General features: G+C 39.2%; 5 protein-coding genes and 1 long non-coding RNA gene across 17 annotated transcripts; 2 read left to right on the forward strand and 4 right to left on the reverse strand.

The window, feature by feature from the left end:
- Nucleotides 1-10,400: 10,400 nt before the first annotated feature.
- Nucleotides 10,401-12,815, forward strand: LOC116262032 (uncharacterized). Its single transcript, XR_004174399.2, has 3 exons — nucleotides 10,401-10,949; nucleotides 12,325-12,411; nucleotides 12,632-12,815. It is a non-coding gene; the product is annotated as an uncharacterized LOC116262032 (long non-coding RNA).
- Nucleotides 12,816-18,845: 6,030 nt separating this feature from the next.
- Nucleotides 18,846-19,394, forward strand: LOC116262170 (formin-like protein 16). The gene has a single exon (XM_031641310.1). The coding sequence runs from the start codon at nucleotides 18,846-18,848 to the stop codon at nucleotides 19,392-19,394; it is 549 nt and encodes a 182-aa protein (XP_031497170.1).
- A 20,231-nt stretch (nucleotides 19,395-39,625) lies between these two features.
- LOC116262874 (growth-regulating factor 4-like) lies at nucleotides 39,626-42,296 on the reverse strand. 3 transcript variants are annotated; one of them, XM_031642403.2, is made up of 6 exons: nucleotides 42,150-42,296; nucleotides 41,881-42,058; nucleotides 41,596-41,796; nucleotides 41,058-41,361; nucleotides 40,404-40,864; nucleotides 39,626-39,891 (listed from the first exon to the last, which is right to left on the reverse strand). In XM_031642403.2, exons 1-5 carry the CDS (start codon nucleotides 42,168-42,170, stop codon nucleotides 40,414-40,416), a joined length of 1,155 nt encoding a protein of 384 aa, XP_031498263.1. In that variant the 5' UTR covers nucleotides 42,171-42,296; the 3' UTR covers nucleotides 39,626-39,891; nucleotides 40,404-40,413. The 3 variants fall into 3 exon arrangements, with proteins under 3 accessions (XP_031498263.1, XP_031498261.1, XP_049936141.1); XM_031642401.2 differs by having other exon boundaries at nucleotides 41,596-42,058; XM_050080184.1 differs by lacking the exon at nucleotides 42,150-42,296 and having other exon boundaries at nucleotides 41,596-41,809; nucleotides 41,881-41,984.
- Nucleotides 42,297-49,775: 7,479 nt separating this feature from the next.
- LOC116262143 (uncharacterized) lies at nucleotides 49,776-115,702 on the reverse strand. Of its 8 annotated transcripts, none has more exons than XM_031641248.2 (20): nucleotides 115,503-115,701; nucleotides 114,207-114,266; nucleotides 112,836-113,170; nucleotides 111,891-112,076; nucleotides 109,397-109,480; nucleotides 100,455-100,514; nucleotides 100,231-100,275; nucleotides 99,825-100,024; nucleotides 95,654-96,106; nucleotides 85,378-85,504; nucleotides 85,072-85,269; nucleotides 84,881-84,970; nucleotides 84,093-84,155; nucleotides 64,604-64,678; nucleotides 64,442-64,492; nucleotides 64,121-64,198; nucleotides 55,914-56,048; nucleotides 54,598-54,705; nucleotides 52,745-52,810; nucleotides 49,776-50,110 (listed from the first exon to the last, which is right to left on the reverse strand). In XM_031641248.2, the coding sequence occupies exons 3-20, from the start codon at nucleotides 113,133-113,135 to the stop codon at nucleotides 50,039-50,041; spliced, it is 2,391 nt and encodes a 796-aa protein (XP_031497108.1). In that variant the 5' UTR covers nucleotides 113,136-113,170; nucleotides 114,207-114,266; nucleotides 115,503-115,701; the 3' UTR covers nucleotides 49,776-50,038. The 8 variants fall into 8 exon arrangements, with proteins under 8 accessions (XP_031497108.1, XP_049935851.1, XP_031497111.1 ...); XM_050079894.1 differs by lacking the exon at nucleotides 115,503-115,701 and adding an exon at nucleotides 114,419-115,469; XM_031641251.2 differs by lacking the exon at nucleotides 115,503-115,701 and adding an exon at nucleotides 114,394-115,469.
- Nucleotides 68,031-70,850, reverse strand: LOC126410430 (uncharacterized). Of its 3 annotated transcripts, none has more exons than XR_007574396.1 (4): nucleotides 69,984-70,844; nucleotides 68,883-69,908; nucleotides 68,577-68,781; nucleotides 68,031-68,490 (listed from the first exon to the last, which is right to left on the reverse strand). XR_007574396.1 is itself a non-coding variant. In XM_050079896.1 (4 exons), exons 2-4 carry the CDS (start codon nucleotides 68,946-68,948, stop codon nucleotides 68,214-68,216), a joined length of 501 nt encoding a protein of 166 aa, XP_049935853.1. In that variant the 5' UTR covers nucleotides 68,949-69,908; nucleotides 69,984-70,850; the 3' UTR covers nucleotides 68,031-68,213. The 3 variants fall into 3 exon arrangements, 2 of the variants coding, with proteins under 2 accessions (XP_049935853.1, XP_049935852.1); XM_050079896.1 differs by having other exon boundaries at nucleotides 68,577-68,734; nucleotides 69,984-70,850; XM_050079895.1 differs by lacking the exons at nucleotides 68,031-68,490; nucleotides 68,577-68,781 and having other exon boundaries at nucleotides 68,791-69,908; nucleotides 69,984-70,831.
- Nucleotides 88,255-90,143, reverse strand: LOC116262144 (uncharacterized). Its single transcript, XM_031641258.2, has 2 exons — nucleotides 88,813-90,143; nucleotides 88,255-88,636 (listed from the first exon to the last, which is right to left on the reverse strand). Exons 1-2 carry the CDS (start codon nucleotides 89,129-89,131, stop codon nucleotides 88,320-88,322), a joined length of 636 nt encoding a protein of 211 aa, XP_031497118.1. The 5' UTR covers nucleotides 89,132-90,143; the 3' UTR covers nucleotides 88,255-88,319.
- Nucleotides 115,703-136,823: the final 21,121 nt, after the last annotated feature.

A 136,823-nucleotide genomic window follows, 5' to 3' on the forward strand; every position in this document is an offset into this window, starting at 1 on the left:
AGAAGAAGTACTCTCCAATTGAAAAAACTTGTCTAGCATTGATTTGGATGTGTCAGAAGTTGAGACATTATTTATTAGGTTATAAGGTCAAGATACTCTCCAAGCTAAATTCTCTTAAGTACATCTTGAAACAGCCATTTCTTAATGGACGCATCTTCAAATGGCGAGTTTTGTTGATGCAATATGATCTTGAATATGTGTCCCAGAAGTCAATCAAGGGACAAGCAATTACGGATCAGTTAACAGACTTTTCCCAATATGAGGAAATCAGGATGAACGATGAGTTTCCAAACAAACATGTACTATGATTGGAAACAATTCCAATATGGAAGATGTACTTTGATGGATCAAAAAACGTGATGGGAGCTAGTATAGGCATTTTACTCATTACTCCAGAAGATGAAATGATCTCGTATTCTTTGAAACTCGACTTTCCATATACCCATACATGGCTGAATATGAAGCTCTCCTACAAGGACTTCGTTCTTTATTGAGTTTTCAAGTGAAAATGGTGCATGCCTTCAGCGACTCTCAACTTATCATAAACCAAGTGAATGGAGAATGACAAGTTAAAGACGAAAAGTTAGTGTCATATCAAGAAATCACCACCTCCTTGATCTGTCAGTTTGAAGAAGTACAACTATCTCACATAAAAAGAGAAGGTAACCCTATTGTGGATGGTCTTGTGAGTCTAGGGTCCACCATCTCCTTTTAAACCAATGAAGCGATCTGTTCTTTTGAGATTGGAAGATTAGAACACCATGCTTTTGAAACAATGACGCCTGTTCATCATATCCAAGAGGGGAATATGCCTTGGTATCATCACATTGAAAGGTACATTGAAAACGGAGAATTCTCAACTAGAATGTCCAAAAATGAACAGAAAGCAATTCAGCGTATGTCAACAAGGTACTTTATTCTTGCAGGAGTCCTATACAAATGTGGATTTAGTACTGAATATTCTCGGTGCCTTGATGAGGATGAGGCAAAAGAAGTCATCGAAGAGTCACATCGAGGAGACTGTGGGGGCCATGTTGGTTACCAAACCCTCACTAAACAATTAATTCGAGCAGGATATTATTGGCCTACTATGCAAACTGATTGTTATCAATTTGTCAAAAGATGCAAAGAATGTCAACTGCATACTCCAATGATCCATGCCCCAACCTCTCAATTATGTTTTGTAACATCTCCTTGGTCTTTTTTAATGTGTGCATTTGATGTAGTTGGACCAATGTCCCCTGCAACTTCCAATGGCCATAAGTATTTTCTTGCTGCAACAGACTATTTTACCAAATGGGTATAAGTCATCACACTCAGAACAGTGGAAGGATGTCATGTAGTGTCCTTCATTTACAAAAATCTTCTTTGCAGAATTGGAGTCCCTCATGATATAGTTTCTGACAACGGGACTCATTTCAAAAATGAAAAATGAGGCAGTTGTGCAACAAGTACCATATCATGCATCATTTCTCAACTCCTTATCACCCCCAAGGCAATGGACAAGCAGAGGCCACCAACAAGATCCTGATCCGCATCTTGGAACGAACTGTAGAAACTAGAAGAGATTGGCATGAAAAGATGCATAACGCTCTATGGACATATCGCACCACTATGAGAACTCCGACAAATGCTACTCCAACAGAGCTAGTCTATAGAACAGAAGTAGTTTTACCATTACATGTGTTAAAACCTACTTTGAAGTTCACTTCTCTCATAGAGCTTCCTCTAAATCAATATCAGTAAAAAAGGCTAATGCAGCTCGATTTGCTAGATGAAAAGAGGCTAAAAGGGGTTGAGCACGCTCAAGCTTATCGCTAAAGGGTGGCCAAATAGTTTGCCAAGTCAGTTATCAAAAGACAGTTCAAAGTGAACAACTTGGTCCTACGTTCTGCAACGTACCTAAGAGGACAGTCGCGAGGTAAGTGGGCACCAAACTGGGAAGGCCTATATGTTATTAAGGAAGTCTTGCCCCGTAATTCATACCGACTGATTGATGCTGATGGGGTGGAACTTGTCGATCATGTTAATGCCTTCACCTCCTGAAATTCTATGCCTAGTCCTCTTATATTCACTTTCCAATCAATGTCAAATATTTATGTGTTCACATCCAATCTACCACTAAATCTAAATTCTTTCCAGTCATAAAACATGAGAATTATAGTAGGGTATCTTTTTATTATTATTATCGATCCAGATTTGAGAGGAAACCCATGCAGGTAAAGGGTAAAACCTGCAATATGAGGGCAACCTACGTAAGTAAGGGGTCAAACCTACAATGCAAGCCAAAGCAACCCATTTGAAGGAGGTTAAACTTCAATTCAATATTGGCAAACCCATGCTGGTAAGGGGTTAAACTTGTGATTAAAGCTCAAACAACTCATTCACATAAGGGGGCAAGCCTGAAACATCACTCTATACATGTTTTGTTTGAAAAATCTGAGGTGCTTATCTTTGTCACTAAGCACGGTTAGCATCAGCTTAGTAACAAAGAGGGACATTTGTAATCACCCTAAATTTTTCCAAAATATTACGCTCTTTTACCAAACCACAAAACCCATTTTTTGGATCTAAATTAGATCCAAATTCACAATTCAGATCCAAATCAAGCATTTCAAACCCAAAATTTGAAATTAAGTTCGAAACGATAAAATTTGAGGGTCGCAAGTGTGCGGACCTTCCTTTTGTTTTAGGATCTCATTCTCACGCCAAAATATGTTTTAAACTCAAGTCGCATGCTTGAACGAGTCGACAACCGACTGAACCAAAATCGGACTTGGAACAAGTCCGAAGTAACTTGAAACCGAGTCGACCACCCATTTGAAACAAAAAACCAGCTTCATACATATTTTTAAACAAAAAAATGGAGTTTTATGCCAATTTTATCTTATTCTATTTCACTTTAATTTCATTTTATTTAAAAAATAAAAAAGGAAAGTTTTATACTCATTTTTTTATTTCATATTACTTTAAACTTTTTTTTTAAAATGAGTTTTGCGCATCACGCAGTCGCGCACAGCGATCGCGTGCACGGCCACACAATCGCGTGCACGGCCACACAATCGCGTGCCGCGCGACAACGAGATCGAGCATGCAGCACACGTCGTCGCACGCCCTCAAAGCGCAAAAACGCACTGGCACGCATTGGCAGCACCCATTTTTCTTCAAAATCGATCGTTAGGGGGCGATTTTCAACATTTTTAGTGAGCATTAGCCCTACATACAACCCAAAAATGAATTTTTAGGCCAAATAGCCAAACACACTTAGACAAAACCTATTCAAAATTATTTAAAAATGTTATAAAATTTAAAAAATTTTGAATTTTGAAAATCTGCCAAGCTCCCTTTTTGTTATCTCTTAATGAATTCAGGCATTGAACCGCTCACATCACAGTAGTAGTAGCGTCAAGGCCAACAGTAGGGGGGCGGCCAACAAGAACATCAGGCAAATTCCCATCTCTTCTATAGACACGAGAAAGGAAAGATATCTGAACAAAACTCTCTATAAATACCCTTATTTTCCCCTTCTTGGGCAAAAGATCTAGCCCTTGGAGAAGCCTTAGTGCATTCTCACTTGAGGACTTAGAGTTTTTAGCTCTCTTCCTCCATTTCCCTCTTCTTCTTTCTTTTCATTTCTCTCTTCTTCTCCAACTTGGAGAAAGCTTCATCAAGCTACAACTCTTTAAGGGAGCACGAAGATTTCTTGGAGGCCTCATCTTCATTATCTTGGAGCTCTATTCATGGATCTAAGATCATTCCAAGCAAGGGTGATCATTTTCTTCCCAAAATCATTCTCATAAGAGGTATGTAACAAGCATCTCACTCCACGCTTTTCTTCCATTCTTCATCTCCCCATGGCTAAATAAGATAAATCTAAAACCTCTATTTCAGAGTCAAGAAGCTATTCTTGAGTGTACCGGGAGCATGAGAAGTTGAAGTGAAATTTCATTTTATGATTGAATCATGCTATTTCTTTTCTTGAATATATTATTGTTTTGCTTCTCCCATTTTCCTTTTCTCTTCATCTCTCCATGGCCATATGACATAGCTCTCAATCTCTATATTAAAGTCAAGAATCTATGCTCGAGTGCACCCAGAGCATGAGAGGAGATGATATTTCATTTTTTTATTGCATCATGTTCTATCATTTCTTGAATGTAGTCTTGTTGTGATGCTTTTCTTTCCTCTCTTCTTCATCTACCTATGACGATATGAGAGAGCTCTTAATCTCTATTTTAGAGTCAAGAGGCTATGCTCGAATGCACCGAGAGCATGAAAAGATGAGATGATATTACATTTTATGATTGAATCATGTTATCTCCCTCTTTTCTTTAGTATTGCTTTATTTCAAGATATTATCCATGCATAGCTGTTTGATTTTTCATTTATATGTGAATGCATGGCGAAAATGAGAGTATGGTTTGAGACTCTTCATTCTTTTGTTAATTTTTGTGGTCGGGACTTGTTCAACCTAGGGAAAACCCTCACGAATATGTACATGTTAATTTGCATTTCATGTCATTTCACGCTAGTTTTCCTTTTAATCATCCTATTAGGAACCCAAATGAGCATATTATCGTATGGTTTTTTTCTTCTATACCCAACGGTGGAAGAAACTTATTCCCTTGTAACAAACTAAGTAACTATGTTTTATATTCATATACCAAAAATATTTGAGATCATGTTTTCCAAAATATTTTCGAAAAACACTTTCTAATATGGCTTTGGAGACTTAGTTTGGACTCTTACATGAGTTCAAGATCCCCTCAAACTTGAAGACGGTTATTTTAAGTTATTTCTTGATTTCTAATCTCATGGAGACACATATGTATAAACATGTTTTATATATATATATATATATATATATGTGCGCAAGATGATTCCCTTCATCCTTCTCTCTCTATGTTTCCACATTCTATTTACAAATTTTCATATGTACATGAATACGTATATACATGTGTCCTATTCCTCTCTTTTGAATATTTTATTTCTCTTTTTAAGACATTGAATATTTTATTTCTCTTTTTAAGACAAATATATTTTCTTACAAAATTTCTTATACATACACGTATATACGTATGTATATTTCTCTTTTCCTCTAACATCTCTCTTTCTCTTCAAATCAATACCCTTTTTCTTTTAAATTTTCATATATGTGTATATATGATGATATGTACACGTATATGCATGTCTTTCTCTATCTCTCTCTCTCTCTTTCTTTTCATGAGAGTATTTCATCTCTTCTATTCTTTTTAACATTTTTTTATCATGATTTTTTAATTTACCGACTTCATCAAAACTAAAAATCAAGTAATAACCCAATATTGGATTCATGTTTGCTGGTCTACAATCCCAATCTATTTTTAAAAAAAAATCTTCTTATATATGATAATTATGAAAACAAAAATATCAGATGTATGTGATGGTAGAAATGTCTTTAAATAAATGTTGTAGTAGAAATGAATCATATAGGATTAATGCATTCATGCATCCAAATTCACTTAACACTACAAATGATCACAAACACATCTCTAAAAGAACTTAAGCAAGATGAGATGAAGCTCTAATTAGGTAGTAACCGAATTAGAGCAAAATCTCAAATATACTTAAAGTCTCAATGGAACACTAAAATGACTTCAAAATGATTTCCTATGCTTTGCAAATGATATTTACAAAGATTTCTCAATTCTAGTTTTTCCTGAAATATTTCACATTTTCAAGTAATGCTTCAAGAACCTTTTCAAAAGTTTGGAACATCAAACTTTCAAGATTTTTCTATACCACATATAGAATGAAAAAGATGTTTAAGCCAAAACGAAATCCATCAATAATAAACATAGCCCTTGGATTGATTACCCCCAGTAAAGGTGCCGGGAACGGTCAATCCTCGTACCGATCGGCGAGTCCCTTTCTTTCCCATTTTCAAAACAAAACTCGTTTTTCTGTAGCACTTCAAAACAAAAAATAAAAATTTTGGGGATGCGAACAGAGAACTATCTTATATGGCCATGGGGAGATGAATAAGGGAGGAAAATAAACAAAATAAATGGAGTGAGATATTCATTACATACCTCTAATAAGAATGATTTTTTAATCTCTTACTTCGGATGATCCTAAGGTTGTTTTTGGTGAAGCTCCAAGGTGATGAAGATATGCCTTCAAGAGATTTTCTTGTGCTCCCTTAAAGAGTTGGACCATAAAGAAGCTTACTCCCAAGGTTTGAGAAGAAAAAGAGAAGAAGAGAGAAATGGAGAAAAAAAGGTAAGGAAAAACTCTAAATTTTCAAGTGATTGAGCACTAGAGGTTCCTCAAGGGTTAGCTCATGCCCAAGGAAGAAGATTGTGAGGGTATTTATGGAGAGTTTTGGAGCCAAAACTTAAAATTTTAATTTTTTTTAATTTAACAAGATTTTCATGCGATTTTCAAATATTTTTTAATATTTTTTAATATTTTTTAATTTTATTTTTAAAGTAGGTTTTGACCAAGTGTGATTGGCCATTAGCCCTTGGGGTGTGGGCAAGGCTATTGCCCACCCAATAGGGTCAAAACCGCCCCCCAAGGGCTGGTTTTCTTCACCAAAATGGGGCCTGTGCGCTCAACTCGAGCACTGTCGCGCGCCACTCAGGCGATGTGTGAGTAAAATTTTTGTTTAAATAACAAAATCAAATAAAATCAAATAAATAGATAAATAAAAGGTTGTTTATATAAGATGCATAAAACAATTTTTTATTTAAAATGTGTAAAAAAAAGGTTTTTGTTATAAATGGGAGGTCTATTCCACTTTGAGTCACTCCGGGCTTGTTTTGAATCTGGATTGGGTTCAATTTGTCGCTGATGCATTTTGTTGAGTGATTTAAACTCATGAATACATTTTTGGTGCAAGGGCGAGACATAAAACAAACAGAAGGTTTGTGTGCGCGCTCTCGATAACATCAAATTTCATTGTTTTGATCTCGACTTTGGATTTGAAGCTTAAAATGCTTGATTTGGGTCTAGACTTTGGTTTTGGATCTAATCTAGATCCGAGAGTTGGATTTTGGATTTAAATCTTGTATCTGAAGTTTAGTTTTGAATTTGAATTTTGTGTTTGGGTTCAGCCAAGGGTTTAGAGATTTATTTTAGATCGAATAGTTGCGAATTTATTTAGGGTCTAGGAATTGTCTTAGGGTCTAAAAATAAAATACTGTCTTTTTTTCAAAAAATTTGGGGTGATATAAGCCTTTGAAGACTTCCAACGGTCTTCAATCCAAGTGTAAAATTTCATTAATCGGCCATCAATTTGTTTGCAATGCCCATACCTTTTTTTTACTTTTATCTCATGTTTTTTATGTTTTATTTTGGTTGTTAGTGTTTACTTGTTTGCAATGCCCATACCTTTTTTTCTAAGTGTTTAGCAGGCGGTTTTTCTAACAAATTTTAAATACAAGACTAATGTGGTCTAGAGTTTTCTACACTTGTAAAGTGCTTAGAAAAGAGTGATAAATAAAAAAAATGGGCTAAATTTTAGTGTTGTACCACTCTTTTTTTTAGGAGAAGCTGAGAGAGTCTGTTATAAGAAAGGACGTCTCTCAACCCTTTCCATGTGCCCTTTTAACTATTTAAACCTCACAAGCAAAGGTGTTGTTTTTTTAATGTTTAATAAAGCCTTTACGGGGCTGGCACCTGATAAGCATTGGGCCTGGCCTGGCCTGATTATTAATTGGCTGGGTAATGGGTCTGGCCATGACTCGGCCAGGCCCATCAGTCCTTTATGAGAATCGGGAGGGGTTAGCCCAATGTTCAGCCTTAGCTGGTCCACCAGTTCATGTATTGCATCATTGTATGTATCTTATTCTTCTTCAATAAATGCTCACGAGCCTAATTCCTATTAGAGATCAACTTGTCCATGTATATGACTTGTCTGCAGTTTTGAGGATTGTCCTCAAAAGTCAATTAAAAGAAGATAACCAAGCAATAGCTTTGAGCATGATCAACCAATGAGGCCACATGGCAGGCTGTTTTAGGAATTTGGGAACACTTTATGGACCAGCTAAGAATGTACAATGAGTCGAGCTCGTTCGTATAAGCTCATTTCGAGCTGACTCATTTATTAAACTAGTTGAGTTTGAGCTCAAGTTAAAACTCTAGTTATAAATGGTCGAGTTCGAGTTACACGAGCTCAACTCGTTTAAACTCGACTCTGCTCGTTTGTTTTTCATTTCTCCTGCTATGTCTTCTAACTCTCTCCCTTTTTTTATTTTTCTTTTCTCCTTCTCTCTATCTCTCTCTCCATTTCTCTCTCTGTTTTTCTACTTCCTTTTCTTCTTCTTCTTCTTCTTCTTCCACCTCCTCTTTCTACCGGGCTTCAACTGCAAGTCGTAAACCAGGAAATAGTTTTTTTGTTTGAACACTAGGTTGTATGAATCCATGTATAATTGATTTTCGATGTAAGCAATGAAGTTTAGGTCAGAACTCTTCACACATTATTTTTTGGTGAACAATTTATTTTTTAGAGAAGAATAGTAGAGTAATATTGCAGTTTTTTTTTTTCAATAGCCTGAAGAAGATGAGGATCACTATTGACTGATGAGCTTAAATGAGTGGAGCTCAAGCTCACACAGTTAACTGAGTCGAGCTCAAGCTTGCCTCATAAAGCTTGGCTTGAGCTCGAGTTGAACTCGAGCTGGCAATACGTCAGTCAAGCTAAGTTCGAGCTGGCTCAGCTTGGGCTCGGCTCGCTCGTTGAACATTCCTCGGACTAGCTTCTCAAACTAAGGTGTGATTTGAAAACAAGCTATGCCATTAATATATGGCTGCAAACTTTAACTTAATAGAGCCACTAGTACTAGGCCATAAGAATTAATTGTAACTGTCACTTCTTCACTTGGTCAAAAGACAAAGCTGGCTGTGCCTGCATTGTGAGGCACATCAATGGAAGCTACTTATATGGTGCAGTTTTTTGGGTCGATGGTTACTGCCCTTTCATGGAAAACTGGTTGCGGAACAAGAGGCCATTGACAACATTCCCCTATATGTGAGAACATCATTATCCAAACTAATAGTGACAGGAAAATAGCTGATCGGGCTGCCCTAGTTGGACTTACGTGTCGCCAGTTCAGTTCAACAAGAACTATGCCTTTGTGCCACTAGGATAGGAGCATTGCGCTAATTGACTTATATTGTACCCACACCCTGCACCTACACAATATTGGACCCCAGGGGCAAAGGGGAAATAAAGGTTTCGACTCATACAGGTAGTGGAATGGAATACTCTCTCACTCAAAATAAGTAGAGATCCAACACCAACAACATCATCCAAGGCAAAATTTCACCAAATCACTTAGTTTTTTGTGGGAAAGTTACTCAATTGCTAATAATCGCCCTTGACCCAATTTAATTGAAAAATCGGAACTAGAGATGCCTTTGTACATACTCAACAGCCATAAACCTTCACAAAGGTGAGGGCTTCAATTTTGTTGGGGTTCCATGCATTTCCTATTTTTATGGTTAATGTAGGAGGAACCTATTCCCCACACAAATGGTACATGGTAGGACTGCCGCCAACTTTTTTCCTTACCTTCATGCTGAAGAAGATGTTATGCACAGTGATGTGGATTAATGACAATGACAACATGAATCCAAAATCCCAATTTCTAGGGCGATTCTACAACAAATGACTTGTCCAGGGAGAAGCATTTTGGAGTTATAGATGATGGTATGTGATGGAAGGCTCCCTTTCCAGTATATCTTGAAGCAAGGACTTTCATTGGACCTATATGGCTCATTGGGTTGTGATGATTCCAGTTTTCCTTCCAAGTAAAAAGATCTACGGTGCAGTTCAACCTTCTTTAGCTGACTGGTTCCCATGCACCAATATCAATGTGGGCCTCGGACCTACTCCAAGACCAAGGTCTTGGCATCGATTATCATCCTTGACCAGGTCCAAATGGTGAACAACCTTAAGTAATAAGGCTTCAACTTGCCCAGTTGTTGTCCCGTATGCCAACAAGCTGATGAGGATACACTTCAATTTACCTATTTTGGACTTGCACAGTAATTCAGAACCTGGTCCTTATAAATTAGAAAACTCCATCCATCAGTCATAGTCCAACCTTACATTTCAGTATCTCATTTGGAGTCACGTCAATCCATCAGAACGTGAATTGGAGCTTGATTTGAAGAACATGAACCTTCAAAATTTAGTGTGCCATTTAGAGGGGAGAGATACCTTGAAGAGGGCAAAACCCTTTCCCTTTTCTGCAACCCTGAGGTCGTTTGATAGCTACAGGACACGCGTGTCCTGTTTAGTTGATTTTTTCATCAAACGTTGAACACAGGACAAGCTGGACAGAACGGACGCCTAAACAAAGGTATAAATAATTATTTTGTTCCATTCTGTTCCGACCTAACCCTCGGAACAGACAGGACAGGAACGTCACCTCGACCCCAACCCCTCGACGCCATTTCCTTCTCCTCCACCTCCGCCCCCATCTCCCCTGCCTTTCTCCTCTTCTCTACCCCTGAGCTGACTTTCTCCTCCTCCACCTTCGCCCCCGTCTCTTCTCCTCTTATCTGCCCCCCGAGTTGACTTTCTCCTCTATCTCCGCCCTCGTTTCTGCCCCCGAGCTGCCCTATTCCTGTTTCTCTCCTTCTCCTCCATCGCCCAAGCTGCCCTAGCCCTTTCTATTTCTCTCCTTCTCCTTTATCTCTGCTGGAGGGCGACTGCCGCAGCATCGCTTGCAGCTTCTCAGCAGGCGTCCTTGAGCAGATCCTCAGCAGGGCGTCTTCCAACTGCTCCTAGGCAGCGGCGTTCAAGTAACTAGGGTTTTTGTCCTCGCCCTGTAGCCCCTTCTTGTCTTCCTTGCCCCTCACGCTTCTTCACCCTCCCTCAACCTCTCGCCTCCTTCAAACGCGCAGTGGATTGAAGCTGCCCTTCGCCCTGCTGAGGATGCAATCTGCCTGTTCCACAGGTATGTCCCTGTCTTACGACTGTCGTTTTTCATTTTCAGGCCACCAGCAGACCAATTGGCTCACATTTCGGTCGTTTCCTGTGGCTGAGTTCATGGTAATAAATTCTGGCATTATTCGTAACCCAAAAGGAAGCTTGTAATTGGGGGAAGAGGGGAAAGGCTGCTGCTTGGCTATTCTACCTTTTCATTTCGGTCCGTATCTTTCCTAAAGAAGACCTGCTACATACAATAATTCTACTGTCTCATACCATATGAATATCTTAGAGTGGAGAAGCATTTTTAGCTTCAACGTTTCTTAACTGGTCATTATTGTCTAAAATTTCCTTGCCACTTTATTTTCCCATGTTCCTGCAACTGCAAAGTAGCACCTACCAGCCCTCCTCTGCTGCTGATGCAGCTATCTCTGCAGTTAGTAAATATTCTTGTAGTGCTTGTTCTTTTGCAGTAATAGCTTTCATAACTAACTGTGCATATCACACTGTCCATTGAAATTTGATAGAATTTTGTAATTAACTCCATTGAAATTTGAAGCTATTTCAAGTATGTCATGTATACAAGAGCATTGTTTCTTTTTTGACTTTGCCTCTGCTGAAAGAATTGCTCAATGGAAGACTAGGCTAAGTGAAATTGATAGAGAAAGAAATCAAAAGCACCGTTTCTTTATTGACTTTTCCTCCTTCAGCTCGATGCAACAGGAACTTCTTCCTTGGAGCGTCTTCAGCAGTTCCCCTTTAAGTCGGCATAGTAGACATCTTCTATAGCAGCACCCTTGGAGCCTCTGCTCCATGTCCTAGAGCTTGGTGCAGCAGGCTTCCTTAGCTCGCCCAATAGAACTCATCGTCATTTGAGTTCATCTTCAGTAGGCTACTAAGCTTGAATGACTCCAGCAGTACCAAGCTTGCTTTAGCAGTTTAGGTGCTCAGCCTGCTGCTCGTCTTCAGCAGTTTCTAGCTGAACTGCTACTCCTTTTCATGCAACCCACCAACCTTGGACATCCTCTGCTCCAAGGTCTTCTACAACAAGCTTGGACGTCTTCAGCTCCAGGTCCTTTTTCAGTAGCTCCTTCGCAGCATGAGCTTCTCTTTTGAATGTCTATAATAGATATTGAACTCAAACTCAGATAGGAAGGCGAGGCTGCCATAGTGACCGCAATCAAGAACAAAACGAAAGTTTTTGTATGTTTTGCACTTCTAGATCCTGTAACAAGCGCTCTAAGCTGTAAATAAAGTATAGGCTGCCAATAAGCTGTGGCCTTTTTATTGCTGTTGATTATTACAAGGTTGAAGCCCCTTGAATCTCACTAAAATCATTTAAGTTAAACGTCAGCTTATCATCTCTCTTAGTCTAAACTTTTGATTCCTGACACGGTCTGCAGATTAGTGATGGAGGTGGAGCTCCATATGCTATAGATGTAGCAAATGGGCATCTGGTTTGTGGTTGTGGAGATATCAACTACTGCAAGGTACATCTTTCTCAAAAAATTTAGCCTTCTTTAAATCATCAACTTAAGGGTTTGATTAATTTTACATGGAGTTTAATTAGCTATTGCTGTTACTGTCAACACATCTGTATTTGTCGATTTAGATCCTCTTATTGTAGATAATAATGGTGGGAGTGGTTAGATTGATGGAATCAGAACTCAGAGTGTTAATTTTTCTTTTCTCATAAATGTGTCTTGGCAGCCAAACATGACTTTTGGTGTCAGTCGTTCTTCGAGAGCTGCAGAAGGACCCTCTCAAGCCATCAGTGAAGCTTCACCCTCTTTAAGGGGCAGAATGCCCCTGCAATTGTTGTCTTTGTTTCTTAAACTGCAATGTTTGATGTCAGTGATGTACATTATGTAAGCAGTATCTTGTTTTTAATTTCTCTCTCTCTCTCTCTCTCTCTCTCTCTCTCTCTCTCATGACAATTCGTTTATAAGGAAAAGCACTTGTGACCTCAGGCTGGCTGTCTGAGTGACCAGAGCCAGAAAAGATTTGTGAAGGAAGCATTTTCACATATTTTCATGTCTGGAAGGACACTCATATATACATAATATAGCAAATTTTTATAAATATTCATATGAAAATAAAAAAACTTTGAAGAGCGCACACCACACCAACCCATATGAACTTGAAAAATAAGATATCATATAGCACACAAAATAAATATAATAGCCAAAATTCATTAGAGAAGATACAAATAATGGATAAAATAGACAGTTTGAACGAAACATAAACAAATACTAAACTAGACAGATAAAACTAACCATGAAAGACACAAACATCAGTCAAAATGGATAGATTAGAGAGAATGGATAGATCGGACAAGACAGAAACAAACGTCAGACAGGACAGACATAACAGACAGAACAGACACACACGAAACAAACGCTGGACAAAAAGCACATAGTGTTCTGTTCCTAAAATCATCAAACGGTGGACAAGGAACATCATTGTCCATAAGGACATGACAGTAGTGTAAGGGACAGGACGTCCTGTCTGTCCTGTCCCAATGGACAGCAATCAAACGACCTCTTAGGTTTTAGGGGCTGCTTTGGAACCTAGATGACAATATACCTGTCAATTAAAGTGTCACTAGTACAATATTAAGAGACACTGATTGATTTAATCTACAGACATGCCCACTTCAAATTCTAGTTCCTGCTAAGGTTATTTAGCGAGACATGGCAGCTCAGCAATTATCATTCGCAACAAAATGGAATTCAATTTCAAGGGACTGTACCCCCAATCTTCGCTTTCTCCAAAAAATGGAGCTGTGTCTATTTTCGGTTACTTTTCACGCATGAATAAAATATCTTTGTCCATCCTGTTCTTGATGTATTTGTTGAATTTGGAAATGTTATTACCAAATTCTCTCTTTCAATTCCGTTTTTAGCTTGTTTGTTTGCATGTCATTATTTGATTTATAATTCATCATATTGACATTATAACGGGTCCGTCATTCGTAAGTGGTTCATATAAGTGTCAATTGATGATGGACAACATCAGGAAATACAAGAAGCTTTTTAGAGAATGGGGAGATTCCCCGAAGAGGCCAAACCTCCCTCTTTCCTCCTCACCCATGGGTCCAAGGTTGCTATGAAACATATATAAAGAGCTGGACACCTATTGTGCATTTTTCTAAAAAATTGAATGTTTGTTCATTAGCTGTTAGAGGGTGGAGCACGTATTATTTTTATTTGTGAAAATCATGAACACCTTTTAGTAGTATTTTCTAATTTATACGTAACTTATAGAAAAAAACTAAAAAACGTTGCCTAAATTTTAGGTCAACAACGAACTGCAACTAACTTTTGGACATAAAGAAATAGCCATTCTAGTTTTCGAAGGTGATTTAGTTATGTTATCGCATTCCATCTGCAACAATGGAGGAATTGCCTTAACAAATAACAAACAACCTGATTGCCTACTTTTCACATAAATTCTCAAAGAGTTGCCTCCTTACGAAAAATATCAAAATAACGACAAAAGTAATAAAAGTGTTTTATTACTCAAAACAAATAAAATATTAAAATAAAGAAATGATCCCCACTAGACTCGCTAGTGAGGTCTGTCAGCAACCTGGATGCTGTCTTGCGAGGGTCAGACCGAATCTCGCTGTCAAACAAGGGTCATCACACTCAATTGGACAGCAGGTCCCCTCACTGCATGGTGACCCTACAAAAGGGGAGAATCTAGTCTCACCAACTACCAAGCTAGATTCGACCCTCCCTTGGTAGGGAGGGTACCGACAACAAGCTACCATAGGATCGATACCCTCACTCAAGAGAAAGGGTCCAAGTAGCAACGGTGATGCCCAATGTAGCATGGGCGACAACTCTCACAGGAAACGAGGTCGGCCCAAACCTTGCTGGCGAGGGTTGTCCATTTTTTTTAAGTAATGTATTTAAAGAATGTTGTTGTCCATTTTTTATTATTTTAATATTTTTTTGCAGCTTAGGGGTAGGAATCAATTAGGGTACCCAACCCAGTTTGAGCATGGAGCCGGAACCAGCCCTTAAAATTAAGTGCCAGGCTAGCCCGAGTTCGCCCAACTCAGCATAATAACTTATTTTTTAATATTATTCTATTTAAATACATATGTAGTTATGTATTTGTTATAATTAATTATTTTTATATATTAAAACATATAAATATATATTTTTTATTCTAATCGGGCCAAGGCTGATGCCTATTGCCTAGCCCTAGTGAAGACTGAAGAGCGGGTTTTTGAGAATCATATGAAAGCGTAAGTGGCTATTTATTCACCACCTAAAGTTCGGCCGTAGTTTGTTATGGACTGAAAACTTAGGCAGTGGTTTGTATTTTTTCAAACTTTCTTCTATACTTGTTACAGGAACATGGTTTCCCATCGTTGGAGTCCGTTTGTTGTGAATATGAACTGTTTTGCATGTGGATCAACAAGTTGCCTATAGCAACATATGTTCTTACGGGGGTGCAACTCGAAATATTTCTACAAAGTTACTCAAATTCGTTAAGTGGCTTGCCACAATAATTCCGAACACAAAGACTGGTTATTTGTTGAATAACTTGAGTATGAAAACAACGCAAAATAAAAAACAAGGTCGAGTTAGGCTCATGTGTGTGACATAAATTGTCTCTATTAGCCCTCTTTATTGTACTTCGGCTCACCAGAGAAAGGGAACACACTCGTCAGCATGTATTCCTATGATTTAAATACGAAAAGTGTCATCCTATTATATTTGTGTTATTCAAACATAACTGTCATTCTTTTATAGTGCAGAAATAAAACCTCTACCTTTAGGGTTATTCATAGGATGTACTCTTAACTACACCTGAATTTTTTTTTTTTTTTTGGTGTTCACATGTTCAGTTTTGAATGCGAATGAAGGAAAGTCATTGAAATCCAATTTCACAATCTGAATATAAGATGAATCTGATATTTGAATTCACATCCAAATCCGAATCCAAATATTAAACTGAATTCGGCTTGCTTTCATATTGAATAAAGAATATTTATTTAAAACTAAATCTGATCTGGATAAAAAATTCGAATCTGATTAAATACTTGTGTATATTCGTATTTGAAATGGAATCTAATCACATATGTTTTTCTAAATCTGAATCCAATCTGATTTTCTTAATCGAGTATTAAATTTTCTCCATTATCCAAATTTTTGAAACTATTTGATCTAATATCCTATAAAAAAATCAGGCATATTGACATTAGAAGTTATCATACAATGACAAACACTGACTTTTCAAATGTAATCCTTGGGGCATGTTTGAAAGTGTGGTTCTCCACTGTAGAGGTGGTACCATAATTCAAATTTCAGCAAAATTATCAACAACCAAACATAGAATTTTGATTCTCAGAGTACCATATAGTACCTGCATTAAAGTTTCATATGATTAGGAGACTGAGTTATGGGTGCCACCCTAGGGTACGCAAAGAACTTACGACGGGGTGGACCCTACTACCAACATGTACATTTACTTTCATGCTCAAAGTTTCATATACATGTGCGTGAGATTACGAATAAGTATGAAAAAATAAGTATGAGATAATGTTTATGAGATAACAAAAGATTTATGAGATAATAAAATAACGAATAGACAGATGTATGAGATAACGTTAAATATAAATATGAGATAATGTTTATGAGATAACAAAAAATTAATAAGATAATGAGATAACGGACAATACATATAACCAGCCTGAGGTAAAACTTTAATGTTGGGTAAAACTTTTTGTCCATTATGGCATCCGTTCTCCATTCTTGTTTTCTCTTCCCTCAGCTGCAGCAGCTTACCCAGTGTTGTCTCCCTATTGATTGCGAACTCCCACCAGGTAAGACACTCTCCCTCTCATATCATTGCAGGGGCTCTAGCCATCCACCGGCAAGAAAAGATGAAGCTGAATTTTCTCTTCCTCTTCCCTTTCTATTTATTTCCTTCTGCTTCTTTTCCTACCTCTCATCCCTTTTAGCTGCCTACGGTGTTTCTCTTCCAGTGTCATCTTTCCAGCGGCCGAATCCCGTAGCCATCTCGGGCTATGGAAGTTTCTTTATAAGGTCTGCACTCGCAATTCCAACCCCTGCCATGCCAGCTAGCTCTTGTTTCTCACGAAAGCAGTGCCGAGATGCCTCCAAGGAGAGATACCATCAACAGAGGAAGAAAACTATGGAGATGGCTATAAGTTAGTGTGTAACTATATGCATGCACACATACTGTTCAACTCATACTCCATTCGTTTTTCATAATTTGGTTAAATTAGTATGTTACATGGATTGCATGCTAGTGACATTATTTTTTCATCCATAGGAAGTCGAAGATGAAGCCCATCAAATATTATGTTGCATTTGAAGGCAGAGAACGGGGCATTTTTTTAGAGTTGCGAACATTGGCAACCACTAGTATACTGGTACAGGGTTGCAGTCTTCAGGTCATTTACCAACATAAAAGCAGCAGACTTTCATCTACACAAGTGCTTGACAATAGTTGCGGTCATGTAAAAGCTGAAGAGATACTGCAGGGATACAATTGTCGACTTGTGTTAGTCTTCTTCTTTGACTTGTGTTAGTCTTCTTCTTAATTGCGGTCTTAGTATGTTGGCTATTTGCTTGAAGAACTGTGGGTTGATACTTTTTGTTTGCTAACAGATGTATTAGCATACTTGATATGATGTGGACGTTCATCTCTTTTCTTATGTATGGATAGACGACGTACTCATTGCCATTTTATGTTAACAAACCCTTCTGCTATGGATGAATGTAAAAAAACTGTGGTTTGCTTGGATGTTGGTATGTGGAAATATTATTATATCTGACATGAATGTTGTTATATGGAGGCCCGATGATAACAAAATATGTTGGTTTACAACAGGTTTATGATATGGTTGAGCATATTTGTTGAATGGAATATTTTGCCTGCCACAACAGGTTTGTAATACGATTTAGCATATTTGAGGGATGTAATATATGAGCAGATTTATCATACTAATAATATGTTACTCATGAATAGGCGTTGTCTTGGTAATCGTCAGTAGTTGAAGTGCTGGAGTAACGTTCTCGTTTTGTTATTCGTTCTAATACGATTGCTAGATGGCAGTTTAAATGATCTTATGCGCGTATGAAGGTTTTTTTGATGCTTTGGTCATGCAATTTTATATAAGACGTAGCCTTTTGATTAAAAAAACAAATATTTCTATAGTTATTTTTGTATATGAGTAATTTATAGAAACGTCGTGACTATCCACCTCAATGGATATTATAAACAGTTACAACTTCAATGGTTGCCTTTAGACAGGTGGAATTTTTGTTTCGCATAAACAAACATGAAAAATGGAAAATAAAATAGTTGTAACAAGAGTTATATGAAGTCAAACAAATGAAGCAGAACAAAAAGTCCACCATACCCCGTACTAAATGCCGAACATTTAAGATGCTCGGTATTTAGTTCCAGGTACTCAAAACTCTTGAAAATTTTATTCTATATTTGATGGGATTGAAGTTTTAAATGTAACGTGGAAGTGGAGTTCAACTGCTACAGTGAAATTCCGCCTGTTGAAACGCCTTCCCAATTCCGCCTGTTGAAACGCCTTCCCACGGATACTAGACGTATTTGACCTAGTATAATTTTGGGAATCAACACCAAACCCCGTCCACCGATTGGCACTTGGAGGGATTCTGACCGGCGCGTCGTCGCGTTATCAATCTCTTTCGCCGCCAGAAAATCACATAAGACAATCAATGTGATGCTCTTTTGCTCTCTTTCTGAAATTGGAGGCCGTTGAAGACTTGAAGGTCGGAAGTCGAAACCACCTCTCTCCTTGTGGCTCTCCCGTTGACCAGCAAACTCAGGAGCAAAACTCTGTAAATTGGAAGCGGTACCCATTTCCCGAAGAGTCCGCTTTTCTGAATCTAAGGCGAACATGGATGCCCAATTGAGCAGAAGATCAGTTTCCATGAGGCCCCAATTGATGGATACCATCGTCGTCCTCATATGGCTCTCTCTGATCTCCATCTGTTCCTCCCAGACCGCCAATTTATCGTCTGGACAGGGGAACCCTAATGGTGCGTCCGCTTCTTCGAATAGCCCACCGTCGCCGAAGCCAGCTCAACCACCCCCTCATCGTCCTCGTAATTCGCCACCACCACCTACCGCAAACGGTTGGCGGGCACAGAAATCTGATCCTCCACCGCCTCCTCAGTCTCCTTCTCCTCCTCCGCCTGCACCTCATAAGTTCGAAGAGAGCGACGGGAATCCCTCAGCGAAGTCGCCCCTGGGGAAGACACCTCGATCTCATAATGGAGGATCTGGAAGCGCTGAAGGAAAGAAAAACCCGTTGGGCAAGAAACTAGGGATCTGGTTTTTGGGGATAGCCGGATGTCTGCAAGTCGCAGCTGTGGCTTTTTTGTCTTTCAAGAGGCGGCAAATACCCGCAATTCTGGAGAAAAGTGGAACTCAGTTAGGTGACTGAATCCGCTGTTTTTTAAATTTTGCTGTTCCCAATTCGAGAAGACTATCCATTATCCGAGGCTTCTTCTTCATTCAAGGAATTGTCGGTGAGCCTAAGTGCAGAGCAGATATCTAGCAGAGCCTTGGTGACTTGTAAATTGGTAACTGGGAAATGAACAACATTGTTTGCCTTACTGGCTTGCTCCCTTTCCTCCTTGCTCCTTGTGCCATCCTCCTCTTTTTCTGTTTTCTGTGATTGACAATTTTTATTTGTCTGTTTGGTGCTTGGATATGTTGGAATGAATTATAGGACTGCAAAAAGGGAATTATCGATCGAGTTCTAATGGAAAATTTCAATCGCGTTCAAAGTTTGTTTTATAATTTGAATTATGCTGTATACAGTTTTGCTTCCACTGTTTAGCTTTTGGATTTATCATTTGCGTTTGCCCACGAATTCACGTTTTCTTTCTGTTGTACTTGGTCATCATTAGGTTTGTCTCATTGTTAAGTAAAACGACTAACGACTGGCAAGTTTGTGTTGTAGTCATGGAAGAAATGAGATGAGGAAGTGTAAGATGATGAGCAGCTCTAGTAGATGTAGGATAACAGCACATACTAGATTCATGTTCCATTCCCCTCTTTAAAATGCTAATCTCAATGTTGTGACAGGGTTCTTCATGTATTTTAACCTTATTGTATATATAGATGTTCCTTTTCTCATAGAAAGTTTAAAATTTCTATTGAATGCATGATGCCTTTTCTTCAATTTGTGGATTTGGTGATTCATTCTGGAACTGTACAACAACAGGAAAAGATTACAAAGAGTATTGATCAATTGCGAATTGAAGATCAATCCACAATGCACAACAGAGAACTATTAATAAGGTGAAGTTGCCTTTTGGATTATTTTATGGTTAGCTAGCAAACCCCATTACCTCATCGTTAAGACTTTCATGTTGCCTTTTTCTTGGGCATGCCATGTACCACCCAATAAGAGAAAGTTAGTCTCGTATAGAAGTTTCCTAAAAATATTCAAGGGTTACTAAGGGAGTTAGTTGAATTATTAGTTGTGCAGAAACTATAGGTGCTAAGGGGTGGGTTAAGATTCACTAAACTATGAGTCGTGTTCAAGGTAGGAGTGCACTGGGTTGTTATAATTACCACCTTATTATGAGAGTGTTTAGTTCTATATTAAGCATTCTTTCAAATCTTGGAGGGTTTTTAAGAAGGTTTTGTCCTAGTTTCTAGCATTTTTTGGGGGTAAAAACAGAAACTTCTATATGGTAAGTTGGGATCTGCCAAACTTGTGAGAACAGACCAGGTTGTTACATATCATCACTGGAATATAATAATAACTGTAATGCTTAGATTTTCTAGTGCTAACCCTTGGTTACGACTCCCACTGCCATTAGGACTCTTAAATGTTTATGCACACCATGTTTACACGTGAAAGCCTAGCCAAGGCATATATAATCATAATTACTAGGATATGAAATGGTTGTGGGAAGCAATGAATGAAAAGGAAGTGGAAAGCAATTGCTATAATATAGTATGCAATGGGAAGCACAATGCATTTCTAGAGCAATTGCAGAAGCATCTTTGAACGAATCAAAATGTTTAGAGAAGTAAATGGGACCTATGTCACACGAGTACTCCTCTTAAGGAGGAGTACCCGTATGGTACGGGTACGGGTATGGGTATGGCCCTGGTGCGGTCAACGCAGTATCGGGTATGGACAACGTACCCGGGATCATTTTTGTTCATTTTTGCAGTTGCTCTTGTGTTGAGTTCCTCTGACATTGTTAGCCATCTGACGATGCAACCTTGACTATGGTTGCAGACCTCACATATATTTAGCTATGGGACCCAGATTGCAAAAATGGGTGCCTCACCAAAAGCAAATGCAACTCGTATGCAAGTGCAACTGCCGTCCTTAGTATAGTGAAAGCATTTCCAGTGCAGTCAGATGCGGACTATTTTTATCCAATTACTAGTGCATAATCTACCCAGGTCAACAGTGAGTTGAGTGTAGTCAGACACTATGGATTTTATTATCATCCCTGTTTCAATTTTTAGAAAAAAGAAATTGAACTCAAGGATCGATGCCCCCTCCCCAATTTTTCCTTCTCCTTATGCTCTGCTTCTTCATTCTCTACTCCCTCTTCCATCAGCCAGCCCCTTCTAGTGGCATTGGGAGTAAGTGGCGACCATTGGCCTCCCTCTCTTCCAGAAATGTCAAATGTCTGCTATCGTCGGGCATTAGCTTGGTTTCTCCAGCATTGACCTCTTTATCTCTCTCTCATCTGCAATGTCGACCAATCCCTCTCCAGAGTTTACTTCCCTCTCCGTCTATTTGCTGTCATATGCATCTGTGCAGTGTTTTATTTATCTTTTTGTTTATATATTAGTTCCTGGTTAATCACGTAAAAAGAGCTTATATGTAAAGAGAGAGAGAGAGAGAAACTGCACCTGCACCTGCATGACGTACCTGTGGGACAGATATTTAGTGTCCTAGTCGTGGATGTTCCTAAAATTGGCACCATTGTGTCTAGTGAATTTGATATGTTGGTATTTCATGCTTCCTTCTCCTTCCTATAGAACTTACTGAAAAGAGAATCCACTGCCTTGTTCATGCCGAGCAGGGTAAGCTGGCCTTTGTTGGCTTCTTTCTTTAGAACAAGACGATGGAATTATGATTGGTTGCTTCTTGAAAGTATACTATTTGCAGGTTCCACTCATTTCAGTGTGGAGAAGTAACAGGATTTGTTGGACATACATTGGTTCCTGAAGTTCATTGATCAGAATCTCTTTTATTGCTCAAAATTTTTTAAGGAGTTTCATACATGAATTTCATAGAGGAGGGCTTTCTTTGATGGTCCCAAACTATGAAGGTTTTCCTGTTATTTGAGACAATGTCTGCTCTGGTGGTTGTAAGATGATTTTGATCTTGGAACTATAATTGACCATGGGTCAGACAGGAAACTAAAGTTTATATAGGTGAAATATTATGATTTATGATCGTTGAACCCCACTAAATTTTACATATCCTTTTGTATTCCTGGGTACTGTCCTCTGTTTAGGCTCCATCTCATGTAATTTTTGATTCACTACTGGGTCGAGCAAGTAAAATCTTTCCTTAACGGTTAGTAGAAATCACCTGGGCAGAGTGATGCACCTATAGCAATGTTAAAAGACCATCTTTTGAAATGAATCACACAGCCTAATGATTCAATTAATCATGTATTGAATTGTAATCAGAGTCGCTTTTAAATCGATCAATTATAGAATGTACTTTTTAAAAATATAATTGAAAAAAAGAATCCGAAAAAGAAGAAACAAGGAAAAAGAATAAAAGAATAATGCAAAAGTGGAAACATTTAAAGAAAAAAGATGATAAAAAAACGACATACTAAGTGAGCAAATTAAATAAGATACTGTCAGTTTTCCCACTTTTTAATAATTGTAGATTTGATGTTCTAAATGCTGCTCTTCAGGAGGCACCTATGAATTGTGGTATGAGCAGAAGCATTTTCTCCACAGAAAGTTTAGCAGCAGCACTAGCTAAACAATGAACGGAAAGAAGACACTAAACAAACTAACAAAGTACTCCTAGACACATTAGATGAGTGCACTCTTAAGCTTGCCATTAGGGAACCATTCCCATAATAACCTTTTTCTCAATTTTTCCCTTCTCCGTTTCTACTAGAATCATCGAGGGACCCAACGGTCCTGAATGGAAATTCATTGAAGGCCTCTACTGGATTACTGCTCACTGAACGTCCACTCGGCACCACTGAATCATCTTCTATGAGCTGAAATGTACCCCACAAAAGCCATTCATCTACTAAATACATGATACAAGGATAACTTCATGAACATTAGCACCAAAACTTTTGCTACTGCCGAAGATGATTAGCATTTAGCTTTGACTAAGGATGAGCTAGCAACCAGTGACTCTCGTCTTTTATCTGTCTGCCGCTGAGAGCAACCGCCTGGTTAATGCTGTTTCATGTCTGTGCCTCGTACATGTGAAATAATGCTATCCACTCAATATTTAACATACCGATGGATGAGGAGAGAGGCAGGAAAGCGGTGGTCAGTGAGCAACTGTGGGTCCGGTGCCAGACAACAAGCAGCAGCGATGGGCTATTGACATTGACTGGAACTTGAGACCCAGAGCATTCTGTGCTGCTGCAGTGTTGCATTTGCTTGACAGCTTCAGCTTTTCGCCAAACAAAAGAGGCCAGAGCGATTCAGGTGAACCGCTCCAAAGCTGCAAAAGACATGAAAGCAAGTGGCTGTCGCATCATTTTCAATTTTGAAGGGAAAAATCTGGCGATTCACATTCAATCACGTTCTTTTACCCTGATTTAACCAATTCAGGCGATAATCATCTGATTTCGATCAGCCTTCAAATCTGCCCCTAAAGTGTGTAGGAAGTGCAGACGATTTGATTTTGAGTTCGGCCAATTTCAACAACAGTTCTTTATGGTTCACAAGTACCTATGATGTGATATTTAGTATCATATTAGTGTATTACAAGATATAGTGTAAATATGTTGAAATATATATATATATATATATATATATATATATATATATATATATATATATATATATGATATAGTGTAAATATGTTGAAATATATATATATATATATATATATATATATATATATATATATAGATATAGAGAGAGAGAGAGAGAGAGAGAGAGTTCACGTATTGTGCATGTGTAATACATTTACATGCATCAGATGCTATTTGAAAGCACTACGTGCAGCCTAAGACATAGTTTGAGCCTACAGCTTAAGTGATGCGAGTCCTCGCTTGTCGAGGATCTCTTAGACGTGATTAGTCTCTCGCTGCTCAAAAGAATACACTCCGGAGCAATGAAGTCTCAACTACAAGTACCGAACCTCAATATGAGACTCACCACAAAGGAGATCTCTCACAAGTGCAAGTGTGGAGGTGCGGTGTTCGAACAAACCAACCGAGATAGAGGGAGGTTGAGAAGGAGGATGGGAAAGAGCCTACTCGGCTAGGCCAAGTGGTTGTGCAGTCGGGCTCGAAAAGAGCCGTGCTTGGCAATCATGCGCCTAGAGTGGCAGGTGAATCTCGAGGCTTGCACGTCGAACTGGTCCACTTTAGGTGCTTCCGCCACTCAAGGGGCCTATGCAACCACTGGTCATGGGAGGCTCGGCTGGACAAGGTCAGAGACATGGCTAGCCGGCAGCTAGGCTGTGACCGAGGGCTGCCCTCGGCTTAGGCCGAGAAGGATGCAGCGGCCGAGGATCGGCTGGTGCGAGGGATGCTATATCGTGCACAAAAGCAATCAATTAACATGCTCAGCTATTAGTTACTCAATTTTAGAAACATATGAGATAAGACCATGCAAAGGCTCAATTAATGGGAAGAAATGTTTCACTTTCTACACAAAGTAAGAAAAGATTACGAAGAATGGAGTGATGAATTGAAAAACTAAGACTTAACCACAACAAAAAAAGAATAGGTAACCATAGTGACATTGTCATCACCATCAAAATCTCTTTATTGTCAAGGCAAACTAAAGAAATACTCTTAACCCTAGACTTTCAAAGTAGAATCAAGAATGTACCACAAATTAGAACAATATTTAACACTAACTATATATATATATATATATATATATATATATATATATATATATATATATATATATATATATATATACAAGAATTTATGTTCAGAGAATTGCATTTACAACTTATATGATCAGTATATATATAAACTAAGGTTTCTAAGCTTTGGGAATGGATGGCACAGCCGCACAGGTTCCTTTTTGCTCCCACTAAAGACATGAGTACCAACAAGGCAACTACTTCGCTCACAAACAAAAAAATGAACATGGTGATATGATAAAATAAAAAACAATATTACAAGCGAAATGAGATCATGCTATTCACGTTGTCCAAAAAGAAAAAAGGAAAAAAAAAAAAAAACCGTATGTTGCCAACTCTCCCCTCTCTGTACCAACTATTACGCTCACAAACTAACAAAAAAGAAAATGAACATGGTGAGATGATAAAATAAAAAACAAGATTACAAGCGGATTGAACATGGTGGATGGTCCAGTTGTCGCTGGTGGGTCGCTCGGCGCTGGCAGACGTTTTGACTTTTAGCGTAGGCCTACCGGGTCCGGCCCTGCTCATGTTGCTAACTTGTAGCTGATGACGCCAAAAGCAAGGTCACCGATCATATATGGTTTGTAGATTTTTTGTAACCCCCAAAAGGCTGGTTCGGGGTCACTGGCATCATCATTTCGTAGGCTCATTGAAAGACAGAGGGAAAGAGAGCGAGAGACCAAGGATCTGGAAGAAAGATTAGAGACCGAGAGAGGGATTCGAGAATCAGAGATTAAAGTTAGAGATATCGGCAGTTCGATGCGTGGCTGAGCTTGAGACTGGAGGGAGCCTAGGAGGAGAGCTGCAGCACACCAGCACCAGTGTGGTAGACGGCGGACACGTTCACTGGTGGACGGTCATTGCTGGACAGTGGACACCGAACATCTTCGCCCTCAAGCCTGACGCCTCTGCTCCTCACGCCATCAACCTTCACGAATTTGGGAACTATGATTTCTAGCAAAAAAAAGGCGTCGGGTCAGGCAGGAAGCTATGATGCATACCTTGTTAAGTGTAATCAGAAAACCGGTTAAATTGTAAAACCGAGTTAACGGGAGATAGGCAACGAAACTAGTATTTGAATTGTATCTTACCAAACTTGGATGATTTCGGATCAAGTTAACAATATGCCGATTCAACCAATTCTCAAACAATTCGACCGAGTCTTGGTCTCGTCTCCCTTGCGTCCTGAATCGTGACCCACTAAAAGAACAATCCTGTTCTGATGGGCATTCTCTAGTTGGATCATGGGTTTGCCAACTATAATATCAACATCACTAGCATTTGTCTCGATCAAAGGTCTTCAAGAAATCGGGCAATGTGAAAACAGACATGTTTAAGAAAGCAAGGCCTGAAATGTTACGGTGCCTTTCTCAGTCCAGAAATAATTTTTTTTCAAGAGCTGGGTGAGCGGTTAAGCAATTTGGTCATTGTGATGTATAAACTGATAGTAGTAGCCGGTCAGACTTAAGAAACCGTGCAAGGATTTGAGGTCTTTGGGGTCTTCTTGTATCCCATGCGAACTAACAATGTGGCCAAGATATACTACCTCCTGTGAACTAAAAGGTACACTTAGGAGTACTTTGCATATAGGCGGTGCTTCTAAAGTGCACCGGAAATGACACTAACATATTTAAGATAATCACCCCAAGTGAGAGAATATACCAAAAGATTATCGAAAAATACCAACACAAACTTTCTCAAGAAAGGCCTGAAGATGTCATTCATGAACTTCTTGAATAGTGGTGAAGCATTAGTTAGTCTGAATTGCATAACCAATAACTTATAGTGCCCATATGCATCCAAATGTTGTCTTTTCCGCATTTTAAGGGTCATCTGGATATGATGGTATCCAAATCCGAGGTCCATCTTGGGAAGCAGCTTGCATTGTGGAGTTCATTTAAGAGTTCATCTATGACAGGTATGGGATGTTGTCTTTAACTGTGATGTCATTCAAAGCTCAGTCATCAATGCAAAACCAGCAAATTATCTTTCTTTTTCCGTAAAAGGATCGGTGAGGAAAACGAAATATAGGAAGGTCTCATGATATCACTCTCAAACATCTTTTTTACCAGTCTCTCGATTTTGTTCTTTTGGATATAGGTGTAGAGGTTTGGTCTCAAGTTCATAGGTTTGGTGCATGCCTCAAGAATGATGTGGTGGTCATTAGTACATTTGGTGGTAGAACAGTGAGCTCGGGAAAGACTGGAAAGAACTCACTCAAAATTTGTGCTAGCTTTGCTGGAACCTCATTTTCAGATGACTTCGACTGATTCTCTACAGTATATACAAAACATGCTATTTCTGAGATTCGCTTGAAGGAGTTTGAGAGTCTCGTTGGATTCTACATACGCACAAGGGATTTTTGTCTTGATTTTCATTTGTTTTTCTCCCATTAGAAATGACACGCACATTTTGTTGAAATCCTATGTGACTTCCCCTAATGTCCTAAGCCAATGTGTACCCCATACGACATCGATACCCTTAATTAGAAGAACATCTAGGTCCATGTTGAAATTGTTCTTTTGCAGCTGGACCATGACATCTCGACACACATGTTGCCATGAGAACTTTGTGTCATTACCTACAATGACCTCAACCGAATTGTGATCTTTTCATGGGTAACATATTGTCTGTGCGACTTCTTTACTTATAAAATTATGTGTAGACTCGATGTCCACCAAGACGCCTTTTTTTTTGGCACCTATTCTACCCTTATGGAATTAGGTTTGTTGATCCCAATAAAAGTATGATGGGTGACGTTGATCTCACTAACTTTGTGTTGGGTTCTTTCCTTTTCTTTTCCGAAAGAGCTTTCTTCTTCTAAGGACATTTCTTCTTCGTCCTTGGAATCTTTGACTAGGAAGACCTTATGAGTTTTATATTTGTGGCCACTAATACCATTTCTCACTGCAGTTGTAGCACAAGTCTTTTTTTCATTCTTCCGGTTGTTGCCTAGATCTTAGGTGCACCAGATGAGCCAAAACTGGACAGTTTAGACACTACCGGCGCGGTACTGCCTCAACTTTTTCTTTTGCATGCCACACCAGCTCTTCCTTCCCCATCCTTCGAAGGGACCCGATCCCTTCAGATCTGACCACCTAACTGACCTTATGCACTTTCCCAAACCTTTGTCCGATTTGACAGAACGGTAGTTTTCAATCTCGTTTGAGTAGGTGAGAAGTCTTAACTTTTTCATCAAAAACTATTGCCAAGGGAAACATTTTTGGATTGTGGTTAGATGCATGGCCAAGACTTCATTCCGGATGTCTTCCGGGCGTCCACGAACGACAAGGGTCTGTGATGGAATGGTGCCTACCATCGTGCTCAAGTCTTGGAATTTAGCAATGTACATGATTGATTGTGAATTAAGACTTTCTGAAATAGACTATCATCTCCCGTGCTAAAGTGTCAACCGATATACGAGGTGGTGTTATCGTAACATTGATACCAATGCGTGGCTTCACCCCTCAAATGCAGGGTGGCTATGGGGTCATAACGCTCATGAAATATGGCCTGATAGGTAGCATATTGTTTTACTTTGAAAAACTCAGTTTTGTAATCCCTTTCCATCAAATTTAACAAATTCAATTTTGACTCAAGGTATAGCGGGGGTTATATCAAGCTGACGACTTCTACGGGTAAACGAAGAACCTTAGAGTTCTTCTCACGCTTTCTCATGGCCATAGTCATCTTCAAACGCATAAGCATACTCGAAGTGAGGTGAGGGAAGATGTGACGTCCGTGGGTCCTCATGGCCAAACACATTAATGTGCATGGGATCTGCCCGAGGCTAATAATGGGCCATCGGTAGTGGATAGTAATCATGGTGTATATACAGTAAATGCACGTGTTGTGCATGTGGAGGAGGTGGGTGTATGACTCGGAGTGGCCGAGGTGCAGCCGTGTGTGGCTGATGTGGTCCTGGAATGCTGGTTTGGTTGCTCATAGGCGGGAGGATCAAACTGCTGTCTGGCATAGAGAGACAGCTGCGAAGGAGGTGCTGCTGGCACGGTGTGAATGGCCGACGTCGGTCGGCCGATGACCGTCTGCTGCGACGGGCTAGGCATGGCCAGCTATGATGGCGTGGGATGTGTTAGGCTGTTAGCTGCTGCGGCAGGGAGATAGCTGGCGTGGTTAGCATCAAGGATTGATCATAGTTGCTGGGCTCGGTTGGGGGCGAACCTTCCATGTCTGGTTTGCTGCCCTCAGCTGTAAACTGGGCTACAGTGGCCAATGGATCTGCCCCAGGTTTGGGTGCTAGTTGCATCCGTATTAGCTCCAAAACCGGCACCATGTCCTACTGGACCTGTTCGACGACATCCAGCATGGGATGGGTAACAACAACCATGGCTGCTATCTTCATATATGACCATTGAGGCTCTGCTGCAAGTGGGCCAAAATGTTGTGCATCCACTCCAATGAGGCAGCCAACGTCTAGATTTTCTTCTCTACATGCTATATATGCAATGAGTGACTGGTCATAAGGCGGCTAGCTGTGCCAGATCGCTCTAATACGACTTGACGTGAGTCCTCCTCATTACCGTTGATCTCTTGCATGCAACTATTTTCTCGTTGGTCAAAAAAGGCATGCGTCTGGACAGTACCCAGAGCATTGAAATCCCAAATACAAATATTCAACTTCAATATACTCACCACAAAACAAATCTGTCACGAGTATAGGTGTAGAGGTGCTCGAACAAACCAATTGAGATACAGGGAGGTAGAGAAGGAGGACAGGGAAGAACCTACTCGGCTAGGCCAAGTGGTTACCGTGACGTGGTTCGGGAAGAACTGGGCTTATTAGCCATACGCCTAGAGTGATAGGCTGGTCTTGAGGCTCGTGCCTCCAACTCGTCTACTTTAAGTTCTTCTACTACTACTAATGGGGCTACATCACCACTGTTCACGGCTACTAAGGGGGCTATATCACCACTGTTCACGGGAGGCTCGGCCAGACAAGGCCCGGGACGAGTTGGATACGCAGGGCTAGCCGGTAGCTACGTTGCATCCAAGGGCTCCTCTCGGCTTGGGCCGATAAGGATTCAGCAGCTGAGGGTCGGCTGGTGCGAGGGACGTTGTCCTATGGCTAGCACCACGTGAGGCCGGTTGGCCAGGCCGAGGATTGGTAGCACACGGTCGGCTGGGACTAGCCAAGAGCTGTTGGCCCACACACGGGCATGCAGTTGGCCGAAGGGAGCCTGATGAACAGGCGGCTACAGCATGCCGCTTGGCAATACTACAAACGTGGTCAAGAATTATCCAAGGGAGTTGCGACAGTGCTGGCCGATCGTCGGCGAGGACATGTAAGCATTCTCGACGAAAGGTGGCCGGCAAATCTCAGGCTAGCGTGAGTGCACAGTTAAGATATGACCTTTAGCGGGTGAGACCTGGTGCCGAAAGAATGAAAGAGATGAAGGCACGGACAGGGCAGATCTAACTCAAGCATACAAAGGAAAGAAGGAGATAGATCCTACCTTGGAGCCGGGACTAGAACACGGGGCTTGTCTCCATGGTTAGCCTGGCGGCCTGTGGTGCCCGGGTCTTATCTTCCCAACCAGCACATTGGTCAAGGCATTAGATCAGCCGGATTTGTTGGTCGAGAAAAGATCGGCTTAGAGAGCATGATCCCGTAGTAGAGCTCCACGTCTATGGTGGAGTTGCATAGGGATGGCCGCTTGTTCTCTTCGTTCTCTTCGCATGTCGAAGCGCTTCGCGTCTAGGGGGAAGTTGCAATGGATGGACCACATGGAACACCGGCAGACTGTCGGCGACAGGTTGGGATTAAGGACGGGAAAGGAAAGCTACGGTACCCAAGAAGAAGGTCAATCCACAATCGGCGGCGGCTGGAAAGCTGGATGGCAGACCAAGATTGGCAAGTCTTCTACCGCACGGTCCGCAGAGCTGCTTAGGAGGACACGAACTCAAGCAAAACTGAGAGAGATAGAAAGAGAGAGATCTTCTACACAAAACCAATTTCGATATTCCATAACATGAATGAATGATAAAATGGACACCCGATAGTCTTTTTGGGCTGCACCCAATTATAGAAGTTGAAAGTAGCCAATCGGATTGTAGGGATTTTGAAATCTAATAAAATGCAATATTGATTGTTAAAATTAACAATCAAACTAAAGGATTTCACAATTGGAAACCAGTGACTAGCAACTCGTAACAACAAACAAAATGATTGACATGCATGATAACACTAACACATCAAAAGCATAGCATTACATGATAATAAATGTTACCAAAAATTTGAAAAATGAAATTTCAAAGGTAACAGAAATCGACAGTTTATATATATATATATATATATTGCAAATTTGTGATCCTCTTAGCAACCAAAAAATTGCAGATGTGGCTGTGATATGGCTTGGTGTACTTCTACTATACAGGCAGAATTAAGATGCCCTTGGAGATTTCTCTGTTTTGTAATCTTTATTTGTGTCATAGTTTTAGACAGGTGAACAAATCTGAATAAAGAATTCTGATGATCTAGCTGATGCAGTTTCATGCATAGCTGACAACTGGCTTCCAGCAATGCTGTCCATGCCTCTATAATCTTCAAAACACTGCATATATGGAATCTTCTAGGTGGGGCCTCTATTTTTCTTTGCTTCCTCAGTCCCTTGCAGATTGAACTAATTCAATATTTCCGTTCAAGTGGGCAATGTGCAACCCCAGATGGTGCTAATATGATTGTTGCTTTCACCCTATCAACATGGTAGGACTCCACTCATTGTGGGAGAACTCCTGACTGCCTCTTCATGTTTCAAAAAAAGGCAATCCATTTAATAATACTATTTGTAACAGTTTAATACATTGACGTTCAGCAGACAAACGAATGTTAGAGGTGATGGGTATAAACTTTGCTTACAGATGCCTAATCTGTGTTGTGTCTAGAAGTATCTAAACAAACTAAGAGCAGAATTACTTGGATTCAAATGTTTGCCTCAAAAACAAATTCTAAATTAGACAATTCTTAGTAGTTATAGCTTTTAAATCAAGCTATTCTCTGTTCTTTTTCATAACAAGAAACTGACACCGAAAGGCGGCCTGCCACATCCGTACTCACTTTTCATTGGGCAAGTAGCATTGAAGGTGAATATTAACGAGGTATTCAATTTAATATCATAAATACATATTAGTCACAGCACACAAGCTGCTTTTTTAGCTGATGCGACCACACGCACTTCTAAATTCTAATCAATCCGCATTCTGAACAAGACTTGTTGCTCCACATTCAGTAATTTATGAAACTCTACAGCCGAAGATTCTCAAGAGAACGGGTCAACGAACTTAAGGATGTTACTGCAAACTGCTTTCCACCAGTTCATGCAAACTCATTCCAAAGTTAGTACCAGATGGGCTGCTTCTGAATGTGAGGTTTCCGCTCGGTCACCATCCTGATGTTGATGCTTAGGTTCGTCAATGATCTGTATTTCTTGAGCTATACTTTTTTGTCAAATAGACATGACGGCCATTCCCAAACACCGGCTTTTTGATTGGTTGGAGATTAAAGTTGCTTCAGCCAATAGGGGGTGTGGAGATATCCCAAAGAGGCCGAAGCACCTCCTTGCCCATAGGGTCTGAGGCTGCTTTGGGACCTGGTTAGGCTATAGTTGTTTTGAGGCAACCCATTGTACCATCTTGAACAAAGTTTTGCAAATCCATCATAATGAGAAGAGACTCTGAACATAAGATTGATGAGTTATTGCGCTAACAATAAGGTCTCTGTATATCTGGCTGCATGTGTTGTACTCAGACTAAGGGCCCGTTTGATGGGCGGGTGAAAGTTGGTGGGGGAGGAAGAATTTGTACGGGCGGGTGAAATTTCACCCGCCCGATTGAAAACCCATCAAACGGGATGGAATTCCACCAGTTTAACCCTAAAGGGAGCGGGTGGAATTCCACCCGCTCGAAAGTCCGAGCTCGGACTTTCGAGCGGGTGAAATTTCACCCGCTCGAAATATATGTTTCGGGGAATCTACTTGCACTCCGCTCGACCCCCCTCCGCAGCTCCTCCTCCCTCGTGCCTTCTCACTGTCGCACTCGCACCAGAGTAGAACCAGGTCTCACCGTCGCAGCTGCGCCGTCGCGTCTCCACTCCATCGCCGGTAGGCTTTTTTCCTTTCTCTCTCTGATTCCCTCCCTTTCTCCCTTTCTCTGATGCCCTAAGTTGTCGCTCCTTCCCCTCTACCACAGAGACTGTCTGCCACAGTTGCCTCTCTGCGCCGTCGCTTCTCTGCCACAGTTGCCGCTCCTTCCCTCTGTTACTGCCCGGTGAGTGTCTCTATCTCTCTCGCTTCTGCCACAGTTGCCGGCATAGTCTTTGTTGTTTGGGCTTATGATTTGGGTGTTTACATTGAAATTTCACAGGGGATTTTGCCTTCCACTTCTTCTCCCATTGAGGATCTTCGACGACTGATTTGGGCGTTTACATTGTAATTTCACGAGGGATTTTGCCTTCCGCTTCTTCTTCCATTGAGGATCTTCGACGAGCTGCTGCCAATTCTCGAAGGAGGTGAGCATTGGTTAATATAGTCATTGTCCACCAACGTCAAAGGAGGTCTTTCTTGATTTCTTGATCAAGTGCAGTGACTTTAAATTGTTTGCCATTTCATTACTGATATTAATGTCATAATGCTTATATAAATTCTGTTTCATTATATGGTCTGTAACTCTGTTTGTAAGTTGTAAATTTTTTTATTACAATATGTTTATTTGTCTATTTACAGTCTGTTTGTAACTCATTACAGTCAGTTCGTAATTTTTCAGTTTTCCTATGAAATAGACATGCCATTTTATGATGACGATGAACATTTAATTTGGCAATGGAAAGCTTTCTAAAATCTTTGATGTGGGAAGTTTGATTTCTGTTTTTGAGAAGTCTGATTTATGTTTCAGGCTTTTAGCTAATATCATGACTCATAAGTTCCATAATCAACACAGTTTTGTTAACATGTATAAAAGATGTGAATCATGACTAGCTAGATCAGAATTTAACCCAATCCTGTCCAGACCAGTTCAAGTTCAAACCTTCTACTGTTTCGTTTTCTGAGTTGAAGCACTGTATGAAACACATGCAAACCAAAATTCTTAGACTAAAACCTCTAAATCTATACTCTACAGAGTTGGGGTTGGAGGACGAGTCTTAGGCATCAACAGATCTCCATTGATCATATTTTTTAGCCTCCTCCCTACTTTCCTATGTTCTGATTCTGCAGACAAACGTTCATGTCAAGAACTTTGTTGAATTTGATATTCCATTGCTCAGACTGTTCACATATTTGTAAAGCTTTGAAACCATTACAATAACAGTTTGGCATTTAAGCAAACAGTAAGCTATTAAACGGGACAAGCATTACTTAGAAGATGAATTGATGTTAAATTCATCGATTGTTAACATGTAGTTTGGCATCGATTGTTTGAGCAATGGAATATCAAATTGAAGTCAATATGCTCTCCAATTACAATAACAGTTTGGCATCAATTAGTTTTAGATGAGGTGTATAAGAAACTCTGATCATATTTTTAGGAGCAATCAAAAGCTATTTTCTGTTTTGTTTTTGAGAACTTGTTTTGTTTGCTTGCGTGACAATGCACATGCCTTGGTTGAAGAGGTGTGATGCATGTTTCCTTTTGACTGTGATGCATGTTTTTTTGGTGCCTATTATAAACTTAGAAGAATATATATGTATAAGCGGAGCTTGAAGAACCTCTGTGGTGCTTTCTTATATAGGTTTAATTTTGAGATGAATTTCCTTTCTTTTCTGTGTATCAATCTTCTAGTTATGCTTTTAGTTGGCTATGGTGGGAACTTTATGTCATGCTTTTTCTTTTGGTTTCTGATGCTCCTTTGTGGTTGTTTCTCGTACAACTGTTGTTCATGTTAGATTTATAAAACTATTACTGTGAAGAATTATTATACAAAACGTTACCATGGAAAACAGCGGTCCTTCAAGAGAAAATCTTACGTGGACTGAACCACAAATAGATTACTTAGTCCAGCTTCTTGTGGAGCAGTCACGCATCCCTGGCATGAAATCCGGTGGAGGTTTGAAGCCTAAAGCATACACAGCTATTGAAAAAGGAATGATGGATAGATTCGGTCCAGAATTCACGAAAGACAAAATAAAAAACAAATTGAAGTATTCCAAACCCAACTTGACAGTGATGAAGGAAATGTTGAACACAAGTGGGTTTGGCTACGACCCAATTAACAAATGCATTGAGGTCGACCCCCAAGTATGAAACGACTACATTGAGATAAATTATGAAATTAATATTGTTAGGTTTTGTCTCACATGTATTTGCTTGTACAATATTTGAACACATGAATTTTTTTAGAAATTCCATTGATATTCCATTGCTCAAACTCATTTGTTGTCCCAGAAGGTACGTAGTTCCACCAACCAATTCACTCTTTTAAGAAGCATACATCAATGTATAAATAAATTGTATTCAATTGTAGGCAAATTTTATCTAGCTGAGAAAGAACTTTCGGCATGTTGAAAGGTCGTTTTCTAATATTGAAAATGCAAGTTCAGTATCCTTTTCAAAAACAATCTCAAATCGTTCTTCCTACATGTGTACTGCACAACTTCATAATTGAACACAATCCAAATGCCGAGCAATTTGATGATGAAGATGCACCTTCGAGTGATAACTTCATCTTAAGCGAACCTGAAATTGCAAGCCAAACACATCAGCGAGGAAGCAACAATGCTTTGAGAGCAACTATATCATCCCAAATGTTTACAGATTATCAATTGAATAGTAAGTTTGTTTATAAATGTTGACAATTTCTTGAGTTTGATTGTTTCATTTGTTTTCTTTTGAACAGGACAACAAAGATGATGCCCCGCCAAAAGTACTATGTGGTTTTCGAAGGGCGTGAGCGAGGCATATATGACAGTTGGGAGCGGTGCCAACCATTAGTCTATCGGTACAAGGGTGTCATCTTCAGATCGTTTGATTCATTAGAAGTAGCAGAAAATCACATGCATGAGTATGTCCAGAACAAGTATGGTGTGCAAGTATGCAGGTCTCCACTCATTGAAGATGTCATCGCAAAGCAAGATATAGAAGACACGAAGTTTGAAAAACAGAAGTGCAACCACAAATGTTGGATTACTTGTTTTGTGATTACATTTTTTCTTTGTTGGATATGTACTCATTAAACTTTTTTTTTTTTGTTGATAGTAGAAAATACACCCTTTTGTGGATTCGTACTCATTTAACTTTTGTAGAGATGTACTTTTGTGGATATAACTTTGTTATCCTTTTAAAGTTCATTTCGTCAACAATTTTTGTTTAATGTTTTTGGGAACAGATATATAACTTTTGTAGTTGTAGATGCTCTCAAGAAGGTGCTTTCTGTTGTAATGTGTTGCTGGATATTTCTTTTTACTTTTTGTTACATATATCATATGAATGGCCGTCTCTCAATGAACTGGCTGTATGGTGATTTGTTTTGGGATGATTCATGAAGAAATATATAATTTTTATGGGTAGCAAACCCTTTATGGGAAGTGGCTATGTCGAATAATTCCAGTTGTGACATTTTCTCATGATTGTGGCAACTTTGTATCGTGGCTTTAGATGTTTCGGCTTCTTGACACAAGCTATTGTGGGATTTATTTGAGTCGTGATCTTTTGTTGTTTTGGAAGATCACATTCCTACTCCTTCCAACGTCAAATTGGGGAGGAGAAAAAAAAAAACAACATTTTCCAAGTTAAATTTTTTCTGTGCATCACAAAGGGTTAAATTTATCACGTTAAATTCTTCCTGTGCATCAAACAGGGTTAAATTTACCACGTTAAATTTCACCCGACAATCAAACAGGGCCTCATATTGGAAGAGGGTGAAATTTCATCCAGTAAATTTTTCTAGAAAAATTTACCATAGTAAATTTACCGCGTTAAATTTCACCCACCCATCAAACGGACCCCTAAAGGAGTTTGAAGTGAAGGACCGGAGTTTGCATCCTTTTTGTAAGCCAACCAATGACGAGAAACCTTTTCGAACGAGAGGTAACAAGTGCTTTGTACTAGAGAGATAAGCAGAACGGAGCATGTTAATCATGCATCTTTTGGGACAGCATGCTCAATAGCACTAAAGAGGAAAAGAAATAGTGGTTTTCCTCGCGTGCAAAACGACAGGATCAGTTACCCTGGGAAAGAGAAAGATAAGGAAAGGGAGAGAAAAGAAAAAAATGGTTTTTGGCGAAGTGTTGTAGCTTATCCTTTTAAGCTTGTACTTTGAACAAAATAAAAGATCTTTGACGTGGCAAAATTCTTCTCTAAGCCCATGTAATAAAAGAACCCCAAAATTGAAAAGGTGAAAAAGAGACACGGCAACCACACACTGTGTTTCAGGCCACTCGCTGCTTTCACCCTTTTCCCAAAGCTCGCCTTCTCCTTTCTTAATAAAGAAGTACTTGAAAAGTCCACCATGGCTGCCTTTGGCTTTTCCTTTTCAGTTGTTCTAAAACCATGGTCCCCGCGCATCCCTCTTGCTGTTCAAAGTTCTCTCTTCCAGGGTCATTTGCCTTTGCTCTCAACCATAATTTCCTAACTTCTTTCCCTTCTCCTTTGCCTTTTGTGAAACGTGTTTTTTTCCCTGTTCACCAGTTACACATGCATACATGAGAGTGCAGGCTAAATTTATGCAACCATTATAACTAACTGACTTAACGCAACTTGCTCCTCTTTTCTTCTAAACACATGCTGACGTCGGTACTGCATTTTACGGATCTCATTACACAGAAAGCGAGGAGTGTTTTTCTGCCAGATTCATAAAAAAGTGACGACTATCTCCCAAGGCGAAAACTATACTTGGAAAGAAATGTTTTAGTTGATGGATAAGAATGCCAAGATAGAAATTGACTCCTCCTGTTAACGTACTATAAGGGGTCGTTTGACAACAACACGTTGTCCCATGAATTTACCTAAGAAAATGGGACAAATTCATGAAATACTATGACATATCTTTTATGAATCTGTGCTGTTTTTTGAGACAGAATCATAGGACGGTAATAATATATTACTGTTTATAAATAGTCACTTAGGAGTCATATGGTAAATGGAATACTTCGTAAGTGTTAATGAATCTGCCTAAAGTTTTGGGTAGATTCATGAGCACTTAATTCTAGTGTCCTATGAATCTCCTTCAATGTTTGGGGTAGTTTTATGAAATACTCATATAATATTTCAACTGTTAAACAACCTCTTAAGGGTCATTTGGCGGTAAAAACATTTGTTTCATTATTTCATGAATTTGTCTCAATCAATGGTAGATTCATAAAACACTTAGAATGTTCTAACTGCCAAATTTATGGTAGATTGAAAGAACACTTAGAGTGTTCTAACTGCCAAATGGCCACTTAACTTCACAGTTTGGAATAATGAAAGAGCCTCACAATTTGGAAAAAGAAAGGTTCTCTATAACAGATCAAGCCAACGTATTAAGATGACTTATTGGTTCTGTGCTCGCCACCAAGTGAAGCAACATGGTTTACTGGCTGCACCGGGAGTAAGAGTATAATCACTCTGATGGGGTTTCCTCCACAGATAGTCCTGCACTGGCCGGCGACCAGCTTGCCCAGAGAGAGAGAGAGAGCTTTTTGGTTATTTATCTAAGAAGATCGAGTTTGCTAGTTCAGAACTGCCTGCTCGGCATATGCTCTAATTGAAACATTCTCTGTTTGCACCGTTGAGCCATTACATAATTCCCTCTCAAAAAAATCCAAATTGTTAATTCTCGTCCCTAGAAGAAGGGAACTGCACCAAAACTGTCACTTTCAAAAAGCAAGCGAGCGAAAAAGAGAGAGAGAGAGAGAGAGAGAGAGAGAGAGAGTATCAATTGGAATGCAGATGAACCAAAGTGGCTGGCGTAGTGAGGAGGGGCCAAAGTTGTCAGATGGCAGTCACTTTTGATTCATCCTGGCATCATATTCCTGGATGAACAAAAGTAGAGCTCCCCCTGATGAAGGTGTTCCCCACGAGGACCCTCATCTTCTTTCCCCTTTCACTTACCGTAAAATGGCACGTAGCCCGTGAAAATCGATCTGCTGAGGGAGAGAGAGAGAGAGAGAGAGCCGAGAAAGAAGCATTAGCACTACAACATTGCCAAGATCCTAAAGCGCTTCTGTCACCAACTTTCTTGTGTCGCTTTCTATGCTTATATTTCGTCTCTGTTCTTTTGTCAACAGAAAATTTTGTCACTCTCGATATCACCTCACACTTTTTAATCAAACAAATGTCGATTGTCTTACGTTTTCTCCATGTAAAAACCGGCAGCAAATGTCCAACGACAAAATTTACGCGCTCGGTTGTAGCACAATCTCTCTACCATGGCATTCGGACCCTTTATGAGGCAGGGAGACACCAACCTCCTAAAATTAACGAAGAGTCATCCGGACCCTCTCTGAGGTAGAAAGAGATATCAACCTCCCGAAATTAAAGAAAAGATGTCAGAGGTCTGTCCCCTTCACCTCGGGAGTGAAATACTGTTGATAGCAGGAGAATGCCGCTCAGTGGTTCAGACCAAAGGCGGGAAGAAAACTAAAGCAAAAATAAAAGCAAAGTGGAGAAGGAATGGCGTCCCACTTATTGCACATGTAGAACAACTAACATTCATTATGGTGGGTCTCAGAGATGGTAAACAAGGGTAGAGGGGGGAAAAGGGTGCGGTAAAAGAAGGGGCCAGAAACAGAGGTAGTAAATCGTTGCAGACAGCAAAAGACTAAATGTGCTTGCAGGTCAGTTGACTGACTGGACCCTGTAGAGCCACAGCAGCTGCGGACTCATGTTTTTGGTACTGAACTCTGACACTTGAGTAGAATCCCATCATCTGCATTAAAAAGAGGAGAGTGGAATTCACAATTTTCAGAATTTCTCAGAGAAAAATATCTGTAAGATGTTCAGAAGTAGGGTCGGAGACCCCAGTATACTGATCAACAAGACCACAGAATTATGCGAGTTCCGCCTATTAACCGAAAACAGTGAACAATAATAGAGCATACAATGTAAGAAAGGCCAAAATAAAAAAATGAGAAGATTTGGACCAAATGAACCAAGAAGGAAGCTTCAACAAGGATGATGAAGTCCACAAACTTCCATGTATGCCAACGAAAATGAAATCCAACTACTAGTCTGAGAACCTTAATCAAAGTTTGTGCTAGAGGAACGGAAATAGAAAAAAAGAAACAAAGGAGACCCATAGCATCAAGAAGACGGGGAATCACGACAAGAGCTAAATGACGCTAAGCATCGAAAGACATGAAAACAGAGATGGTCATTGGCATGGTCAATGCATATGTCAGAATTTCGTTAACTTATCAAAGATGGTACTGGGAAGATTACCTGTTAGAAATCATGCATTGGTAAATGAGATGTCTGAAGAAGCCATGGGAATGGAGATTGAGAGCTGGGTGGTCGTGAAAGAGTTATCATTGGACTGATCCCCAGGAAGACAAGACCATGAATCCTTGGTCTTAGGCCAATCGTCAAAGAAACACCGAAGTGGCTGCACTTCTTGCACCTTCTCTTCTTTTACGTCTTTAGAATGCTCTGACATAAAATCTCTGCTCAGAAAACCATACTGGTGCTGCTGTTTTGAGATCCCTTCACTCTTCAGAAACTGTGGGAATCCATTCTGGAGGGTATAACCATCACTCTCTTTCTTCAGATCAAGAGTGCCAAGTTTGAGCGGTGCCAAGCTCCATTGGTTCTCTTGAGAGGAAGCATCACTGGCTCCTGAGTCACCTGACCCCTTTGACAGGAAGGCATGTTCATTTATATCTTGTCTCAGTGGATTAAAGTACCTGAAAGAGATGTACGCTTCCAATATTCAAGAAATTATATACATCGACCCTCTCATGACATCTATGTGGATCTTCTTTTCCGGTTAGGTTCAGCAAAACCAAAAAAAATCTGATCAGCCAAGATATTTTGTGACTAAACGACTGGTTTCTGAGAGAATGAATTTGAGTCTGGAACTGGTACAGATGCATATACCTGTATTCTCTGTACGCTGAAGAGTATGACCCTGTGCCCAGCGTTAGAGGGGAAGAGGAAGAACGTGAGGCATGCAATGCTTGAAACGAGGATGAAAAAGAAGAGGATGACTGGGCGGTTGAAGAAGAGTTCACTTCCACATGCTTTCTTGAACGGTTCCGGCCTCTGTGCATGTGCCGCTCACAGTACTTGGAGTCCGGAAATGCATCCTTGGAGCACCTCCATTTCTTTCCGTCTGTTCTCCTGCATCTGCCAGGCTCAGGGTCTTCGTTCCTGCCAAAACCCATTCTCAAGCAACCCCACCCTGTCGGGGAAGAAAAGCAATGTTTTCAGAAGAAAAGGCAAAGCAAACTATCAAGCTAACACCCATTTCTTATTTTCATCTCCACATGGAAAGGAAAGGAAATCCACAGCACCCAGAGGATCACAAAATGGAGTAAATGCAAAACTTCCCAGACCATCAAACCGACAAAAGGAAAAAAGGAAAAGAGCAAGAAAATGATCCAACAGTTGAGAGGATTCAAAGAGGAGACGTTACAGTTGTTCTGGTGAAGCAGGGAAGGGGAGAATGAATCAGAACTTCTTCGTATGGGCAGCAATAGTTCAGGAGGAACAGGGACTCCAGCCACCATGTATTTAAAGATGAGAGCCTGGTGCTCAAGTTCTTGCCATTGCGAAGCAGTAAAAGGGGCTCTGCTTCTCGTGTTGATCATGTCCTTCAATAGAATCGATGCCCAACCTAGAGAGAAAGACTGGAAGACAGTAAAAAAAGGAAGGAAAACGAAGGGGAAGAAAAGAATGGTCAGTGGTAGAAAGAACCAACCACTGGTAGTCTGCCTTCTTTTAATCTCTGTGATAATACAGAGAGATTTCAAGCAGAGGGGCGTGCTGTGTTTTTTCTTCGTAGCAGAATCTTTGGTGCAATAAAAACTAAGACTCTGCTCTGCTGTTTGCTGCTGCCATAATGACTGCAACGCTCTGGCCTTGTCTCTCTGCCATGCCTACGGAAACCCATAAACATGGGGATCAAAAGAAGAGAGAAAATAATAATAAAAATACAAGATAACTTTCTGTGCAACACCCAAGCTTCACCTCATATTTCATGCCAGCCATTACGTTTTCAGAGTTTCTGATAGAGACCCGAGTTCCCTTCTGTAGCAATTGTCAGCCAGAACTCTGGTTCGTCGCATTTCAGACGATGGAAAATGTATTGCTTCGATGGCCTTGCTAAAGGCACAATAGTACCTCTTTTGTTCTTCTGAAAAGACAAATTAAGAGTGCGTTAACGTTTAAAATATCCAAATGGAGGGTGTGTGAACATTTAAAATATCCATTTACTCCTGAATTTTAAGTTTCCACTGATTCAAAAGTATAGTTGGAAACGAATCAGAAGACCAGTTGATTGGCCAGTCATTAATTTAATTCAATAGACTATTTAATGGTGTTGGAAACAGTGGATATGCTATGCTCCAATTAAAAAGTGTCATTCATGTCCTCAAGCAGAGAGTGGTTTTGACATCTCATAGGATCACAACTTTTAATCAGTTATTTTGGAGGGGAAAAAAGTTGTATTCTCTTTCGTATGACTAGGTCTAGCCTATGCGCATGCTCACCACACCACAATAAAGCAAGTAAAATAAAGAATTATTCATATAAATTTGTTGAGCATATAAAAGATTAAAATCACACGAAATAAACTTAAGATAAGATACATGCACAAACAATATATGATGATGATGTTTATGCCACCATTTACCTTGTGTTAAAAATTTCCATTGGATCTCCAAGTGCTATGGTTAGGCAATACTACTTATGCAAAAAAAAAGTGCTTAAATTTACGATTATAATGTTAAACATTACCATGTAAACTTCCAATTTTATCCCGACCAAAAGCAACAGCTGGTAAATTATCGCTTTTCTCTAGGAGAATTCAAAGTGAACACACATTTCTGAGTCATTCAGGAAAATAGTAACATTGGAAAACGGTAAGCCAGAAAAGAAAAAACAAGACAGATTATATCTGAGTTCCCTGAGACTGTGAGTTGGGGGCCAGAAATAACAAAAATGCCCTTAACAGTAAGCCCAAGAACCCTTTATATCAGGGCAAAATAGGATTTCAAAAGTATGGTTTTTTTTGTGAAGAAAGGCAAAATTACCCCTTCATTGAGAAACAATGGTTTCGGAATATGGCTGAAACTTTTACTTATGGAAGCTGTTTTTAAAAATTAAGCAAATAATAACAAGAGAACCATCTTTCTCTTCTGGTCCTACCACTTTCTTGCATTTTACTTCCTCGATCTTCTCTCTCGTTTCTTCCCAGCTTCCCCTTTTCGTTTTCCACCTGAACGCCTCCTGTAACTTTGACGATTTGAGTTTTTTAATCATGAAAATGGATCTTGGTTCTGTAAGAAAAAAAGCTTCTGCCTGCAGACCATAAAGGGTCATGTCAGACATGAAGTTGAACTTTAATAACGTCAAGTCTGAACGCTAGCCATTGTTACATAAACATCCGCTCCATAAATTAAATAGCATGCACCAAAACATAAAGATTCATTCAAAAGAAACTGTTCCTCAGCAGCATCTTCCTTTCCGGTTACTTTGGCTTTTACCAAGAACACCCCAAGCTTTGGTTGAAAGTAAAGCATAAAAAAATATTCCATAAAAGTTGTACGAGAACAATGACATAGTTCTGGCGATGTGTCTGAGCATCATTATATACTGACGCTGTATTAATAGTACATTCAGGGTGTTAACATACATGACTTCCAAAAAATTAAACAAAGAAAATCCTTTAATTTGCCTCCAAAAATTTTGTACTCCTTTTCGTAAAAATGAAACTTATGTTTATAAAGATGGCAATATGTAATACAGTAAAGTACACTGACCTGGATGCCAGTAAGCAATATATTATTGCCGTAAACGCCAAATCATAATATTATGCACTGGCTGAATTAAGAACCTCTGTTTGCACAGTCGAGAAAGGACAAGGTTACGTACAGTTCACGTTTTCACTTTTCTAATTAGATCAGCAGCAATTTTCTATTACTTCATACAAGTGGAAGGTGTTAGGTTACTTGGGGTTTAAGGCTTGAATGCAACTCTACTTTCCTTTCTAATACGTCGCCTGAGCTTCTAAATACCAGCTTGATAAGAGGAAGCTAGTAGAAGCAATAGAAATCACTGCTTGAGAGATTTAGGAGGCATTGTTTACTTGTGTTAAGGTAGAGTAACTGATAAATGAGGAATTAGAGTCATGATTAAACCATGAGTCAAGTAACTCGAGCTAGACTCGTATATGTTCTGCCCATTTGTTCAAGTGAAAAGGTAAATTCATCTAGTTAAGCAAGCCGAGCCCAAGCTAAGTGTGCTTAACCTGGATTAGCTCAAGGAGGCTTGTAAAAGGAACATATATAACTTGTTTGACATTTACACTAAAGAGTCGATCTTTGGTGTAGTAGGTGCTTTTCATGGTAGGTGGTTACTGGACTTTTAGTTCAAAAACAATTGTTTTATAGAGGAACTTGAACATGGAAACTCCCACATACCAGTTACTTATATAACCATTTGAACAATCTACTTTTTTGATAATTTTATAAGATGTATTTTATATATACATATTCTTTCTCGAGCTTAACCGAGTTTAACCGAGCCGAGCCACTTAACTCAAGTTCTACTCGTTTAGGTTGTCGAATTCATTACTTAACTTGAATTCGACTTGTTTAATAAATGAGTCGAGTTTGAGTCAAGTTTATCGAGCGAATTTGAGTCGTTAGAGTTAGCTCAACTCATTAAACAGCCCTAACTAAGACAGATAACCGATGTTACTAAAGTAACCACATTTAGCTGAAAGGCCCCACAATAGATATTCATATCAGTTTGATCAAATCTTTTTGCTTTTTTTAATTCTCGTTCCAGATAATCCTTGTAATTGTTGGGGTTATATATGGAGTTGAGGTTCCGTTCTCTTCCTTCTTACTCCTCAATGAAGACCTCAACCCATTGCATAAAAAGCTAAAATCCCTCAAGCCAACACAACCCTTACTTCTACATGCATTGCACATTTCTAACAAAAATTGGTCGATCAGATGCAATTAGCCATGTGTATATTACTCAAAGCTCTCTCAAGACATTTCATCACACATGTTTAGGTCTGGCCATATAAATACCTGAATTGAGCTGAAGATAATTTGTTCTACATGTTCCTCCTCATGATCGAGCCAGGGAGAAAAGAGAATGAGTGAGAGAGAGAGGGCGCACCTATATGATAGCACTCGGTACCACTTAAGAACCCGACCATTGGAAACGAGGGAGATTGGCTTCAGATCAGGGACAGAGCGAAGGAGGGGCCTGCCTAGGCCATGGGCCCACCTCAGCCAATGAAATGTTTTTTTTTTACATTGAAAAAAATAATATTTTTTAATTGCGTAATGTATTTTTTGTATTACAATTCAGTTTGGCCCTACCCGGATCCAGAGGTCGGACTGCCGGTCCGCCCCTGAAGAAAATCCTGGCTCTGCCCTGCTTCAGATGAACAGTTTCATGGTTTAGGGCTGCAGATCGAGATAGAGAGTTAGAGAAAGAGTGAAATACTGAAATAGAAAGAGGAAGAGATGGACTAACATGGCAAGAGTTGCATCGTCCATGGCCGACGTAGAACCTCAGCCAAAGACATAGGTAGAGTGAGCGAGAGATGTAGCGTACTTGTAGACTTGGTAGGAAACAAAGAAACTTCACCGCAAAAACTAAGTGACAGAGAGGACAGGGGGAGCACAGGAAAAGAGACCGAAAGGGAGAGAAGGAGAGACTGTGGGAGAGAGGCTGAGGATTTCGCTTTCGTGGTCGATCCATGAATCCTTGTTCTGTAGTAAACCACGGAAGGCTGCGGATCTGCCAGGCCTTTTGCACCCCGCGTTCCACGTCCAGCCCGTTCTACTTGTTACGCATCCAATGTTTTCATTGGCTTTGCATAGACGGAACGTAGCTGTTCCGTTCCATGGCGTTCCAGTGCAATCAAACGACCTCTCAAACCCACTACAAGAATACATGCTATTTGCAATGGCCATTTCTGTTGCCAATAAACCAATTGCCTTTGCCAATAACTTCATTGGCATGGCCCATGTCCTTGGAGCTAGCCAATGGCTGTCATTACCCTTTGCCGCTTGTGGAAGGCTTTTTGCAAGGGTGCATGCCATTGCCAAAGAGAACTACGCTAGTGATGATCTGGTATATGCTACAGGAGTACATGCTATTTGCAATGGCCATTACTGTTGTCTTTGTGCCAGCAAAGCTCCATCCTTGCTACTTCAATTTTGATAAAGGAAATGAATTACTTTTTTGCCTACAAATAACTAAATCTATCTCCCTACTACTTCTACTTTTTGGCTTGAGCTTCTTTGATTCAAGTTCAAGGGTGGGAAAAGAACATATGAAACTGAAATAACTCACTCGAAACACGTTCAACATGGACCTTACCAAGTTCAAGAGGGTTTGGTTACACCTCTTAGCTATACTATTTTGTTGCAAGGGTGAAACCAGGGGGGTTGGCAGGGATCATCCTCCCACCCCTCCCCCCACCACACCGCCGCTGCCTCCCCCACTCCGACCTTCGAAAAATTTAAATAAAGTTTTTGAAATTTGATTTAGTCTATATAAAAATATAAAAAAGTTATATTTTACCTCACTTAAAATTTCAAACTATAGTTCGGCCCTCCCAATAAAAAAATTTTGGCTCTTCCTCTACTTTGTTGTGCTGTTTTAGGCACTGTTTTTTTTTTTTCTATTTATTCCAAGTCCTTTGTAATGAAAGCTTATTTCAAGCTCTAGTTTGATAGTTTTTGTGAGACGCATATGGCCTTTTTAAGAAAATGGCAAAAGGTGATCAATCAAAGTTAGAAGGTGGCCCATAAAAAGGGAAGGCTCTCAGGGCTTGGATGGATCCCTCAAATCAAACATGGGCTAAGGGACCTTTGTGTAGAACAAAAGTGCTTGTCTGGTTAATCCTACTAGATAGTGTCCAAACTCAACACAATATTAAAAAGTCGGGTTTTCATTTGCAAAAAATGTGTGTAGTATGTTCAGAAGATAAGTGACCGGTGAACTTGCCTCATGGGTCATAACATAGCTGGTTGAGCTAGGGGCATGTGAAATGTCTTGTCTCTAGTTGCACCGCTACATGCACTGACACTGTTGTTGCCCATAACCTCAGAGGTTGGGGAATTGGGGCGGGCAGGGAGGCTGGCAGGGGCTATCCCCTCTTTCTCCTCATCCTCCATCCCCCACCCTCCACCTCGGATTTTAAGAAAATCCAAACTTTACATATACATTTTAAAAATTTTAGTTTCACCTACAAAAAAAAATCATAGTTTCACTCCTTTGCTGAGGGGAGGGGGTCTTCACCATGGGTTGTTAACCTCTCGCTCAAATTCAAGAGAACAATGAACTCTTTTTTAGATTTTCTCAGTGGTAAAAGATTTATTTGGGCCACATGAGCAGGTGCATACCGGATTGGCCCTTGATGTTTAGAGATCAGCTTATGGATCTGGGACAATAAGGAGCAAAATATAGTGATTTCTTTGGAGGACCTGGTTGTTCTCAACACTGGCTGCGTTGTGCTTGAAATAAAATTCTCTACAGAGTAGTGCCTCTGCACATGCATTTTGACTAGACAAATCAATGGGGATATTCTTAGAATCAAGGGCAGAGGTAGGAGGGAGGGTATGCCCCCTCCCTCTTCGGATTTTTAAAAGTAAAAAATTTACATGTAAATTGTTAAAAAATTAGTTTAACCTCTATAAAAATTTTAAAAAAATATATTTCGACTGAAACTATACTTTGACCCCTACAACAAAAGATTCTTAGCTCCACCCCTGCTTACAATGACTTAGCTAAGAAGGAGCACTGAGGTTTGAGCTATGTTGCTGGATTTCTAATAAGACCATGACGTTTCGGTTCTTATTGTTTTATTCTGACTTGTATAGTGGTTATGTTTCTACTTAAGTGTTTTATTGATACGCTTCCTGTTTTGTTTTGTCTCTGAACGGTTGGTAGTTCGGATCTCAACCATCGTTGGTCCTGTGACATTAATGCTATAAAATCCTCTCTCTCTTTCTCTCTCTCTCTCTCTCTCGTTGTTTCTCTCTCTCTCTCTCTCTCGTTGTGAAGGTAGTAGCTGCTAGAAGCAGGGGTGCTTTGCTGAAAAGTAAGCACTGGGGAGTGGTTTATCAGTGCCTTGAGGTGACCATGGTGAGGCATGGTGAGTCTTGCAAGCCTCTTCTTACTTTCAAGTACAAAAGAGAAGGAGAAACTTTGTGGAAGCTAAGCGCCAATTGTGCAAGAAGCATATGCTGAGTGTATTTATGCATAATTGTACATTAATGAATCTATAACGGATTACTTAACTACCTAATTCTCAGACTGAAATGCGTGTTTTACTTATTCAATTATTTAATTATATATATTTTTATATATTAGCAGTTGTATTTATTATATGATTGCTACAAGTTTATAGGTTACAATTTTTTTCCAGCTATCTTAGCATGTAAACTTGTTTAACAGGTTGACTCTACGTACTTGTTATATTTCATGTTTATTAAATTCTGTTCACTTTTCTACAGTATGCACTGTAAGCATTTAATCATGAAACATACGCTTCAATGCATCAATTTCTGTGTCTCACTACAATAAAAGCTCAACTCCACACCCCACCTCAAAGTCATCCCCAGTATTGATAACTGAACATGGGTCTAAGTGACTGGCTGAAACAAGAGCCTTCCCTTGTAGTTTAACACCATATCTAACTCAGGTACGACTAGCATGGGTCAAGTAACTTGCTTAAACAGAACCCCTTTAAATATCTATTAATCATCAATAAGGGCATAGCATAGCTGGTGACAAGTTGGAAAAAGTCCAGTCATCAGTTCAACTTCTATGCATGCTACTCTTCTAAACTGCAAACAGTAGATGTACTACAATTCAACTGACAGACGTCTTGCTTCCCATCCAAGTCCTCGAAGCAAGCCTAAACCCCAAAAGCAAGAGGCAAGTTCGACCTCTCATCTATCACCATCAATAACTATAGATGATCAATAGCATTTTTGCAACAGTGGAACATCTCCCTCAATCCTCAATAGCAACAGCGGATCATGATGCCATGGTCAAAACCTGATCATGATGCGACGGCCAAACCCCACCATTTGGGACCCGAATTTGTTGGGATCATGTCCTCTTGCTCACCTTAATTCGACGTTCTTATTAAACAAGTTGTTAACCATTGTTTTGACTAAGACAGATGTCGATGAGTTTCGACTTAACAAAATACGGCCCAATCCATTTAACGAAGATTATCTATATTTGCAAAACTCGTCACGTGTGTTGCACTTTGGCCAATTGAGGGTGTAAAATTGATGATTTGGCCTTAAAAATGCACAAAACGGAGAATATTTATGGAATGATGGTAAGAGAAGAGAAATGCTGTTTGGGAAAAAATCACCAGTTACGTGCTCAAGATAGAAACTTCAAGAGAAAAATGCTCAGGCTGTGACTTGGAGGCAGGTCAGCTGGGACACCACCAAGGACGAACCAGGAAACTTGTGATCCTACTGATGTTTCACATCCACAAGGTGATCCCCACCCAGCAGTCGGCATCATTTTCACAAAGAGATATGACCATGTGAAAGGAGAATAGCAATCATGGTACACAAAATAAGAGGAGCAGATGCCTAGTGATTAATAAAAATTTATTTGAAAACGTCTAGAAAGGTAGAATGCCACCATTCCAAACTGCTGGGGGCAAGTCATGAAACACAATACGCACCGGGAAATATGAAGAATCTTACAGTCTGTTATATTCCACTAATTTACATAGATAATTAATTGAATAAGATACAAGCAACGAGTGTAAAACTAGTAAAAGAAAACTTATTGTGGTTGAGGAGGACAGTCTCTTCCATGCTCCATCACAAACTTTTACAGCTATCTAGCTGTCAGTAGTCTTTTTGGTAAAAAGAAAGCACAAGATCTGTATGTACAGAGAAAAGCTGGGTATCCACAAACAGCTGCCACCAATTTGAGACCTAGATTAGCATCCACTTGATGAATTGTCGACAAAACCAGAAGCAACCAACATAAATCATAGTGACAGAAACATGCAAAACGAGTGTCAACAAAATGACCACTAATATCGATGCCGATGGATTGCATCGCCTAGGAAACAAGTTTGCAATTTCAACCTGAGAGCACGTTTATGATTTTTGCCCCCTTGTAACTCACAAAATTGCGAGCATCATAATCTTTCTTGTGTAATTATTTTTCATAAATTAAACCAAAGACAGTAGGCTCTCCGTTTCTTTAACCAACTCCCAGCTGTTGTCTCATCTTCATAACCATTACCGTCCATAAAGAAAGCATATTTCCCTTTCTTTTCCCAACTCCACATACCTCCTTCATGTTTCACCTTCATTATCCTCCACTTGTACGTATTTCTATCCATGATTAGTAACGAACTCTAATATTTCCTTCAACCACGTGTGAACAAAGTAATTTCAAATGGCATCCAGTAAGCTTTCTTTTTAGACCAATTACATCATAGTTTTGCTGCCTAGTTTTTTATAAAAATAATTCGTGAACAAAACAACAGAAATAATCCAGAAAGCAAATTGCAAGTGAAACCAACACACTTAGAGATTTTTAAGTATATCAATCTTAGGCTAAAGACAGTAGATTAGATATATGTGGTAATTAACTTCCTTGACCAAGAACATGCCTTGTGAAGGAGACCTCCTTCACTTGATTTCTTTAGAAAAGTCAAGCATTTGCTTTACGCACATGATGCCCATTAGATGGCTGTTGCCCTAAATGCCCTTCTCTTCCATGAGTTTAATTAAGCTCGGTACTGTCAAGTTAGGATCCATATTGTTCAGTTGAGTTGCATTTGCATCTACAATATTTGTCACAGATTTGAGTTTGAACTTTGTTAAAAGTCATGTACAGATACTTGAAACCATTGTTTCTTGGCTTTATATCAAGCTTGTCGAGCACGGACTGGCTAAGGGTGTCTAGCCAAGTGTGGACCTAGGCAGGTCTGCATCACCAAGAGGCCCTTTGTTTTGGTAAAGGGGAGAAGACTTCTTGCATAGAGACCAGGGATTGGTTGCTGCTGAAGTGATGGGGAGACTAAGCTTGATTGATGGAAGAACCCTCATGTGTGGGATGAGAAGTGGGAGCCTCCAACAAAATGACTAGAGGGAAAGGAGAAAACCAAGAGCGCAAACATGTAATAGTGAATTCAGAATTATATCCAAGCATCCCCTGTTGGTTCTATACCCGATTCATAAATAGAGAGCTTATCTACTAGTCCTTCACTAAGTGGAGCTAAACCCCAGAAATTATAAATGCCAAAATAGTAACACTTGAATATCATTAAAAATGCATATAAAATATCATATTCACCGAAGAAGCAATGTCACTCAATCATTATCAAACTGACTGCATTTTGTCCGTCAGTATCCCATTAAAGTGCTTTCTAATAGGCAATGAACTAGATCAGGATCATTACTGGCATAGTCAGGTTATCCTGAACTTGAACCAAAGACCTCGCCCATGAGGTAAATCATCAGACCTATGAACCAAACAATTGGGAGAGAAATTCTTTTGGGGGTCCCAAACACAGCATACAACCCTTTGTTGTATTGTGCTCTCCAAGTATGCATATAGTTGTTCCCCCCTTCTTCCATACCAATGAAAGGCAAGTCTTTGTAAAATAACTCCAATGAGAAAAAAGAAGAATGCATTAAGAGACATTCGGGAAAATGAAACTTCCATTGAAAGGAAGAAAATGAAACACTTTCATAAAAATTCTCATAGAATCAAAAACAAAGTTTTCATCCTGGACATTAGAAACTGCATCCAATCTTCGAAAAAGTCTCAATTTGTTTCAAAATTTCTATTTTTGGAATGGGATATTTATAGTATCCCCATGAAGACCTGCCAGTTTGTTTTACGAGGCATAAGTAGGAGAATTTTGTCCTGAAAGTGGAAAAACTATTGAAACTTTGTGGAACATTAACAAGTGTTTATGTACAAAAAGCCGGGTTTTTTTTTCACCAAACCTTTCTCGAGTTGGAAACAGAAACGATGTATCGGAAAAAAGACTAACACGTAAGCAACGCTTTCGATAATGAATTCCCAATTGAAGATGTTGGTTCCTCGAGGCTCGGTAGAAGCCTTTCTTGAGAAAGGGGTTCGTTCCTGGTGAGCCACCCAAACTGACTCCTTTTTCCAACAGCTCTCTTCAAGCCATTGACTCCACTAGAAAGAGTGCTATCTCCCCTATAGACTATACAGTGAAGAAGTGCTATCTCCACTAGTCATAAACTTCTTTCTTTCCAACAGCTCTCTTCAAAACATTGACAACACTAGAAAGAGTGCTATCTCATATCAAGCCATGTAAACTTGGGCAGAGCGATTGTTTGGGCAACTCCATGTGACTTAGATGGAACAGAAGAGAAAACAGATAAACACATACAAACATGAATTTATGTGCACAAAAGTGTGGCGATACCTCGAACAAAGAGTGGGACAGTTCAGAAACTAGGATAGAAAAATGACAAGTTATGATTGAGAAAATAAACAAGGTCCTAAATACATTTTCGTTACATATCTAGAAACATTGAGTGTAAAAGGCTTATTACCTTCATAAATGGCCGATCGCAGACTGGAAACGAATCAATGAAGCTTTCTTTGAGGAGCAATGACACCTAAAAGTGGGTAACCCAGAAATGCAAAACAACATCATAGTATAAGAAGGTTACAAATGATATTCTTGTGCTAATGCACACAAAACACACCAAGTCAACAAGAATATGAAGTGGATCATAATTGTTAACGATAAGGTTGAAAGGCAACCGTTCTAGAGAAATTCAAGGAAAGAATCCCAGCAAGATCAATCAAAATTAATGATAAAGGAAAATAAAATCTTTCCACAAAATCAGATTTAGTTTCTCATGCTTATCTTTGCCAAGATTATGGGAACTTTACCTATTTAAGTTCTTTCTATGCTTTGTATAATCAAGGCTCATGTTGGCCTTCCATGGTGAAAAACCATGCACGTTTAATGAAAACAAGTTTTTTGATTGCTTGTTCTTATTTATTCTGCGTCTCTTTTATTTTTTCAACATGGTATCAGAGCAGGATGCTTGACGAAGAAGAATGAAGTCCATAGATGGCCTGCAGACGACCAAACACGTTGTTGTCTTCTTCACCAAAGCGACTCGATCCTGTGAACAAAATCTTGAGGAATCAAACTTGGGATTTCTGAATCGCTGCTAGAGCACGATCTACCTTCACAAAAACTTGATAAAGCAAATTTGGGCTCGCCGAATCACTGCCAAAGAGATGGCATGATCACCTTTTACAATGTTCTACATCAAACTTGGACTTTTAGATCCATCGTCCAGTTTGAGGGAGGATGTTAATGATAAGGTTGAAAGGCAACCGTTCTAGAGAAATTCAAGGAAAGAATCCCAGCAAGATCAATCAAAATTAATGATAAAGAAAAATAAAATCTTTCCAAAAAATCAGATTTAGTTTCCCATGCTTATCGTTGCCAAGATTATGGAAACTTCGCCTATTTAAGTTTTTTCTATGCTTTGTATAATCAAGGCTCATGTTGGCCTTCCATGGTGAAAAACCATGCACGTTTAATGAAAACAAGTTTTTTGATTGTCTGTTCTTATTTATTCTGTGTGTCTTTTATTTTTTCAACAATAATGAAACACCAAAACAATGGCAGATAAATAAAGTTAAACTAACAATAAGTCGAAAAAGTTATGTAAAATAAAACTAAAAGGAATTTCAGTTTCATGAAATTATTTTGTAGGACTACTTTTGTGAGGTTTCAAAAACCAATCAATTTGATTCAGAAATTTACGGTACCACAACAATTTTTGGCAGGAACTGATATTTTGTCAGAATATCCCAGGATATGTTCAAGATTGCTTGGACTTTTCAAGTTATTTTAACAAATACAGTGAACTATGTGCAATTGACACTATTACATATATTCCAAGACTTTATTAATTTCCAAATGAGCTCTTCAGAAGGTCGATGCAAATACTTATTAAAAGAAAAGCTTAACGCCTTTGTGGCATATAAACATGTCTAGCTCTTATCATAGTTTAAAAAAGTAGTGTATTTGATGATTTTCATTTATTTTCTTTTAGCAATTCACTATCCTTCTCCTGGTCTAGGCAAACAAGATTCTTTAATGTATAAATAAAGACAATTATGGTCTTTCTTTGCAACTATAACCATCACAACGATGATTCCTTATTTCCAGGAGTTTATTTCCCTATGTCAACATGGAGCAATATGTTAAATGATGCATGTGTTTCAGATAGCTGCCCATTCACATGCCACTTTCACTAACCTAACTCAGAGAATGGATAGGCAAATGGAAAGATGCATGCAGAAACACAAAGTCCAAATACACGTAAGAAGTCAATTTTGCGAGTGGAAATGCAATAACTACGAGCCAGGAACACACCTTGTCATCATGTGATTGCACATTTGTAATGGTGTGAGCACGCAAACTTGAACATAGGGTCTCCAAGTAAGATCTTAAGATTGCTAGGAAACCTCTGGCAGCTTCAGCCTGACAAAAATGAATAACATGATAAGATGCAGCCCCAAATCTTGGAGTGAACAAAGAAAAATAACACAGAAAACATCAATACAACCAAATTATTCCATCAACAAAATAAACAATAATTGCTGTATCTATGATCGCTAATGACATTTTTCATCAGCACTTCCTTCCCTTTTTGAATGAATAAATGTATTCCACTATTAATTTTTAATTGGTATACTTAATAGCTTAAGCTTTTTTGCCCTATTATTTATTTGCTCATTGATAGAATATGTGCCTATTCATTTTCTTTTTTTAACTTTTTTTCTAAAAAAGTGTATTCCTTCTGCATTGACGCTTACCCTCGCTTTAAGGTTGAATGTTGTGCTTCGAAATACCTCAATGCTTTTGACTAAATTGCTTCATGTCATTAATGACAGTTCATGGGCAAACTACTTCCGGTCAGAGGCCTATGGTTTCATCCTTTTCCTTTGAATAAGAGACAGACAGAAGGGAGAAGGCCACAGTGGAGAAAACGGATACATCAGGATTGCAGAATGGACAGTCATGGGTAGAGAGGTAAATGGATTCATGTGGAAACGTGGCTCAAATTTTCCATTCCGGGGTTTGGGATTGTCTGTGAGCAAATAACAAGGTGAATGCATGATCTAATCCAGGGAATAACAATTACATCCATGTCACAAGCCATAGTGCTGGGCGTTGGTGGATGCTTAGCATGCTTTTTTGAAGTCTGTGGCACTTCGGATTGTAAAAATAGTGAGTTGTTTTCCATGAAACAAGCCCAAGATAGCTCAAATGACATGAAAGAAGAGTTATTGATTTATCCAAGACGCCCAATCGATCAAGATGCAGGTGTGGATTCAAACTGACAAATATAGAACCAGACCCACATCATTTTGAACTTTAATTTAGAACAAACATGCTAAAACCCATTTACATGCAAATGCTAGACAAAGCCCGATTCATCAAAGAACTAAAATTCACTCTTTGCGGGTCAAGCATGGGTGGCAATTTTTAGAGCACCGGTAACTAGCAGAAATATCAAAAATCAAGGTCCTGATTCAACGTGTACAAATGAGACTGGCACCAGAAATAGCACCAGAGGCTCTTCATCCTCTCTGCCATTCAATATGAATCATACTCGACTTTTACTAATAAACAATTCATTCAGTATTTAAATATTTTTGTAAAATGCTATTTGAACTATGTCCCACCTGAATATCAGTGCATTCATAAACTGGACGCCTTTTAGCTAAGAAGCTTTCACCAACAAGTGTTGCATGATATGAACTCAAGGATGACAATAAGTCCTTTTGTTGAGGAAGCTGTGGCATTGTTGGGCATTTTACCTACTTGCTCAATGAAAATATCAACAACAGATTAGCTAAAACCATTCATTAACACCAAGCAACTCAATCATTCAGAGAATAGATCAAATTAGTTTGCAACAGTACACATTAAATCTAATAAACGACATAACCAAATGAAGAAATTCAGGGTAAATATGCACAAGCAATTGAACTAAACATACTTGGAACCTTAGCCAACATATTCTCATTATCTCTAGAACATTCCTAAGAACAGGCACTTGCCACGTAAAATTTTTTATTATTTCATTCAGACAGAAACTTGAGACAGCAAATGAAGAGACAAGGCTACAAATATATATATATATATATATATATATATATATATATATATATATATATATATATATATATTTATTTATTTATTTATTTATTTATTTATCTGTTTATTTATTTATTTATCTGTTTATTTATTTATTTATTTGTGTAGGACCAGTCGTAGGTACCATGGTTTGTTTTTACCTTTTTAGGTTCCAAAATACACGAATACACGTGATTCTACTTGCCAGATCATCCTTTTTGTGTTAGTTTATTTTTAAGGTCAATATGAGAATTAGCACGCTAACCAACACCCCTTGTCCAGTGACAACCTAGGATTATTCTCATACCAAAAATTGGAAAGAGGATGGTACTTAAATATACCTAGATTCAGTTGTTACCTTATAATTTGGTTATGTAAACCTTTTGGGCGTTCAACTGAAGCAAGTTATGAGGCTTCTTTAGATCTACCAGACACGTGACTGGGTCAATTTTGAGCATGGCACTTCAAATTAGCTTAGAAGACGCCACAACTAGCTGTCAGAGATGCACTGCTATGCTACTACTTATTGGACTTCCTCTTAAGATGCATGTGCAATGTGCAACTTCCTTCTTATCAAGCATTACATTTCTCCATTCAAGTTTTCCCATTTCATATACAGAGCAGCCTGTTGACCATAAAATTGAACTTGTGATCATAGTTACTTCCAAACTTATCGTCCTGGTATAGAAATCTCCATGGTCCATGTAAGTTCATTTGCTGATTCTTGCTGTTGTGCTTTCACATCCCCTGTACTGTGAGCAAAAGAGAAGCCCAGATGAGAACTCTCTCTCTAACAATCATGTAATGTACCCACTAATTGACTTAATCAAGTATTAAATGTAGACATAGATTTTCCAGAGATACACTGCTGCAGAATTATTTAAGGCCCTGGGTCGATAGTACTAGCCAGGTCCAAGACTAAGTACACCAACGCGAGGTTCCAATGGCAAATACAAAGCTCCAAGCTGATTGTTACAGCCAGCAATCTGAGAGAGAGAAAATCATCTTATTAACTAACCCTAATCTTACTAATAAAGAGATTAGGGCAGCCGTAGAGACTTACAAATAACATCAACGAAAAATAGAGAAATGGTCAAAGAGAACTCCCAACTATTAAATATTGCAAAGGACCACTTAGAGACATAAAGTCTTCTAATATAACACTCTCCCTCAAGCTGGAGCATACATATTAATCATGCTCAGTTTGTCACATCTCGAGGAATCACCAATAGGAAGAGCTCTGGAGAAGATATCTGCAGTTTGATCTTCAGATGATACATGAATGGTGGCTATGCTTTCTCCTTAAATAAGGTCCCGAATGTAATGGCAGTCCACTTCAATATGCTTAGTTCTCTTATGAAAAACTGGATTGCAGATGGATTATCTGCAATGTCTGTGGTTACCCGATTATCACAATACATCCTCATGGGAAGAGGAATTGACACACTTAAGCTAGATAGCATGGATTTAGCCCAAGTCACTTCAGCGGCAGTTCGAGCCATAGTCTTGTACTCAAATTTTGCACAAGATCTTGACACCACACCTTGCTTTTTGTTTCTCCGGGATATAAGACTGTATCCCACAAATACACAGAATCTTACGGTAGAATTCCTATCTTCGACTGAGTCGGCATCACTATAAGCTTCCATTTTCAAGGTTTTGCCTTTTGTGAACGAAAGTCCTTTACTTGGAGATGATTTTAAATATTTAACCACCATTAACGTTTTATCCCAATGAATGGTCCTGGGTCTTTCCATGAATTGGCTTAGTTTTCCCACTATAAAGCTAATGTCTAGTTTGGTCATAGTAACATAGATGAGCTTTCCAATAAGGGATCTGTATGATTAAGAATCCACTAATTCTGATTGGTCATCATGAACATCTATGTGTGGATTCATAGAGTGGTTGGTTTAACTCTCACCTTCCCAGTGTCATGCAATAAATCAAGAACATACTTCTGTTGGGATAGAACTACATCTTCTCTGTTGCGAGCAACTTTTATTACCAAAAAATATCATAGTTGACCAAGATCTTTCGTCACAGAGTGTTTTTGGAGAAACAACTTTGTATTATAAATTTCTTGATCGGAGTCACATGTCAGGATAATATCATCAGCATGAACTACTAGAATGGTCACACCCCTAAAATTCTTCTTGATAAATAGAGAATGATCAAGAGGGGATTTCGCAAAGCCACACTTTGAGACCACCTCAGAGAACTTGAAGAACCATGCACGAGGACTCTGCTTGAGTCCATCTATAGTCTTCTTCAGTTTGCACATTTTTTCACACTTCCCCTGTCATTCAAACCCTGGTGGTTGTTACATATAGACAGTCTCATCGAAATCATCATACAAAAGGGCATTTTTGACATCAAGCTGATACATGTGTAGTCATGGTGTATAGCCACAGAGATGATAAGGCGGATGGTTCCCAACTGAGCAACAAAAAAAAAAGCCTTAAAGAAATCAACACCATAGGTCTCTGTGTAGCCCTTAGCAACCAACCTATCTTTGTATCTTTCCACAGAACCATCAGAATGATATTTCACGGTGAATACCCACTTGGAGCCAACAATGTCACAATCAAAAGATGATCAACAAGTTCCCAAGTGTCTCGCTGAACCACGGCATCCATCTCATCTTGCATAGCTTGTCTCCAATGAGTATCTAATAAAGCATGTTGGTGACAAGTAGGAACCGCATGGACAGTTAGAGCTTGAATAAACTATTGCATACTTTTACCCATAGCCACAAATAATGTCTCGGCGTTTTAAACGGTGAGGTATAATACGACAAGCTTGAAAAAAACGGGAAAAGTACGGTAAATTTTTTAAATTTAAAACAACTAAAAATGGAGAAAAAATAAAATACGTGGGAAACTAATAACAAAACATCAAAAGATAGGTAGATTTGCAACAAATAAAAAATAAAAAATGAAAAAAAAAGTTGTTCGGCAATAAAAAAACTGGAAAAAATGAAAAAAGTGAAAAAAAATGAAAAAAACGCGTTAAAAACGTGTTTCTTTTTGTTTTTAACGTTTTTTTAAAAAAAACATGTTTTTTTAAGCTTTAAACGGCCATTTAATTTATCGTGTTTTTTTTGCATTTTTTTTGAAAAAAAGTGTTTTCTATGACCATGCTTTTACCAACACTGTTAGTAGAAACAAAATGGGAAATAGAATGCAAAGTACATTATCGTTTGCCTTTGCAAAGAGCAATAGGTAAGTCTTGACAAGGATAAAATATATCTATAGTGGGCTCAGATAGACTAGGTATACTCACCTCAGATGTACTTACCTCATAAGAGAAGTTGGGGAATGATCATGAGAGGAGTCCTATTGACATGTGTAGACCAACGAAAGATCACAAAACTTGGAGACACCAGAATGAGACTCACTAGAAGGAGACTCACATGGGAATGACTCCAATGGGATGGAAGGGGCAGGTAGTGAGTCAGATGATTGTGGCATCTTAGTAGAGGTATGAGAGGAACTATAATAAAACTGAGACTCAAAGAATGTGACATTCGCACTGATATTCTCCTTTTGAGTCAATGGGTCAAAACATTTGTAACCTTTATGATTTTTGGAGTAGCCAATAAAGATACACTTAATTGGTTAAGCGGTCAATTTATCACATGTAGGCCCAAGGTTGTGAAAAAAGCATGTGCAAGCAAATATTTTGGGAGTGAATGGAAACAAGGGCCATTGTACGTACACAAGTCTAATGAAATCCTAGTTGTTGATGAAGGATGAGGGTAAACGGTTGGTCAAGTAACAAGCAGTAAAGATAGCATCTCCTCAAAAAGTATGTAGGTAAATGAATATGAAGCATTAGGGATACGCTACATTTAAAACTTGGTAATGTTTTGGCTCAGCTACTCCATTTTGCTGGGAGGTATGGAGACAAGTAAAGTGAAGGGAATGTCATTATCAAAGTAAAATTTCATTAAAGTAGATGCCTTGAACTTAAGAGCGTTATCAGTGCAAATGCTTTTAACAAGAATACCAAACTGGATCTTTATTTCAATAATAAGGTTCTTGAAAATACATATGACTTCAAAACCTTTCTTTCAAAAAGAAAACTCAAGTAACTCGAGAATAATCATCAACAGTGACAAGGAAATAACGAAATCTAGACCTACTAACTAACAACTCTGGTAAGACCCTACACACCAACATGAAAGATCAAATAATTCGGACTAAGACTTGATGAATAACTGCTATGGGTGTGCTTGCCAAGTTGTTATGCGTCCACTGGAACAACTCTAGTACTGATAGATGAGGCAGGTGATGGAGCTTGGAGACAAATGGATGACCTAATCTGAGATGCCACTGGAAAGAGGAGCACAATGAAGAAGTCGATGAGGTTGCAAAACCCACAGAATCAGACAGGACATGGATGCCCCCTTGCTCATAACCTCCACCAATCATCTTCCCAGTTTGCAAGTCCTGAAATGAATATAAACTAGAGTCAAATGTAACACGACAATGTAAGTCATTAGTCAATTGTCCGACTGATAAAAGATTAGTGGAAACTCAGGAGCATATAACACATTAAGAATTGTCATAGTCTCGGATATCTTAACATCTTCATAACTCATAATAGGAGACCATCTGCCATCTGCAAGTTTCACATGACGAGTCTGAGGTAATGTATGGTGCAAGGTAAACAATAAAGGTCTACTACAAAAGTGTCATGATGCCTTTGAATCAATAATCCAAGTAATACTTGTATCATGTGGAGCAGTATTGACAGATATAGCACTGTCAATTATAACTGTGGAGGCCGATGGCTAAATAGATCTATGTGCTAAGAACTACTCATACTCTGACTTGTTGAACTGTCACATTCTCAGGATGAGAAGAAGACAAAGACTACTCTACTACTAATGAAGCTGCCTAGATAGATTCAATAGGAGACTGTAATGAATTCTTGCACTGCTTAGATGCAACACCTTTGCCTAGCGATGTAGCGAAAGGACGACCATGCTTATCCCAACTTTTGTCTTCCAAATGCCCTATTTTCCCACAGTAGGTGCACCGGAATCTCCCACGACCTCCTCCCTGACCCTCGGCTTGTGCCCCTCCCCCTAGAGAATCTACCCCCACGGCCTCCTGAAGCCACCAGGGCAGAGGTAGGAACATCAGTGGAAGGCTGAGAAAGGGTCGCAGCAAGACGACTGAGTCTGTTGTAAGCCTTAGCTAGGTCAGGGATTTCTGCTCCAGTCAACATTTGCGCCTTTGCTACTGCGTACTCGGAAGAGAGCCTCAGTAGAAACTTTGCCACCATAGACTATTCAACATGAGTCTTGTGGCATGTGGGACATGGAGGACGCAGAGATTTTAGTCCTTCATAGATTGGCTTGATGGAAGCGAAGTACCAGGCAGGACTTTGATCACCCTGTCCCAAATTAAGTAATTCCTCCTCCACCTGTAAGATCTTGCTAACATTCTTGTCATTAGAGTACGTTTGTTTCAAAAAATCCTAAATCTGTTTGGCAGAGGTATAATATGCAATAGTAGAGGTAATCTATGGTTGAACACTATTTATAATTCATGACATAACAATATTATTATCTTCCATCCATGTACTATATTTTTCACTCTTCACACAAGCTTGTTTTCTTCTTTAACGTGCTCCTTTCAAAGTCCAATCACAGACATCATAAACACATGGGACCAAATCTCATAATTAAATCCATCTAACTTTATAATAGAGCCATCAGAAAAGGGATTGTCCGTGTTCCTATGCTCATACGGCATCTCTGTCTTGCTTTCATCAGCCATAATGCGAGACTGGACGATATGACCTTAATATAGTCGCACTTTGATAAATCAAGAGTATAGTGCACAACAATCAACTTGAGAGAATTTAGGCAGCAGAATTTTTTCAGCATCAACAAAAGTACTTTAAAAAATATCTATTAACTCGGTGTTCAGTAAATCAGTCCACCAAACTCCCACAGAGTAGGCTTCATACCATTGCTTACTAACCCAAAATCATCATAAAATGAATACCAAACAGGAAAAAACCACTTAAACTCTTTTCTTTTCTTTTTTTATGATTATTAACTTTTTCATTTTGAAGCTATTTCGAAATCTTTGAGAAAATGGAAATAGTCCACAAATAAAACTTGGTACTGCAAACCAAAAGGGTGATTGCTTTAATATGATGATAATAAAAATATTCAGCCAAGTAACCTTATATATCCTCAGCACATAAGATAGTCATTTGTATTGTTTTGATGAGAGATTGTGCCTCATCAAGTTATCTCCAATAGGCAGACTAGCAATTTTAGCAGTAGGTACTTCATATACTCCCTTGACTCAAGCACTCAGTTCTTTAGGATCGACACAAGGTTCTTTAAATGAATCAATAAAGATCTGATAATACTGGAAATCTGCAGCCATCACTAGTGTAATCAATGAAAACAGATTTTCCAAAGAAACATCAATAGCCCTCAGCACCAGAAAATGCCTCAGTTTGGTGGAATATAACCCGTCCTTACCTCAACCATACAATTCATATCCACTTCAGAAAAAAAACATAAGCTATTGTACCAGTATGTGATGTCATGCAATTTTAAGTGAGATAAAACAACCAATTACTCATGAGAAGGAAACATAGATGGGATTATCAGCTTATATTTAAAATATGCAACTTAGTGAACAAAAATGTCACTTTCCTCATTTTTTTTTCTTTTTTTTAAAGGAAAGTGTTTAATATATACTGTATATATTTCGAGTAAAAGTATTGGTACGAAAGAAGGCTTATATAACAACTGATTTCACAAACTGGAAAGCTGTTAGTATTAAATGTCAAATAAAATAACATAAAATTCTTTTCTAGTCAAAGGACAACCATACAAAATTATTACAAAGAAAAATATTAAAAAATTTTAAGTGACGTAACAACACTTGACAGGAAACCAATAACATAAAAATTTTTTCTAGTCAAAGTCACGTCAGCCGCCGGCGGAGAAGGGTGGATATCGCTAGCTCTGATAAAATGTTACGGCTGGCAGTTGTAAAGAGAGAAAATCTTTTTATTAACTAACCCTAATCTCACTAATAAAGAGATTAGAGCAGCCGTAGAGACTTACAAATAACATCAACAAAAAATAGAGAAATGTTTAAAGAGAACTTCTAAGTTCTAACTATTAAATATTGCAAAGGACCACCTAGAAACTTAAAGTCTTCAAATTTAACACTGATAATGGTTCCAGATTCAGCTAACTGATGGGCCCAAATCCTTAGAACCTCTGAGGAGTAGATACAGTTTCACTTCTAGATTCACATTCAGCTCATTACTGGTGCTCCTGCTCTACAATATTCTCCTTCAGGTATGTGTAGATGTGACTTCTGGCATTGCTGTTTAGTAGGATTCTAAATGAGCTCAAACATTATTTGTCTACATATCTGAAGGCTTTTGCAATTAAATTAGCTACTATTTTAGTGATTGCTATACATTAGGATCAACTACGCCAGCTAATTTTAATCTGTATAGCAGATTTTAATGAAAACTAGCTACAGTCCAAGAAACCTCCAGACTTAATTGCATCATCTAAGAAGTAAGAGGATAACCGTCTGAAAACAAATAATAGTCCATCTCACAAAATGAGCATTATTCCCCTGCACCGGAAGCTCAATGGCTTCCAATCAACAATTACATCCATGAGGAAAAGAATGGCTTCCATGCTACAGAAGCTGTAACAACAAAGATACCTTCAGCTGCAAAATTTTATGCCTACCTGGTTTTTATCCACGTCAATTACTATTGAGTTTCCCAACTTTGTTTGCACTTCCGGGGTCTTGTTCTTCACACCAACCTACATATCTCACAAAAGTGAAAACTAGCACTAGACAAGTACAAAACATCACATTGAAAAAAGCATTACTCACTTGGGCCACGTTCGTAAAAAGTAAAGATGAAACTGACAAAACCAATTGAAACAATGACAATTTTACCCACTGTAACAAGAAGTGGGAATCTAGATACTACAACAAAATTAAATGCATTTATATGGTTAAGAGTGCAGGAATAACAAGGCAAGCAACTTTCATTAACTCACTATATAGGGCACAGGAGCATCAAGAAAGTCCAACATGTCATCCGGTAAAACCTAGTAAGCATTTCCACATGAAACAAATATTAATCAGAATATATGTGCATAACTTCATTATTTCAGCTTAAACATAACTGAACAATGGATGTAACAAAGAAATTTCCATACAGGCATCAACAGACTCTGCCACTGGTAAGGTCGTATAAGAGGTATAATAGACAGAACACAAGCTGACAATAACCCCTGCAAGGAGAAACTTCCGTCAATCTAATCAGAAATTTTAACAGATAAAGCAACTAAAAAATTAGAAACACCTACATCACACAAGTGTAGGGTGTGCATGCGGGATGCATGTGTAGGTGTGGCATTATTCAAAAAAAAAAAATTATGAGGAGGCAACCTTTCGAAAGAGTCCGTGCTACTTAGGAAAATACAAACATCAATACTATGGCTGTCTTAGTGCAGATTATTCTCATACATGTAAAACCCGAATAAGAGTTCAGAAAGCATTCTGCCTTTCAAACACTTAACACTCAATTTTGAAGCCAATGGGAACAAATGAACATCAAGCAAGTGCCAACAAGATAGAAACCTTTTTCTTATTGAAAAACACTGAATAGCATCTATAATCTATTCTGCCTATGGTGTGCCTGCTGGCAGATAAATTCCATATTTCACAAAGGGCATGCATGTATCTCGCCAACTAAAGGCCCATATGCAACCATCGAGGTGTACACTCTAGCCATGAACTCAAGCTACAGTTGTAAGAGACCTGGCCAGAAAGTGACCCAAGTTTCAGATGTGGCAGATCCAAAAACGTCTCATAACTCAGCTTTGGTTCACATCTTAAAAAGGCTAAACATGGATACTTGGTAATACATGACACAAACATGTAAATCCCTTGAACCTCACCTTGATATCTGTTGACGAGTTTGTATCTGGACGGGTCGGGGTCCTAACCCGACCCATCCATCCCTTAAGTGTTGGTGATACAACCTGACCCATCCATCCCTTAAGTGTTGGTGATACTTGCACACTTAAGGGTTTGTTTTGACCTTAATTGAAAAATTAATAAAATTTCAGATAGAGAGAATGGCTGACAGAGCGCTGTTCTTCATCAGCCGTGGTTTTTTCCCTCTGTTTTTGAGGGGTTTAGCATGTTAACTCTGTGTGTTTCTCTTCTCTTCTTACGTATCCATATTTCTACATGGAATCAGAGCCTTTTTTTATCGAAGAAGATTTTTTTGTCTTGCTGAGTCATCACTAGAGCCACCTTTGGAGCCGTCGTTTGAGTGGGCCATCACTGGAACCGTCACCTGAGTGAGCCGCTGCTGGAGCCATCACCTCAGTGCACCGTCGGAGCAGCCTGAATCAACGCCTCTTGTCGTCAGAAAAATGTTGAGGACTGCCGCCTCTTGTGGAAGATAGCCCATAGCTCGCCAGAAAACAGTGAAGATTGCCGAGATGAAAAATTTGACGATTGCACGTTGCACGGCATGGGCAGTAGTAGGAGTGAGGGCTTCGATGAAACTGATCATTGTCTGCGTGTAGTTTGGTGCCGCAGATTGGAGGAGGCCTCCTGTGTCACCTGAAGTGGTGTCATCTTTTGTGCACAATCCTGGTGCTGCAGACTGAAGCCTAAGTCACATGGGTGCGCCACCTATGGTGGCACACCCGCACCGATGTGGGTGCAGGTGCGGCCCGACACAGCACCCGACTCAATCAAATCAAATCGGGTGCTGCTGACCACACCCGTGCTTCTTTTCTCTTGTTTTTTTTTTCATTTTTTTTCCTTCTCCTATCTTTCCCTCTTCTCTCTCTCCCCCCTTATTTTATTTAATAAAACTTTGAATTTTTTATGAGATTAAGGTAACCTTGAAAAGTTTAAAAATATAAACAAATAAAATTACTTATGTAACAAATAACACCCAATTTTTTTTAGAACTTGCCGCATCCCGCACCAGCACCCCGCACCCATGTGACATAGCTCGACTGAAAGGATGGACTGTATGTCGAAGAAATCAGATCATCTTCCAGTCCAAGTCACCACGATTCCCTTGACCAAGGACAATTACCTTCGCTGATCTGCAGCCATTATGATGGGAATTGCTGATTGTGGCCGGATTTCCTACATAAATGGGAAGAAGAAACAGCCTACTGAAACTAATCCCCATTGGGAAACGTGGTATCTTGAAGACAACCAGGTCAAAACCTGGATTGTTAACTTTGTTTCTACTGGAATTCAGTCATTGATTTTTCAGAAAAGGACTGCCTATGATATGTGGGTTGTCCTTGAACAGATGTATGGGCAGAACAAGAATAATGTTTGTGTCTACCAATTCATGAAAGATATATATGCTCTTTGCTAGAGGGATAAGACTGTAGCTGAATTTTATGTTTCCCTCAAATCTAAATGGGAAGAGTTGGATTATTACTCCAAAGATAAGTGGAAGTGTGCATATAACCAGAAACTGTTTGGGAAAAAGAGTGGAAAAGTCACATTTTTGTGATCCTGGAGGCTTCAAGGATGAATTTGAGGGCATTCACAGTCAAATTCTTAACTCTGGGAAAGTTCTAACATTGAGAAAATCTGTTCTAGAGTGGAGGCTGATGAACAAAAGCGACTTGTTATGGTAGGCCAAGATTCCACTGACACCATGCCTAGCACGCAATTTGCCCTAGTTAGTCGTGGTCTGAGATCGAGCCACAAAGGCATTTGGAAGTGCTCACATTGCAAAAAGAATGGTCATACTACTGATTTCTATTTGGATCTCCATCCAGAAAGGAAGACTAATCATGGCAGCAAGAACCCAGAAGGAAAAAAGATCGCTGCTAGTCCTAAAGTTGCTGATTACACCGGTGAAAAAAGGAAGATAACAGCCGATCAGCTCTGTCAGTACCCGTACGAGTACCGGAACGATAATGGTATGGTGACCGGTAACGCACTTGGGTGCATTCGAATACTTGTTTGACCATATCGGGTATGGTCAACATACCCGAGTATGTATCTGGCATTCTTTGGAGTCGACAAAGTTGACCAAGTCCAAAACCGTCTTCAAATTAGGGATTTTGTTTTCTTTTTTACTTTTAAACTATGTCACATAGGTACAGGTACTGGTGCGGGTACGGACCATTTTCAAAAAATTTGGGTGCGGGGATACGGCCGTACACACACACAGCTGCTTGTTTCCGACAGTTTCAGGTAAGAGGCAATGTCTTGGCGAAGGGCAGCTGCTGTTGTTCAGCAACTTCTCCGTCTACTGATTTGGCCATTGTTTGTTGAAGCTTCATATTTAAGCTTCTTTTTTTTTCAGCAATTTCCTGTCGCCAATGTTATCACTGCCGTATCGTATCGTGTATCGGTCAGGCCGACCTATACGCCGTATCGTAAATGTATCGTAACGTATCGTAAAATTAATTTTTTAATTTGTAAAAAATATTAAAAATTTATAAAAAATAGAAAAAAAATCAGAAAAATTCTAAAAAAATCCGAAAAAACTAGTAAAAATCAGAAAAATTCAAGAAAAATGTATTTAAAGGAACATTCATCATTCATGTATATGAAGTATGACCTGTGAGCTATGCATATTGCATATGAACAAGACATTCCAAAATAAGAAATCAAACATTCAAAAAACAAAATAACATACTAAACAACCTAAGAGTATTCAATTACATCACAATTCATAAGTTCAGAAGTGAAAACTCAGAACATATTGACATAGTTTTCAAAACTCAAAACAAAAAGCATCGTCAATCGTCATTTGCATCATCATCTTCATTCTTCATCATCATCTTCATTTTCTTCATTAACTTCTTCTTCTATCCCCTCTGTTGCAAATGGAATGTCACCAACATTCCATTGCACCCCCCCCCCAGCCTCTCCTTCTTCAACAATCTCTGCTGCTCCTTCAACATTCAAAAAATCAAGATCGTCCTCATAAAGTATTGCAGCTGGTTCTTCTTCAACCCAAGAATCTAATATATCAAAATGGTCAATGAAGATAGGATCATATTGATTGTGATGCTTCCTCGTAGATGTTGTTTCTAGTTGCCTAACAAGAGAAAAAATTAACAAATTGTTAGAGATTAAAATATATATTAGAATTTGATATTCTCGTATAACAAAACAAATGTTTACCTTTGTCTCAACTTCATATTATAACGAACATAAACAAGGTCATTCAACCTTTTATGTTCCAGCCTATTCCTCTTCTTACTATGGATGTGCTGAAATACACTCCAATTTCTTTCACATCCAGTTGCACTACATGTTTGACTGAGGATTCTAATTGCAAGCTTCCTTAATTCTGGGCAATCAAGCCCAAACCTTTCCCACTACAAATCTAATAACAGATGGAAAGTAAAAATGTTGTCAGAAATAAATATATGAGAAGGTAGAATAAAAGCTAAACAACAAAAAGTATAAAGTTTCTTTTTCTAATACCTGGACGCATAGTTGTCCTGCATCGAACTGCTGTGTCTCTCGCCATGGTACCAGAAGCCGTATCATATTTGTTGATCGACATATGGATAGCGTCTTGTTCTTTACTATCACTTACTAATACATCAATGCAATCCAACATGCCATACTCGACCTCTCTGTCCTTCTTAAAAGTGGGAAGATATCTAATAGCAGGATTTAGGTAGTAGGCTGCTGCATGAAGTGGGCGATGAAGTTGTCCAGACCACCTTTCATCTATAATCTTCCATATAGGCATGTACAACTTCTTTTTTCCCTTCATATTATCTCTAATGGCCTCCTTGGCTCTATCCATAGACTCGTATAAATATCCAATAGAAGGTCTATCTTCACTATCAACTGATCTGAGGACTTTCACTAGAGGTACACAAATCTTCAATAAGTGCACACATGATTCCCAAAAGTCAACATCGAAGATGGTATCCACAACTGTCGTAGCCTTTCTTTTATAGGCATGTGGATATGCAGCCCAATCATCACTTGAAAACATCTGCCTGAGAGAAGATCTTTGCTTGACTATACACCCTGCACAGTCAAAACATTTGTAGCAAACCGTGTTTGTGCAGGTCGAATCAATTCAGCCCCATTTGTGAATTTCCTCATCAAATTCAAGACATAAACATGATTATAAATAAACTTCGTGATTTCTTGGCATCTGTGAACTGTCAACTTCATATCATCCCTTTCACCAAGATCCTGAAGCATAAGATTTACACAGTGAGCAGCACATGGACTCCAATAAAATGTCCCATATCGTGCTGCTAACATTTCACCTGCAGCTTTATAATTTGCTGCATTATCAGTGATAAATTGTACAACATTTTCAGGCCCAACTTCTTTTATAACTTTATCAAAAATCCCAAACAACACATGGAGTATCAAACAAATCAACAGATTTTAAGAACATAGTACCAAGAGGGCAATATACAAGGAAGTTTACCAATGTTCTGTTCTTGATGTCTGTCCACCCATCTGCCATTACACTGCATCCTGTAGCTTTCCAACTCAATTTTAGTTCATCACAATATGTCTTCACATCTCTAACTATATTGTTGAGAATTTTACCTCGCAATTTATGAAAAGAGGGCATTTTATACCCTCGCCCTACACTAGCAATCGCATCTGCTATAGGCTGATAATGATAAGAGTTTGCTGCATTGAAGGGAATGGATGCATCATAGAACCACCTTCCTATGGTTTCATCTGCTGCTTCAATAATATCCTTTGATTGCATGGCTATACGAATCTCAGGCTGAGCACCAGCAGCAGTATAATTGGGAAAAAAATTCTTGATCGAACCAGACATATTGCTCGACTTCATAGTAGGTACTCTACCACCACCAGTACGACCCTGACTTCTGCCACGTCCTCGTGAAACTGAACTTATTGTTGCACCTCTTCTTTTTCTGGTTGCAGTTGCAGAAGAACTACCTCCATGCATGATGCCTTTCCCTTTAGTTGTTCCCAAACTGACACCAACATCTTCTTGTTCAAGTTGAACATCTTCACCTTCACTTTCTTCTCTTTCATGTGGGTCCCCATATCCTTCCTCCGCATCTTCCATGTCCTTTTCAATCCTACTTGCTTTCACTGCATCAAGAAGCTACTTCCCTCTTGATATGATTTGCTTACAATAATTGCACTTAACTCTTAATCTATCTTTGGGATTCACCCTTGTACACCACTGTCATGCAGGATCCGACATTATATCTTCACAAAACAAGTAAAAACATACAAATACATGTAGGAAATAAGAGAAATGAACGATTCAACGGCAAAAATGAGTTATTTCTTACCTTCTTGGTGTTAAAAACCAAAAAACTCTCTTTCTCCAAGCTTCCCACCGTCCCAAGACTCCCCACAACGAGAAATGAAGCTTCTTCACCGGCAAATCTTGATGCAATGGAGAAAATCTCTCCCTCCCACGTCTCTCGCAGCATTGAGAAACAAGAAGAGAGAGAGAGAGAAGCGTCGGTTTGAGAATAAGAAGCAAAAAGGGGCCCGACTGCCCCTTTTTTAATTTTACTCTCGTATCGTGCGATACGTGCGATACGCGTACGATACGTACGCGTATCGTATTTATTAAGTGTATCGTATCGAAAACTATGATACAGACGATACGTATCGTACAATACGCGTCCGTATCGTACGATACGGATAACATTGCCTGTCGCCCAGCAATCTATCGGTTTACTTCCGATGGCAGGTTTAGAATCGTCTACCCTTCTTCTATGACCTGCATCAACTATTTTTCTTTTTCTTCATCGAAAATCATATTGTTGACGGGTTTGGTTGTTTTGGATCTGGGTCTGGACCCGATCCGCTTTGTAATGTTGTTGGGTTCTATATATACCCTTGTAATCCCTCTTTTCAGTGTGAATGAAATTCGAAGAGAGAGAGTGTCTGGGTGCTAGTGGACACCAGTCCTCCTCACCCGTGGTTTTTTCCCTCTTGTTGAGGGGTTTTCCACGTTACATCATGTTCTTCTCTTCGTTTCAACATGGTATCAGAGTCGAATTTCTGGAAAATGTTTAGTCTGTCGTGAAGTTCCGGCCCCCTTGCTCGCCCGACGCTGCCTGTTCTCCATCGCCAGATGTTTCCAGTGTTGTCGGTGCCACCCTTTCCTGTGCTGCTGGACGTTTCCAATGCTCTCCTCAACATCTCTCTGCCTCCCTGCAGCTTCTTCTGGCCGTCGCCTCTCTTCTGCCGTCGTGGTGTCGCCCAGCTTCTGCTGTCGCCTGAGCTTCCTCTGACTCTGGCCTGATCCAAGGTGTCCACTGTCGTCGACTCCACAATCGTCATTCACTGCAGGGGTCTGACGAGTGGAGCTTCATCATTCCTCATCGTTGTGGTTGTGCCCGACGGAGTCTGCTGCAGTCGATGCCCTTCTCCTTGCCGCTACCCTATTTTTGTTGTTGCTCCTATCGTCTGGTCCAGAAAGTGCCCTGCTCTGATCGACGACAACATCTTCCACGACTTCCACCTGCAGCCAGCACGTGTCTAACTGTGTCGCCTCCCTGCCCTTGTTTCAACAGTGACTGGCCACCGTCCGTCTGATCAGCATTGCCTCTCACTTTCTGGTCGTGATTGGCTGTGGAGCTCTGTTGTGCATCGCTCGTCTCTGCCGCTGCTTCTCTCTGTTGTCGACTGAGTGGCTGCCGCAGTTGTTGTCGCAGGAGCTGCATCGCCTGTGCCAATCTGTTGCATCGCCAATGCTGCTGCTTGCCTAACGTGTGTGGAGTTCCGCTGCTAACTGCACCTGTGATGCTGCAGTTTGGAAGCCGTTTGCTCCATTGCGCAGTGTTGTTTGCGCCTGTTTAGCTGCTCTTATTGCTACTTTGGTGAACCTCTGTGATGAGAGATTCTCATATGGGAGAGTAGATTATCGACAGTGGTGCTACACACCACATGACTGACGATTCTAAGGTCTTTCATGGGTATAAGCTTTCGTTAGGAAAGGAACGTGTGTCTCTTGCCGATGGTTCCTCTATTTCTGTGGCTGGAAAAGGGAGTCTCTCACTTTTGAACAAGTTCTTAGTTCACAATGTTCTACACGTTCCCCATCTTCCCTTGAACCTCTTGTCCGTTAGCAAGATTACGAAAGAGTTGAATTGCAAAATTATTTTTTCTGTTGATCGTTGTGTTCTGCAAGACTTGGTGACAGGGAAGAGGATTGAAATTGGTTTGGTTTCTGAGGGGCTATATCGTTTACCCATGTGTGCTGCTACAGCTCTCATGACGGCTGCCAGGAAAACAAAGAAGAGTAGAGAGGACTCCCTTCAGTTGGTTCTGCGTTGGCATGAGCGCCTTGGACACCTTCCTTTTGGAATTTTGAGACTGTTGTTTCCTGATTTATGTTCCAGTTTAGATATGACTATGGTGTCTTGTGATGTCTGTCACCTGACTAAACATGTTAGGGCTTCATACCCTATTTATATCCTTCGTTCTAATGAGGTGTTTGCCTTGATTCATTCTGATGTGTGGGGGCCTTCGAGAATTCCTTCTTGTCATGGCTTTCAGTATTTTATCACCTTTAGGTAGATGATTGTTCTCGTAACACGTTTATTTACTTGTTGAAAGACCGTAGTGAAATATCTAATGTCATAGAGACTTTCATTGCTCTTGTGGAAACTCAATTTGAGACCTCTGTTAAGACCTTTTGGTCTGACAATGCTCGTGAATATACGTGTCAGTCTGTTGATAGCTTCTTTCGAAAAAAGAGAATTGTTCATGAGACTTCCTGTAGTTATACTCCTCCTCAAAATGGAGTTGTTGAACGAAAGAATCGCCAGTTATTGAATATGACTCGAGCTCTTCTTTTTCAACGTCATGTTCCAAAAAAGTATTGGGGAGATGCTGTGTTGACCAGTGCGTATCTAATTAACCGTATGCCTAGTCGTGTGTTGAATAGGCAGACGCCTCATTCTATGTTACCAAGAAGTCGTGAACCTTTCTCTCTTCCACTTAGAGTTTTTGGCTATATCTGTTTTATTCACAATCACAATCCTAATATTAAAAAGCTTGATCCAAGGTCGATTAAGGGCGTACTTCTAGGTTATTCCCCCACTGAAAAAGGATATAAGTGTCGAGACTCTTCCACTGGTCGTGCCTATATTACCAAAGATGTCACCTTCTTGGAACACGCTTCCTATTTTGGTGAGAATTCTCTTCAGGGGGAGAGGTCTACAATGAGAGAAGAGTATTCTCCCAATCAAGTGATTCGGTTTACAGATTTTTTGAAATACAAGAAGGAAGAGATTCAGGTTACTAACCCTCTAGAGCACAATAAGGATGATGATGGATGTTCAACTGTGAATAAGGAGAGACATGACCGTTTGTTTGGGCAGGTTTACTCTAGGCGAAGGTTGCCTGCGGCAGGACCCACTGGTGAAACTGGCGAAGTAATGCCCTCTGGTGACAAAAATCCTACTCCCAATCCTAATGCTACTCCTTCCCTGGATGACCCAAGTCGTGCTCAAGAGATGTCAATTGAAGGTACTGAGGCAGAGGTTGAAAATGAAGAATTACTCATTGTTCTAAGAAAGGGTGTCAGGTCATGTACTCAACACCCTATTGGTCACTTCGTGTCATATTCTAGACTGAGCTAGGAATACAAGTGTTTTGTATCATCTTTTTCTTTGGTTGTGGTTCCCAGGACTATTGCTAAAGCTCAGAGTGATCCCAAGTGGACTTATGCAATGCAAGAAGAGATGGAAGCCTTAAACAGAACAGGATATGAGAGCTCTGTATGGGCTTAAGCAATCCCCTCGAGCATGGTTTGAACGACTTAGACTTGTAATGAGACAATATGGATATCTTCAAGGGAATGGAGATCATACACTCTTTGTGAAGAGGAATGAGCAAAAAGTTACTCTTCTGTTGGTATATGTTGATGATATGATTGTCACAGGTGATGATGAAGATGAAATAACTAAGTTAAAGAAACTGTTGGCGATCGAGTTTGATTTCAAGGACCTTGGTAAGTTAAAATATTTCATTGGCATTGAAATTGTTAGGTCTGGTACTAGCCTTGTGCTAAATCAACGGAAGTAGACTCTAGATTTGTTAAAGGAGATCGAAAAACTGGGGTGTAGACCTGCTTCTACTCCTCTAAATGCTGGGCACAAGCTGAGTCTTAGAGATGGGGAGCCTCTCTATGAAGAGGCCAAGAGAAGATATCAACGTCTTGTTGGGAAGTTGATTTATTTTACTCTCACTACACCTGATATTACCTTTGTTGTGAATGTGATGAGTCAATTCATGCATGCTCTCACGGATGCACACTTGAAGGTTGTCGACAGGATCTTGTGCTACTTGAAGAGGAATCCTGGCAAGGGTCTCCTGTATGTTAAGCAAGACACTCTTGGGATTGAAGGTTATCCAGATGCAGACTGGGCAGGTTGTATTGAGACCAGGAGGTCCACCTCAGGCTACTGTATCTATTTGGGAGGGAATCTCGTAGTGTGGAGTAAGAGACAAGACGTTTGCTCTTGTTCCAGTGTTGAAGCATAATACAGAGTTGTTGCTATGGGAATTTTCGAGCTACTGTGGCTGAAATATTAGTATAAAGATTGAAGGACCAATGAAGATGTATTGCGATAACAAGTCAACAATCAACTTGACCCACAACCCAGTGTTACATGACAGAACAAAGCATGTTGAGATTGACCGTCATTTCATTTGAGAGAGAATTGATGCTAAAGAACTTGTTCTTCCTTACATGAAATCTGAAGATTAGACAGCTGATGTTCTGACCAAAGCCTTGTCTTCAACTTCATTTGAAAGAAATGTATCCAAGTTGGGCATGTTTGATCTGTATGACCAACTTGAGGGGGAGTGTTGACGGGTTTGGTTGTTTCGAGTCTGGGTCTGGACCCGATCCGCTTTGTAATGTTGTTGGGTTCTATTTATACACTTGTAATCCCTCTTTTCAGTGTGAATGAAATTCTAAGAGAGAGAGTGTCTGGGTGCTAGTGGGCACCAGTCCTCCTCACTCGTGGTTTTTCCCCTCTTGTTGATGGGTTTTCCATGTTACATCATGTTCTTCTCTTTGTTTCTACACATATCATCACAACCATTTTTTTTTTTTTCAAATAACTATGCGTTTGTGCATGCTCCTATGTTATTTTCTGTAACTCACTCGTTCCATTTCTGCATTTAGCACTTAGATTCTAGTTCCACAATGCTGAGTTGTGGTTCGTATTTCACTGTTTAAGGGGCTGCTCAATTGTTTGATAGATGATTTTCCTCATTCCATTGCAACTTTGCAATATATGCAGCAGATGACTTTGAGATTGATATGTATTTTGTCTATACGCTTAAAAGTTTTTTATAGGTTTCTTAAACACACTGCTACAAGAGCCATTTGTATATGTCTTCTCTGTTGTTTACTTGTTTATGTTGATATATGTTTTCTATGCTGATATATATATGTTCTATGTTGTTTACTTGTCATAGATATTTTTATGTTGTTTACTTGTTTATCATTTCTTAGTAAGTTTTCTTTGTTATATATATATATATATATATATATATACATGCCCGTACCTCGCACCCAAGTTTTTTGAAAATGGTCCATACCTATACCCACAACTACCAGCACCCATACCTGTACCTATGTGACATAACCGATCAGATTCGTAAACTTCAAGCATACTTAAGCCGCATTGATCTTCGAATGGGCCTTCTGATGATGTGAAGATCAATCATGTCATTGTCGTGAGTGGTGATTGTAAAAACACGAACCACAAGGAGAGAGCAGAGAAAGCACACACAATATACGTGAAAAACCTCAGAAAGAGGTGAAAAACCACGGGAAAGCTCTGACCTAGGGGCAAACCGCAACCCTAGGAGAGAGAAAATTATATTCACTTAACTCAACAATTACATGTAAGTGAAGAATATATAGGAGGGAGAGAAAGAGTGCCGCCTAGGGTACCGAGCCCACCTCGGTATCCGTGCCCCATAGGACCGGGTCCAGATATGGACCCGGTTCCCCATTACAATATATTCTAACACTCCCCCTCAAGCTTGGCATACATATCAAACATGCCAAGCTTGCTAACATTTTTCTCAAATTGAGATGTACATAAAGACTTAGTTAAGACATCCGCAACTTGATCTTCAGACTTCATATAGGGCATAATCAACTCCTTTGAATCTATGCGTTCCCGTATGAAGTGGCGATCGATCTCCACATGTTTGGTCCTGTCATGCATGACCGGATTATTTGCCAAGTTAATAGCAGACTTGTTGTCACAATACATCCTCATCTTCTCTTCCATTTTAACCCCAATATCTGCTAAAAGAATTTTGAGCCATAACATCTCTGTAACCCCCATAGCAACCGCCCTGTATTCAGCCTCAGCACTGGAACAAACTTCTTGTCGTTTACTTCTCCAGACCACAAGGTTACCTCCAAGAAAGATGCAGTATCCTGTGGTAGACCTCCTAGTATCTGTGCATCCTGCCCAGTCGACGTCAGAGTATCCTTCAATGCTTAGTCGATCTTGTCGAGTGTAGAGCAGTCCTTTCCCTGGGTCATTCTTTAAGTATCCCAATACTCTTTCAGCACTTTTCCAATGACAATCAGTAGGGGCATGCATAAACTGACTTAACACATCCACAGCATACGTAATATCTGGGCGAGTAAGAGTGAGATAAATAAGTTTACCAACCAGCCGCTGATACCTCCCTTTTCCTTCCTCATCCAAGATAGTCCCAGATTTAATACTTATCTTTGTGCCAGACTCCATTGGGGTAAGAAAGGGCCTGCATCCCAGTTTACCTGTCTCTTTCAGAAGATCCAAGGTGTATTTTCTTTGGCTCATAACAAGCCCAGTCTTAGATCGCGCGATCTCACTTCCCAAGAAATACCTTAGTTTACCCAGATCTTTGAGATCGAATTCTGCAGCTAACGTTTCTTTCATCTTCCTTTTTTCTCTTTCGTCGTCACCTGTGACAATTATATCATCAACATATACAAGTAGAAGGCTCACCAGACCATTTCTCTGCTTGATGAAGAGGGTGTGATCACCATTTCCCTGTTTATACCCATTAGTCTTCATAACAACCCTTAGTCTTTCAAACCAAGCTCTAGGAGACTGCTTGAGACCATACAAAGCTTTCTTGAGATAGCAACACTTCCTGTTCCGAGCATATCCAGGCGGCATGCTCATATAGACTTCTTCCTCAAGGTGACCATTCAAGAAGGCGTTCTTGACATCCAGTTGGTCCATGCTCCACTTATTTTGCACTGCAAGAGCTAAGATGACCCTTACGGTCTTCAGTTTCGCCACGGGAGCAAACGTCTCAAGATAGTCAATCCCATATTTCTAGCTAAACCCTTTAGCAACAAGACGAGCTTTATAGCGTTCTACAGTGCCATCAGGTTTGTACTTCACATTAAACACCCACTTGGAACCAACTAAGTGAGTTCCCTTGGGGATATCAACAACCTCCCACGTATTGTTCTTTTTCAGGGCGTCCATCTCCTCTGTCATAGCCTGTAGCCATTTAGGATCCTTCCTGGCATCTTCCACTGACCTGGGAATAACAGCCATAGATAAAGAGGTAACAAAGCACTTGTAGTTTTTACTGAGTTTTGCATATGAAACAAATCTCTGAATAGGATGAGAAGTACATGACCTGGTGCCCTTGCGCAGGGCTATGGGAAGTTCTTCATTCATTGGACTTGAATCATCCGGGGAGGTCACAAGATTGGGAAGATTGGGATTGGTAACATCAACGTCTTCCATCACATCCTTCTTCTTTCTGCTGTAAACCTGACCAAATAGGTGACCTCGAGACTGTTCTTCCACAGGGCCCCCCTCCATCTGACTGTCTCTGTCCTTACTGACAACGTCTTCCACACTTGGAGAACTAACCGTATAATCCAAGAAATCCATGAACTGAATCGACTGATGCGAAGAATACTCTTCCCTTCTGTCACCTAGACACTCCCTTTGAAGAGGATTCGCAGGAAAGTATGTCTCATGTCCATGAAAGGTAACATCCCTGGAGACATATACTCTGGAAGTGCTAGGGTCAACACACTTGTATCCCTTCTGAGTGGAGGAATACCCCAAAAAGACCGCTTTGATGGACCAAGGATCAAGTTTCTTGAGAGTGGGACTATGGTCATGGACAAAGCAAACACACCCAAACACCCGAGGGGTCAAAGGCCATGGATTCTGAGTAGGCTACAAAACAGAATAAGGGGAATGACCATTCAACACACGAGTAAGCATACGGTTAATGAGATGAGCACTAGTGAGAAGTGTATCACCCCAGTACCGCTTAGGGACATGACGTTGAAACATAATGGCCCGGGTGACATTTAACAAATGACGGTTCTTCCTTTCAGCCATGCCATTTTGAGGAGGTGTGTAGCTACTAGCTACAGGATGTTTCATGTATAATACCCTTGCTTCGCAGGAAGTCATCAAGGGATTGGGAGACATACTCTCGAGCATTGTCAGTACGAAGGGTCTGAACAGGGGTCTGGAATTGAGTTTCAACAAATGCCACAAAGTTTTTGACAATGTCGGGAACTTCACTACGTTCTTTCAACAGATACACGAACGTACACCGGGAGTAGTCATCAATAAGAGTCATGAAATAGTGAAAGCCACGACAAGTGAGTACTCCCGAAGGACCCCAAACATCAGAGTGAACCAAAGCAAAAGGACGGTTGGCTTTATTGAATGAAATAGGGTACGAGGCCCTAACATGCTTAGACAACTGACACACTTCACAGGCGAAGGTGTCCAAAGAAACAGAATGAAACATCCTAGGAAACAACTTTTTAAGCAACTGGAATGGAAGATGACCAAGTCTCTCGTGCCAACGCATAATGACGGATCTGTCCTCTACGCCAGGCAACTGTCCACTGGTGGCTGAAATCAAAGCAGAAGCAACTTGTACGGGCAGTCTGTAGAGACCATCAATAACCGAACCAATCCCAATCTTCTGCCCCGTTCCCAAGTCCTGCAGGAAACAACAATCAGCAGAGAAAATTAGATTACAGTTTAGCTCTTTGGTAATACTGCTGACAGATAACAAATTTACGAGAATATTGGGAACATGCAGGGCATTATGAAGACAATATTTGTTCAGTAATGATAAACTCCCTTTTCCAGCCGCAGAGATAGAAGAACCATCAGCCATAGACACACGCTGCTGCCCAGAGGTCAACTTGTACTCTTGAAACATCATAGGGTCCCCTGTCATATGATGAGTAGCCCCACTGTCAACAATCCAATCACCGAGAGAGGAATTACCTTGATCACTAGTAGCAACCAGTGCCTGGGCTAACTTAGCCCCCTCAGAAGTAGAAGCATCATCCTGGGTAGACAAACGACTAATGTATGCTTGCAACTCTCTGAGTTGATCTGAGGAGAGCTTGGATTTGGCAACATTGGACGACCCCGGACTAGGCTCGGGCACAGAAGGAGCACGGCGATGAGGAGGAGGACGACCTCGGACGAGACGCTTCTCAGGATGAAGATCCCAACAAAAATCAACAGAATGACCCGCTTTGTTGCAATGGCTGTATCGTCGAGTAGGACGCTGCCCTGTCCCTGAAGTATGGCTCACAAAGGCTGCTGGAGAACTCCCCTGATGGGAGTCAATATGCATAATCTGGCGCCGTTGCTCCTCAGACTCAATACGAGCATACACCTCTTCGATTCCAGGAATCTCATCATAGTTAAGAATCTGGCTCCGAATGGTTTCAAACTCATCACGCAGGCCTCCAAGGAAGATAAAGGTGCGGTCCATCCATTCCTTTTCCCAATACAGGGCATGATCAACACCACATTTCCAGTCATCATTCACATGATAATCCAGTTCCACCCATTTGGTCTTCAGGGCGGCATAGAAGGAGGCAACAGATAAACCACCCTGTTTAAGAGCATATATGCTACGTTTGATTTGATATGCACGTAAAACACGCTTCTTACGACCATACATACGTGCAAGAACAGTCCACATATCATACGCAGTCGATTTACGCAAGATCAAAGGCTGAATATCTGCGGAAACTGAACTAATAATCCATACTTTAACCTGACTATCTTCCAACGCCCAGGTCGGCCATTGCGAATCAGTTTTAGAAGGTGCAGGCTTCTCCCCAGTGATATAGTGCAGGCGACCACGACTAGTAATCCCGATTTCTAGGGCAGCAGACCACGAGAGATAGTTATCCTTGTTCAGCCGAATGGAGGTGACATGAACAGGCAAGTTCTCACCCTTGGTATTGCTGCCCGTGTCCAGGGCATCATCAATCTTGGAAATCACTGCGTCAGCCATTGCAATCCCCAAAGAAGGTCACAACCGGCCGGTGGCAGAACAGAAAAAGAGGGCAGCAGAGATAACCCAGTCGACGGCGGCAGGGCGGCGCTGATAACGACAGCGGCACTGGGAGCGGCGACGGCGGCAGGGCAGGACGACGCTGGGAACGACGGCAGCAAAGAAAGAAACCACACCGGCGACGGCGCTGGGAACGACGGCGACGGCGGTGCCGTACGGCAGCGGCGTTCCTGGACGGCGTCAGCACTGGAAACAACAACAACAGCGGCGCTGAGAACAGTGTCAACGGCGGTGCTGGAAACGGCAACGGAGGAGGCACGTGAACGGCGAAAAAGCACTACTTGCACACCAACGATCTCACACGCGGTGGCTCTGATACCATGTAGAAACACGAACCACAAGGAGAGAGCAGAGAAAGCACACACAATATACGTGGAAAACCTCAGAAAGAGGTGAAAAACCACGGGAAAGCTCTGACCTAGGGGCAAACCGCAACCCTAGGAGAGAGAAAATTATATTCACTTAACTCAACAATTACATGTAAGTGAAGAATATATAGGAGGGAGAGAAAGAGTGCCGCCTAGGGTACCGAGCCCACCTCGGTATCCGTGCCCCAAAGGACCGGGTCCAGATATGGACCCGGTTCCCCATTACAATATATTCTAACAGTGATAAAGATAATTCGTACTTTGGTGAATGGATTGTTGAGTGGTGCTAGACACCACATGACCGGAGATCCCAAGGTATTTCAAGAATACCACCTCTCTTTTGGGAAGGTAAAGGGTTGCTTTAGCCGATGGTTCTTCTATATCTGTAGCTGGAAAAGGGAGTATTGTGCTGTTAAATAAATATTTAGTTCATAATGCCCTTCATGTCCCTCATCTTCCATTGAATCTTTTGTCTGTTAACAAGATCACCAAGGAAAGTTGAACAATACGTTAATATTTTCTGTTAATCAATGTGTTTTGCAGGACTTGGTGACAGGGAGGAAGATTGCGATTGGTTTGGCTTCAGATGGACTATATCGGATGCCATTTTGCGACAGCTCTTATGACAGCAAACATTGAGAAAGTTAAGATAGTTTTTTGGTATAGAAATGGCAAGGTCAAGCACTGGCCTTATCCTAAATCAAAGAAAACACACACTTGACCTGCTAAAAGAGACCGGGAAACTTGGTTGTCGACAATCTCCTACTCCAATGGATGTCAATAGTAAGATCAGGATTAAAGATGGAAAGTTGTTTGATGATGAAGCTAAAGGGAGATATCAGTGGTTAGTTGGGAGGTTGATTTATCTCACACTCAATAAACCCGACATAAGATCTTGTCTATTTGAAGAAGAATCCTGGTAAGGGGCCCTCTATACATGAGACAAGATCAGTTTAACATTGAGGGAAACTCTAATGCTAATTGGGTTAGCTGCATTTGATACGAGGAGGTAAACCACAGGTTATTGTATCTATTTGAGAGGCAACCTGGTGGTGTGGAGAAGTAAAAAGCAAGATGTTTGTTCCAGCTCTAGTGTGGAGGCTGAGCACCGTGTTGTAGCTATGGGAGTTTTTGAATTATTGAGGCTAAAAGTGTTGATGGCTCATATCGGGATTAAATTTGATGGACCTATGAAAATGTATTGTGGTAATAAGTCCACGATAAACCTTGCAAACAATCTTGTGTTACATGATAAGACCAAGCATGTGGAATTGATCGACATTTCATTCGTAAGAAAATTGATTCCAAGGAGCTTGTCTTACTATATATAAATTATGATGATCAAGTGGCACATGTGTTAACAAAAGCTTTGTCTTCTACTCAGTTTGAGAAGAATGTAAGCAAGTTGGGCATGTTTGACCTATATGCCTAACTTGAGGGGGAGTGTTGACAAGTTTGTATCTGGGTGGGTCGTGGGTCCAGACCCGACCCATCCATCCCTTAAGTGCTGGTGATTGTCGCACGCTTAAGGGTTTGGTTTGACCCTAATTGAAAACTTAATGAAATTTCAGAGAGGGAGAAGAGCTGCTAGTGAGCGTTGTTCTTCTTCCTCAACTGTTTCCATGTCAAATCTATGTGTATCTCTTCTCTTCTTTGGTATCCATATTTCTACAATATCAATTGTAACTACCGGCACAAAATTGACAGCAATAATGTCCCATATTGTAGGTCCCAACCTGTTGCTTGATACTATAGATGGTTTCATTTTGCATCCTGAAAAGGCTATAAACCAAGGCACTTGGTAGTAAGGAGAACAGGAACACTTCTCAAATTATAAAACACGGCTATTTTTGAGTCCTTCCACCCACATGGAGCACTACAGTGCTCCATCTAATATGTTGAATTAGAAGAGTTTATGCTTTTAGGTGGCTCTTCGTAATATTAAAGAGTTATAAGACCTCTTTAATATTTTCTTTATTTTTCATTGATGTAATCTGCAAATCCCTTTTCTACCCTAATCTCTTTTATAAGGGACATTAGGGTTAATGAATAGGAGACTTTTCTCTCTCCAAGACTCACGGCTGCAACATAATACAAATAATCATAAGTTGCATACAAAATACACATTACTTTGAGAACAAGAGTCTCAAATTGCTCAACCAAAAGAAATAGGAAACAAGAAAATTATGCATGCAAGACAAAAACAACAACCCTTGTACACACAAGATGGGCACGTGTAGGATAACTGGCTTATTTTTCATCTGATAGCAATTTCAGGTAATTAGAATGCCTGTCTTCTCCCTATGAATGCAATGCTGATCAGAGCTGTATTTGATGTGCACAAATTCTCGATGGCTCTTAGGATCCTTTTGTTTGGCTTAAGTAAATTCCAATAGTGTTTAGGTTGGAAAAATTGACATAAATATCAATCTTGGATTTCCATCGGCAAGGTTTTTCCTTGCTATTACTGCATTAATTAGGAAATTTGTTTTCCTCAAGCAAATCCCTCAAAATAAAAAACACAGAAAAATATAAAAATGATTCAAAATATTATGAAATTTTGAGTTTTTTATGAATTTTCATACAGAAACATTGACAAAAACTGAAAATAATTATTAAAATATCAAAAGAAATCTAAAAAATTAAAATGCATTGAATTTTTTTTCCAAAACATGAAAAAAGTCAATATTTTCCTTTTATTTTTTTTTCAAAATATTGCAATTCTTTCACAGTTTTTCATTTGCCTTACTTTTCATTTTTAATGTGACATTTGGCAAAAATGCAATATATGTGACAATGGTTGGGAATAATGGGCTGATGCCTCATAGCTCATGTCCCCTATTGAATTCCTTTTACTTACTAACAAAATATTGCCTTTGCATCACAGAGGGAAAAAAAAAACACTACATGAATAATAAGGAAAATGATGTTTTACCAAGTTAGAGCAAACAAAAACAATCTGTTTCTCCAAGAGTGCAGCTGCGAACATCACCAATACCTGCAAGGCTAAAAAGAGTAGCTGAAAGACTATTCCACTGCAGGAAATACAAATGACATTCGCATGCACAATTTTTTTAGTACTATGAGCATAAATTGGTCAAAGATGCAAAACCACACTAAGTGAAATACAATACCACCAAAACTAAATAGGGAAGTAGATTAAGTTGCAAGAGAGGACACAAACAAAAGAATCAAACTACAAATAAAAAATAAATGACAGAACTATGTGCTTTGAATCATGGGATGCTGTACACTCGTGAACAGAAAGCATCACCTCCCAATTTCTCCCGATTTTGATATTATAAGTTGCTTAGTTTGATTATAGATATAGCTGATTCAGCAAGTACAAACTTCAGGATGGATACATGAATGTGGTTCACCTCTACTCTAACCTAGCAAGTTTGTTGTCCATGCAAGGGACATCTTGATTTCTTTGAGCAAAATAAGGTAAACAGAGATTCAAGCTTGCAGTTGGGTTTGTGTCATATCCTAATCTGAGACCATAGAAGAATAATTATTGATATTTTTTTCAATTTCGGAGAGAATTTTGTTAAATTTGAAGCTTAGCCTGAGTAAGTATTTGTCTGTCGAGAATCCAGATTAGGACACAAGCAACTGCAAGCTCCAGCTACGGCTGATGCTTTATTTTTCCATATATAAACAATATCCTAGTCCTCACAATTGCATTAACAAGTTATATCCATCTGCAAATCAGAAACTTACATGGTCAAGACGCAGGTTACCACATATGCATGCAACAGTCCATACAGATAAACATATTGCCTCTTCCTCTGCCAAAAGCTCATTATATGCCTGATTAGAGAGAAAAAAGGAATTAACCAGTAACATGTTAAACAAGGATTTGTGCCACAATGGGTTCTAAAGCATCAAACTGAATGCACAAGCAAAATCACCTCATTGACCTCCAAACTTGTTCTACAGGATTTCAAATTGATACTTGAACCAGGAACATGGATGACTGGTTCTCCTGGCCTGTCAAAACTTAACGAATGCAAATGCTCAAGAGGATGGAAAGTAATAGATGATCCACGTTGAGGGCTGCATAACTGATGATATTCACAAACTATCTGTAAACATCCATGGCCGTTTGCCTGAAATAGCATATAAAATGTTGGAAACTAAGAATATTTGGCCACCATCAACATTTACTTATTTCCACATTCAACACCTTAAGCAAAAGATACTGTAATGCAACCAACCTTAGCCCACTCAAGTATGTGCTCATGATTGCTGGAGTCGTCTTGCCCAGAAGAAGAAGCTTCTTCTGACTCCATACCATCCATGTTACTTCTAAAGTTTCTCACCACACTTGGAGGACCTTGGTAACTGCATGAGACCAAAAATTGGCAATTTTTACAAATTTGATTGCATAATATTGAGATTAAGACATAAGAGCCATCATTAGTTAACCAGACAAACGACTATAAAATGAAATCATTGAATAGGCAAAGAGGCATAAGAAGACGCGAGGGAGAGAGAGAAACTCGTTAAGCTCAACTAAGGCCTAATCCTCTTCAAATAAGAGGAATTAGGATTGTTACGATTAGAGAGAGAGGCCAAAAAGTTGTCATTGTTGTGGCCCTAATCTCAAAGTTAAATAGATTAGGGCTGGCAGTACAAGACTTGCACTATTAGTCCAAGCAACATAAGAAAATATTAAAAGACCTACACTCCAACTTTTTCATATTGCAAAAACACTCTAACTAAGACTGATGAGAATGATGTGTTTGATAAGATGTGAGTGCTTATGAATGTGAATGTTGTGGTTTGTTGCATATGCATTGCTATGAGCAATGATGCAATTGAATGAATTGAAGGGTAGTTGTACCCGTATTGTTGTGACGGCTAACTAAGACTGTTAATGTTATGTGTAGCTCTCGTGTGGAGGCAATTGGAGATGTGGGTGCACTCGTGAAGTGTACCAACCTCATGAGCTAGCCAGTCATTTTGTGAATGTGCTATTATAATGATAATAATGAAAGAATAAGAGATGAAAGGCCAGTGGGATGTGGCTATGTGTTTGGGAGTTGTCCCGCCTTCGCCACTGGTCTCGCCTGTTCGAAGCGCAGGCAGTGCAAGGCCCCAGGGTACTGTTGTGTGATGTGCTTGGAGCGTTGAGCTCCCACCTTCCCAACCTGCGTGTCCTAGGGAAGGCTGAGTATCCTTCTTGGAATTCACACCCCCATGGATAAGTGCTCTACCGCTACAGCAGGTGAATGGATCCATACTGTTATGGGCCACCACAGGGATTGTCTATCGGCTGTAGGCCGCCCATGGTGTGCACGTGCCTGTGTTTGCACCCACAGGAACTGTCAATTCACTAAAGCTAATGAAAATGAAAGTATGTGAATGAAGTGTATGTGATTGATGTGCATGTGAATCGAAATTGTGTTATCTTGGCCATTGAGTGGCCTTTACATGTCATGGTCTATGTGAAGGGCCTTCTTGGCAAATGATGTGACTATGCCCTGACACGACATGATGATGATTCGCTTTTATGTTTGTATTATCTCATATTTGAGCCCTACCTAAGAGGGTTTGGGATTTTCCTAGCATGTTGTCATACTGTGAAGGTTAAACCTTCAGTTGTTTCTTTTTTTTTCAGGTTTTGGCAGACCCGGGGCAGTAGGTTGATCAGATGGCTTCACTCACATTCTACTGAGGAGCTTTTGGGTCTTTGGTAGTGTCGGCGCGTCATGGTTTGGTCTCTTTGATGTCTTATTTTTGTTAGGCATCAAAGTTGTGGTTTGGGGTATTTTTGTCATACACATAAATGTGATTTTGTATGAATTGCAATTGTTATATAAATGAAAGTTTGCCCCATTGTTTCAAATGACATAGCTCCTTCCTTTTTGAATTGTTGTGTAGTCGCACCTCAATGCTTTATGTTTAGAAAAAAAAAAAAAATTGTTTGAGGGTCAAAAGGTTGGCGTGTGACAAGAGTAGTTAATAAATACACATTTGATGGCTTGGGCAGCAACTATGTTTTTGTCTGGGCCTAGGATATGTGCAAAGTAGGTGCATCCAAATACTTTGAGAGATATAAGAAATGATGATCGATCTGGATATAAAATTTGAATGGGAATACGTTCTTGGATGGCCGATGAGGTTAATCTGTTAATGAGATAGTATGCAGTAAGAATATCATCACCCCAAAAGTAGGCAGGCATGTGAGAATGCAGCATGAAGGTGCGGGCGACATTTAGGAGTTGTCGATGTTTGCGTTCGGCTACACCATTTTGTTGGGACGTGTGAGGACAAGTATATCGAGGTCGAATTCCATGATTGGCATAAAATTGAAGTAGAACAGAAGACTTGAATTCAAGATCATTATCAGTGCGAATATTTTTAACAATGAAACCAAACTGAGTTTTTATTTCCTTGACAAATTTCTAAAGAATACATATGACTTTAGATTTTTCCCTTAACAAGACTATCCAACTGACTCTAGTAAAATCATTAACTAAAACAAGAAAAAACCAGAAACGTGAGCGAAAAGGAACCCGACTAGGACCCCACACATCCACATGAAGGAGGTCAAACGGACTTTGACTAAATGGACTCTAACTCGAAGGAAAACAAGGACTATGATGCAGAAATATCTGAAAACATGCGACGAAGTTTGGACACTGATGGATGGCTCAAACTGAGATGCCACTGGAAAGGAAAAGTCCTCGAGGGGAATAAAGATGCAGCAACATCTACTGGGACAGACAGAAAATAAAGACCCTTATGCTCATGGCCGCCACCAATCGTCTTATCAATTAGTAAGTCCAGAAAAGAACATGAACCAGGATAAAAAAAATGACTCTACATTGTAAGTCAAATAGTCAATAGCTAGCTGCTTAACAGATAATAAATTAACAGGAAACTGATGAGCATATAGCACATGTGTAATAGTGCCTAAATGTGGGAGGTAGACATCACCACTGCCCAAAACAAGGAACAACTTGCCATCAGCCAGACTGACATGTTGTGGTGTAGAGAATCTGATTAATGATGAACAATTCTGTGGTTGATCACAACAATGCTTGAAAGCGCCAGAATCTATCATCTACATCATACCTGGGTCCATCAGTAGGAGCACCAATAGAGAAGACTGAGGCTATTACAGTAGTGTTGGTAGATGTAGAGGCAGACCTCAGAGCAAGAACAAGATCATATTCATCCTTAAGTTAAGAGAATATGGCATGGATATAGGAGGATCATTAGAAGACTCAGCCATAGATATTGTTGCCTTTGAGGAGGCTGTTTGGGATGAAGGACTTTTGCTTGCAGCGACTCTACCTCCACCACGTCCAGGTGGACCAACAGAATGAAGGTGAGGATGCTTGTCCCAACAACGATCCTCTAAATGATCCAGTTTGCCACAGAAGGTGCATTGAAACCTGTCGCGTCCTACACCACGGCCTGCACCACGTCCTCTAGGTCCAACATAAGGACCGTGGCCACGTCCTCCTGATATCACAAGTGCAGATACCGGTGTGTCATGCATAAGTTGAGAAAGAGTGACTACAAGACGACTCAACCTATTACATGTGTTTGCTAAGTCTAGAAGATCACTGCCTGTGAGGATTTGAGACTTTGCCACAGAGTACTCTGAAGATAACCATATAGAAACTTTGCTACCATACCAGTTTCAAAGTGTGATGCATAGCAGTGCCGGCAAAGTGGACGAAGAGCTTTTAACCATTCATATGCAGCAGTCAATGTAGCAAAATATTGAGATAGGTCTTGATCCCCTTGCCGTATGTTGCATAACTCCTCTTCCAATTGAAGAATCTCAATTACATTAGTAGCATGAGAATATGTCTTCCTCAATAAAGACCACATATCTTTGGCCTTGGTATAATATGCAATTGTTGGAGCTATATGACATAACAATGTAATTATCTTCATTCCCCGCAGCATTTTTTCATCTTTTCTCAGTAGGTTCATCCTCCTCAAGAACATATTTCTTCCTATGACTAGCCACAAACATTATGAACACCCTAGACCATATTTCATAATTTGAACCATTAAGCTTGATCGTGGTTCCGTAAGAAAATGAGTTTCCAGCCATCTTGTATTTAGTAGAACCCTTGGATTTACTGTTTTCAGCCATAGTACATAAAGAAGACACAACTAGTGCACAAGTTAAGAGTCTAGGATCTAGTTGTTAACCACAAATTTGAAACGTAATACCACTGACCACGAATATCAAAGGCACAACAACACAATAGAATCTGTAAATCACTTATGACTCCAACTTCAAATCTGTAACTCTATAAATCAGGCAACAATTCAGAATAGTACTGTTTCAGCCGATGACTGAAACTCCTTCCACCATCAACTGATGGCTGCTACTACTCCTAAATATAGTTGTTCCACATAAAACTAGCTGCCCACAACGCACGACATAGAGACAAACAATATCAACTGACAGATCTCATACTTACGATCAGCAGCAGTCCACAACTCACGAAGCTTCAACGTACAGATTTCACATCCACGATCTGTAGATCATTCTACTCCACATGATCCACTTGAGGTTCTGATCACGCTCTTAATACCACCCACGTATGACATATCAAATCTGTTGCTCATGTCAAAACTGCATCCACGAACAGTAGATTAACTCTGCTCCACACGATCCATGAAGAACTCTAATCACAATTGAAGTAGCATCCACAAGATCCACTTAAGGATCTGATCACGCCTTCCACATAGGCGTGATCAGGCCATTCTCCACGCAGCACACCCGAACTCTATTCTCTTACCACCTCCTTATTGGTGGATAAGAGGGAATAGAGATGGGTGACGAGAAGAGGGAGGAGGGAAGAGATCGCCGGAGGAAGAGGTCGCCGAAGAAGGGAGTCGCCGGAGACCTTACTTGGCTATCGACGTCGGAGGTGATACCATGTTACAATCAGAGAGAGAGAGGCCAAAAAGTTGTCATTATCGTGGCCCTAATCTCAAAATTAAAGAGAATAGGTCTGTGGTACAAGACTTACAATGTTAGTCCAAGCAACATAAGAAAATATTAAAAGACCTACACTCCAACTTTCTAATATTGCAGAAACACTCTAATCGACTATGACTCTAGAGTATTTAACAAGGGTCAGCAAGAAACTAACAAAAAATAATCTAGAAAATAAATAAAATAATGATACTGCCAACAATTCTGTTATATTCCAAAAGCCCCTTTTCTAATTATTATCACTTCTCAACATTTCCCCTCAAGCTGAAGATATATGTCAATTATACTCAGCTTGTTACAACATTTAGAAAAATCTGAAATTTGTGAAGACATCTGCAACTTGATCGAAGCATGAATAGTTGAAATATTCCCAATTTGAATCACATCAATGATATAGTGGCAATTGATCCTTATATGTTTTGTCCTTTCATGAAGCACAAGATTATTTGCAATATAAGTGGCAGACTTGTTATCAAAACATTATCTTCATTGGCGAAGGCACTTGAATGCCTAAACATGACAAAATAGATTTTACCCAGATCATCTCTATGGTAGTTTCGGCCATGGCCCTATGTCCTGACTCAGGCACTCAGCACTTGATCTTGCCACTACTCCTTATTTCTTTCTTCTCAAAGAGAAGATTTCCTCCAACAAAGATACAAAAACTTGGAGTCGACCTTGCATAATTAGCATCAATATAAGTGTTAGAATATTAGTTGATGGGTTAGGTAGCTTTACGGAATTTTAAGAAATTGCATGTCTTATTTGTTATCCTTTTTATTTCTTGAGGACCTGTATGTTATTTTTTTTATTCCCCCCCCCCCCAAAAAAAAAAAAATCTCTTTTAATCAGAGATTGGGGTTAATGGAATGGTACGATTTCTCTCACCGTCTCTCTCTCTCTCGACCTCTTCTCTTCTCCCTTGGCCTCATGTAACATGGTATCAAAGCATGTTCCTTCTTGGGACTGACGTTTGTTCCTCTCCATTGCCACCTTCACTCCTTTTTTGTACCCATATTCTTCCCCTTCTATTCTACTTACGGTTTTGGGCAAAACAGTTGGGTTGTGCCTGTTGGGCTCAATCTAGGGTTTTCTCAACAAAAAAACAAAACCCTAGATCAATGCCTTGTTGAAGTTGATGTGGATGCAACGTAGTTAATTGGTCTTCAAGTTGGATGAACATCTAAATATATCACTCAAGCAGTATGGTTCAGAATTCACACCAAGCAGGTCAGCAGCTGGATTACATTTGTGTTGAGGTCATGGTTTACAGGTTTGCACAGAGAAGCAAAGATAAATATTGGTCTGGCATGTTAATGATGCTGTCGATCAGATCTGGTATGAATTTTTTTTTTTTAAAGTACCTTGCTGTTGGACCAAAATTCCTTATACCTGCATGCTAGTTGGTGTTGATTACTCAAGTCTGTTGCACCGTTGCAAAATTGTATATCAGTTTTCAGTTTGTTGGCATCCTAGTATTTTGACGTCCATCAGTTTTAGCGCCAATCTGTGGTGGCTGCTTGGTAGAAGAGTACTTTGTTTGTGACTCAGCAGAAGTTGACTCTGCCGTAAAGAGTTTTCCCATCCTTTATTCTACAATCTGCTGTGTGTTGACTGGCTACAGATTTTTTTTTTTTTCTGCCATGCGGTAATAGTCGACAGTTCATTTCTGATCAGATTTATTATACTATATATATATATATATATTCTCTTTTAGCTGAATTCTTGTGAACAGATTTACGATGGCTGAAAATCACAAACCTACTACTTTTAATGAGTTTAAAATTGGGGCAATCCACTTTCTTATGGTTCTACAGTTAAGTTGCATGGCCTTAACCATGAAATCTGGCTGAGGTCGTTCATGATGTCGGTCACTGGACATCAAAAAAAAATATTTACTTGAGGAAGATGAACATGTCATCAAGACTGGAAAGTGTGCTTCTTGAGAAGAGGATAACAACATGGTTATGTCTTGGATAATGAATAGTGTGGATTCTTCTATTGCTCCTACCATTGCATATTACACCACTGCTAAGGAGATATGAGACTTTTTATATCAAACCTATTCACATGATAAGAATATGAGTAAAGTATTCCAGGTGAAAGAAGAATTATACAAACTTCAACAAGGTGATATGAGTTTGCCACAATATTTTGTGGCTGTCAAGACCACTTTTGAGCGACTCAAATCCCTTAGGCCTTCATGTAAGTCGTGCTATAAGACTCATTATGAGCAACGTATGGTTTCAAAGTTTTTAGCAGGTCTCTCTCCAGAATATTCGTGGCTAAGGCTCAAATGCACACTGGGAGTGATATCTCTGGTTTGGCAAAGGCGTACAACAAGCTGAGTCGTTTGGCTATCACTATCTCAGTCTGTCAGTGACACACCCATGTCAGCATTGGCAGCTTCCAATGGACGTGGGTCACGTTCTTCCTCCGTCTCTAGAGGAAGAGGTAGAGGTCAGGGGCTTGGAAGACGTGGCCGATTTCAATATATCCATTGTGGGAAAATGGGTCATCTTGTGGACAGGTGTAGGGATATCTATGGTAGACCATCCGAAGGCTCAGAGGGGAGAGGGTCTAAGACTCCCACCAGAAGAGGTACTTTATGATCAACCCCTATAGGAATGGCTCAGGCAGCAACTATTGGAGAGAATCCAACTCACTGAGTCTTTCTCTCTCAGCCTAAGCAAGGCAGAGAATGAGCATATATTATCCCAAAGAGCTGCTTTATCTTCCTCATCAGTCTCTACCTCGTTTGGAGTAGTTGGTTTTGCTCTCTCCATAGTTTCACATGACCCAGGTACAGTTTGGATGATTAATTCGGGTGCCTGGAGGCATTTTTGTAGCCAGCGACACTTGCTCTCTTCCTTGACCAAGTTTGATCAGCCACATCTTGTTAAATTAACCAATGACAGATTCTCTCCCATTCTAGACAGTGGTGATGTTAAAATATCTCATTCCTTGAGTTTATCACATGTTTTATATACTCCAGAGTTTCCTACAAACCAATTGTCAATGCAGCAGCTAACCACTTGTTCGAAATGTAAAGTCATGTTTTGTTAGAATTTATAATGTAAGTATACATACATGTTTTTGTATCTACTATCATATATCTTAAACTCCTAGCAGTTTGATGTATGATTTGTATATATAAATGTATGTGTGTATGCATAGGACTTTTTGTAACTTTTTGTATTTATTTTGTCTTTATTTTTCATGCCTTTTTCTAAACCTTTTTCTTTTCCTTTTTTTATTAAGAAAGGAAGTAGCTGTTGGGAGTTCCCAACGGCTAGAAATCTAGCCGTTGGGAGCCCCAACAGCCACTTCCTCTTCCTCTTTTCTTCCTCCTTTCTTATACTTCCTCTATAAATAGGGCACTTGGGACCTTTGTTCTTTTAAGGCTTTTTGGCCTCTCTTGTGTATTCTTCTCTTGAGATTAATATATTTGGTATCTTCTCCTCAAGTTTGAGGTTTGGCTTTGTATTATCTATTGAAGTTGTTGGGATCTTCAAGAGTGTATCTCTTGAAGCATTTGTATTCTCGAATTTGGGCCTGATTTACATGTTTAACCTTAATTCTTGTGTATTTCAAGACTTACAAACTGAGAAGATGATTGGTGAAGACCATAAGCAAGAGGAAGTCAACTTGATGTCAACACCTGTGGGTTCTGCAGCTATTTCTATGTCCCAAAAACCCACTCCATATCAGTGGCACCTGCGGTTGGGTCATCCTTCCCCATTGAAGTTACATCATATTCTTCCTAATATTTATGTGTCAGAGTACTTCGAGTGTGAAGTTTGCCAGCTTGGCAAACACACTCGAAGTAGTTTTCCTTCCAGTTTAAGTCCATCTAGTTAGTCTTTTTTATTTTCTTCACGTTGATGTGTGCGGTCCCAATCAGGTTGCTAGTAAGTTCCCAATCAGGTTGCTAGTAAGTCTAAGTTTTGTTATTATTTGGTTATTTTTGATAATTATTCTAGCATCAGTTAGGTGTTTTTTGTTGAAAGACATGTCAGATGTCATATGTATTCTCAACAATTTCATTCTGGAAACAAAGACTCATTTTCTTCTACTATCAAATGCATTCACACCATTTAGCTTTAGAATTCAAAGCCTCCAATTTAATACAATTTTACAACAATCATGGTATTCGACCTCAGTTTACATGTCCCTACACGTCTCAACAAAATGGGGTTGCTGAGAGAAAACATCGTCAACTTCTAGATATGGCTCATACCTTTATGTTGCATACTCGTCTCCCTACAGGCTTTTGGGGAGATGTCATACTTACTGCTTGTTACCTAATCAATCATTTACCATCTTCATCTATTAAAAATGAAATCCCCCAGCGAATGTTTCCAAATCGACCTCTATTTCAGATTCCTGCAAAGGTATTTGGTTGTACCTATTTTGTTCATGTTCTTGGCCCAAACAAGGATAAACTATTAGAATTTAAAAATTAGCTCTAATACAAGTATGCATATATGTTTTTATATATATCATCATATATCTTAAACTCCTAGTAGTTTGATGTATGATTTGTATATATAAATATATGTATGTATGCATAGGCCTTTTTGTATTTATTTTCCTTTTATTTTTTTTGTATTTTTTTGTACATTTTTATTTCTTTTTTTTAGCAAAGGGAACTAGCTGTTGGCTGCTCCCAACGGCTAGAAATCTAGCCGTTGGAGCTGCCCAACAGCTAGCCCCTTTTTCTCCTTCTTTCTTTCTTTCTTCTATAAATAAGGGACTTGGGTCCCTTGCTTAGCATGGGCTTTAAGGCCTGATTTTGTGTATTATTTGAGATTGATTACAAATTTTTCACCTCTAATTTGAGCCTTTGAGGTTTCTCCTTGTGTAATTTGTTGGAGTGGCTGGCATCTTCAAGAGTGAAACTCTTGAAGTGTTTCTATCATTAAGTTCAGGCCTGATTTACATGGTATCAGAGCAGTCGTTTGGCTCTTCGTTTGCTGATTTTCAAAGTCTTGAAAAATCAATCCTTGCTGCGTATTCATAGCTGTGAATTGATATGCAGACTAATGGATTGATACATGTGGGAAGAAGAGGAAAGTCGAAGTGTTGTTAACTAATACCAGATATACAAAAGCTGCAAATTTGCTACTAAAGGAAGATTCCAGGGTGTACAACCAAAGCTTATTGTCGAGATTTAAAAGCAGTCAGGTGAATGTTTATATATTTTCTGACTTTAAGAAGGAGAAAAAAACTATGAATCAGCTCAGACTGGAAAATTCAAAGTTACACTATTGCAGAATTTTCATTCAGTAAACTATAATAAAAAATCTGATGAAAGATTAACTCCAAAAAAATAATACAAATGGAAGATGCTGACCAAGCTTTAAGGAAATGGAAAAGAATATTAAGATGTCAACTAAAAGGCTACTTCCAAATAAATATCTTAATATCTCATAACAAGCTTAAGACAACACTCTGTTGTAGAAAATTTACTAGAAGAAAAAACAAACATAGAATATTAGAATGTCAACAAGTACCTTGCACAGGTTTCAAAGCTCTCCAGTGTGTGGCATCGTATAGGTGAAACAGAACCATGCAGGTCGTTCTCTTTATTTTTCATATATCTGTCTAAAGATGGGTTATACCAACATGGGCTTTGCACCGTAAATCCATTTCTTATTCCACAATCTTCTTGGCATGCTCCCATATCATAATCTGCCTTAACCAGTTGACAATTGATGCCAGATCTTATGACATGGTTGTCCTTTCCTGACACATGATTCTCCTGGAAACATCCATTTACAGGTTCTTCAGAGGTAGAAACTAGAATATTTACTTCAGAACGTTCAGCAGGTTCATTGAGCTCTCCAGTAGTTTGATGCATAAAAGTTTCTACGTCATTGCCTTTGTCACATTGTGTATCAGCTGAAACCAAATTGAGCCCATCAATGCCTTCCGTGAGCCGCTCCAACCTTTCCTCAGTGAAAATGCTATTTACAACCAGAAAGTGCCAGTGAGAATGCAGTGGAAAAAGTAACGAGCGAATTAATTGATCTCAGACACATTAAATGCACTTCTAGAAAATAATAACACACATCAAGATTGTGCAGCTATTTTTGCGATTAAGGTTGTGCATATAAAATATTCAACTCGAAATAGCTAGATATTTTAACTCAGCCACCATTAATGCTTGGCTATGCTGCAAGGTGAATTTCTGTTTTATTTGCTTTGGGTGGACAAGTGGGTGAGTCTCTCTCTCCCTCTCTGTGTTTGTGTGCATGTGTGTGTGTGTGTGTGTGTGTGTGTGTGTGTGTGAGACACCATAGATGCTTGGCCATGCTGCAAGGCAAATTTCTGGTTTCATCATTGAAAGAAACAGGTGAGTGAATCTCTCTCTCTCTCTCTCTTAGACCCACATTAATGATTGGCCAGGTCACAACAGAAATTTCTGATTATTTGCGTACCTAATATTTGGAGAAAAACAGAAGTACCGACACTGCTGATTTTATAGTTGATATATACTCATTACAGTCAAGCAAGTTTCTCTCTTTTCCTTTCTTTGAATGCAGCTTGATTTTAGTCCTCACATTGGACATTTCTATTTGGCGAAATTTCTTACCTTCTATTGGTATGTATAGGTTTTGAATGAAATGAAAGAGAAAGTTGAAACAGTGAAATTGCTTAGGGGGAAGATGATGTCTCTTTCTCACTTGTTTTGGTTGGACGTGATTTGTTTAATTTGCTCACTGATGAAATTTCCCCCTCCTTTGCTTATATATTTAAATTTGTGTGCACATGTTCATTAGCTTATTGTTGCAATTATTTCTCTCATGAAAGATGCTTAAGCGATCAAACGTTGCAACACAAACTTGGTTTGGGGTTTTTTGAAGCCATCAGTCTTCACATCAACTTCACACATAGCATATTTTTAAGGATTTTCTCTAAGGTCCTTTTCAAAGCATCGATAAATGAAGACAGCTGCTCAAGTTTCTGAGAGAGTTTTTTCCAGACGTTGAAAAGTGTATGCATGAGATTAAGATAATGAAGGCCATCTGGTGGAATTTCAAATGTAAGGATAAGGAAGAAAATATTCAGTGGTAATAGATACATTGAGTTTGTCTCATAATAAAGAATCACTTTACATCTGATGATTCTTTGTTCATTTATTTGATATTTTACTTCAAGGAAAAAAGTAGCTTCTTTTCAGATATCTCACATCTCACACTAGCATTTGATCCTTATCTATGGAATGGTTGCGAGTGTTGTGACATAAGGATGACATTTGTCAGAATATTTTTCATGGACAAATCTGGGATTTTTTGGTCTGTTGTCGAGGATATGAATCTCCTGACAAATTGTCAACACTCTGGTTTGATCAGGTGTTATGTTCTTTGGCATTTCTTGGTCTTTATTGGTGTCACAAATATTGTTCTCAGGCCTTTAAAAGTGAGATTTTTCTCGGGTATTTTTCAGCAAAGTTTTTCACCAGAAAATCTTGGGAAAAACTCAGAAAACTTAAAAACTGAAAATTTTCAAAAAATTAGGTAAAATTTAAATAAATCAGAAACTAATAAGAAAACATAAATAAAACTAGATAAAAAAGAATGTTGTAATGATGACCAAAATGAAAAATAATTTGGTTTAAATTCAAATTTGAATACATGATGATATTAACCTTAAAAAAGAGAAAAAAGAAAAAAACTGGGAAAACATGAAAATAACACGAAAAAACGTGATAAATATATTTTCCTTTTTTTAAAATATCAGGATTTTTCGTGTCTTTTCATTTATCTTGTTTTTCTTGTTAATATCGCAATATTTCAAAAATACTGCCATATCTGTGGCACTGGTCTTTATTACTACTAGCTTTGGCTGATGGTGAATTCTAGGCACAAAATTGATTTTCCAGGGTTAAGAAATACTAGAAATTTATAAGCACAGTTGCATTTAACACCATACTAATTTTTAGGTGAGTGGATATGTATTTTTCATTACGATAACATTGTTTATTTTGTTAAAATCCTAAAGTTTATCTTGATTTTGTTTCCTTTCACTTCTTTTTCTTTTAGAACATGTGCATTCCATGACAATAATGTTACTTGTCATATATAGTACAATTAACGTTTCAAATAAGCTAAGTTAGGTATATAATTTTTATCAAGGTGATGCTTATGTGTAATTCATTTGCCATAAACGTATATATTTTGTCAGCGAGTCACAGATCAACCAAGTGCGAGTTGATTTTTGAGATACCAGACTTTAAAACCATTATTTTAGTTTTTTTTGTATAATAGCAATATCCTGTCAAATTATAGAGCAATGATTGCATCAAAAAAGGCAATATAGTAAGTTACAAGGTTCATTGACGCTGTGGAGTGTGGACCTTGAGTTGGATCTGATTGACTCAAAAAAAAAAAAAACGATAAGAGACTAATGGAACCACAAGCAAAAAAAAAAATCAGACTGAAACTGAACACAAGCCTGACCAGTTTAATAGGCTTTGGCTACTTTCTGCACACGGGCAGAGAGACAGGGGGCTGGCAGGGGTCATCCTTTTGTAGCTTATTTGTATCCTAAGATTATCTTTAATCTAATTCAAAATTTAAAAATAATTTTTTTTATTTTTACTGATCATCCTTTTTAAAGGACAACGGGGGGGGGGGGATGGGTGGTGGGGGTCAACGCATATTGGTGTCAGTGTTCGACACAGCCCAACACTGACACTTCAGGTTTTTTGAAGTGTCCATGCATAAGTTAAAATTTTGAAAAATTGAATTCGACCCATCAACATTTTGAAACATGGAGTGACCTACTGGAGAAAATTTCCAAAGCGTACTTTGTGGACATTTGACCCTCGCAAAAGAAAAATCATGGGTCCTTTGTTTATGCCCACATTGACCACAAGGATGTACATGGAATTGTCTAGTTAAAGGGATTTTGACTTTTTCAGCTCTCAAACCCAACTGCCTATCTATGTAGCTGATCCAAAATTGACCAATTTAAACCCCTGGTGAAACAGGTCTTGAAATTTGAGAGCAGGTGAGCCCAGTTAACCTTTTTCATATTCTTACTGCCAAATAAATTATTCACAATGAGCAAGAGAAAAAGAGCTTTTGTGATAATGGCCTATCAAATAATAATAAGCCATACTAGCCTAGGGGAAACTAGGCGAAACTAAAATGAACATTAAACACAGTCACCAACATTACTCAGGGCAGTTTATAGGAAAAGTTCTCTTGGGGGAAGATCTTGAGAAAATCTTAAGAGCTCCAAAGAACAAAAAGAATATCTAAAAAAATCATGAAATCATGAACTTTTTTACGTTTCTCTTACAATGATATTGACAAACTCGTATAAAAATTCTACATTATAAGAGAAACAAAATATAGGAAATATATATTTCAAGTATATACAAATAAAGAACATTTCCCAAAGCAGGGAAAATATTATGATATTGCAATACTTGCTATTTAAAAATGTTTTGAAAGTACCATGATTTTCTTGACGTTATTATTTACAGTGACCTTGGCGATAAAAATGCAATATTTTTGAAATATCAACATTAATTGTGACTGTAAAGATCATTACATAAAATGGGAAACCTAATGCATCGGAAATTGCAAGGCATTTATAGAAATAATTTGTGCGACGATTTCAGTGTGAGGATAAAAGGATAGTCATATAAAGGTAAGAACATCATCATTTCACCTTTTTAGCACTCCAAAATGCAAGTCAAAGAAAGGAAGCCTTGACAGAATGCAGTAACATCGAGGTGTAGTTAAAATGTGATGCCCCAAAGAGGAAAGGGAGAAATTCTCATCCAATCCCAAAGCAATAAGTCCTGAAGGCTTTTGAACAATTTCTTCAACCAAGACACAGCAACCATATAACGTTGAGTCATCAGCTACCTGTACAAAAAAGTTTTAACGATACCTTCAACAATTGGTATTACCTTTTTATGATAAAGATAGCAGTAAGAATGCAAACCCTCAAACAGAGGACATTCACATTCACACGGCCATATAAACATGTAGTAAGAACCAATTATCCATGTAGAAAGCAATCAGATAGAGAAACCAAGATCTCTAAAAATGGTAATGATACCCAACATTACCTGTAGACGGAAGACAAACGAGAGGTCATTTTGTTTAAAATTTTCCTGAAAATGAATCAATTATGCAAAATCAATTTTGTTTCACCACAAATATAAAGAAAATCAAATAAGTGAAGAAACAATGTCAAGTATATTGGAAACTACAAATGCAACAACCAAGGGCAGCAGAACAACAAATTAGCATATTCTAGGAATGCAATTAGTGCTCCTCTAGATAATTTTACCTGCCCAAGGAGAATTTCATTCAGTTCACTCATCGATGGAGTTCTTTCTACTGCATGAACCTGGCAATGAAATTAAACACCATTAGGATGCAGGGAAAAGAAGACTGTGCTTGCCAAAGTTTCTGCATGTCATGTCAACGATGACAGAATTCAAAAGCAACCACCAAACATGATAAAGAAGCTGTCGATTGTTTTCAGATTAGAAAAGCACTATAAGCATAAAATCTCAAACAAGAATGAGGTTAATTAATTTTCAGGTTTCATCTACACATGAAGTATGGGAAGCTTACTTCTTTAAATCTGCAGAAGATCCTGTTCTGATCTTTGAGATGACCTATTTATAACCTTAAGGGGCATTTGGATGGCCCCTCAAAACCAATTTTTGAAGGTAAAAAATGATTTTCCTTCCAAAATACCATTTCAGGCACGTTTGGATTACTGGTTATAACCTTAAGGAGCATTTGGATGGTCCATTGTTTCCACACACACACACACACACAGAAAAGAGAAGAGGATGTAACGTTTGGTATTTTAGGGTGTCGGCTTGGATCAGGGTCCAGATCCAGACCCAGAAAGCCAATCGCGTGAAGAGAGAGGCCCGAAGCTTTTGGGTGGAGTTGGGAGGGTGGGTGGGGGTCTCTCTCTTCGTCTCTCGATGTTCAGGGTTTGGCACAGAGGAACAGGAGGCGGAAGAAGAAGCAGAGGTGGTGGAGGTAGAGGGTGAGCTAACCCATCCTCCCTACCGATTTCTCTCTGCTTCTCTTGTCAGCTCTCTCTTTCTCTCACCCTCTATCTCATCTTTGTTCTCTCTGACTCTCTCTCTCTCTCTCTGACGCTCCCTTACCCACTCGCTCGCCTCACTGACTCCCCCCAGTCTCCCGCACTCTTCCCCCCCCCCCCCTCTCGTCTGTTTTTTTTTCCTCCCCCTCATTCTCGCCCATTTGTCTCTCTCTTGGTTTCTCTCTATCGCTGTCTATCTATCCCGTGTGTGTCTCCCTCAACCAAACCCTTTGTCGTCCTCTCACTCGTTCCCTCATTCTTGCCCAAACTCCCTCGCATGAACTCTCTCTCACACACCTCCTTCAGCCGAGCCATCTCTCTGTCTTAGCTCTTCCTCTTGTTGAATTAATTAGAAAAGTTTATGTTTCTAGGTGGTTCTTTGCAATATTTAATAGTTAGGAAGTCTCTTTAAACATTCCGCTATTTTCGGTTGATGTACTTTGTAAATCTCTCTTCAACCCTAATCTCTTTATTATGGAGATTAGGGTTAGTGAATGATCAACGTTTCTCTCTCTAAGGCTGCCGGCTGTAACATGGTATCAGAGCCGGCTATCTCCACCCTTCTCCGCCGGCGGCTGTCATGATTTTCCAGCGACCCCTTCTCCTCTTCCTCTCCCATTTCTTCCCACTTCTTCTCTTCCTCTATCCTTCCTTTCTCTCTTCTCTCTGCTGATCGAAAGATAGTGAAGCAGCGTGGAAGGGGAACCTAATCACATGTGAGAGGTATGTGTGATTAGGTCCCCAACGTGGATGTAGTGGAGCATAAGCAACTGCATGGGAGTTGCAGTGGAAAGTTGTAAGTCAGATCTAGCTTCATGGATGAATAGCTGCACATGGACTCCATTATTATTCAGATCTAGGCTCGTGGAAAAGTAGTTGCATGTGGATTCTTGTTCAAATCTGTGCTCATGGAAGATTAATTGCACGTGGACCATATTCTTATCATTTTTTTTTATGACTATGGAAAAGTGGCTGCAAGTGGAGTAGCTGCACGGGTTTTATAATCTGGTGGACTGATTTGAACAGCAATGTTTTTTTTTGTATATGCATACGTGGATATGTAGAAGCCTGGTGGACTGTTTTGAACAGCAAGTTCATATATTATTGTTCATTTATTGATTGCTATGATTGGTGGACTGATTTGAACAGCAAAGCTTTTTTTATATGCATACGTGGATGCGTAGAAGCCTGGTGGACTGTTTTGAACAGCAAGTTCATATATTCTTGTTCATTTATTGATTGTTGTGATTGGTGGACTGATTTACTAAGCAGCAAGTTCATAGAAATTTGTTTAAGGACTGCTTTTGGTGCGAAAAAAAAAAAAAAAAAATATATATATATATATATATATATATCTGGTGCCTAAGTTTTCTCAAGTTGATTGTTGCATGCTATACTCTTGATTGTATCATAGTGCAACCATATTGAGATCACATTGTCAAGTCGTGCACTATGGCCGTTGAAGGCAAGACAAAGATGCAGTATGAGCATAAGAACACAGGCAATCTTTTTTCTTATGGCTCTATTGTAAAGTTAGATGGATCTAATGTGGGATTTTTTGAAGCAAACGTACTCAAATGAAAAGAATGTTAGCAAGAACTTACAGGTGGAGGAGGAATTACTTAATTTGCGACAGGGTGACCAAAATCTTGCTCGGTACTTCGCTTCCATCAAATCAATCTATGAAAGACTTGAAGCTTTGCGTCCTCCATGTCCCATATGCCAAAAGACTCATGGTGCACAGTCTATGGTGGCAAAGTTTCTATAGGGTCTCTCTCCTAAGTATGCAGTAGCAAAGGCACAGATGTTGACTGGAGCATAAATTCCTGACCTACCTGAGGCTTACAACAGACTCAGCCGTCTTGTTATGACTCTTTCTCCGCCTTCCACTGATGCTACTCTCTCTGCTTTGGTAGCTTCAGGAGGCCGTTGACGTAATTTCTTCAAGAGAGGGGCATAGGTCGAGGGTCAAGAGGAGGTCGTGGGAGATTTCAGTGCACCTTATGTGGGAAAATAGGGCATTTGGAAGACAGATGTTGGGATAAGCATGGTCGTCCTTCCGCTATACCCCTAGGAAGAGGTGTTGCATCTAAGCAGGGCAAGATTTCATTACAGTCTCCTATTGGATCTATCCAGGCAGCTTCATCAGTAGTAGAGGGGTCTTTATCTTCTTCCAATCCTAAGACTGTGACTGTGAATATCAACAAGTTAGAGTATGAGGAGTTCTTAGCATACAGATTTACTCAACTGTCGGCCTCTACAGTTATGATAAACAATGCTATGTATGTTGATACTGCTCCACACAGTACAGGTATTACTTGGATTATCGATTCAAGAGCATCGATGCACTTTTGTAGTAGACCTTCTATGTTTATCGTGCTATACTCATTACCTCAGACACGTCATGTGAGACTTGCAGATGGTAGATGGTTTCCTATTATGGGTTATGGAGATATTAAGATTTCTCAGTCTATGACAATTCCTAATGTGTTATATGCTCCTAAATTTTTCATTAATCTTTTATCAGTTGGACAATTAATTAATGACTTACATTATCGTGTTACATTTGTCTCTGATGTATATTCATTTCAGGACTTGCAAACTGAGAAGACGATTGGTGGGGGATATGAGAACGGGGGCATCTACTTCCTGTCTGATTATGTGGGTATTGCAGCCGTCTCGACTTCTTCATTGTCCTCATCCTTCCAGTGGCATCTCAGACTTGGTCATCCATCTGTCTCCAAGCTCTATCACCTACTTATCTATCAGTACTAGAGTCGTTCCAGTGTGAGGCCTGTCAACTTGGCAAGCACATCCGTAGCAGTTATTCATCGAGTCTGAGTCCGTCCAGTTGTGGACTATTTGATATTCTTCATGTTGATGTGTGGGGTCCTAGCAGAGTTGCTAGTAGGTCTAGATTTGGTAATTTCCTTGTCATTGTTGATAATCATTCTGGAGTCACATGGATTTTTCTTTTGAAAGAAAGGTCTGAAGTCATATGTACTCCCAAGAACCTTATTATTAAATAAAGATCCAGTTTGGTATTCTTGTTAAAAGCATTCGCACTGATAACGCTGTTAAGTTCAAGGCATCTACCTTAATGAAATTTTACTCTGATAATGGCATTTCTCCTCAGTTTATTTGTCCTCATACCTCCCAGCAAAATGAAGTAGCTGAGCGAAAACATCACCAACTTTTAAATGTGGCACGCTCTCTAATGCTTCATACTAATCTACCTGCATATTTTTTGGGAGATGTCATCCTCACTACTTATTACTTGACCAACGGTTTACCCTCATCCTCCATTGACAACAAGGTTCCCATTAAACTTGTGCACCCACAACGACTCTTGTTTCCAGTAGCTCCCAAAGTATTTGGTTGCACATGCTTCGTTCACATAATTGGACCCACACGTGATAAATTGGGTACCCAAGCCATTAAGTGTACCTTTATTAGCTACTCCAGGAATCATAAAGGTTACAAATGCTTTGACCCATTGACTCAAAATGAGTATATCAGTGCGGATGTGACATTTTTTGAGTCTCAACCTTATTGTAGTTCCTCACATGCCACTGTCATCTGACCCACTACCTATTCTTCCTATTCCTTTGGAGTCATTCCCTTACGAGTCTCCTTCTGGGGATTCCCCCGCTGTAGTGTTCAAGTTTTGTGATCCTCTGCTGGTCTACACACGTCAACAGAACCCTTCTCATGATCCTTCCCCAACCGCTTCTGAGGAGGTAAGTACATCTGAAGTGAGTATACCTAATCCATCTGATCTCTGTCAGGACTTACCTATTGCCCTTCGCAAAGACAAGCGACAATGTACTATGCATCCTATATCTCATTTTGTTTCTATTGACGGTGTTGGTAAAAGTATGCAACAGTTTATTCAAGCTCTGGCTGCCCATGCAGTTCTTACTTGTCACCAACAGACCTTATTAGATACCCAATGGAGTCAGATGCAAGATGAGATGGATGCACTAGTTCAGTGAGGCACTTGGGAACTTGCTGATCATCCTCCTGATTGTGACATTGTTGGCTCCAAGTAGGTATTCACAGTGAAATATAATTCTAGGGAGGTTTTGGGTTTCGGTTTTTGTAGTGCCGGCGCGTCGGGTTTTGGTTTTACTGATGCCTTGTTTTTTATTAGGCATCGATGTTGTAATTTTGGGGCATTTTTGTCAAATGTACGGTTGAACTGGAATGCTATATAATGGAACCCCATTGTTTTGAATTGCTTGGCTCATTTCTTTTAATCTGTTGTGTAGTCACACCTCGATGTTGGATGAAAAAAAAAAAAAATGTTTTGAGTGTCAAAAAGGTCGGGGTGTGACAATGTAGTTACCCCCCCCCCTCAAAATGGGGTTGCTGAAAGAAAAAAACGTCAGTTACTTAATGTCACCAGAGCCATATTCTTCCAAAGAAATCTCCCAAAATATTATTGGGGAGATGCAGTCCTTACTAGTGCCTATTTGATTAATCGCATGCCTAGTTGTGTGCTAAATGGTCGTACTCCCTACTCTATGCTTCCAGGGAGTAGCCAACTTTTTCACCTCCCTCCTCGGGTCTTTGGATGTGTGTGTTTCATTCATAACCACAACCCGAATGTGAAAAAACTTATCCCAAATCAATTAAGGGAATATTTCTTGGGTATTCTCCTACTTAAAAAGGGTATAAATGTCTAGATCCCACCACTGGTCGAGTTCACATTACCAAAGATGTCACATTCTTGGAACATGTCTCCTTTTTTTGTGAGAATTCTCTTCAGGGGGAGAAGTTAATGTCTAAGGAAGAGCATTCTCCAACTCAGGAAATTCCGTTTACAGTTTTTCTGGATTACAGGCGCGAAGAGAATCCATCTGTCAAGGTGCTTGAAATAGATGAAGAAGGGACATCTATTGAGGTACATGAACAGGAGAAGGAGGGAGAGTGTCTTATAGTGACAGAAACAGAGTGTAATCATCAGTTTGGGCAGGTGTATTCTAGGAGAAGAGCTTGTACTGACAAGGTGATTGATGGTGAGAAGTCTACTCCGAATCCCAATCCTATTTCTTCCTTGGATGACCCAAGTCATGCTCAGAAGCAACCTGTTGAGAGAGAAATTCAGACACAAAAAAGAAAAGGAGGATCTTCCCATTGCCCTGAGAAAGGGTACCCAACACCCTATTGGTAACTTCGTATCTTACTCTAGATTGAGCACTGACTACAAATGTTTTGTATCCTCCTTGGCTGTGGTTGTGATTCCCAGGAATGTTACAGAGGCTCAGGGTGACCCTAAGTGGTCTCATGCTATGCAAAAAGAGATGGGTGCCTTAGACAGAAATCAGACATGGGAGGTGGTAGATATTCCTGAAGCAGCTCATTTGGTTGGGTCAAAGTGGGTTTATACCGTTAAGTACAAACCAGATGGGAACATTGAGAGGTACAAAGCGCGTCTGGTGGCCAAGGGGTTCAGTCAGAAATATGGGATCGACTACTTAGAGACGTTTGCACCAGTTGCAAAGATGAAGACTGTTAGAGTTATTATTTCATTGGCGGTGTTGAAGGGTTGGGAGATGTGCCAACTCGATGTGAAAAATGTCTTTCTCAATGGAGATCTCGAAGAGGAGGTGTATATGTGCATGCCACTAGGTTTTGAGAAACCTGGAAAATGCTGTAAACTGAAGAAGGCTTTGTATGGGCTCAAACAGTCTCCCCGAGCATGGTTTGAACGTCTCAGACTTGTTATGAAGAAGCATGGCTACAAACAAGGAAATGGAGATCATACCCTGTTCGTAAAGAGGATAGAGAGTAAAGTTACTCTACTGTTGGTTTATGTTGATGATATGATTGTTACAGGTGATGATAAAGAAGAGATAGGAAGATTAAAGGGTTTACTATCGACTGAATTTGATCTAAAGGACCTTGGCAAGCTGAAGTATTTCCTTGGTATTGAAATTGCAAGATCAGGTACAACTCTTGTACTTAGTCAAAGGAAGTATACCTTGGATCTACAAAAGGAGACAGGAAAACCGGGATGCAGACCAGCCTCTACTCCTATAGATGCGGGGCACAAACTTGGTAGCAAGGATGGAGAACTTTGGTGTGAAGAAGCTAAAGGGAGATATCAACGTCTAGTTGGTAAATTGATATACCTCACTCTAACTAGACCAGATATCACCTTTGCTGTAAATGTGATGAGCCAGTTTATGCATGCACCTACAGATGTGCACTTGAAGGCTGTAGATAGAATCCTGTGTTACCTGAAGAAGAATCCTGGCAAGGGACTTCTATATGTAAAACAAAGGTCTATTGAAATTGAAGGGTATTCTGATGCAGACTGGGCAGGCTGTGTTGACACAAGAAAATCTACTTCAGGGTACTGCGTCTACTTGGGGGGAAATCTAGTTGTTTGGAGAAGCAAGAGACAAGATGTTTGTTCTCGCTCAAGTGCAGAGGCTGAATATAGGGCTGTTGCTACTGGAGTATCAGAGTTGTTATGGCTGAAGATCTTGCTGACAGATATTGGGATAGAGATTGAAGGGCCTATGAGAATGTACTGTGATAATAAGTCTGCGATTAACTTGGCTAACAATCCAGTGCTTCATGATCGAACAAAGCATGTGGAGATTGACCGTCATTTCATCAGAGAAAGAATTGATGCTAGGGAGTTAACATTGCCGTACATGAAGTCTGAAGACCAAACTGCTGATATTCTAACTAAGGCCTTAAATGTAACTTCATTTGAGAGAAATGTATCCAAGTTGGGCATGTTTGATATGTATGCCCAACTTGAGAGGGAGTGTTGACGGATCTTGTTGTTTGGGTCCGGGTCTGGACCCAATCCGGTATGTCCTGGTTTAGGACTACTTATACCTTTGTAAACCCTAATCTTGGGAGTTAATGAAGAATTAAGAGAGAGAGTGTCTGGTGGCTAGTGGGCACCGACCTCCTCACCCGTGGTTTTTCTCCCTCTTGTTGAGGGTTTTCCACGTTACATCAAGTGTTCTTTACGTTTTTACTATTTCAACACTGCTCATTGAACAGCATTTGTTATTTTGCAGAAGACACCAAAAACAATTGAATCGCAAAAGGTCTCGTTGTTAAGTTTTCAGATTTTCAGATTCAAATATAAATCTTGGTTGCACGAATTACATAACAACCTGGTAAAATAGAAATCTCAATGTCTAATTTTCCTTCTCTATATAGGGGAAGGCAGGCATAATTGCCATATATCAGCAATCAGAAAAGGAATTTTTCATAAGATTTAGTATTAGATTAGGAGTATTAGCATGTAGCATTATTTTATTTCTTTGATGTTATTTGTAAAATAATTTCTGTATTTCAACGTTTGAGTTTTTATATTTTCGTTTGTTGCTTGTAGCAGCTCTTCAGAAGCTGTTGGGATATCCACCAGCTATATTTTCTAGCCATTGGACATCCCAATGGCTCCTTCTCCTTGCTATTTATCGGACTACATGTCTCCCCTGTAATTTTAGCTTTGTAAGCTCTCTTCATGTGTGACTAATCACATTTTTTTCACAGTTTATTTTCTCTCGTTGTGAGGATTCCTTGTGTGAAACTGGTGTAGACTGTGTGTTGTCTGTATTCAGTCATTTTTCTGTCAAAGTACTGAGTTAGTGAGTTGGTTACAGCAGCCTGAGTTTGTGTGATACAGAATTCAAAGTATATCACAAACAGTTCGTTCATTTGACAACCTATTCTTTACAGGGTATAGCTAGTTCAAGCAGCTCAATGTAAAATATCAAAACATGAATTTGTTATTGTTGCTCCTACAGTCCTACGTGTAAGAGCATTTATGAAATATTCGGATATCTTACAACATAATACCTTCTTATACTCCAAGAAAGTAGAAATCCAACAGTGGCATATTGCAGCTCAACATTCTACAGCTTAACACAATTGATACTTGGTTATACAGGCAGACATATATGTCCTACGCTCATTTAATGGGCAAAAAAGAGTTTAATAACATAATGGGTTATGCATAACCTTAACATGAAAATCTTGAACCTACACATTATGACAAAATTAGCACAAAATAAATCATCCAACATGTGAAACATGATACATTAAGCAGCCAATGTATATAGAGATAAAGCAGAGAATTTCAGTTGCATTGCAAAGAAGCAAATCATGATATGACGTGGTCTTCCTACCTCAACTCCTGAAGGGAAGCAGAAAGAAAGTAGATCCTTATGGTTAAGGGGCAGCCGTTTTTCCGGAGGATATACAAACAGAATCTAAGATTGAAAAAAATAAAAAATAAAATGACCATCAGTCTGCCCATGTTGAAAAACCTTTCATTACAAACATGCTAAGCAAGCATCCGAACTGAACTAATTTTACTCGAGAAATGTTTCAACAATTACAATCATGCTCAATCACTTGCAAAACCCTGATCATTATTCCATTTTAAAGGGCCAAGAAACTTTGGAACAATGTGGTAAACAGAATGCATGTACCACCTGAAATATAAATGTAAGAGCATCTCAGCAAAACCATGTAAGATTCCTAGATCCTGTCACCAATTATATAGGATCCCTTAATCCTGACATCCTAGATCCCCCAATTCTGTACCTTAAACCATCTGACTTTAAAACCAACAAAGTCACAAGAAACCTGTCCCCACCAAACATCTCTCTCTCTCTCTCTCTCTCTCTCTCTCTCTCTCTCTGTGTGTGTGTGTGTGTGTGTGTATGCATGCATGGAATAGAGTTTTGGTGGGGCACAGAAGTTAAAATAGCAGTTTTGGTGGCGAATGCCTGTCAAATGGTCTGTCAAGCCATTAATCACCATTTTCATACTAGAGGAGGGTAAAAAGAGAGAAAAATAAGGTTAGCTTGAGGATTGAGGTGATAAGTAGAGAGAAAAGTGGGAGGAGGAAGTTGGCTCAACTCTCAAGGACTAAGGCTACACACAGAGAGAGAGAGAGAGAGAGGGAGAAGCTCAGTTCAAGAACTGTAGCAAGGAGCAAATGGACCATTCAGTTTTAAAATCAGATTCCTTAGGGGATTGCTTAGAGAGTCAAATGGTTTGAGCACCTTCCAGTGTTTTGAGCTGTTCTGTACAAATCTAACCATAAGGTAGATGCAAAATATATGAACACATAATAATAAAAAAAGTCTCCAAAATTAATATCTATCTTGCATTTCATGAGCTGATAGAGCTAAATCCATTAATTCTTAAGACAATATAAAATCTAAGTCATACAACCAATTTGTAGCTTTTTTTTTCTTCTTGAGGCCCATAAGTTTAAACATTTTGAATCCATCTAACAGTTAAATTTATGAAAAAACAGCACTCATTGTGCTTGAGAGCCAGGAGGTACTAACAGGCTGGATAAATTGGAAGGCATAATCGACTATCACAATCTATAAGGCAAGCTATTGCAGCCAACCTCTGGAGACAAAAGTTCAAATTATCCAGTTAAAAAAGTCATGATATTTGTGAAAATATCAGAATATTAATGAGAAAAATGATAACAATGAGAATATACACATACATTAGTTTTTCATTTATTTAATTTTTACCTAATTTTTAGGATTTTTTAGATTTTTTAAAAATCGACCAGGATTTTCCCAAAAAAAAACTGAACAACTTTGCCGAAATATACACGAGAAAAACCTCACTGTTAAAGTAATATTTGTGGTGATTAAGCGCTCAAACTTCTATGAACGAGGTTCTTCTCAGTTTTATTGTTTTAGGAAAATCTCAAGAATTCAAAAAATTTAAAAAAAAATGCAAAAAGTTATAGAAAAAATCATGAAAATTATAAGTTCTCTATTAATTTCTTACAAAAACACTAACAAAAAAATAGTCATGAAAATATTGAAAAGCAAAAAAATCTAAAATTCAAAACATTTTTAAAATATCATGATATTTCCATGACAAATTGAAACTGGCAATATTTTATCACAATAAATTGCCCTTTTTCATCTTATTCTTTTGGCAGTATTATCACAATATTTTCCCAATATTATTGACATTTACAACCATGCTAACAATCATGCAGTGAGGAGAATGCAAGGAAGAAGCATTATATGCACTATTTTAATTGCTTAATGAGGTATGATTTAGGTAAAATGATGACAAAAGTGTCAACATATGTAAACTAGAAAGTAAAAGTGGAAGAAAAAAGAAGACATAAGAAAAAGATGATAGAAATAAGAAAAGCGAAGAAAGAGGAGAAGAAGGCACAAAAAGAGAAAGGAGAAGAATGGGAAGAAATTAGTAAAGGAATACAGCAAGTCATTTTGTCCTTTTGGACATACAAAAAATAAGCACAAATTACAACTTTGCCATGAAAGATGCCCTGGTATTGGTGTCTATGTGATGACATGTCTGTTGTGCATGTGTGTCAGCGTGTGAGTAAGAGAGAAGGAGAGAGGATGCCACCAAATGGTCAAAGGGTTAAATATTCCAACATACAACAAACAATGGCCACATGTATTATAAACCACAGCAGAAAGAGAAAGTAGTCAACATGGTATGGTATAATGGACGAACCAGCAACCTTTACACAAAATCAGAACTCAACTCACATAAGGACCAAGAGTGAGAGTGCATGGACCTAACAATTTCCATATATGAAACACAAAGCACTTGATTGTCACAACAATAATGATTTGCAATGAATAACCTAAAAAAAACCTGAGGATCAAGCATCGGCGTGTTATGGAAATCATTATGCTGATTAAATATTTTTAGTCCCCTGAAGCCATCACTTTTCTTGTCTGACAGCATCGCTTTAAGGGAACGAACATCTGACTTTGGATGAAGACCCACAACAACCATGCTCTCAAATAGCCTTGATGGCTCTTTCAAGCACTTCTGATCCTGCATGACATTAATATTGTACAAAGCATATAAGGATAAACATTCACCATATCAGCAAACAAAGACTGGGTAAACACGAAAAAAAAAAATACTGAAGAATTGGCGGAATAAGTAAAAAGAGACATTTCCTGCTTAAGCTTAAGCATGCAACTGCAGTTATCTTTTATTCTCAACTGCCTCTTTAAAGTACTTAAATTGTCGAAAATAACACAGAAGATGAAAAAAATGTAAAAGTGCTGCCACCTATCAAACCACAATGACAGCCTCTTCTTGACAAAAAATAACATTCTAACATGATTATTTTAGAAGGAAAATCCCAAGTTGCAGCAACGATAAAATATCTCATTCATGTCAATGCAACAACCAAACGCATTATTCCTGATGAGCTATACCATCCTTGCAGTATAATATGGGTATTTGATAAAGCACATTCCTTTATATTCATAATAAATTCATAAGCAACATTTAAACAACAACACAAATTTAGACCTAAGAAATGTGAAAAAAAAAATAACCAAGGACAACCAATAGTTCATGTCCCGAAAGACAAAAAAGAAGAAAAATGCTGGCTATGCCATTTATATAACGGAGAAGTGTCTTAGTTAACAGGAAATATCGGCACTATCATGGCTTTCCCTAAAAGATTCTTGCTGAATTCCAGTAGGAGATATTGCATCTCTGTTCTAAATCTCATACATTTTCTCCTTCATACATTCTTAAGACTTAAAAAATGAAAAACAAAGCATGAAATCCAATTACCAATGATTGAAGTTGAAACCTTGCCCACTGACGCTTTTGGCTAGTGAGAACTTCAGGATTGTATGCACCTTTCTTTGCTTCATGTGAAGGTGAAGACCCTTTTAAAGCTTTTGTGACTTGGTGTTGCAGTTTCTGAAGTTGGTTGCTGCCATTGTCATCTTTGCATGAATATACTACAGAAGGACGTGGAGAGCGGACAGAAGCTGCAGCACTAGCAGCAGATATGACAACATCCTCTGTGGCTCGCATAATGTAAGAGCCACTCCAGCTTGGGCTCCCAGTATCTTCATTCTCTGACATTTATATGCAGGCCTTCTTACGTCACTAACAATGCCCTGTTTTTTTACCACAATTGCATCATCAAGAAAACAACATAAAAACTAAAGGACTGTAAGTAAATATACACAAAAAGTAACAACAAATCAAAATTTTGACAAACAAAGTCTGCACAAAAAATGTATCAGTACCGCTAATAAAACCACCACTAACAAGTCATTTACAAATTTGTGCCTCCATTAGAAAAACAGAAACTAGCCAACCACAGTATTATTCATTAAAACATGCAATGCATACAAACACTATTATAGTGGTCGCTAATGACTAAAAAAAAGTATCTTCAGGGCAATGAATTTATATTTTCCAACCCACAAATTATGTGTTAACGAGAGGCCTACGACCCAAGGTCCCACAAAGAGATTGCGCCCTTTCTCCTCTCCCCTCCCCCTATCCTCCTACATTCCCACTGCCTCTGGGGTCTTAAACAGCATCAGCGTCAGCGATGGTAAAGGTGGACCCTTCAATTTAGGTACTGTGCCTCATTATTGAAGAACCATATGCATAGAACCTTTAGAAATTGAACTAGAGACATGCTAGTTCACGTGCCCCTAGCCCGACTAGCTATGCTATGCCCTTTGAGGCTCCTAATCCATAAATTCATCATGGTCAAAGAATACCAGCAAAATTGATATGACAAGCACAAAATAAGTGTCGAAGCTTAAAGTCTAGAAAGGTTATTTTACCCCAGTAAATTTGAAGTTCATACAGTTGCTAGATTCACATTATTAAATAACTATTTTTCATCTACTGCATAACATATTTTCATCGTATTGGGGCAGTATGTTTGAGTTGATATTGTATTAACATGGGACAAGTATGCAAGTTTGAATGCTGCTATAATCCTTAGCTTATGGATGTAAAATCATCACAAGTGCCATGAATTAGTTGTCAATCATTCAACTATGAACAGTGAGGAATTTGAACGATAGTACTCAATTCATCCTTAGTTAACAGGTAAAGGTTAATCCATGAGAGTGATCACACAAACAGAAACTGAAGGCAAAATTATCTGCAACAGAAGTGGACAAGAAGTACCTCAGATGGCATGCAATTGCTTTAGACATTGACTGGAAAGGAACCTGAAAATTGCTTGGCCTGTCAACAAGTTCAACAAAGCGTGACATGACTATTCTTATCACCAACCACATTCTAGATAAAGGACTCCCATTTTTCATATGATACCCCAATGTTAAGCACAACAAAAACTGTTCAGCGAAAATACTTTTTGTTGCTAGACACCAATACTTCTGTGACTCGGTCGCACTATATATGCTGTTCTCTTCATGTTCCCAACCAACAGATTGTGTCCAACTTAAGGTCCTAGAATATGCAAAAGGTTATACTAAATCTAAGGCCTCTGTAAGAGACAAAACTCAAATCATTAAGTAAAATTATTGTGCAAGTTTAAGGACACAATGCCAACTGATAATGAATTTTCCAATAAGAGACAGAAACCCATTAGCCTACTTTTCACTGAACCGGGAACCAACACATGACGAACTCGAGGATGATGATTTTATATCCCACGTGATCAAGGGGAACACGAAACGATGAACCACAAAGCAGAGCTAACATCGTACGCAAGGCTGTCTGCGTATTCAGGTTCAAACACACAAAGATTTTTTTATTTCAAACTGGCCGAACCGGAGAAACAGATGTACACTTGCGATCAACAAACGAAGGATTTGGACAAAACGTGGTCAGCAACTATCAAGTAAGACAAGATAGATAGCTAGAGAGAGAAAATGATAATCATGGTAGAAAACCGGGGGAAAAGAAATGGAAACGAAGGAGCAAAGACGAGGAGCTGAGTTCGCGAAACGCCATAAAAGGAATACTCAGGAAAGAAATCTTCCGATAACAGAAGACCGATGTGACCGAATCGCCGATGCTTCAAGATATATATATATATAAATGGAAGACAAAAAAAAACTGACTCCAAGGTAGATGAGTAAGTTAGAACAACAACAAAAATTATCACTATCAAAGCTTCCCAAATCGAAATCATCAAGATCAAAAACTTAAAACTCAACTATCTGAACCCAAATTTCAAAAATTACAGGGAAAAGAAAAACAAAAAGCAGGGAATCATCAGCTCGATTCCAAGCTCCATGGAAGCGAAACGCGTGAAATAAAAAACAGAGAACAAGATCTTTGCCGAGCAGAAAGTAAAACAAAGAGAAGGTATCAATAGCTTCTTTGAAATAGCTACACAAAAAAAAAATTCAACACAAAGAGAAACTTCCAATAGATGAGAACTTGGAAAACTAAGAAACAGGATAAATCAAGAATCCCCAAAATTTAGAGAAAATAAATGGAATTAGTGTTTACCTTTCACGACCCGAATGATAGGTGGACTTTCAGTAGGATCATTCATCCACATGAGAGAGAGAGAGAGAGAGAGATGGGAACGGACGAAACAAGGCTATGTCGAAGGAGGGGAATTAAATTGAACAAAAAAACGAAAGACGTTATTATTTAGAAAATGAGATGAAGGAAGAATATCGGGGCCCTCGCATGGGGCGAATGTTGCAGACGCATGGAGATACACCCCGTTGTACGTCGACGGAAACGAGGGAGACGTGGGCCGTGTGACAAAAATACCCTTGATTTTTTATTGGAACCACGTAGGCATTGCTGGTCAAAGTTCGGGGAACTTTACGAGATTCCGGCGGTTTTTCTGTCTTTTGGCAGACTCCCTTGCTAAGGCCGCAATGTGTGAAGTTAAAAGGATTTCGATCCCCTATGTGGAAATATGCTAAAATCTTGGGGAAAATTTGTGCCGTTATGTGCTACGTCCTCCAATCGGTCGCACACTCGCACTCCATCAACGGTCCGAGTCGCGCTGCCAGTCTAATTACTAAAAGCCCCTTATCGTTTCATATGATTATCATTCTCTAGAATATTTTTCCGTTAGTTGGCATGAAAAGAAATAATCCCCTCAATGAAGTTCATCGAAATAACAAAAAAGTTATGAAAAATTGTAAATTAATGAAATCCGCTAGTCTGAAGCTGGATCGGTTGTTGACTCAGTAAAAAACTTATTTTATACATTTTATCAAATAAAAGTAAATGATAAAAAATGCATATAATAGTTTAAAATAAAAAGGCCTTGAATATTTAAAAATAATGAAAACTGTTCTGACCAAGCACGGAACTCTTGACAATGAACCAAATCTCTTTGACGCAGTATCAATTCAAATGAGTCAATTTAAACAAAACAGGTTGAGGGCATTTGATATTTGGAAAAGAGGTTTGTGCTGATCTTTAATGGTGCGTGATTTATGGAAAAAACAAATGCTCTTTAACACTTTAAAGCAACTTTCTTTTTTGAATTTTAAAATGTCATAGTAATAGATGGGAGACGACGCTCAAACTTTTTTGTTGCTACTGGAATGGCAGTTGAACGGGAGAGTGGGTGGTTAAGCCTGGGCATCAGGCCCAGCCCTGGGCTTGGTCCAATAACGTATCCGATCGGCCTAAGTCAGTTCGATGGGGTTAGTTTCAGTTTGATTTATTTTTTATATTATTTTATTTAATAATAATATATATTTCATCATTAATTATATATTTTAAAGACCCGGACTGGATTTTAGGGTGCCGCGCCAGCCCGATGCCCAGGCAACTGGTGCATGATCTATAAAAAGTTTTTTTTATTAACTAGAAGTATTTTGGTAATTTATCTGGTGCACAAACGATTGTGCATCAGGGTGCGCATATGACCAACTTCAATAGAACAGAAGGGGTCAATAGTGGAGTTAGAAATCCTTTTTGTTTAGGAGAATTAATAGTTCAAGATTTGAACTACAAAGAACACTTGTATAAAAATAAATAAAAATTGTGGAGACATCAATGTGCAAATAAAGTCATTTTTGGTGGCTGGTGTGGGCAGTAGCCCGCATCCGCCCATTCCTGCCTCCGCCGCTCAGGAAAAAAGAAAAGTCTAATTTCATATTCAGGTTTTAATATTGACGGCCTAAAACTCAGTTTTGGGTATATGGATGACAAGTCAAAACTTAGGACACGTTCAGGTGACGCCCTTAAACGCGGTTTTGCAAGCGAATCACAATCTTCAAATGGTGTACAACATGTATTAGTGAATGGTTGTCAAAACTGGGTTGTAATAACGGACGTTATACATGACACATCAAGCATTGAACCCTCAATTTTTTAAATTTCTTATATGCGATTTAGTATTGTAAGTGGGTGTTTGGTAAAAAATAAGATGCATTCCGTGGAACACACTGTGTTTCGTGAATGTTTTCCGGACTAATTCATGAAACACATTTGTAGCGAATGCAATATTGTTGTTACCCAACGCCCTACTGTGCACCACTTCATGATTGGTGTAACCAGGTTTCAGGGATTCGTGAGGATTAATTTTGAATCTGACTCTCTTTTATATATTCACCAACTTCTTCAATTTGCTGCTATCAAATCATGCAGCTGTCCGGTTCGGGAACTATTTGATGATGACAGGGATAAAGTTTACTTCAAAGTGAACAATCCACGAAAGTAACGTGTCTTTTTTCTTAGGGGTCTTCACAATTATAAAGTTACATTTAATAGCTTTGGATCTTAAATTTGAAGCTGCATAAAAAAGGTGTGTTTTGAGAGATTCTCGGTTTAAATAAATAGAAAATCTTAGTAACATGGATTTTAAATTCATGCTAGGTGTTAAAAATGATGGATTTAAGGTCAGATGAAAGGTAGTCTGATCTTAAATTCATGGGTCTAAGGTCTTAGGATCTCAGATCACGATGGATTTCAAATCTGCAGTGAAACAAACACAACCTAAGAAAAAGAAAAAGAGATAGAAAGTAGCAATATTAAGAAAGCGAGTTCTCAATTGAAAGAGATTTTTATCTGAAACATATTTGAAAAATCAGCCATGAAAAAGGAACCGATTCCAGGTTTGTGACTAGTGAAGATAGATTTATGTGGCCGCTAGTGCCCGGATCAGAAGAGGAGATTGCTGGTGCATAGTTTCAGATCAGGTTGATCATGTAAATTTATCTAGCTTTTTTCATGTCCATCAAACAGCAGAAAAATTATTTTGGTGAATTTCATGTGGCCATCAAATACAAGTGGATCGAATTTGGAATGAAGAATACAATTTTCCTTCTATTCTGTTCTAGGTAAATTTTCTTGGATAACTTTTTTTTGAATTTTTTTCCACGGCCATCAACCATGCCCTTAGAATGAAATGTCGGATTTACCATATCGGTGGAGAAAAAAAGTGGCTTACATAAGAATGAACAGAGATCGATCAAACTGACATATTTACTCATGTGTTGTTAAAACAAAATAAGAAGGCTTTTTAATCTGTCCGCCAATAAAGTAATTTTTTAAAAATCAAAAGACATGAAATAACATTTTCAAATAATATTATTCACCCAGACAATCAAACAACGAGGTGCATGGTACATTTAAGATAAGTGAATCAAATATTTAAGATTTTCCTATCAGAGGCACCCCCAAACCTGTTCGAACAATTTAATATTGACCCAAAAAAGGCAGCATATATAGTATTCATTCAGTCAATACAAGTCATCGCATTATCGTAAGTATAATAACAAGTGCATTGTAATATGCACGAATAACTGATATCGGGCTACTATAAAACTAAAAGGTCCTTAATAAAAATGACGCCCAAGTTTATCAATGAGCATAAGCCGATATATTCAACGACTATGCAAAGAGATTGTGCTTTGAAATCTGGACCGTTCATCTGGACGGCGGTAATTGCAAGACCCCACCACCGTCCATCATGAACGGTAGTGCTTAGACATGAATGGACGGTTGATTAAAGGCACCGTTGTTCATAACAGACAGCGACGAAATTGAAACTCTGTTGGTTTCTTGACAACTAAAGGCCCATGCTCTGTATCAACTCCTTCAGGTCGATGAGCGATGAGGTCTATAAGATAAAAAGGTACATATCTTTATGGAACTTTAAATTTAGTGATTTGGTCAAAGCATTTTAAAGAGATATTGGTGCCTATCACTTAGCTTATTGGTGGAGTTATGCCCACTTCATTAATGCCATTAGCTAATTGTCAGATCTACTGTAAATACAAGTGCCATAAGTATATTTGACAGTAATACTTAATAATGATAGGATCTTCTCCGCATCTCTAGAAATAAAGACTATGAGCAGTAAAATTAAGGGGGTCCTTTAATAGCCGGGCGATGCATTCAATTCTGATGTACTAATGATAAGTTATTCACATTGCACAAGTTGCCAGTGAACATTAATTGGAAAAAAAAAAGTGAATTATTTATGCATTTGGTAACCCTTTTGGCTTTTCTAAAATTTTCAACTAGAGATACAAATTATAATTAGCTTTTTTCTAAGAAAACGTATGCGCGCTCAACCTCTATCACACCGGCCACACCTGAAAGGGCACCATACCTGTGTTGATATCATATATGCAAGTGCTGCACACGAATTAAACATATGTGGTTGATTTTTCTGCTAACTATGCCCTGAAATCTAAGTTGGCTTGAAAATACTTTACATGCAATTACGTATGAGTACATATGTGCACCCGTACCTATGTGACATAGCCCTCTAACGTGTTGTTCTTACATTTAGCCCTTCGGCAAGTCGTCTCTTGCCTAGTATCGACATTGACAAATTCATCCTATCTTTTAGGAGATGACATTCGACCAAACGCAAATTACACCACTTGGATCTTTTATTCATGTCCCCACTAAAGGGACAACAGTCAAATGGGTGGTTCCCGCACAATGCGTGATTGTCGTTCAATAAAGGTGTGATGCAAAGCATAGTTGACTGATTCACCGAGTTGGTTTGAAAAACGTTCCAGTCATCTTGGATGGCTAGAAAACCTGGCCATGCATCAAGGTTAACCCGACTCACCCTTGACTTGGACTCGGCCGGACTCGGCCTTGACATGCCCGATTCAAGTTATTTTAAAACTCAACCGAGTCGTCGAGTCAACTCGTTGATTCGATGGATCTGCGGATCTGAGTTTGAGTCACAGGTTTGCTAACTATGATCCAAAGAGGCTCCAACCCAATGTGGTGGACAACTTGATACCATGGAATGCTGCATTATATGGAATCATATTATGGGACACCAAATTCATAGTTGGTGGAGCTATTGGTTTGGTTAATTTTGTGAGCCAACTAGAGTACTTGGGGCTTAACTAGCTTCATGGAGGTGAATGACTCTGCAGCTAGTCAGCTTCTTAGAGGGACTATGGCCGCTCAGACTATAAAAGTTTGAGACAATAACAGGCCTATGATACATTTTAAGGGTAGATTGGCAACATAAACATTTTGTAAGTGTTTAATGAACCGGCCACAATCTTTGAAATAAACTTAGAAAACGTTCACAAAGTGTTTTTATTGTCAAATGATTCTTTAGATATATTAGTTTACAACATTGCGTGCTGCCTTACGCACACAACGAACAAAGCATTCTTGAAATGCACGCCTTATGTGCATTCCAACGAGCACTCCTCAATGGTAGAGACTTATGGTTGCAAGGATATTGCTCAAACAAAAGCTTACGAAAGTATGATTCAAATGCATGCAAAGCTTAGCTCCCATAATTTTTTGGAAATTATTAAGGCTTCATATGTGTCATCCTAGAATTATAGTTTAAAAAGCATTCGAATTAGAAAATGCAGCTGCAATTCGTGTCTTTACATAAAAGTGAAAAATGTGCCTTCCCAACCTGACATTGACCATATGGAAAAAGAATAAATTTTATATACTTACAAGAAATTCAATTTACTTTTAGTTTTACTTTGATAATCAAAATAAGAAATATAAGAGTTATAGTTGAAATCGCCGCAAAATGTTTTCTAAATGAAAATTTTCAAGAAAAGAGGGAAAAAAGTCATTGAAATGGAGCAGGTAGATGCACATCTAAGATTGCCATGGTAAAATTGCTTTGGGCTTCTATGATTCTACTCGGTTGAATGTAGCGTTTCGTCCAGTAGCATTTTTCTCAGCAGTGGAGTCCAGTATTTTCAACTACCCACATGATTGTTAGAACTAAAAGCTCTGAAAATTCCCACAAAACATGCACGCCAACCCTACATTTCGTAATATTTGGTAATGAATTGTTTTATGAGTCTTAATATTTGAAATTACAGAAATAAATCTCTAGACGGAAAACTTTAACTAGGAAAAAAGAACAGCCTGTTATCTCTTCTTTTGGAAAATATTATACTGTGTTTGATAGCCTCAGATTTCATCCTCGATTATTTTAAATCCGAAATTTCATTGCTTTATACAAAACAATGGATTTCATATGTACAGTTAAATGATAAAACCATAAATACATGGTCTGACAAGATGAGGGAGAGAAGGATAATAAATATAGGAATCTTAAATCCTCTCGCTTCTATCCGTAGAAGTTCACATGCGTGTTACATGTTTTCAGTGGACTCATGTATTCAGTGGACTCATGTAAAGTGCGGAAAGGTCTCACTAAGGCGTAGCACAGTTGGATGGTGAGACGGCTCATTGAAGGGGTCTGGGGTTTAAATATCCAGTAATTATTCACATACATGTGGTGAATTACTTACTTTTCTTGACTACACGCAGCTGCAGACACGACACTCAAATTGAATAATGTATCGTAGGTCCACTCAAGCCCCCCATGCAAATTAGAACGTTGAAACATAAAGATATAACCTTAGAGGTCGTTTGATGGCCACAGGACACGCAGAACAGGACACGTGTGTCCTGTTTAGCAGATTTTTTCATCAAACGTTGGACACCGGACAGGCTGGACAGGACGGACGACTGAACGATGGTATAAATGATTTTTTTGTCTCTGTCTGTTCCGAGCTAACCCTCGGAACAGACAAGACAGAAACTCATCTCCCGCCCCCGACGACCCCGACCCCAACCCCAACCCCGAGCCCTCGACGCATCTCCTTCTCCTCCACCTCCGCCCCCATCTCCTTCTTCTCCACCTCCGCCCCCATCTCCCCTACCTTTCTCCTCTTCTCCACCCCCGACTGACTTTCTCCTCCATCTCTGCCCTCGTCTATGCCCCCGAGCTGCCCGATTTCTACAGGCAGACCAACCGTAGCTTCCGTTGCAGCCCAGCAGCTCCTCAGCTTCCTCTTCTCCTCTCCTTAGCAAGAACAACAGCTCTCCACAGCAGCGACTCATCCGCATCTCTGTCGAGGTTAGGCGCAGGCTGCTTCTCTCTTTCTTTCTCTCTGTTGTTTTCCTTTTCCCTGGCCGCAGGCTTACTCCTTTTTCTTGCCCTTTTTCTATTGCCGGTTATCATTTTCCGGCCACCAGCAGACCAGCCATAGCTTCCGTTGCAGCCCAGCAGTAGCTTCTCATCGAGGTAAGGGCGTCCTCCTTTTTACAACAAAAAATAATCTATAATAGACAAGGTTTCATGACTATTGAGATTTTTTTTTTCGGTTGGTTCACATTGATATACTTCTATTGTTAAATTTGTTAGTTGGAACTTGTTTGCTTTCAATGAAATGATATACATTGACCTGCTTGAAAGCCACAAACACAAGGAAAATTATCTTTCAATTGTTTATACTCAGAAATTGGAACAACCCAGGGGAGTCTGCATTTTGTTTAATAAATGTTAAACAAAATATTTACTGAATTTACTGAATCAGACGCCTCAAATATTTGAGGCTTTACTGAGGTAACGCGTCAAATATTCTATCGGCCGCAAGAAATCTATCTGGGGATGGTTTTTCCTTGTTTAACTTCTTGGATCATCATCAACAACCACATGATACTGTAAGATCATTTGGTGGGCCGACATATGTCTATAAGGAATTTCAGACATTATGACTGTCTTAACATAAATATCCACTTAAGTGATTGCGTTTTGGGATATTACGTCATTTAGATGGTATGGGGTAATTTTGAAATGTATAGATACCAGTACGAAATTACGGACTCTTTGATGGGTGGAATCCGTAATTGTCCTTATTATAAAATGGTAGTGGTCCCTGGGGTCGTGCAAAGGTTGCCTGAAACATTGGTTTCTAGGGTTTTTCTCTTCCCCATCTGAGAGAGACCTCAAGCGCGCCGCACGTACCCTGGAAGACCCTGCTGCGATCTTCCCGTACACCAGATCAGATGGATTCAGATACGCTTCCGCTTCAGTTTAAGGTTTCGTTTATTTCAATGATTTAGCAAGAGCATGATCCTGTTTTAGGGTATATATACGTTTGGTTTTGTATATGCGTTATGGGGAGAAATCCCTACATTTGGTATCAGAGCCTATGCTTATTGTTGAATCGTTGATCTTTTGGATGATTTTGTGCGTCATTCTTCCATTGCAGCTACAGGAAGGGGGAATAGGGAAGGGCGACAGAGGTGCAAGGAAGGGCGTCGGCCGAACCTAGCGTCCTTGCGCCACCCGTCGGCGGCCACCCACGCCGTTGGGTGGCCTCCCGGTGGGTTATTCATCGCCGTCTCAACAAAACATAAGAAAAGGGGACCGCAGGATAGGCGACGGCTGGGAGGGACGATGGCAGGCGTAGGGAGACCGCCGACGACTTAGTTGTCGCCGGACGGACCCATGCGACACGCCGGCGCCCACCCAACATCTCCGGTGCCCTGCAGGTGGCTTTCTGGCTGTCGTTTCAGCCGCCCAAAATGGGAAAAGGGGCAAAACGTTAAAGAGGGAAAACTGGCCAGATTCGGCCGGTTTCCGGCGGGCGTCGGCCGGCCACCGTGGTGGCCGACGTCCGGCGACGCTGGCGGCACCCGCCGGCGGCCACCCACGGTGTTGGGTGACCCACCGGTGGAGCTTCACCGCCCGCCTGCCGTTCGGCAGGCGAGCGGTGGAGACGACGCCCGCGACCGCTCACGCGGTCGAGCGGGCGGGTCGGCCCGGGTCGGGTCTTGCAGACCCGATCCAGATCCATCAGATTTAAAAAAAAAAAAAAAACATTTTGCTGCCCGCCCGCGCCTCGCAGTTATATCCATACGGCCTGGTTTTAAAAACTCGAACCGGTTCATTCGGTTTCAGACCGGTTCAATACGATTCAGAATCGATTCGAACCTTTCAGATCCGATTCAGACCATTTGGGGACCGGTTCATTCATTTCAGAACCGATTCGAACCATTTTCGAACCGATTCAGGGCTTTTCAAAACCGGTTCATTCAGTTTTGAAACCGATTCTAGCATTTCAGAACGGATTAAGTTGATTTTTGAACCGATTCGGGCATTTTCAGACTGGTTCACTTGATATTTAGATCGATGCAGGGCTTTTCAGACCGGTTCATTGAGTTCTGAACCGTTTTTAGCCAATTTTAACCGGTTCAGTGGGTTTTAGAACCGATACGGTCTATTTTTGACCGGTTTGTCCAATTTTTAGACCGGTTCAGCCGTATTTAGGGGCATGTGGGTGTTCTAGTTGCGGTTTAAGAACGATAAGGGCCACTTTAAGGCCGATTCAGTGGTTCTTGACCCACTTAAGCACAATTATGGTATCGGTTTATAAAATTTTGGACTCTTTTGGGCCCATATCATTGAATCATTTGGTTTTGGATTTAATGTAGGGCAAATTTGTATGTAATTTGGTTTATGCACCAAGTTTTGGATTCATGTAAGGCAATTTTGTATGTGTCACGTCATTGAATCATTTGGTTTTAGATTCAATGAATGACAAATTTTATATGTAAATTTTAATTAAGTATCATGTTTTGCATGTTTTTTAAATTTATGGATGTACTTTAGATGAATGTTTGGATTATGAATTTTGATCTTTGGCCATGTCTGTTGTTTGAAATGAGTACGTTTGTACTTTATGTCGCCAAAGTGACCTCTGTTGTACGAATTTGCTTGTTTTAAACATTAGATGATAGTATACTTGATCCATGCGGACAATGATCAGCCCAAAGGAGGATTGTTGTTTGGTCAGGTTTAAGTATACAGGGCAATGAATATGTGATAATTTTTTCAGGTTTCCATGTGAATAGCGAGTCAATCCAAAGATAGGCTCGTTGTTTGACAGAGTTAATCATCTATATTCATTGTTGACCAAGAATACCACTTGCAGTTAGTATTTCAATCCAAAGATTGGATATTAATGTTGCACCGGTACCTTGTGATGGGATTCAGGCTATTGTATTTAAATTCATTTATATTTGTTATTTCATCTTTGTACATGTATTGATTGTGAGCATGTTTGGTATTTTTGTTGTTCATTGTACATTGAGTTCTGCTTCTATGATATCTGCAAATTTGAGTACTGTTCCTGAGTTAAATGGTTCGAATTTTAAGGACTGGAAAGAAACTGTTATGATTGTTCTGGGTTGTATGGATCTTGACCTTGCATTTAGGGAGTTGTGCCTACCTCATCCAACAGATCAAAGTTCCCATGAGGATAAGCGGTACTTTGAACGGTGGGAACGCTCAAACCGCATGTGTCTAATGATCATGAAGAGATCAATCCCAGAAAATTTTCGGGGATCTATTACTGAAAAGGCTAGTGCCAAGGCGTTCCTTGAAGAGATTGAAAAACGTTTTGCTAAAAATGAAAAGGCTGAAACAAGCACTCTTTTGAGTAAACTTGTGACGCTGAAGTATAAAAGTAAGGGAAACATACAGGAGCACATTATGGAAACGTCTCATTTTGCTTCAAAATTACAGGCGCTAGGTCTGAGGTTACCCGAAGACTTTATAGTGCATATGGTTCTTCTTTCTCTTCCACCACAGTTTGGACAGTTTAAAGTTAGTTATAACTGTCAGAAGGAAAAATGCACTCTTAATGAGCTCATTTCGCACTGTGTGGAAGAAGATGAGAGATTGAAGCATGATAGGATAGAAAGTGCTCACTTGGCTACTACGCCTAAAAGTAAGAAAAGGAAGACTATTAAGGAAATTGCAGTTGATCACGCATCCATTAAGAAACAGAAGAAGCACAAGGAAGGCAAATCAAGCTGCTTCTTTTGCAAGGATGAAGGTCATATGAAGAAGGATTGTACTAAGTATCACGCATGGCGTGAAAAGAAAGGTACGATTCTTACTTTGGTTTGTTCTGAGGTTAATTTAATTTCAGTACCAAGGCACTTTTGGGTAGATTTGGTTGCTACTACTCACATAAGTGTTTCTGTGCAGGGCTGCCTAAATTGTCGGACGCCAATTGATGCTGAAAGATTCATCTATGAGGGCGATGACATGAATGCGAAGATTGAAGCCATAGCAGATTTTTTGAGTTATTGTTAAAGACTGGTTGTTATTTGAATTTGATAGAAACTTATGTAATACCGCCTTTAGACGGAATTTAGTTGTTATTTCCTTATTGAACAAATTTGGTTATTATTGTTCATTTGGAGGAAATAAATTTAAATAGTTTCTGCATTCAAATTTGAATTCCACTGGTTCTTTGTCTAGTAGCGATAACCTTTATTTGCTTGATACGGTTGCTTCATATAATGAAATCTTGCATGTTACGTTTAGTGGTACTAAAAGAAAATTAACCAAAAAGAATTCTGCTATGTTATGACATTGGCGCTTAGAACATATCTCTGAAAAGAGAATATAAAGGCTTATGTCAAAAGGAATTCTTGAGTCCCTTGATTTTGCAAACTTTAATGTCTGCACTGAATGTATAAAGGAAAAATGAACAAACATTAAGGGGTTATAAGTTTTATTTAATCCATTCAGTAAGTCTTTCTTTGAAAGGGAAACGCCCATTTCTTTGAGGATATTGAGTTTGGGAGGTGATCAGGTTATAAACATTGCTTTTGAAGAGGGACCTGAGTCCACTCTATTCAGAAGAAGGCAATGATGTCGATCTCCATACTGAAGAACAAACTCAACAACCTCAAGAAAATTAAGTAGAGGTGTCACATAGGAAATCCATATATGGACTAAAGCAAGTTTTCCAGTCAATGGTATTACAAACTTCATCAAGTTATAGTTTCATTTGGTTTCGAAATTAATATGGTTGATGAATGTGTATACCAAAAGTTCAGTGGGGGCAAATTTATCTTTCTAATTTTATATGTCGATGATATATTATTAGCAAGTAATGATGTTGGCATATTGCATGGAACTAAGATTTTTAGTCAACAAAGTTTGACATGAAGGATCTTGGTTGTGCATCTTTTGTATTGGGGATCCAAATATTTCGAGATCGTTCTCGGGGTATTCTTGGATCATCACAAAAGGCCTACATTGATAAGGTGCTTCAGCGATATGACATGAAGGATTGTAAACCATGAAAGACTCCAGTTGCTAAAGGAGATAAGTTTAATCTCAAACAGTGCCCTAAAAGTAAAATCGAATCTAAAGTAATGGAAATGTTTCCCTATTTGTCTGTTGTGGGAAGCCTTATGTATGTTCATGTTTGTACTCATTTGGATATTCCATTTATCATTGGAATGTTAGGCAGATACTTAAGTGATTTTGATATGGGTCATTGGAAAGCAGCCACAAGAGTTTTGAGGTACTTAAAAAGAACATAAGATTTTATGCTCACATACAGGAAGTCAGACCAGTGGGAGATCATTAGGTATTCAGATTCTGACTTTGCTGGGTGCCAAGATAATGGCATTCAATCAGGTTTTGTGATTACAGAATTTTGTCACGAGGCTGCGTATTATGTATGGTATAGAAATACCACTAAGGTTGTTGTGTGACAATAATTCATCAGTCATGTACTCTTATAACAGCCACAATTTGTCAAAGTCGAAGCACATCGACATTAAGTTTTTGGACTGTTAAAGAGAGGATACAGAATGGTCAGGTGTCTTTAGAGCATATTGGGACAAACTCTATGATTGCGGATCCGCTTACCAAGGGTTTAACACATAAGGTCTTTCACGAACATGTTGTTCATATGGGGGTGTTATCCTTGGATGATGTGTTGGTTTGGTGGGAGTTTGTATTTTGTTTGCTCTTATGTATGGACACATATTCAGTTTTATGCAGAATAAAGTTTAAAGTTCTTTGGTTCTATTCTGTGTTTATGTGTTAGGTTTTGATCTCCATAAGGTTTTAAAGTTGGACCAGTTGAGAATAGATATGTTGTAATCACATTACATGTAATTCTCATGCTATACATCCATATCAGATCTATGTCATTGATTATGTTAACATTTGTGATCATTGAAGGTTTAGCTAATTTTATTATAGCGAAAGCCGCTTTGGTTCTGTGTTGATATGGTCATGGACGAGATTGGTGAAAATGACGTTTATAAAATAGCAATTATGAGCTCCTAAGGTTTTATGTAATGTCTGAATGTATAAAGACATATTTGGCCCAAGTGGGAGATTGTAAGATCATTTGGTGAGCCGACATATGTCTATAAGGAATTTCAGACATTATGGCTGTCTTAACATAAATATCCGCTTAAGTGATTGCGTTTTGGGATATTACGTCATTTTAGATGGTATGAGGTAATTTTGAAATGTATAGATACCAGTATGGAATTACGGACTCTTTGATGGGTGGAATCCGTAATTGTCCTTATTATAAAATGGTAGTGGTCCCTGGGGTCGTGCAAAGGTTGCCTGAAACATTGGTTTCTAGGGTTTTCTTCTTTCCCATCTGAGAGAGACCTCAAGCGCGCCGCACGTACCCTGGAAGACCCTGCTGCGATCTTCCCGTGCACCAGATCAGATGGATTCAGGTACGCTTCCGCTTCAGTTTAACGTTTCATTTATTTCAATGATTTAGCAAGAGCATGATCCTGTTTTAGGGTATATATACGTTTGGTTTTGTATATGCGTTATGGGGAGAAATCCCTACAGATACATCATAGAAAAAGTCCCAAATTTCACGAATATCTGTTATCTTTAGGTCAAAATGCCAACATGTGTGAAGTGCAGATCGCTGGGAGCTTGTTTTAGACACTCAAAATATTCCAGTAGTGGAACACAAAAAAAAAAGCAGTTGAGATAGTTTTCTAATTTAGTAGGTCAAAAAGTAAGTTATGCTCACGGACAGGGAGATCATCCATGTAAACGCGTCGCAGAACATGAACATATTATGCCAACATATGTAAAGTGTGCACCTTCGAAGCTAAAACAACAATGAACTTTGTATCTTGTCGTCACACACAGAGAGACATTCCATTTGCATAAAGATGATTGACCAAATGCTTGAATCAGAAGGAAAAGCAAATGAAAAAAAAAATTATTTTGATTTAAGATTTGTCATCGATTGCTGATTTTAGGGGATTGGCCATTGCCATTTGCAACTGCAAAAGGCTCCAGGAGGCGCTTTGAGAAGTCACATTATTATACATGTTCAGATAAATCAAGGCCGTCTATGCGATTGTATCAAATGGGAAATGAGGCAACTTCTTGTTTCTTTGAATCATTTGATATCACTTTCGTAGCTCTTCTTCATTTTCCCAGTGGGGATAAATGAGCGATCTTAGGTGATAAAATAGAAGACTTGACCATTCAACCACCTGTCTATTGACACACGCATGATCCCATGCTCATTTTCTGCATAACCTTTCGTCCTTTCATTCTCTTGAAGCTTGATTAGCACAGGCTCGTTTCTACCTAACTTTAATGGGTCCCTGCACAGAGCAACTTGGCTTACAGTTTCATTTAATGATTAAAATTTCATTTTGGTTCCATGGCTATCCACGGTCTAATTTAGGCATTTATCAAAATTTAGTTAAAGCAACTAAAAAAATTAAGGATAATCGTACACATAAGTTTGTGTGTGTGTGTATGTCTATATATATATATGTGTGTGTGTGTGTAGGTAATTTTACCACTTTTAGATGATAAAGCAGCTGCACCATGTTCTTGTTCTTTTAAAGGATTCATTCATATTCTCACTGAAGCCTGAACCTACTAGTATCTTGTTCAATTGTTTCTGGAATCATTTTACCTACATGTTCTTCCTTCCAAGAACCCTTTGCATGCGATGAATTTTGTCCAGTAAGTCTGGAAAGCAATCAGTCTCATTTGGCAGCAATTGAAGTATATTCTCCGATTCCACCACTCCTTTTCTTGCATACTCAGTTTGGCATGAAAGCAACTTGCAAATACCATTCTTTATGGTCTCTTATAACCACAAACCTCCAGCTCTTAATGGTAAATTTCGCCATTTCTATCATAGTTTCAGCGAATCTCAAACTACAAGAAGCAATTTGGGTAATATTCACGTTTAAGTCTGTATGTTAGTCCTATGGATGTCTTCAATACCACTGCAAACTGGCCAGTCAATTTGCTTCAAATTAGTAAATGATGTTCGGTTGGGGATTCTATAAGACACATTCAACTCTTGAGGAATAACAAAAACATGCTCATGGTCAAATGTTTTAAACTAGACAACTGAATTCGACATGAAAAAGCTATCAAACGTAAAATGCTTTTGTTGTATCATTAGAAATTTAGTGTTTCTGTAAGATTTTGGTTTATTTTGGGTACACATGTACAAAGGATGCCAATTTAGTTTAGATCTATCCCTAAATCTTCTGAAAATCTGATTCATCTCCAGGGTTGGTTACTTGGTTTTGTCGTTGCTTCTGTGCTTCTCTTCTGGTGAAACCTATTACATATTTCCTGCTGCTTTTGGGTGCATCTCTATGAGTGTTGATTCAATGTAGCGCAGTTCCCACGTCCTGAATTTGGTAAATATAGGATCGGTTCACTTGTACTGTATTATAGTCACAGATTCACAATGGTTCTCCGCTTGGTTATCAGATCTCCTAGCTGTTAACACTTAATGCTTCTCCTGTATTGCATTTTCATAGTAACAAATATGCAGGGCAACTAAAAAAATTTCATTTTGGTTCCATGGCTATCCACGATCTAATTTAGGCGTTTATCAAAATTTCATATTTCATTTTCTCTCTCTTATACTAGACACACACACACACACACACACACACACACACACACACACACACACACATATATATATATATATATATATATAGAGAGAGAGAGAGAGAGAGAGAGAAAGAGGATTGAAAGGTGTAACTTAGAAGGAAGAAGCATGTTTTCATCGTTATTAGAAATGAGTTCTTTAAACTGCGTAGGTTCCTTCCTCTCGCCAGTCACCAATATATTTTGATAAAAAAAAAATTCTCAGCTAACTCTAGCTCTGTTTCAATGCTCCTTTTTGTTTTGGTCAGGGGTGATACTGCATACTGTAGTCTAGAGTGCAGGCAGCAGCAGATGAACATCGATGAGAAGAAGGAGAAGTGCTCGATGACATCCATGAAGAAGGAGGCAGCCCCTGCTGGGTCTGAGCCCTCCGGGAAAGGAGAAACAGTTGATGCAGCATGATGATGTTGATGATGATCCACATTGTGTTCTATGGAATCTTAGATGATGATGATGATGACACATCGTTCTGCTGCCATTTCGAATGTTCTACCTTATAAATATGTCCTGTATTTTTATAATTTTAGCAAGGGCAGCACTAGTTCTGGGGTTAAAGTGAAGTTAGGACCTTGTTTTTAGAAAAAAAAAGTTGCGGAAATGAAGATTACTGGCTCCTTGTATGATTGGCTAGGGTGCAGCAAGAATTTTCCTTAGATGGGTATCCAATGTTCACACGAGTTTTGAGAGAAAAGAAGTGAAAAAGAAAAAGTGAAAAGAAAGTATAAGAACTTATTGTTATTGTCTTAGACTTCTTTCTTCTTTAAAAAAAACTTGGTTGTCTTGTACAGCTCTCTTCTTCCCTCTGTGAATGAAACTTCATTTTAAAGATCACCAGGAGCCATTGTTATGTATCTTTGCATCCATAAAGGTTTAGTTGGACATATTATAATCTTTTTCACTCATTCTGGTGCTCGTGACTGCCAATAAAGTATTCGGTATTGCAACTGATGGTCCTTATACAGAAAACAAACACTTCTCCCGTGAAAATTTTACTTTCTCAACGGCCAGGGCACTTCCTTTTGTTTTTTTTGAGAAGGATTAAAATAAGCCTGATCAAAGTAAGTGTGGAGGGGCACCACCACATGCCGGGAGGGTTTCGGCCCCTACCATGTTCATTGTTCTCTCCTCTCGATAATTATAACCTTCTTTTTCATTGGAAACTATCTGATACCAATTTAATTGTGATATTATCTTAAAATCCCACTTTTACAGATACAATAATTGCAATTATGTTTTGATGTATAAACATTAAAAAGAAACATCAGCACAAAATAAAGTTTTATATACTTCAAAAAAAGGTTGATCATTTAAACTTCCTTTTTTGGTAATAAATCTAGAAATATAAGCTTATTTTTTCAAATCACAACATCCTTCATGAAACTTCAATAAAAAAAAGATCATTAATTGAAATGGAGTAGCTGGACGTACGGGCTTCAGATTGCGGGAGGAAAAGTACTCAATAAGTCCACCAAGGGCAGGTTAAAAAGTTTTTTCTTTGCTTTTGCACAATGATTCCTGCTTCGGTTAGTAGCGGGGACGAAAATTTTGGAGGGACACTCATTAATAGATTTTCATAACTAAAAGGGTACTGTGTATATAACATAACAAATATTTAAAAATGGTAATATAAAAATAGAAAACATTGAAGAGTGGCCCATACCAACCTATATGTGACTCCTGGTTGGCTTGAGTAAAATAGGCCGCCTCATGAAATTTTCGGCAGAAGGGCAATTAAGTAATTGAAATGCAGCATGGGCAGGTGTACTGAATGCTGGAAACAATATTTCAAAAGTCTCGGTCGAGGGTACACCGGCCAATATCAATTCTTGTAATTCTTGGAAATCGGCATTATATGGTAGTACAGTTAAAAGATTATGTCCAAATTAAAAGTGATGGAATATAAATATTGGGTGGACATTTTCGTAGGAACTTCAATTAAATGAATTTCTTGGTGCATAAAACTAGATGACAAGCAGCGATAAACAAAAAATTAAGTTATAAGAATTAAAGTCAGTCGCGCTGGATGTGGCTGAATGACTAATTATTTAAAAGTCCTTGCTAAAAGCACCACCTAAATTAGGATGTGATTTTGTATTCCAATGGTTACTCGCATTTAATCATCGTAAATCGAGGGAACCAAAGTAGAAGACAAAGGTTGTAGCTTGTCGATTAGATGCTATAATACGGTTCCCAATACTAGGCAAGCAGAGGCAACACCATGAAAGATGTAGGCATCTTCTATGCAAACTTAACGCAGCCGTATTCACATGGCATCAATATGGCTTACTTGTAGGGGCAGAGTCAGAAATTTTTTATGAAGCGAGTTGAATTAAAGTTTTTAAATGTTGACTAGGGTCGAAATATCATTTTTTAAAATTTTTATATAAAACAAGCAATTTTTTTAAAAATTTAAGTGTAATTTAAAAAAAAAAATGAGGTGGAGCCATGTAAGCCCTACCTTGACTCATCCCCTACTTACTTGGTATCTTGAAGGGAAGGGTTTCGAAGCATCTCAATCAGACACCTCCTTATTCATTCCATCTACAACTCAATTTTTCATCCTTGTCTACGTATATGATATATAGTCTTATTACAGGTGCATTATTGTCTCACATTTGCCGAATGATCCAAGACCTCCACGCATCATTTTCAATGAAAGACTTGGTCAACTACCATATTTCATAGGCCTTGAGATGATATATCACGAAGACATCGACCTAAGCCAACATAACTATGTTCTTAATTTTCTCAAGCACGCAAAAGTGGCCATGTGTGTCTTTCCATGAGCACGACATTAAGCTACATGAGGCTAGCAATAAATTTCTTTTACAATCGATCTCCCTATCGCATTGTTGCCTAAGCATTATAATATGTCTGTCTAACACGATCAGATGTTGCATTTGTTGTTAATTGTATGGGTGAATTCATGCATGCTCCCACTGAGGACGGCTAATCTTTTGTTAAACGTACTTTTCATTACCTCAGACACAATTAACTGGGCGCTTTGTTTCTAGCCATCTAGCACTTCGCTTCCCCTAAATGTGTTCACTAATGTCAATTGGGTAGGATGCTTCAATGACATACGATTGATGGGCAGTTTCATAGTATTTCTTGGTGACAATATTGCTATCTCTAGAGCATCATGGAAACAATGGATAGTTGCACATTCAAGCATAGAGGTTGAATACAAGGCATTCACATGTACTGCTGTTGAAATACTGTGGCGTAGATCCGTGTGAACTAAGCTATGAATCAATACTCAACATCTCCTAGCTTGGGTGCAAGAACATCTTTATACCTCATGTCCAAACTTGTTTTTTGAGCTCACAGTTTCCATATTGAAGTGATTTTCATTTCGTTAGAGATCATGTCATAGAAAAAACATTCAAATCAAATTCATTGGATATCAAAAGCGGGTTGCCAATGGTCTCGATAGGCCACTGTTTTAGCTCTTTTTCAATAGTTTTGGTCCAAGTTGCATGTCATCCACTTTCCTTTCATCTTGAAGGGGCAGGTAAAGGATAAAAGTCAACTTGAGAATGCTAGCTCATAATGTTGCAAATCTCACTTATCATTTGTTGTATGTGTTATTCAATGAAATGAATCGTGAGATTGTTAAACATTTACAACTCGTGATTCTCTGTATTATCAGCAGGTGCATCTATTCATACGATACATAAATGCATTGCTCGACTAGCATCATTTGCATAGAGACATGATTACGTTTTCATTCCCTTTTCTATTCTAATGCTCTTGCAATGACTTCCTAGACTTTAGCTATAATTCTCTTTGGTGTGTGCATTATAAAAATTCGAAGAAAGTTGGAAATGAAGAACGAGCATGCAAGGACCGAGCTTGTGTAGGAGACAACTTACAAAATAGGTAGTCGCCAATATTATCTTGAACGGAAGGAGCAACAACATAAAAAGCAAGAAAATAGTTAGTTGTTGTCAAAAATGCTTCATGATTCCAAAATGTGCTTCACTTCATTTCCTAATGAATGCTACATTCATAGATACAATCATATAACTGCAGTTCAGCCATGCATGCAAATGATAGATTGTAAATTATCATAATCACTATTTGGGAGTAGGAGAAGATTATTTTGGAGAGTAAAAAGATCAAGTTTCCATTGGTGAACTTACTGGTAATTCTGCAATCTATCAGTTCTATGCTATCCAATGATGGTAAATGGTCTCTTCGGGATTTAAGAAGGAATCTATGTGCTGCCCGAAGAGCTGAAATTGGATCAAGTTTATCATGATTTTCCAATAAGGGCTTTGAATATAGGAGCTCAGGTCCTCTAGTGTTCCTTCACGACTGGCCTAAGTATGCAAAATCCTCCTCCCCAAGAAACCAATAAGTGTGAAGGGTCAGACATGGTTCGAGTGGCTGACTAAAGAAGGATATCCAGAATAAGGTTAGAAGCATTTATGATAAGAAGAGCTTGAACTAGAATCCTTGGGTGAAGGTTAAGATTAGTTGCTACACCAGTAAATAGTTCCTCTAAGGAATAAATGGCGTGAAGTTTGTGTTGAGCAACGAATGATTGAAGCACTTTACTGCTGTTGGCAGAAAGAGGTTTATTAGCATGGGACTAAAATATGCATTAGTTGAAATCTCCCAATGCTGGGATTCATACTAGCATGGAATGAATGGCATTAGATAGATAATCCACCATGGTTGGTCTTAAGGGGTAGGTTACTTGAGCAAAGACATAGGAGCAGTTAATATGGTAGTGAGGTGAGGGGGGAAGAAGCTGGATTTGATCGAGAAATGACCATGATGAGCAAGTGAAGCAGGTCGACAAAGAAATAGCTATTTCTTTTTCGAAAACCAGGTAAAGGCTCGAGGAAAAATACCGACCACACAATATGGAAAAGATGCCTTTGAGTGAGAGAGTTTCCATTTTCTGTTCGACAATGGAGACCGTATCAAGGTTTCTACACCGACCTGCCCAGTGACGCATGCGTGGATATGTCGGCGATAGTTTTTACCAACATTCTCTTCAGCGACGACTTTTTGCAGATGTCAATAAAAGTTCTACCAACGCTGCTTTCTGTTTTACCAACGTTTTTTGGCCGTCCCTGAATCATCGCTTTCTTTTATAGTGCTAATAAGGTTTTTGCCATAATGAGTTTTTTCCTGGGGCAGTTGAGTCAAACATTCAACAGAAGCACATGCAAGGTTCAGAAGTTGCAAAAGCAGAAGCTAAGCTTGATGAGAGTAGCGACATGCTTATACTAAAGGCGGTATTAGAGGTGTTAATATTTGACACAAGAAGAAAGGTCGATGCAGCTTTTTGTTGTTCATTGTCCAACACACCTGATGCATGAAATGTGGCATGAGATAAAGCAACGAATTTGTTGTGGCTTGAGGTAGTGATGATTGTAGTTGGTGAGAATAATGAATGCATGCAGCTAGTGAAGAGAAGGACAATGAAAATGTTTAGGCCGAAAGCTCATAGCTAGTGGTTGAGAGGCAATGTCGACATGCAGAGTCAAGGTAGGGCCCACTCGGGCCTTGGCCCTACCTCAATTTTTTTTTAAATATTTACATGTAAATTTTAAAACATTTCATTTGTTTCATATATAAATTTTGAAAAATGATATTAAACTATAATCAAAATTTAAAAACTTTAATTCCACCCGCTTTATGAAAAAATTATAGTTTTACCCCTAAATGTTGAGAAAGTGAATAATGTTGCGACATGCATTGTTAGGTGGTGATGAAAGTACCAATAAATGGTGGATATGTAGTGGTTGTAGCAGTATTGGGAGGAAACCAACAAGTGAATTGCGAAGATA

Source organism: Nymphaea colorata, chromosome 10, assembly GCF_008831285.2.
Source record: "Nymphaea colorata isolate Beijing-Zhang1983 chromosome 10, ASM883128v2, whole genome shotgun sequence".
Taxonomy (NCBI): domain Eukaryota; kingdom Viridiplantae; phylum Streptophyta; class Magnoliopsida; order Nymphaeales; family Nymphaeaceae; genus Nymphaea; species Nymphaea colorata.

Bases quoted from the DNA above. Each gene is read 5' to 3' on its own strand.
- LOC116262143 (XM_031641248.2), bottom strand. From the start codon at position 113,135: ATGTCAGAGAATGAAGATACTGGGAGCCCAAGCTGGAGTGGCTCTTAC. The intron at 96,107-99,824 runs GTGAAATGATGA...GGTTGTAAATAG, and splicing joins CATTTTGGAGTGCTAAAAAG to CATTTTCACTGAGGAAAGGT. The intron at 56,049-64,120 runs GTAGGCATAAAA...TTGAGCAAGTAG, and splicing joins TTGACGTGGATAAAAACCAG to GTAAAATGCCCAACAATGCC.
- LOC126410430 (XM_050079895.1), bottom strand. From the start codon at position 70,482: ATGGAAGATGCGGAGGAAGGATATGGGGACCCACATGAAAGAGAAGAA. The intron at 69,909-69,983 runs GTAAAATTCTCA...GGAAAGCTACAG, and splicing joins CTCTTTTCATAAATTGCGAG to GATGCAGTGTAATGGCAGAT.
- LOC116262874 (XM_031642401.2), bottom strand. From the start codon at position 42,170: ATGGCTGGCATGAAATATGAG. The intron at 41,362-41,595 runs GTAACGTCTCCT...CTTCCCCGACAG, and splicing joins CCTGCTTCACCAGAACAACT to GGTGGGGTTGCTTGAGAATG. The intron at 40,865-41,057 runs GTATATGCATCT...CATCTCTTTCAG, and splicing joins TCAGCGTACAGAGAATACAG to GTACTTTAATCCACTGAGAC.
- LOC116262144 (XM_031641258.2), bottom strand. From the start codon at position 89,131: ATGTTCTTGAGGAGGATGAACCTACTGAGAAAAGATGAAAAAATGCTG. The intron at 88,637-88,812 runs GTATGGTAGCAA...TTGTGATATCAG, and splicing joins TGCATCACACTTTGAAACTG to GAGGACGTGGCCACGGTCCT.
- LOC116262170 (XM_031641310.1), top strand. From the start codon at position 18,846: ATGGATGCCCAATTGAGCAGAAGATCAGTTTCCATGAGGCCCCAATTG.